The sequence below is a fragment of the Durio zibethinus genome, chromosome 22, assembly GCF_047325235.1.
Source record: "Durio zibethinus cultivar Kanyao isolate XHJ-2024 chromosome 22, ASM4732523v1, whole genome shotgun sequence".
Classification (NCBI taxonomy): domain Eukaryota; kingdom Viridiplantae; phylum Streptophyta; class Magnoliopsida; order Malvales; family Malvaceae; genus Durio; species Durio zibethinus.
In genome coordinates this window covers 14,558,490-14,685,752 of record NC_143183.1, presented here as the reverse complement: position 1 = coordinate 14,685,752, position 127,263 = coordinate 14,558,490, and the positions used below count along the sequence as shown (strand labels likewise).

The 127,263-nt window shown below is 30.8% G+C and overlaps 1 protein-coding gene, 1 non-coding gene and 2 pseudogenes across 7 annotated transcripts; 1 reads left to right on the top strand and 3 right to left on the bottom strand.

Annotated features, from left to right (window-relative positions):
• Positions 1 to 12,836: 12,836 nt before the first annotated feature.
• LOC149512627 (small nucleolar RNA R71) lies at positions 12,837 to 12,943 on the bottom strand. The gene has a single exon (XR_016332231.1). It is a non-coding gene; the product is annotated as a small nucleolar RNA R71 (small nucleolar RNA).
• A 33,125-nt stretch (positions 12,944 to 46,068) lies between these two features.
• Positions 46,069 to 46,805, top strand: LOC149512626 (ferredoxin C 1, chloroplastic pseudogene; annotated as a pseudogene).
• A 78-nt stretch (positions 46,806 to 46,883) lies between these two features.
• LOC149512625 (uncharacterized) lies at positions 46,884 to 80,876 on the bottom strand (annotated as a pseudogene).
• Positions 80,877 to 86,779: 5,903 nt separating this feature from the next.
• LOC111307958 (uncharacterized) lies at positions 86,780 to 96,244 on the bottom strand. Of its 6 annotated transcripts, none has more exons than XM_022906342.2 (4): positions 95,092 to 96,242; positions 91,987 to 92,294; positions 87,520 to 87,871; positions 86,780 to 87,264 (listed from the first exon to the last, which is right to left on the bottom strand). In XM_022906342.2, the coding sequence occupies exons 1-4, from the start codon at positions 95,925 to 95,927 to the stop codon at positions 87,255 to 87,257; spliced, it is 1,506 nt and encodes a 501-aa protein (XP_022762077.1). In that variant the 5' UTR covers positions 95,928 to 96,242; the 3' UTR covers positions 86,780 to 87,254. The 6 variants fall into 6 exon arrangements, with proteins under 6 accessions (XP_022762077.1, XP_022762076.1, XP_089607554.1 ...); XM_022906341.2 differs by having other exon boundaries at positions 86,780 to 87,438; positions 95,110 to 96,241; XM_089751428.1 differs by having other exon boundaries at positions 95,110 to 96,241.
• Between the last annotated feature and the right edge of the window lie 31,019 nt (positions 96,245 to 127,263).

Here is a 127,263-nt window from a genome sequence, read left to right as displayed (position 1 = left end):
AGTACAAAGCAATATTAAAAAGTGGATTAAGAGAAAAGCTGATATAATATGGGGTTTTTTGCACTTTTCTCTCTTTGTACTAGTTTGAATGCTTGAAGAAGATGGTTGATAAGACAATAAGTTCTCTTAGCTTTTCATACTCTTGATTTGCAATGAAAGCCTTTATTTATATGTAAAAAAGAGTAGATAGCCATTGCTTTGTATTTAATGCTTCAAACCTACAAAAAATTAGACAAGAATATAGCCATTAGGGCTTTCTAGGCATCAAGAGATTGATCATCTAATGTAGGAGATCGATTGGGTTAGTGATAGGAAAGCCCATTTTGTACCTTAAAAATGCCTACTCAATCTATCAAGTAACATACCTGATCAATCCAATGCTTAGGTTATCAATCCCCTATGTGGGGGGATTGATCATTTTTATGGATTTTTGACCCATCTTTGCATTCTGGATAAAAAATAATCAATCCTTTAAAGGATGGGATTGATCAATTATGTTTAAAAACCAACCAATTGATCCCTACTAGGAGGGGATCGATTGGTTCTTGATAAATTTGCATAAGTTTAGCTACTGGAAGAAAAATGGATCGATCTCTTTACTCAGGGGATCGATCGGGTAAGGGAGGGGATCGATTTCTCCCCTTAGGGGATCGATCCCTTTTATCCAAAACATGTCATAAACTTGTTTTGTTTCTAAAATTTGTTTGTTTTAGTTCCTAAATGAGTTTTGACAAGATAGAAGGCTGAAAAAATGTTCAATTTGAGATTAAAAGAATTTGATTCAAGTTAAGCAAAATTTTTATTTTGTCAATTCAAAACTTTTAATAAATTCAAGGCTAACAATCTCTCCCTTTTTGATATGACAAAACCAAGTGAAAAATTTACTTAAGAATATTTTTTTTTTCATTTGAAAAGTAAGCTCCCCCTGAATTTAAGCATAAAAAAAATTTAAAAGATTTTAAAAAAACTAAGAATTTTTCATACCATCAAGATCATCGATCAAATAAAAATTTTTCATACTTTTGCCCCTTTTTGTCATAGCAAAAGGATAAAGTCAATTAAAAGAAAATGGCAATCAATTCAAGGCCATACCAATTCAATTTCACAACTCAAGTTCATACCAATCTCAAATCATCAAGCAATTTACCAATTTCACAAGCCAAATTTCAAAGTGATATAGCAAATATCATAATAAAGATGAAACATATATTTCATTAATATAAACATCAAATACCAAAGTTTGATAAGAAAACATAATACAAAGTTTTTTTAAGGAAAAATTTACAACATAAAAAAAATAAAGATGTGCGAAAACATCTGAGGAATGGCATTAGGATGGATCATTAAAGAGGAGGTGGAGAATGAGAAAAATGATAAAAGTGCTACCCCATTTGCTGTTGTGAGTTCTAGATGTGTTCAATATTAGCTCTAACTTGACGAACTTGGGAAACCAACTCTTCTAGGTCATTTCCATAGTTTTCAATCTAAAATTCATAGTCTCAACCACTGAATGTAGACTGTTCATTTGAAGTATAAGAATTTCTAAAGCTCTTTAGGTATCAAATAGTGGGGTAGAAGGTTCTCCTTATGGTGTATAAGGAATATCTAGGGTGTCATGCTTTTTTTCCTTTTCTTACACAACCCTAATTTTAGTTTTTCTAACACATAACCCAGCTGCATTTTGTGTGTAACCTATACTATATAGAGTAAGAGCCCCAAGAATGCTGAATGGATCATTGAACACAATTTCTTTATCACTTTAGTATTAATATTCAATTTCTTCAAAAGATTACTAATTACAAACCCAAAAACTAACGTGTAGTCTCTATTTTGCACTATCTTCATCATATCACTAAAAAAGAAGTGCACTAGATTAGATTTTTTTACATGTTTGATTTTGTACATCCACCAGTAATCTTATTTCCTAATGATTGAGTATTGAGTGCCAAAATATGCCAATACATGAGTGACTATAAGATGTAATAACCTATCATGCATTGAAAGTCTAGTGGCTTGAGTAAGAGTAACTCTTAAATTATCATTTCTAAATATATCTTGAGCTAGTTCTAGCATGTCACACCTAGTGTTGGTGTCTCCCTCATCATCTAGCATAAAGGCTTCAACTAATAATTGCTTACTAACTACAATTTTTTTACCTATCACATAGGTTTTAAATCTATCAGGATAATATCTATTTGTAGCTTTTTCAATTTAATACAAGTAGTATTGCTATAGAACACCTTAACTAGATTCTCATATACAATTCCATTCTTGCACAAATAGTTCATCCAACCAAATTTCTCAAATGCATACAAATAAGGGAACTTAATAGATTGTAAAAATTCAAGAGAGATTACCCTTCCAAGCTTGACTTATCTATGAGGAAAGCGTGTTTTATATCTCTCCTTAGCATCAAGAATTATAAAATTTTGATTGAATGAAGGCCTAATTGATGAACTATAAGCTTCCCTCAGAGGATTCTCCTTGTTCCAACATTTTTTTTAGTATTTGGAGCCATGAAAACAATAGGCTAGCTGAAATAGGTAGGCTTATATGAAATTAATGAAAAAATTAGTGATTGTAGGTGATAAATAGTAAAATATGTTTGAGAGAGGCAAAAAAATTGAGTAAATGTAGTAGTTTCAAAAAGAGGATCAATTTTCTAGAGTGAAAAGAATGAGAGAAGATTTTTGTGTGATTTGAAGATTTTTAAAGATGATTTTTGCAAGAGACCAAATAAAAATGAAGCAATTTGTAAAAGATTTTGGTTAAGAGAGATCAAATTTAAGAGAAAATGAAGTAAGAATTCCTAGGGTTTGAGGACAAGGTGTTTAGGGAAAAAAAAGAAAAGATGAAAAGTTGGAATGATCAGCCAAGAAAGAAGAAAAAACTTGATTTTGAGAGGCCAAAAAGGTGCACATAGTACAAGTTTTGCATGACCTAATGATCGGACGTCAAGAGGGATCAATTAGGTAAAGGTTTGCCATGGACCGATCAATCAAATTGATAGGGAATCAATTAGTTCCTCATGTTTTTCACTTAATTTGGCTATTGGATGGAAAACCAATCTATTTGGTCTAAGGGCGATCGATCGGTTCCTAATTTTTTTCCTTTAATTTGGCTACTGGATGGAAAACCAATCAATCTTGTCCAAGGGGGATCAATCAGTTTTAACATGAACATTCAAATATGTATCATACAATCATATACCAAAAAAAAAAATCAAGATAAACATACATTTGATCAATCAAGGTAGCAACATTCATCATACCATTAAGAAATTCATTTCAAGGAGCATCCATCATACGAAGTTCACCTCTAATTGCATAAAATCTATCTTTATCAAGAGGCTTTATGAAAATGTCAGCTAATTGATACATGGTGTCAACATATTCAAGCACAATATCACCTTTTTGAAAATGATCTATAATAAAATGATGCATAATTTCAATATGCTTGGTTCTAAAATGTTGAATTGGATTTTTGGTGAGATTGATGGCACTAGTATTATCACATTTAATGAGAATGCGATCCATGGTAATTCCAAATTCCTCCAATTATTGCTTAATCCATAAAACTTGAGCACAACAACTATCGGTCGTTATATATTCAGCTTCGATTATGGATTACGCAACACTATTTTGTTTCTTAGAGAACCATGATATGAGCATATTCCCAAATAATTGACAAGTATCGAAAGTGCTTTTTCTATCAATTTTGTAACCACCAAAATCTACATCAGAATAGGCATACAAAGCAAAAGATGAACCTTTTGGATACAATAATCCTATATTAAGAGTGTCCTTAAGATATTTAAAAATTATTTTGACAGCGATAAATGTGATTCTCTATGTGATGATTAAAATCTAGCACACAAACACACACTAAATATTATATCCGATCTACTTGTAGTACGATATAACAATGAACCAATCATAGACCTATATAATTTAGAATCAATACATTTACCTCTTTCATCCTTGTCAAGTTTTGTTGAAATGCTCATATGTGTTGAGTAAGGCTTTGATTCTTCCAATTCAAACCTTATGAGCAAATCTTTGATGCATTTAGCTTGATTGATGAAGGTACCATCTTTTGTTTGCTTTATTTGTAATCCTAATAAGAATCTAAATTCTCTCATCATGCTTATTTCAAATTTACGTTGTATAGTCTTTGCAAATTCTTGGCAAAGAACTTTATTAGTAGTACCAAATATGATATCATTAATATAAACTTACACTATGAAAATGTCTTTTCCTTTTGTTTTAATAAAAATTGTAGTATCAACCTTCCCTCTATTAAAATCATTTTCAATTAAAAATTTTGACAATCTTTCATACCAAGCTTTAGGAGCTTGTTTTAAACCATATAAAGCTTTTGTCAATTTATAAATATGATTTATAAATTTAGGATTTTCAAAATCGGGAGGTTACTTAGCTTACACCTCTTTATTTATAAAACCATTTAGAAATGTACCCTTGACATTCATTTGAAAAAGCTTGAAATTTTTGAAACATGCAAATGCAAGCAACATTTTAATGGCTTCTAACCTTGCAACCGAGGCATAGGTTTTATCATAATCAATTCTTTTTTTTTTAACTATACCCTTGAGCTACCAACCTAGCTTTGTTTCTATTAACATTGCCATGCTCATCAACTTTATTCCTAAAGACCCATTTGGTGCCTATAGTAGGATGATCACTAGGCCTAGGTACAAGATTCCATAATTGGCTTCTTTCAAATTGGTTGAATTCCTCTTGCATAACCAATATCCAATGATCATCTCCTAAGGCTTCATCTATATTCTTAGGTTCAATATGAGATAGAAAAGTAACATAATTACACACATTGTAAGAAGATCTAGTTCTTACCCTTTGAGTTGGATCACCAATAATTTCACTATCTTTGACATATCTCCTTTCTCTATGGTGATTTGGTTCTTCTCTATATGTTGTGGCTCATCTAGAAACTCATCATCTTCCTTTTGAATGTTCTCCTCAATGTCATGTGATGCATCATTGATATATTTTTGAAGTATACCTACATCATCATCATTAAGAGACACTTTTCTCAGAGGTGGATTAGATTCAACAAAGATAATATGTATAGATTCTTCAACAACTAATGTTATTTTATTAAAAACTCTATAGGCTTTTAAATTCAAAGAATATCCAAGGAAAATGCTTTCATCACTTTTTGCATCAAATTTTCCAAGATCATTTTTTTCATGATTCAAAACAAAACATTTACAACCAAAATGATGAAAATAACTTATGTTAGGCCTTTTTCCTTTAAAAAGTTCATAAGAATTTTTCTTCAAAATAGGCCTAATCATAGCTCTATTTATAATATAACAAAAGGTATATATGGCTTTCGCCCAAAAATATCTAGGTAAATTATTTTCATAAAGCATGCTTCTAGCAATTTCTTCTAAAGTCCTATTTCTCCTTTCTACTACCCCATTTTGTTAAGGAGTTTTAGGAATAGAAAAATTGTGGCTAATACCATTTTCACTACAAAACATATTAAAGCCAAGGTTTTCAAATTCTTTTCCATGATCACTTATAATACTAGAAATTAAATAGCCTTTCTCATTTTGTATTTGCTTGCTAAAAGTGATGAATTTTTCCAAAACTTCATTCTTTGAATGCAAAAAGAGAACCCATGTGAATCTAGTAAAATCATCAACAATAACAAACCCATATTGTTTTTTGCCAAGACTTATTATCTTAATAGGACCAAAAAGATCACTATGAAGTAGTTGAAGAGGTCTAGTAGTTGAAATACAATTCTTAGGTTTTCCTTGAGCACATGCATCACAAACCTTATCTTTTCCATATTTCAATTTTGGTAAACCAACAACCAAATCATTTAGAGAAAGTTTTGAAATTACATGCATACTTGCATGTCCAAGTCATCTATGCCAAATCCAACTTTCATTTTCTTTTTAAGTTATAAAGCAAACATTTTTAGAGGAAAGATCATCTAGATGCACTACATAAATATTTCCTTAATGATGTCCAACAAAAACAAGTTTGTTAGTTTTGATATCAATCACTTGACGGCATATGGATTCAAATACAACTCTAAATCCTTTGTCACATAATTGACTAATACTAAGTAAGTTATGCTTGAGTCCTTTTACAAGTAAAATATTTTTAATAGTAGTAGAATAATTGTTACCAATGGAGCCAATCCCTTCAATTTGGCCTTTAGAGTTATCACCAAATGTAACATCTCATTCACTTTTAGTTTTTAAGTCATTAAAAAGAGTCTTGTCTCTGGTCATGTGTTTTAAGCATCCACTATCAAGGTACCATAGATTGTTTTTGCTTGAATTTGTACCATGGATTGTTTTTGCTTGAATTTACTTTGTACCAATGCTTATCCACCTAAAAAAACACAAATAAATTTTTGTTTTGGGTACCCAAACTTTCTTAGGTCCTTGAGTGTTAGTACTAATAATTTTGTGCCTTTTGGAATCCACTTCATTTTAGTAATCTCATCTTGAGATGTGTTATCTCTTTTTGCAATCCACACTCTCCTAATGAGTTTACCTCTATAAATGACTTTCTTTAAGGAACAATATTGTATAGAATGACCCAATTTATGACAATATGCACATATGTTAGATGAATCATTTGGCTTAACAAGGAAATTCTTTAAATGAGTCTCTTTGTTGCCACAATTATAGCCTAATCCATCTTTATCAAAGAATGTTCTTTGTGTTCTAAGCATGTCATTGAGTTTTTTATGTCCCATATTAAATATAGAAAATGAGTTATGCAAATTTTTATTTTCTTAGTCAAATCATTAACATTCAAGTTTAAAAGCTCAATTTCTTTTTCTAAGTCATCCTTTACTTTAGTCAAGAGTTAATTTTCTAGTTTCAACTCAGAGATCATTTTCTTATATTTCATGTTTATGTTTCAAATTCTATGGCTAATTCATCATAAGCATCTTACAATTCATCGAATGTGTATAAATTTAAATCATATAGATTAGAAGTTACCTTGGGCTCATCAAGAGCCATGAGACATAGATTGGCTATTTTCTTTTTATTTGATTCATCATTGAGAAGTCACTATCACTCCATGTTGCAACCATTGCTTTTTTTTTTTTTTTTGGCTTTGTCATGTTTTACTTCTTTCATAAAAGATAATTAAATTTAATATGACCCAATTTATTGCATTCATAGTAAATAATCTAATCTCTTTTTCTTCTACTTGATTCTCCTTTAATCATTTCCCTTTGTGGTTTTTTTCTACTCGAGGACTAGTTCATCCTCATGAACTTCTTGAATTCTTTTGCAAACATGACCATTTTTTTCATATTCATCATCTTCTTCTTGTCTAGAATTTTCTTCATCTTTTTGAAAGGTTGATTTGAGAGCAATGCCACTTTTCTTGATTAGTTCTTGTCACCTTTTAAGCTTCATCTCATAGGTAAAGAGAGAACCCATTAGTTTATCTAAAGAAAGTGTGTGAGAATTTTTGGACTTTTCAATGGCTATCACTTTAGCTTTGCAGCTCTTTGGTATACTATTAAGAATTTTCTTCACCATCGCCACATTTTAGTAAGTTTTCCCAAGAGCCTTTAAACCATTAATGATGTTAGTGAAGGGATTTGACATTTCACTAATGATTTTATTTGATTTCATCTTCAATAACTCATAATCATGCATGAATATACCAATTTTTTTCTCTTTCACTTAATTGGTACCTTCATAAGTGATTGCCAACTTGTCTTAAATTTTTTTTTGTATTTTCACACAAAGAAAGTCTATTGTACTCATAAGGCCCTAATGCACAAATGAGTGTATGCATTACTTTGGCATTGAGTTAAGCTATCTTCATATCATTGACATACTATTCACTTTTTTGCTTGATCACCTCTTTACCATCCATCATCTTTATGGGAATTTGATAGCCATTTATAGTGACTCTTCAAACTTCATAATATTGGCTTGAATAAACAATCTCATCCTAGTTTTTCAATAAGAATAGTTGTCACCAACAAAGAGATGAGGTTTTACAATTGAATGACCTTCACTTCCAAGAGATGTAGCAACTGTTTCATTTGCCATGAGACGCACTTCTTGTTACTCACTGTATTTGTTGTAGCTTGAGGATGGTTGCTCCATATTGATCACCATATATCTTTGAGCCATTTTCAGGATCACTCTTAGGTTGTTAGACCTATAAAAAGAGTACTAGCTCTGATACTAATTGTTAGCTCAAAAACTTGAAATAAACCAATAGGGGGTGAATTGATTGATAATAAAATTTTTAAAAATCAATACCCAATAAGTATAAGTTTTACAAAATAATTTTTCTAAGCAAATAAACATAATAAATGAAAGTAAACTAACAATCTTAAAAATAAGAGATAGAGATAGAGAATTAAACACCAAGATTTATGGAGGTTTGGTCCTTTCTTTAGGCACCTACGTCTTTTCCCTTTGCCTCACTTGCTAAGGAGTTCAATCGACTGTGTGTTGAAAGTTACAACCTAGCTTCTCAAAGCTCTACACAATCAACATCACAAACTCTTAAGGGTTATCCTTCCCCTTAAGCTTACAATCTCACAATCCAAAGTTTGTAAAGTGTTTTGCAAACTTAAAGAACCTCTCTAACATTAGGTGTTTGCTAACTTGAAGTACAAAGCATTATTGACAAGAGGATTAAGAAAAAAAGTTGATAGAATAAAGGATTTTTTACACTTTTCTCCCTTTAAACTGGTTTGAATGCTTGAAGGAGATGGTTGGTAGAGGCAATAAGTTTTCTTAGCTTTTTATACTTTTGATTTATAGTGGAAGCCTTCATTTATATGTAGAAAGGAGTAGATAGCCGTTGCTTTGCATTTGATGCTTCAAACCTACAAAATATAAGATAAGAAAATAGTCGTTAGGGTTTTTTAGGCATAAGAGGATTGATTCTTTCTTGTAAGGGATCGATTGGGTCAATGATATGAAAGCCCATTTCATGCCTTAAAAATCTTACCCAATCGATCAGGTAACATACCTGATATATCCAATGCTTAGGTGATTTATCCCCTATGTAGAGGGATTGATCCCTTTTGTGGATTTTTGACCCATCTTTGCATTTGGGATAAAAAATAGATCAATCCCTTTAAAAAGGGGATCGATCGATTATGTTCAAAACCCTAACCAATCGATCCCTATAAGGAGGGGATTGATTGGTTCTTGATAAATTTGCACAAGTTTAGCTATGGGAAGAAAAATGGATCTATCTTTTTAGCTAGGAGATTGATCGAGTAAGGGAAGGGATTGATCCCTTCTATCCAAAACATACCATAAACCCATTTTGTTTCCAGAATTTGTTTGTTTTAGTTCCTAAATGAGTTTTGACAAGATAGAAGGCTAGAAAAATGTTCAATTTGAGACTAAAAGAATTTGATTCAAGTTAGGCAATTTTTTTGTTTTATCAATTCAAAACTTTTAATCAATTCAAGGCTAACAAAATTGAACTTCCATTATTTAAAAGTGAAAATCTTAGACGATGGGTAAGAAAATGTCAGAAGTATTTCACCATTTTTGAAGTGTCATATCATCAGAAAATGGAAATAACTGCTATGTATTTAGTTGGTAGAAAAAAAATCTGGTTTGATGGACACTTGATGCATAAACCAAGATTACATGGCAAGATTCTCTAATGATCTATGCCACAGATTTTGTTACAAGAATGATTGCACTAAAATTTTAGTATTTTCATACTCATTTTTAGTGCAATTTTACTTATATTTTGTCTTATTCATTAGGATTTTTGGCAAAATTGCTCCTAAATGCAAATTATTCTCATGTGTAGGTACAAAGTATGAAATTGAAGAATTTTGGACAATTTTGATACATTTTTGGAGGATTTTTGGTGCAATTTATGTAAGTGACCTAAACTAGTGTTAATTGGCAATGTTGACACTTAGGGAGTTTTCTTGATTTTTCTTGAATAATGTTTTAGTATTATTTTCATGTTTATTTTTTTAGTAAAATGTAGGATAAAAATATATTCATAAAGTGTTTGAAATTATTTTTAGAAAAAAAATTTAAAGAAGAAAGAAAAACGTGTTACATGGGAGCTGAGTTTAACACCAAAATTGCTAGGTGTCACCAAGGTTCAAAGGCACCAAGAAGAGTGGCTTATGTGGGACTTTAGAGGGTTATGATTGGCCACTCATTTGACTTCATGAATCAGCAATTACATGTGAAGAATAAAGCTTGTAAAGTGGTTGAAGTAGTCAAGCATTAGTGCACTAGAACCAGGTATGGGCACCAGGGGAAAAAAGAAGCTCTGGAAGCCCAACCTCTTAGAAACCTTTTTAGAATCTTTTTAGGAGGTTAAGCTCCTTTCTTTTACCTTTAAATAGGGGAAGAAGGCTGGCCATTAGGAGAGAGTTAGATTAATATTTAGATTTTTAATTTTTACTTTCTTGCACTTTCTTTTCTACACTTTAAATTTTCTTAGTAGACAAATAGATTTATTTCTAGCATTTTTCCTTTGAATTTCAGTGCAATCTTACTGTTTCTTAAGTTTTTTTAAGTATTTTTTTATAATCTTTTAATAGAATTTACATTTTGAATTCATTTTCTAGCTCAAATCTACTAATTTCTCATTGATACTTAAATCTTTTAAATCTACCAGTTCTGACCTACTTGTAATTTTTAGAGTATAACTCATTCAAATCTTGCTTGTTTTTGCTCAATTTTGTTTTGTAGTTTCCTAATTCATAGAGCTCTAACATAGTAAAATTTAGCTTCAAATTCATACCACAACCTTTTAGATCAAGCTTGGAAGATTCATCTAGATGCAGGTGACAGGTGCAATCAAATGTGATCAATCAACTTTGGTATGGGACTACTCTTTCTTTGGTGAGTTGTTTGCCTTCTTTGCACTGTAAATCCTTAGTTGTACTTTTTTACTTATTGATTCTTGCTTGATCCAGTTTATTTCTTTACATTGCTATGTGGATCACATTTGTAGTGCATATTCAATTTTTTGTGTATTTGCATATTGTTTGGATTCTTAGCTAGTTGAGCTATTTTTCTTTATTTTGCTACAAAATTTTTTTGCTGAAATCTATATAAATTTGTTCTTTGATCTTGCTTTAGTTCAATTTAAGCTCATGTTCATTAGTAAATTATAGATCTACATTTTTCTTATGTAATTCATTCAAAATTCTACTTTGGCAACATTTCTATTTGGATGAATTTGATTACTTCATGCAGTTTTTCTTCAATTTTTGATATTCTTTTTAGTTTCTTATCTTGTTCTTAAACTGTTCTTCTAATTTCTAGCTCATGTTCAACTTATTTTGCACATTTGAGATCCATATCATATGTTGAAGTTTAGTGTTCATGATTTTTAGGTAGTTTCGATCTTGCTATTTTTCATCAAAACTTGCACTTTTTTCTTAGTTTTTAATCTTCAATTTAAGATTTCTTATAGTGTTTTCATGCTTTTCAATGTTTAGATTATATTCATCTAGTTTTACATGAATTAGATTTAGAATTTTCTTTTAAGAATATATTTTTCTAGCTTTGAAAAGATCTATGGTTTTTATTTTTTCTTTATAATTTGTGGTTGGTGTTTTTAATTTTAATTTTCATTTGATGTTAGCTTGTTCATTAATTGTTTTTGTCTTTTAGAGTTTATTTTCTTACGATTGAAGTTTATTAGAGTTAGAATTACATTTTATCTTGTTATGCAATTTTTGTTCATAATTGTCCCCTTACTTTCAGTTTTTTTTTATTTTACTTTGAATTGCATTTTCAACTTTTAATTCTCAGTTCAATTCCATTTTATTCTTAGTTAGGCTACTGTTCTCTTTAAGTTTCAAGGTATTTTGATTAATTTCTTAGATTTAGTTATTTTACTTAGTTTACATAATGTAGGGTTTTGTTTGATTTTTTTGTTTCGAATTAGCTTAATTTTCATGTTGATTCTTTGATCAAACCAACTTTAGAAGGGTATGAGGATAATAAGAACTTAGCTTAGGAATGTCTTTAACTAAACTTTATGGGATCAACACCTAGACTTTTATAGTCTCTATATTACTTTAATGGCTTGTGTGCTTGCAAAAGTTTCCCCAATCAAGTTTTTGGCGCTGTTATCGGGGTTAGGATTTAAGAGTCTTAGATTAATATCGACTTTTACCATACTCTTCTATAGATTGGTTCCTTGTATTGTACATACTTTAGGCTAGATCTTAGGTTTGCCTCTATTTTAGGTGCATATATCATAGGATCTTTTGTTGATTTTTTTTCCTTAGATGTATACACTTAGATTTTTATTGTTAGAGTGGTTCATTAGGTATAGTGTTCTTATGACCCATTTATGCACATAGTTAGGAATAGTGAGTTGATCCTTTTAGACCTTAAGCTTGAGGCTACTCGTAAGAGGATTAAAAAAGAGAGACAAATCGATTTTACCATCATCATGGTTGAGCAAGACACTAGAGCTCTTAAGGATTATGCTTTGCCCGATCTTCATGGTTTTCAACCTAGTATTAAGAGGCCAACAATTCAAGCTGATAATTTTGAGATTAGCCTTACAATCATCCATATGATACAACAGTTGGTGCAATTTAGTGGACATTCAAGTGAGGATCCAAATGCTCATCTTTGGGATTTTTTAGAGATTTGTGATACATTTAAATAGAATGGTGTTACTAAAAATGCCATTAAGCTTAGGTTATTTCCATTTTTCCTTAGAGATAGAGCCAAGAGTTGGTTAGCCTTGATGCCACCAGATTTCATCACCACTTGGGATGATTTAATGCAAAAGTTAATGGCTAAATTTTTTCTTTCAGCCAAGATGGCCAACCTTTGTAATGAGATTACTACTTTTGCCCAGCATGACTCAGAGACCTTATATAAGGCGTAGGAAAGATACAAAGAGCTCCTGATGTAGTATCTACACCATAAACTACCAAAAAAGATAAAGATCTAGATTTTCTATAATAGGTTAGTGTCTAACACTAAGACACTCGTAGATGTTGCATCAGAAGGTGTTTCAATGAGTAAGACTTTTGACGTAGCTTATAAGTTTATTAAAGATATGGTGACTAATAATTGTCAGTGGTTTAATGAGAGATGGCATCCAAAGAGAGCTTTGGGGGTGTACGAGGTTAGTAAGCTTATAGCACTTAGTGCTAGGTAGATTTTCTAGTCAAATTTGTAGAGTTTTTACATTGTTAGGTTACACCCTTAGAGCTGAGTCCTAGTCATTTTAGGTTTAATCATATCTATAGTTTCTTAGTTATATATAAGGTATGCGAGGTAGGTCACCTGGGGGAGTCATGTCTGAGCACCTACCTAAAGAGTATCCATTATTTAAGACAAACCTCTAGGTAACTCAACAACTCTCATGTTCCCACATACAACCCAGGTTGGAGGAATAACATAATTCTGTCTATCCAATCCCTTTGGTACTATAGTAACCTTAATACATTAGACCACCTTATCTACTAGGTTTTTACCAGCTACCTTTTCAGCAACAGCAACACCCATAACACTACACACCTTAACATCTATCTATGCCAACCCTTAAAAAAAAACCCTTAGTCGAGAATCTCTGAGGTATCATGATTAGGACTCATATCTCATTTATATAAACCCAAAACACTATCTTTTAGAATCATTCTACATCAATCAAGAACTTAGAGACCTAGATTGGTCAACTAGAGATCTTTCTTAATACCTGACCATAAAGTACGTTATCTAGTAAAACATAGCTTAACCCTAAAAGGGAGAAGAAGAATCACTATAGAGCAATCACATGTAGGAGTGGTAGGTAGTTAGCTAATGGCTAGGGCTTTTTAAGGTTTTAAGATGTGGCAATTAAAGAGTTTGATGATGATGAGCCTGCTAGAGATCTAGTTCATGATAGGGAAAAGGTAAAAAAAAAGATAAGGGTGTAGTATTTGTTCCTATCTAGTTACCACAGACATCATCACATAATGCTTTACCTAATTTTTCTAGGCCAACTCCTCTTAAATTTAAGCTACCTTGACCTTATATTCTTTTCCCTCAGAGGTTTGAGAAGCAAAAAAAGGAGAAAAAATTCTATAAATTTTTTGAGGTATTTAAGAAGCTGCATATTATATCTTATTTATAGATGCACTTGACCACATGCCTACCTATGCAAAATTCACTAAAGATATTATCTCTTAGAAGAAAAGATTGAAAGATTATGAGACAGTTGCACTTACTAGTGAATGCACTTTTATGATTCAGAGAGGACTACTTATAAAGTTTAAAAATCCTTGTAGCTTTACCATTTCATGTACTATAAATAGTATATCATTTTATAAAGCCTAATATGACTTAGGTGCTAGCATTAACTTGATGTCTTGGTCTTTTTTTAGAGATTAGGTATAAAAAGGCTAAACCTACCTTAGTTACTCTGTAGTTGGCTGTAGGCCATTAAAATACCCTAGAGGGATTGTGGAAGATATCTTAATTAGGATAAAGAAATTTATTTTACCTATTGACTTTATGGTTCTATAGATGAATGTGGATTATGAGATTTGTTTTATTCTAGAAAGACCCCTTTTAGCCATTACTAGGACTTTGATTGATGTGCAAAAATGAGAATTAACTATGTAAGTTCAGGATTAAAAGGTCATTTTTCATGTTTTTAAGGTTTTACCATTCCTTGATGATTTTAATGAGTATTTAAGGGTAGAGGTATTTAGTAATATGATTTATGATGTTTTATATCTAAAGTATCCTATTTTGTATTTTGAGGACTTTCTTATAGTTGATGAAGTAGAAGACATGGATTTAAGTGAGGATGATGGTTAGATAGTGATAGCCTCTACTTTTTGATTCACACCACCTTTTAGTAGCAAGCCTTTAATTGATCTTGACACTCTCCCTAGAGTGATTAAACTTTTGAATTTAGATTCACTAGATTATAAGACATTCCATTTTGATGATATTTATCAGAGTCCTATGAAGTTAGGGGTGAGAGTCTAGTTATTATTGATAGGATCTCATTTTTAGTTAATTTATCGGTCTTTGAGTAGTTTCAATTTAATCATACCTATCATAGTCCTTCTAGAGGGATAGTGTGGATATGTTGCAAGAAGGATATGATATGATTTATGTTGATAATAGACCAGTTGATTAGATGCCAAAACCAAAACGCATTTACCTTAGTTCTTCTAGGTGTAAAGTTGAAAGTTTCCTTGAGAAGTTTACTGTTACTCCTATTTTGTCACATGTTCCACCATTAGACCATATTTCTAATGAAATGGTAAAGAAAAAAGGTCTTGAAATGGTTGGATTTGAGAATTAAGTGTGGAATGATCACTATGAATATATAGTGTGAGCTTATTTTGATAGTTTAGCTTTTAACTTTAAATAAAGCTCTTTTTTAAAAGCAACCCAAGTTTTACTTGTTATGCTATTTCTTTTTATACATGCTTGTGTACATATGTGTTTGCATGATTGTTTTCTTTTACACATTTGGTTTTTCTCATTTGTACATAGTTGTCATTTTTGTTCATTTAGTTAGGTTGTATATACTTGTTGATGTCTTCATTTTTTTTTCTTTTGGTTATACTTTTGATTGTACATATTGATGTAGTTTCTTTGTGTAGTTGTTTCTTTGTTTTGTAGGTTGAATAAGAGCTTGAAATGGATACACTAGTTTCAGCTAAAGCTTATATGGATGATTTGGCCACCATGCCTCCATGATGATAGGAGAGTTTCCTTGTTCTTTTCTTTTGTACTTTATTTCTTTTTGCTTATACATTAAGGACAATGTGTTGTTTAAGTTTGAGGGTATGGGAAAATTGCTTAAATTTTGAAAATTTTTTCAAAATTTTCTTGATTTTTGCCTTGAAATTAAGCTTAACATGTGGTAGCTTGAGTCATTATTATACTTTCTTTTATTAGTTTTTCATGAAACCAATGATAGGTAGTGATGGATAATGAATATAGTTTTAGGAAAAGATTGAATATGTGTGAAATATGAGATGATACTTAGGTTTAATGAATTCTTGAATATGATATTCATTTGTGAGTGATGCTTTTGAACATTGAATTGCATTTTTTTATCTAGTATTAATTATGTGAGCATGAGATTATTTTTGCATTAGTCTTTAGAGTTTTGTTTTATGATTCTAGAATTTGTTTTGATCATCTCTCAATGCAAAATCCTAGAGGAAACATGATAAAGGAAATGATATAAGCCATCTTTGGATCGTTTGAGCTTTTCAAGCCATCCTTGATATAATTCTTTCATAGTCACTCCATTTGAGCCTTATGATATCCTTTTTTTGTTTTGAAACCACATTACAAGCCTATACTTCTAGCCTTATTTTGTATATTTCTTATCTTTTTTAGTCTTGTGCCCTATATGCGTTAGACATTCATGCATCATTTGTGAACTATACATTATTAGGGAAGAAGGATGGAGCTTGGAAAAAAAAGGAAATTGAAAAAAAAAAAGAAGAAAAAGTCAAGTTAGCTTACAAAAGAAAAAGAAAAAAAAGAAAAACACGAAAAAAAAAAAGAAAAAGCAATAAAGTGGTGAAAAAGCAAAGAAAAGAAGAAAAGAAAGAAAAGTGGGTAAAATTAAAGTTTGAGGGGTGATTTTTTATTCAAGCTTACCTTTCTTATCTTGAAGTACAATTATGGATGATCCTAGATGTGATGCTTTATTAGGTGATAATTTTATTTTTTTAAGAATCATCATGTACTTAATTGGTTGAATTTTACTTACTTGATTTAATTTTGCTTGATTATCCACTTAAATTCTCCAAATTTCATATGTAGGAAAAACTAAAACACCATGTCCACACCTAGTGTCATCATGCAAGCAATGGTTGATTTAGTAGGAAATTGGCCAAGGCAATTCAAGAGCCCTTAAAAGACAAGGAGAGCTGATTTCCATGAGAAAATGGAGCCATGAAGAAGAAGAAAAAAATGCCCAACCATGACCATGAAGCCTTAAGTTGTGAGCCACTAACAAAGGCTTGTAGAGCTTTCTTTTCTTGCATAAGATGGCTTGCTTGAGTGGACCTGCTATACAAGCTAATTTGAAGGAGCTTAGAGCTAAAATGAGGATAAAAAACAAGCCAAAAATTAGGCAAATTTGACTAAAAAGAAGTGGCAAAGAAGGAGAGCAAAGGGAACAAATTACAAGTTAAGCAACAAGTGGGAACATGATGAAAAATAAAAGTCAAGCATGGTTGTTGGTTTCCATTATTCAAGAAACCATTTATGGGCTGAGAAAAGACCTAAGATAGTTGGAAAATAGGAAATTTTAGGGGGACAAAAAACGAAAACCAAACCTCTGATTTCTTGTAGGAATTTTCTTCTTTCATTTTTCTGTTTCACGTCATTGGTGAGGCAGTAGACTTGCTGACCTTAACCTTGACTTTTATGGTTCTATTTTAGCTATTTTCTTTGACATTTTGAGAGAGGACCAAGCTACCAACATGTGGCAAAGGTGGAGGCATGAAGAACCCTCATGGACCAACTAAGTAAGCATCATATAGGATAGAGCTGAGCTGGAAATTCCAGCTCATGTACTCATGCCTAACAGCCTTCAAAACAACCCAAAAATTACCCTGGCTGTGATGATTAAATGGAGGGCTAGGATGGCTTATTTTGGATGGTGGATATGTTGTAAAATGTCCTAGCTTTTGGCTATAAAAAAAAAAAGAGAGGGCAAGCCTTATAAGTTTTTCTTTTTCATTTTTTTCCTTTGTTTAGTTTAAGACGTCTTTGAGGACTGGTGGCAGCAACATTGTTGGTCGATCAGCCCCTCCTTTAAGACTTCATTTCCTTTCCTTTGTACCCCATTATCAAACTCTTTGAATTTTTGTTTTTATTTATCTTTTAGCTTGTTTAAGTTTCCTTCAAGTTGCAACACATTCTAAACTTTCTTTTATATGCAAGTTCTTATTTTTATTTTTTGTCAGTTTCCAGATTTAGTTTTTTCCAGTTTCTAGCTTTGGTTTCCTTTATTTTTCCAGCAAGTTTTGCATGATATTTGAGCTTTTTGGAGCTTGGAAATGATGGCTTTGGATGGTAATTTGATGGAAACATCATAGGGCTTCATAAGCTTATCATTGTGTTTATTTACTTGCACTTTATATTTCTTGCTCTTTAATTTTTCTGCCCAGTTTTTATATTTAGCCTTTTAATTTTTGTTGCTATTTACATATTGATTTTATGCTTCTATTATGTTATTAAATCATGTTTAAGTGTTTATTACATGGTTGATTAAATGCCTTAGAAAGAGGTTTGTTGTTTCATGTATTTTTTGTCTCATTCTTCATGCTTTTTTTCAAGTAGTTTTTCTTCACTTTGTCCTGGGTTTTTGGTCTGAGTGTCCTGCATATTCTTTGTTCATTTTTTAGTCTATTTTGAGGTTTTGTTCATGGTTTTCATGTGGCATGTACCTAGGTTAAGTTTTGGTTACATTTAGTACATTAGGACAATACCATAGGTTAGATTTCATGTTACATCTTGTGTATTTTTTTTTTTGAAGCATTTCTGGTCAGTTTTAGGTAGATCTTTCCTATACCTGTTTGGCTTGTTTTTATGTCTATTTTAAGCTAGTAAAGCAGTTTTTACAAATTCCTAAAGTAATGTCACTTTTTCCTACCATCTTAGTTCATAGGTCTTAGTTTTCATGCATTCCAGTATTTTGATTTGCATGAATTTTATTTCCATTTGTGTTCAATTTTTTCTTATAGTTTCCTATAGGTTTTTCATTTTATTTTAGTTCTATATTAACCATGTAAAACAATTTTTATTTTTATTTACATTTCATGCATGTTTAGGTGGTAATTAGTAACATAGGTCATGTAGGAATTTAGGTTACTTTATTTGCAAAATTTATTTTCTGTTTTTATTTTGATTTTTTGCTTTTAAATTATTAGGCTTTTATTTTTAAGTTCCTTTTTGAATGTGTTTAAATTATTAGGCTTTATTTTTTAATTCTTGTTTAAGTGTCTTTAAATTATTAGGCTTTATTCTATTTTTAATTCTTGTTTAAGTGTGTTTAAATTATTTTTCATGCCTTAGTTAATTTTTGCTTAATTGTTTAATTTTTTGTTTTTAGCAACTTTTCATTTTTAGTAATTTCTATATTTAGTAAGCTTTAGTTCTTAAGTAGTTACCTTTTTCGTAATTTGTAGTAATTAGATTTTAAATATTTGGTAATGTTTAATTTTCATGCAGGTGAATTAAAAAAATAAAATCTTTCGGTTTGACTAGATATATCTGAAGTGTAAAAAATTGGTACTTACCCATTGGTCTAAAACTTTCAATCCCGATGAGATGTAAACCATAATACTTTTACTCTTTATTACTTTTGCAACTCGTACACTTGCGGTACTCCTTATGGGTAGCAACATTAGGGTACTTGAACCTAAATGACTTTTATCATACCTTGACCTTAGTCTTACATTACAAGCTTAATAAAGTCCTAAATGATCCTTGGTCATGTGTTTATCTATATTAGTAGAGAGAGACAAACTTATGGAACATGAACATACTTTATTGATCCTTGTTACTAAAGTTTCATGTTTTCCATAATATTACTAGATTTCATGCAAGGATATGTGAGAGGTGTTGTTTGCTTATGGAACCATAATTAGGAATGATCTTAGCCTAGATATATTTTTATATATTAGCACTTGCTTATAGTTTTGTTTTAGTTATATTTATTGATCAATCCATGAGGCATTCATGTTGAATAAAGCATTGAGAGTATAGTATGATTCTTGCTCAATCTTATTTTGCTTGAAAACAAGTAAAAGCTTAAGCATGGAGGTTTGATTGCTCTAAAATTTAGTATTTTTATACTCATTTTAATGCAATTTTACTTATATTTTGGCTTGTTCCTTAGAATTTTCGGTAAAATTTTTCCTAAATGCGCATTATTCTCATGTATAGGTACAAATTATGAAATTGGGGAATTTTAGACAATTTTGATACATTTTTGGAGGATTTTTGGTGCAATTTGTGCAAGTGACCTAAATTAGTATCAATTGGCAAATTTGACACTTAGGGAGTTTTCTTGATTTTTCTTGAAAAATTTTTTAGTATTATTTTCATAATAATTTTTTTGATAAACTGTAGGATAAAAATATATTCATAAAGTGTTTGAAATTGTTTGTAGAAAAAAAATTAAAGGAGTAAAAAGAAGGTGGTGCATGGACGTGTGAATGGGAGTTGAGTTGAACACCAAAATACGCAAGGCATCACCAGGGTTCAAATGCACCAAGAAGAATGGCTTATGTGGAACTTTAGAAGGCTGTGATTGGCCACTCATTTGACTTTATGAATCAACAATTACACGTGAAGAATGAAGCTTGCAAAGTGGTTGAAGTAGCCAAGCATCAATGTATCAGAACCAGACGTAAGCATTGGGGGAAGAAGAAGGCTCTGAAAGCCCAACCTCTTGGAAACATTTTTGGAATCCTTTTAGGACCTTAAACTTCTCTCCTTTAACTATAAATAAGGGGAGATAGCTGTCCATTAGGAGAGTGTTAGATTAGGATTTAGATTTTTAGTTCTTACTTTCCTGCACTTTTTTTCTACACTTTAAATTTTCTTAGTAGACAAACAGATTTATTCCAGCATTTTTCTTTCAAATTTCATTCCAATCTTACTGTTTCATAATTTTTTTAACTGTTCTTTCAAAGTCTTTTAATACATTTGAATTTGTTTTCTAGGTCAAATCCATTGATTTTTTATTGATACTCAAACTTGTTTTTGAATCTATTAGTTCTTACATAAATGCTTTAGAGCATAACTCATTCAAATATTGCTTGTTTTTGCTCAAAATTTTTTCATAGTTTCCTAATTCATAGAGCTCTAACATGGGAAAAATTTAACTTCAAATTCGTACCATAGCATTCCAGATCAAGCTTGATAGATTCATTTGGATGCAGGTGAAAGGTGTAGGTTAGATGTGATCAATCAACTTTAGTGTGGAACTGCTCTCTCATTGGCAAGTTGTTTGCCTTTTTTTTCACTTTAAATCTTTAGTTTTACTTGTTTACTTGTTGATTCTTACTTGATCCAGTTTATTTCTTTAAATTTCATTGCTATTTGGATCATATTTGTAGTGCATATTTAGCTTTTTACATTTTTGCACATTGTTTAGATTCTTAGCTGGTTGAGCTATTTTTTTTATTTTGCTATGAATTTTTTTTTTGTTGAAATCTATAGTAAACTTGTTGTTTGATCTTAGTTTAGTTTAGTTTAAGCTCATGTTCATTAGAAAATTCTAGATCTACATTTTTCTCTTATGATTCATTTAAAACCTTGTTTTGGCGCCATTTTTGTTTGGATGAATTTGATTACTTCATGCAATTTGTCTTTAGTTTTTGATATTCTCTTTAGTTTCTCATCTTGCTTTCAAACTGTTCTTCCAATTTCCAGCTCATGTTCAACTGATATTGCACATTTTAGATCCATATCGTAAGTTGGAGTTTAGTGTTCATGATTTTTCGCTAGTTTCGATCTTGCTATTTTTCATTAAAATTTGCACTTTCTTCTTAGTTTTTAATCTTTAATTCAAGTTTTATTGTAGTCTTTTTCATGTTTTTCAATGTTCAAATCATATTCATCTAGTTTTACATGAATTAGATTTAGAATTTTCTTTTAAGAACTAGTTTTTCTAGCTTTAAGAATGATCTATAATTTCTATTTCTTCTTTATAATTTGTAGTTAGTTCTTTTAGTTCTCATTTGAAATTTGATGTTAGTTGGTTCATTAATTGTTTATGTCTCTTATAGTTTACTTTCATACGATTGAAGTTTACGAGAGTTAGAATTACATTTAGCTTGTCATGCAATTTTTGTTCATAGTTGCCTTTTTACTCTCAGCTTTTTTTTTTTTTATGTTGCTTTGAATTGTATTTTCAACTTGTAATTCTTACTTCAATTCCATTTTTATCTTAGTTAGGCTACTGTTCTCTTTATATTTCAAAGTGTTTTGATTAATTTCTTACATTTAGTTATTTTACTTAGTTTATATAATGCATGGCTTTGTTTGATTTTATTATTTTAAATTAGCTTAATTTTCATGTTGATTCTTTGATCGAACCAACTTTAAAAGTGTATAGGGATTATAGGTACTTAGCTTAGGAATGTCTTTAACTAATTCTCGTGGGATTAGCATATAGATTTTTATAGTCTCTATTATTACTTAAACAGTATATACGCTTGTAGAATTGTTTTAAATCAAAGGCCTGTTCGGATGTGATTGAAGAATTCAACAAGTTAACTCAAAAGACCACAGTGGAAGAATATCAAGAGAAATTTGAAGAGCTCAGCCATTTATGCTTCAGAATAACCCTTATTTAGGTGAGTTATATTTTGTATCTAGTTTTATTAGTGGCCTAAAGGATAATCTCAAACCAAGAGTTAAGGCTAGTGAGCCTCTGACTTTGGCAGTAGCCTATAAGCAAGCTAAGTTACACTAGTTTGCCTTAGAAGTTGAATACAAATGAAACAGACCATGCACTAAACCCAGCTCAACCAATAACACCTATACTTCTTTCAAGAACCCTTATAACCCCTGGTCCTAACCACAAAAAGTCACCCCTAATACAACATCAACTATTCAAAAGTAAACTCTCCTAAAGTAAAAAAGATTGCAGAACTTGTATTTTAAATGTGGTGAAAATTCTTTCCTGGCCATATTTGTAAGAATAAATAGTTGAACTCCATCGTGGTAAAAGAATTTTTAGTAGAAAGGAAGGACGTTAAGGAACTAGTTGACAATGGTCAGGATATCCATAATGAAGTAGACCAACAATATGGTAATTTGGAAATATCTAAGTATGCTTTAATAGCTAGCATTAGGTACAACACGCTAAGGATCAATGAGAATGTCAAGGGGAAACCTTTGAATATACTTATAGATAGCAAGAGTTTATAGTTTTAGGACTCCTAGATTAGCCAATGATGGAGTGGAGTTGACATGTACTAATCATTTGGTTAAAACTGTGGCTAATGGTGAGAGGTTGTATAGTACAGCCAAATGTAAACAGCTTGAATGGATAATGCAAGGGCTTAAATTTACTCATGATCTAAGAGTTTTGGCATTAGGGGGTTGTGAAATCATGCTTAGAGTTGATTGGATGAGGAAATATAATCCTCTTGTATTTAATTTCAATGACTTGTTATTAAGTTTAAAAAAAAAAAAGGTAAGAAGTTACATTAAAAATTGATCCTAGTAAAGCTAGCCTGAAGCTTATTTCTAGAGATAAATTACAAAAGCTAGCCTACAAGGATCTTAAGATGATGGATGAAATGTCCCTGATTAGTGGGGAATATGGTGATGTGAAAACACCAGTTGTGCTTGAGCCAATAATAGCTTGTTATAAGGACATATTCATGATGCCTATAGGATTATTACTAGAAAGAGTGGAAGATTATTGCATACCTTTAGAATTAGGCTTTCAACCTGTTAACCTAAGACCTTACAGATTCAACCATTAATAGAAGAATAAGATTAAAAAGCAAATAGCAAAAATGTTGTCTTTTTCTATCATACAAACTAGCAAAAGGCCCTTTGCTTCTCCATGTTTGTTAGTCAAGGAAAAGGATGACATTTATAGGATATGTATCGACTACAAACAATTGAACATAAAGATAACGAAAAATAAATTCCCTACACCTATAGTGAAAGACCTCTTGGATGAGTTGAAAGGAGCCCATTACTTCTCAAAAATAGACCCCAGACTAGAATACTGACAGATAAGGGTGAAAAAAGATGATATTCAGAAGAAAGCCTTTATAACTCATCATGGCCATTATGAATTTAAGGTAATGCAATTTGGACTTACCAATGCACCTACAACTTTTTAGTCTCTCATGAATGATATATTTGCTCCTTACTTGAGAAAATTTATGCTGGTATTTTTTTATGATATTCTTGTTTATAGTTTTAACTTGAGAGAACATGCAAAATATTTAAACATTGTATTTGAAACACTGAGAAAAAATAGACAATGTGTAAAAAGAAGAAAGTGTTTCTTTGGTCAAAGGTAAGTTGAATATTTGGGGCATATTATATTAGCTGAAGAGGTATCTATAGATTCTACAAAGGTAGAAGCAATACAAAATTAGCCACAGCCTAAAAGTCTTAAGTCTTTGAAGGGATTTCTTGAATTGACTGGATATTACAGGAAGTTCATAAAAAGCTATGAGGAGATTAGTAAACCACTCACAAATATGTTTAATAAGAATGGGTTCAAGTGAAAACCTATGATAGTATCAACTTTCAATCGACTTAAGGAGGCCATGTGTTATGCCCTTATCTTAGCATTGCCTAATGCTAGTAACAATACTAGGAACTAATGCTAGCAACAATGGTATTAGAGCTATTTTATCCTAGGATAGAAAGCCAATAGCTTACTTAAGCAAGGCTCTAGGTCTTATACAAAGAGACCTTTCTATTTATGAAAAGGATTATTTAACCATACTAATAGTAGTAACAAAATGGAGACACTACTTGGAAGAAAAACCAGATAATGAAACCTTAAAACATTTGCTTGAGTAGAAGTTGACGACCACCATTAAATAAAAAGGACTAACCAAATTACTTGGGCTAGATTACACTATACAATACGTAGGGCAAGATGAATATAATAGTAGATGCCCTATCCAGGTAGCATGAGGAGGAAACACAAAACTATAACTTGCAATCAACTACATTTTTATGCCAGAGTGGGTGAAAGAAATCAAGTATAGCTATAATGGTGATATAATGGGATAGGAGCAAACTAAAGCTTCTATTATCCATTCTCTTGATAATTCTCACTATTTATTTAGCAACAAAGTTTTGAAATTTAAAAGAAAAGTGTATATAAGTAAAAATGTGTAATTAAGGGAAAAAATTTTGCAAGCCATGCATGATTCAACCCAAGGGGGCATTCAAGAATTCAAGCCACCCACCACAAACTTAAATTGAATTTTTATTAGCTTGGGATGAAGAAATAAGTCCTAAGTATATCCAATAGTGCAATACTCATTAAATGAACAAAGATGAGCATGTTCCTTATCTTGGTCTTTTGTAGCCAATTCCTATACCATAGCAAGCCTGAGATGTAATCAGTATGGATTTTGTTAAAGGGTTACCCTTATCTAAAAAATTTAGCTATATTATGGTAATAGTGGATAAATTCACTAAGAATAATCACTTTTTTTCCTTTGTCCCAATTTTTTACAGCTGTGGAAGTAGCTAAAATATATCTCAACCAGGTTCATAAACTACATGGGATGTTAAAAATTGCTATTTCTGATAGGGATCCAGTATTCACTAGTCAATTTTGGCAGGAGTTAATGAAATTATTAGAAACTATAGTTTATTTGAGTATAGTTTACCATCCAAAATCTGATTGGTAAATTGAGAAGGTTAATTAGTGTTTAGAGCAATATTTATAGTGTATGTGTTTTCTCAAGCCTAAGAGTTGGGTGTAATGGCTACCGGTAGCTGAATGGTGATATAATACAAGCTATCACACTTATTTAGGAATGTCTCCAATTCAAGCTTTGTATAGTTATAAACCATCAGCCTTAGCATGAAATATAAGTAGTCAAGCAAGAGTGGCGAATGTGGAAAGTTACTGAAAGATAGAGAACAAGTCAGTAGGTTGATGGTTGATCAGTTGAATAAAGCTCAACAAAGGATGAAATTATATGCTATTAGGAAAAGAAGTGAAAGAGAGTTCCATGTGGAAGATGAAGTGTATTTAAAACTACAGCCCTATAAACAAACCTTTTTGGCCTTTCAAAAGAGTTTAAAACTTTCACCCATATATTATGGTCTATATCCTATATTAACTAACTTTGGTTTAGTTGCTTATAAATTGTAGTTACCTCCTACTTTTAAGATTCATCCAGTGTTTCATGTCAGCTTATTAAAAAGAAGCTAGAAAACAACATAGTTCCCAACCTAGCTCCACCAGAAATTAATGAGGATGGGCAATCACTTGTATATCCTACTATTATGATTGATAATTGAATGGTTAAGAGGCATAATAGGGTTGTCACTCAACTTTTGGTGGTATGGTCCAATTTAGGGCTTGATAATGCAACCTGGGAAGACTATACAATATTAAAGTTACAGTTTTCAGATTATGATCCTTGAAGATAAGTATCTGGTGAATGAGAGGGTATTGTGATGAGCTTGATAGAAAAGAGCAAGTGTTGTATGAGCAAGACTATGGTAGAGACTATGGCAAAGAATGAGCAGGAATCATTGAGAGATGAGTTGAAAGCTGACAAGGTGAATACAAGAAAGATGATGGTGATGTCAGTTATTAATCTATTGGCTAGGAATACAAATGGTGATGTCAATTATTAATCTATTGGCTAGGAATACTAATGGTGATGTCAGTTATCAATCTATTGGCTAAAAATACTCTGGAATTTTATATTTTTTGTACTTTTGCATGACAGTTGCATGATAATTGTATTTAAATAATTCCATAGCTATAACTGATTTTCATGAATGAAAAATATATTTTCTCATCTCAATTCTTTTCTGTTCTCTTCTTAGTCTTCCTATTCTCTAAAACCCTACCCAAGTCACAACTGAGTCATGACATTATCCATCCCAAAAGTTACTTATTTTTGTCGATAGTAAAAGTTTTTATTTTGGTAGCAGCCAAATCTTGTTTTATAAAATATTTTTCTATGCTGCTAGTGACAATATATAGCCTCTAACAATCTGATATTATTGTGAATTGAATTTAATGGTTGGTGCATTATTTTTCAATCGACTTTGAAAAAGTAAGAAAAACAAAATGAAAGCACTAATAGAAAAAGAATAATATTATAATTATGTAAAATAGAAAAGGATAAAATTGTTTAAGAAACAGTAATGTTATCACTTAAAGCTTATAATAGCCATTATCATAGGAAGTTTGAGAATGGTTAGTCATGATGTAAGGGGAATGATATTTCATATAATAAACATTTCAATCAACCAAATATTGGAGTTATTGTACATATTGGGATAAGGGGGATTTGAATAGTCATTCATCCAACCAAACCTATTGTAAAGATGGGTAAATGCATATTGGACTGGCGTGACATCATGCCATGTTGATATACCCTAAATGGGTGAAATATAAATCGTATTGGCACTGCTTATGTCTTGAGGCCAATAGGCTCATGTCGAGCAAGCACAACCAATATATTTTATTCCTTTCTTGGAGTTTTATACATATATAATTTTTTCATTGATTGTTATTTTTTATTTTAACATCGTAATTATGAAAAAAAAAATAACTCACAATGCCTTAAGTTAAAATTAGTGTTTTTTTTTTTTATATAAATGAATTTATGTGATTTGACTTAAAATGCTTAAGTTTAAGAGAAAAAGGAATTTTTTATTATTAATAAATAAATTAAACAAATATTAATTAAATCAAATAAATATTAATTACAAATAACAATTAACATATATCACTTGATCCAAATCATATTTTTCTTTCAAATATATCTCTATATCATATCCTTGTGAGCAATCTTCAACTTTTTATAAATCTTTGAAGAGAAATCAAATTTTAAGTGTTATTGATAAGAAATTTTCTATTTGCACTAAAATAAAGATTTTGATGGAACTACATGTAAGCATTAACCCAATATCATTATATGATAATCAAGACACCATAAATAAAATGGAGAGATTTGACAACTCTATTTGGGTGGTCAAGATCAATACACGAAAGCAAAATAGTTCCTAAAGTGGTTAGGTCTTCCTCTTCACTCTTTTTTTACTGGCGACACTCAATGAGTAGTAACTGTAACTCGTAGAAGTGAAAAAGAGACCTTAACCTATTTCATTAAAACCCCAAAAACCATCCATTAAAGGCTTATTGGGCCAAATGCCCATACACCGCCAAACCATACTAACCTAGTATGATGTGCAAAACTCACACTTAAGGGATTATTTTAAATTATTTGGGGTCTCATTAAACTTATCAATTGATTTTATTAAATTATTACTATCGCTAATTAATAGCAACCCATTTATGGAAAATTCTAATGTTCTCTCATTTGGGCAAATATTAATTGGGTTATTTGAATTTTTAAAAACTTTATTCAAAAAGCAAAGCTCCAAGCTAATTTATTTTACTTTGATGTGGCCACAAATTTAAAAAACAATTTAGCCATTTGAGATAACATTTTAATAACCCTGTTTAATAAAATAATCTAATACCAAATTATGATAGCCTTTATGCCCTTTATTAACATAAGACCAATAAACAGTTATAAGTATTAGTGACTTTATTGACAAAGAATCTTAGTGTGGTTGTGTACAAGAAAAAAAATAACATCTAAATGTGATCTAAATGTGTTATTTTCATTGTCAGTCCTCTTACCTATTTCTTTAAACTTGTTAAGAAATCTTACAACATCTAGATGTGCCTGTATGTCTTCTCCTTATCCTAGAGGTTTCGTAATGGTGTCATATATGAGACATACTTAAATGACAAAACAATCATACTTAAGACAAACACTAAATCTTAAGATTTCACAATGCATATAACAAACTTTAATTTTCCAAAGTACATGTACTAACAAAATAAAATAATAACATAATATCAACCAGTGATGATCATCATTCAAGCATGGAATCAAATTTCATATAGATATTCCTAACATAGAAAAGAAAGGGTCCAATGACATAAAGGCAAACCATGATGTGTGAGTATGAAATAAAAATGATATATTCCCACTAATGAACTATTTTAAAAAATCCCAAAATACCTAGGCTCTCAACATGTTTACCAAATACAATGCCTTAATCCCTTAATCAATGGGTCAACAATCATGTTGTCAATCTTAATATGTACAACAACAACAACAACCAAACCTTCTTCACTAAATCCCTAACTTTAAAATATTTTATCTCTAAATGTTTAGACCCACTAATGCTCTTGTTATTTTTAGAGAACGACATAACAAACATATTGTCACAATAAATCTTCAATGGTCTAAAGATGGAATCAATAGTACAAAGGTCTGAAATAAAATTCTTAAGCCAAATTGCTTGCGCATAACTATTCCATAACATGCAATAAACTTAACCTATATGGTGGAAAAAGCTAATAGCGTTTGTTTCAAACTCTTCCAATACATGCTTTCTTTAGCCAACATAAAAATATGCTTTGAAATGGACTTCATGTCATGCTGACAACCAACAAAATCAAAATTTATATACCTTACTATCTCAAGATTGTCCACTTTTTTGTATACTAACATATGATTTTTGGTTTTTTACAAACTCCTCATCACTTTCTTAATAGCAATCCAATGATCCATAATAGGATTAGAAAGATATCTTTCAACTTAAAAAGCAATATCTTACTTATTGCAAACCTAAGAATACATGACATTCTTAACTACACTAGAATATGTTATGTTTTTCATGTATTCTTTCTCTGACTAAGATTAAATCTATCACCTTTCATAATTGGTGCATTATCAACTTTATAGTTTTGTATGTTAATTCTACAAATACACGATCAATGTAAAATCTTAACGATAGTCCCAACATACTTTGAGATCTATCTCTATTAATTTCAATCCCAAGAACAAAAAGGACATCCTTAAGATCTTTCATATCAAAAGTCTTGGAGAACAAAGGCTTAGTTTATGCAACAAACCAATATCATTACAAGCTAGGATGATATCATCCACATATAAAACAAGAAAGATGTACTTATTCCCACTAATTGTAAAGTATATGAACTGGTTAACATTATTTTCCTCAAAACTCAAGGAAAGTTACTATCTCATTAAATTTCAAATATCACTATCTAGATGCTTGCTTAAGGCTATAAATTGACCTTTAAGCCAACATACTAAATACTCCTTTTCATATTCCTGAAAAGCCGTTCAGTTGTACCATATAAACCTTTTCTTTAAGATCATCATTGAGACAAGTCATCTTGATATCCATCTAATGAAGCTCTAAGTCAAAATGTGCTACTAAGGCCATAATGATCTTAGGGGCTGGTTCGTGGAATCTTAGATTTTGAAAAAAAGTATGATAGTTGGGAAAGTGTGATTCCGGGAGAAGTGTAATTTTTCATGTCATCCCATTTTTAGATTCCTATATTTGGTTAGAGAGAATCTGAGATTACTTAATCATTTATTTTTACTATAATTTCCTTCACTACATAACAAACACAACAATATGTCAATTATTGTGTTAATTTCATCCAAGAAACAAAAAAAACACTGTATTTAAGTGGCCAATTATGAAAAAAAAAATAGTTATAAATTATTGCGTTAATTTCATCGAAGAAATGCATGAAATACAGTAATTGAACAAATACAATGAACAATTACTATGTTTAGCTTCAAAGAAACGCAATAATTGACAAACCCATAATAAATACTTAGTAAATTAAAAGCCATCAAGTTAAACATAGAAAAAAATTTAAATGCCAAACACTACATTTCTATCTAAAGAAATATAGTAATTTCCATACCCATAATAAATACTCATTAAATTAAAAGCCATAAAGTCAAACACAAAAGTAAAATGAAATGCCAAATACTATGTTTCTGTTCAAAGAAATGTAGTAATTGCCATACCCATAATAAACGCTCATTAAATAAAAAACCATCAAGTTAAACAGATAAAAAATTAAAAGCCAAATACTATGTTTATGTTAAAAGAAGAGCAGTAATTGCCATACCCATAATAAATGCTCATTAAATCAAAAGCCATCAAGTCAAACAGATAAAAAATAATTAAATGCCAAATACTATGTTTTTGTTTAAAAAAATGCACTAATTGCTATTCCCATAATAAATACTTATAAATCAATTGCCATCAAGTTAAATATTGCATTTTTGTTCAAAGAAACACAGTAAATAATCACATTTACTATATTTCAAGGCCTACAATGCAATATTTAAATGGAAAAATATAAAAAAAGAATACTCAAGCCTAAAAAATTTAAACAAAAGTAATCCACAATTACTTAATTTTCATACTTTGATTTTCATAAGAGTAAAATAGAAAAAAAAAAATTTTTTATTAAGAAAATATAGGATAAAAGTAACTTTCCTCTTGAAATCTTAAAAAATCACAGGGAAAGGTGGGTTTCTATTTCCTAGACTTTGGGTATTGTTGGAAATTTAAGATTACCTCTAGGAATTTGATACCCTAAAACCAACCATGGGAATTTGAATACCCAACAGCAACATTCTGGGGGAAAAAATCTCAAATTCCCCTAACTAAATGCCTTTAAAGTAATCTTTGAAAAATTGATAAAAAGGTTTCATTGTAATCTACTCCTTCTCTCTGAGTAAATCTTTTTGCCACCAATCTAGTTTCTCAAAATTTCTCTTAGAATCTTTCTTGGTTTTATACACTCATTTACAACCATTGGGTTTACACCCTTTGGGTAGTTCAACAAGCTCCCAGACACCAATTTGAGCCATAGAATTCATCTCATTTTTTATCATATCCACCTATACATCAAATTATAGACTACTAATAGCATCACCAAAAGTCACAAGATCAACAATATAATTGAAGTCATAGTCACTCTCTCTAAGATAAATTACATAATCATTAGATATGGTAAATCTTCTTTGTCTGGAAAATCTCCTCAAGGGCATTTCAATCTTAGTTTTTTAAACTTAAGGCACATCAACAAAAGCAATATCAGTACAAAAAGGGTTTGTATCTTGTTGCCTTTAATCTTCTTCTTAATGGCCACTAACACAATACTACACTTTGTTATAGACAAAGGAATAAAGATGTGTCTAATAGATTCATTATTATCCACAGCCTTTGTCACACCCTTATTAGCAACATCTAGCTCAAGAAATTTTGCCACCTATGATTCTACAATCTTAGTTCTACATTTGTAGAATGTATATCCCTTGGAATGGTCTGGATATCCTATTAAAAGCAATGAGTACTCCTAGGTTCAATCTTTCTTTTAGAAAGGTTATAGATTTTAACTTTTGTAGGATAAAAGCAATGAGTACTCCTAGGTTCAATCTTTCTTTTAGAAAGGTTATAGATTTTAACTTTTGTAGGACATCCCCAAACTTGAAAGTGGTTCAACCAAGGTTTCCTATCAGCCCACAATTCAAAAAATGTTTTAGAAACATATTAACTAGGTACGTTATTAAGTATATACAAGGTAGTTTTAATAGCTTCACCTCAAAAAAATTCAAGAAAATTGATCTTACTTATCATGCTCCTCATCATATCCTTAAGGGTGTGATTGTGCCTTTCAACCATACAATTTTGTTAAAGATTACCAAGCATAGTATATTGGGCAACAATCCCACACTCTTATAAGTATTCGACAAATGGTCCAATGTGTTGTCTAGTTTCACCATGTTTGCCATAATACATACCATCTCAGTCAAACCTAATGACTTTGATGACTTTCCCTAATTGTTTCTCTATCTCAGTTTTAAAAATTTTAAATTTTTCAAAAGCATTAGATTTTTTGTTAATCAAGTAAAGATACCCATAGTCAGAATAGTCATTAATAAAAGTAACAAAACCTTTGTTAGCACACAAGGTAGATGTTAGAGATCCACTAATATTAGTGTGCATAATTTCCAAGAGGTCAAAACTGCGAATTGCCCCTTTTTTCTTAGTCTTAGTTAGTTTATCACTTATGCAAACACAAATGCCTAAATTTTCAAAATCAAGAGAAGGAAAAGCACCATTTTTTTAAATTAATCTTTGGCCTCTTTCATTAGAAATGTGACCCAACTTTTTATGCCACAACAAATAAGAGTTTTCTTTAATAAAAAATCCTTTAGACTATTTTTTCAACATTATTGCAACTATATTCATTCTTGTAGGCCAAGCACAGTTTATATAAATTGTCAACTAATTTAAATCGACTAACAATATTTGAATTAAAAAACAAGTCAACACTTCCATTTCTAATGCCAAAATGGTAAACCACATTTGTTTGAAACAAAAACTAAAATAAAATTTCTCATAAATGAAGGTACATGAAAAATATTTTCCAAAATAAGTTGAAAAGTAAATTCTAAATTTAAACATATTGATCTTACATAACTAACATCTACTTCAACATTGTTTCTAACTCTAAGTTTAGCTTCTTTTTCACTTAGCTTTCGTTTGCTTTTAAACCCTAATAAGGTAACAACAACATGAATAATTGCACCACTATTAAGCCCTCATGAATTTGGTGGGACACTAAAAGAATAGGATTCCAAATAAATGAGTGCTAGGGAGTTACCTTCTTGTTTATTCCTTTTCTCTAACCAAGCTTTATATTTGAGGTACTCATGTCTCGTGTGACTTTTTTTCTTACAAGAAAAACACTTGATATATTTCTTAATAATAGCTTTAAGACATCCTACCCTTTTAATCTGACCACTACCTTGTCCTTTGCTGTCCTAAACTTTCTTACAAGCATCAAGGACAAATCTTTCTGCTATCCCAAAATTCCTCTAATAATTAGGTTCAGAGTAAATAATAAGAAGGGCACTCTCACTTTTTTCCTTCTTGGATTTTTCTTCCTTAGAGATACATTTTGAAATAAGATCATTAACATTCCAAATTTCATTCATAGCATTATAGGTAGTTTTGATCTAACTGAACTCAATAGGTAAGGCATTAAGGGCATGATGAACAATGAATTTGACTGATAGGATAATTTTATAGGAAGTCAATTTGGTTTGAATGTGGACCATTCTCATGATAAAATCTCTAAGACCCTTTACATTATCATACTTTATACTCGTAAGCTCACTCATAAGGTTTCTAGCCTTAAACTTACTGGATTTTTTGTATCTATTGCCTATAACATGGTAAATATCCCTAGTAATTTTTGTGGTCTCCAATCCACTCAAAAGGTGTTCAAAAATAGGCCTTTTAATGGCATTCAGACACATACGATTTGCTTTCTCCCATTTGGCCAAAAGATCTTTTTGTTCAATAGTACTTTCATTAGTAAGTTTAACAGGCTTTAGAAGATACAAGACAATGTCTGTCTCATTCATAACCAAAGCAAAATACAAATATTCATTCCCTCTCTTATAATTAAACCCATGAAGAAATTGAATAGTGGCTTGATTGTTATTAATAGTAAAAGTCACTATTTAAGACCAAAATGCAACATTAGTCAATAGGCAATATCATAAAATATATAGCAACAATTTATGATTTGCTAACAATTATCGAAAGGTCCTAGTGCATCACCATAAACTCTCATTTGGACAAAGAATGCAACATGTGAGTAGGAACTTTCCACATAAAGCTAATATGAGAATGCCTTAGTTTTCAAAAAACCCCTTTAGGCAAACAGATTTTTAAATTGGTACACCATCAACCGTGATGCTTTATGTTTCAAAACAAGTTACCTTACACATTAACCTTTTTTAGGCAAACAACTACATAAGATAATTTAATAATCATCCCATAGCCATAGAATGATAAAATATTTCATAAATTTCAATAAATGAGCCACTTTGGTAGTCAAACACTTAGATCAATTAATGAAAATTTTTTCAAACCTAAAAATTTTGTTAATTGCCCAAAATTTTCAATTTGCATACTCGACCACAATGTATGCAATGGACCACTCCAGCTAAGATACTAAATTTTGATGCATCTCATTCCTACAAAATATTCCATTAATTTCAATAAGTGGGCCACTTTGGCAGCTAAACACTTATATTAATTAATGAAAAAAAATTTCAAACTATGAAATTTCATTAATTGCCCAAAATTTTTAATTTTCATACTCAAACATAAAGTATGCAATGGACCACTCTAGCTGAAATATTAAACCTAGATGTATCACACTAGGTCCTATAAGCAATGTGTATTGCATTTAAACTTGGGTTTTGAACTTAATTAAAATTAATTTTAATTGCTAAATCAATTATGCACATAAAATTCAATTCGAAAAGTACATAAATATTGAGGCTTATTTAAGGAGAGTGCCTACAGTTGTTAAACTCCCAACATGCTACAATATTTTATCATAAAATAAAATAGCCAATTACGTGCATAAATTATAGTAATTACTAAACAGTGCATGAATGTCAAATAATAAATATTTCATGCAATTTAAAAATTTTAGAAAATAATGGGAAAAACAAAAATAAATTCCATGCATGTTACAAGAAACTGAAATAGAGACAAGCTTGCACGTATCACTCCCTAGTTGTAAGCTTCATCTAGCATAAAAAGGTCTCTTTCAACCTTTAAACTTGCTTTACCCAATCCAACTAAAGCCGTTCTCAACTTGTTTTCGGTCTATTTGTGTTTTTTCACCATTTTTTATGCATTTTCTTGATATTTTCATCAAATTGAAGTAACCAAAACTCAATTAAACTATTTTTCAATCAAGCCCATGTAAAAAATGCATAAAAAAACAACAAAAACAAGATCAATTGGGAAAATTTTAGGATTAATAAAACCCATATTCAACCCATTTTTGTTTTCTTGATATTCAGCTACCTAAATAAACAGTTTATGAAATTAAACAATTTGCTCTAACTTTATAACACATGAGAAACACGATTCAAGAATCAATTTCAGATTAAACACATGATATGTTAATGTTTTAGTCAAAACAAGAATTTAGATTAAAATTTGAACCAAAACTTTCAACCCCAATTTCTCTCTTTATACAAGGAATTAAATAATGTTTTTGATATGGTTTTAATATTTTTTATAGAAAGGAACAAAAACCCTAAATTAATTTTGAAAAGTAAAGATCAAAAATTAAGATTTTGGTAACAACTAAATTTTGCCTCAAACAAGCAATTTACTTAAAAATCAAATACAAAACATGATTTATAAGGTCTTAATATCACACAAAGATGGCATGATACCATAAGCAAGCATTAACATAAGATCATCATGTGATAATTAGGATACCATAAGTAAATAAAAAGATTTGACATACATGTTTGGGTGGCCATGATTAATATGTAAAAGCAAAATAGTCCCTAAAGTGGCTTGGTTTTCTTTTTCATTCTTCTCTTACTGGCGGCATTCAATGTGTAATAACCGTAACTCATAGAAGTGAAGAAATGACTTTACCCTATTTTATTAAAACCCTAGAAGCCTCTTTATCAAAGAGTTATTGGGCCAAAGGCTTGCACAACTGTCAAACTACACTGGCTCAATAAGATGTGTAAAGCCCATACTTAAGTGATCATTTTAAATTATTTGGGCTCTCATTCTTGTTTTATATTAGAACTCAATTTACTAGGCTAGCCTTAAAGACAACTTCCCTTTGCCCTATATCGGCACTCTGGTTGAAAACATAATAAAGCATTCGATATTTTTCTTTATGAATGGATTTCTTGGTTATAATCAAATCAGGATGGCATAGGAAGATATGGACAAAACCATATTCGTGACAATGTGAGAAACATTTTGTTATAAGGACATGCCATTTGGATTGACAAATGTCAGCACTACTTATCAAAAGGCTATGGTTACCTTTTTCCATGACATGATGCACAAGTAGATTAAAGTTTATATTAATAATATGATTACAAAGTCTCGAAAAGGTGAAGATCATGTGGAGAACCTTAAAAAGCTCTTTGAAAAGTTATACAAGTATTAGTTTAAGTTGAAGCAAGCAAAGTGCACATTTGAGGTAAAATCAAGAAAATTAGTGGGATTTGTGGTTAGCAAGAAAAAGAATTGAAGTAGATCCTAACAAGATCTAGGCAATTATGAAGTTGGCTCCTCTACAAACACAAAAAAAGGTAAAGAGTTTCTTGGGGAAATTGAATTATATTGCCATATTTATTTCTCAACTTATAGTAAAATACGACCTTATATTTAAGCTACTTAAAAAGTATGATCTTGGTGAATGGAATGAAAAATGCCAAGAAGCCTTTAACAAAATAAAAAAAAACTATCTAATAAAACCACCAGTGCTAGTACCCCTTATAACGAAAAACCCTTTAATTTTGTACTTAATTATGGATAAAGCCTATATGGGATGTGTGGTTAGGCAAAGAGATAAGATTGCTCATAGCTTGAAGTCAAGTATTCACAACTTGAAAAGATCTGTTATGCTCTAGTGTAAACTGTTCACTAGATAGGCAATATATGTTTTATCACACAGTTTGGTTGATATCTAAGTTAGAACCCCTCAAGTACATATTTAAAAGCCATCTTTATCGGGGAGAATAGCAAGATGACAAGTCATGCTTTCCGAAGATGATATCATATATGTGGCTTAGAAACTTATTAAGGGATAGCTGATTTTCTTATTGATCGAGCTACTAATACTTATGAGCCAATAAAGTTTGAATTCCTGAATGAAGATCTAATGGCCATTCTATCAGTAGAAAATGAAGAATCTATTGTCACTACATGGAAAACGTTCTTTGATGAGGCATTAAATGCTTTTGGATATGGTATTAGAGTCATATTGATATCTCCATAAATATAATATTATGTAATACTATGAGATTATCTTTTCATTGTATTAATAACATAAAAGAATATAAGGCATGCATCTTGGGTTTACAAATGGCTTTGGACGAAAAAATCAAGACATTAAAAATCTTTGAGGATTCAACATTGGTTCTTTATCAGTTGAAAGGTGAATAGGAGATGAGAAACCTTAAACTAGTTTTACACCAAAGATTTATTACCGGGTTGATAAAGGAATTTGAAGATATTTAGTTTCAGTATGTACCTCAAGAGAAAAATCAAATAGTTCATGCTCAGGCCATATTATTGGCAATGTTTAAAGTGAATGTAAGTGCTAAAATTCAGCCTCTTTAGATACAAACTATTGAATTCTTAATGCATTATGCAAGTGTATAAGAAGATGTTGATAGTTAGCTTTGGTATCATGATATATTACAATACATAAAGCATCATAGATACCCTGAGCATGCATTAAAAAATGATAAAAGAATTTTGAAAAGATTGGCAATGAAATTTGTTCTTGATGGAATAGTTTTGTATAAGAAAAGCAAGGATCGAGTATTGTTAAAATGTATAAATGCTGCAGAAGCAAAGAAAATACTTGAAAAAGTACATAAAGGGATATGTGAGACACATATGAATGGCCATATAATGGCAAGACAAGTAATGAGGGCAAGAAACATTGGTTGACATTAGAGAGTGATTGTATAAATTATGCAAGATGATGTCATAAATGTCAGATTTATATAGATAAGATCCATGCTCCTTTGGTACTATTATATGTCTTGATGCCTCTATGACTTTTTTCTATGTGGGAAATGGATGCAATTAGACCCATTATCCTAAAGCTTCAAATGGACATTGATTCATTTTTATGGTAATTGATTATTTTATGAAGTGGATGAAAGCAATCTCTTTTTCTAGCATAACTCAATCGGTTATATGTAGATTCATAAAAAGGAAATAATTTATCATTATGGACTACCTAAAAGAATCATTACTCATAATGCCAGCAATCTGAACAATAAAATGATGAAAAAAGTGTGCACTAAATTCAAGATAAGTCACCATAACTTAACACTTTATCATTCTAAGATGAATAGGGTAGTGGAGGCTATCAACAAAAAAATCAAAAGGATATTGGAAAAAATGATAATACCTATAAAGATAGACATGAGAAGTTACTATTTACTTTGCTTATGTACAAACCATTAGTCCATATTTCTACTGGGGCAACTCATTTTTCTCTAGTATATGGAATTAAGGTAGTTTTGTCAATTGAAGTAGAAATTCCTTTCTTAAGGGTCTTGATGGAAATACAATTGGAAAAAGCAAAATGGGTTTGCAATCGCTATGAATAGTTAATTTTGATTGAAGAAAAAAAGCTTATAGCATTCAGTCACGGCCAAATGTATAAAGAAATAATGATAAGAGCACATGACAAGAAGATAAAGCCTAGGCACTTTCATAAAGGAGAATTATTTCTAAAAAGAATATTATCCAATCAGCATGATAATGAAAAAAATGGGCTCCTAATTGGAAAGGTCCATGTATGGTTAAGAAAACCTTTTCTTGTAAAACATTAATTTTGACAAAAATAGACAGAGATAAGTTGCCAAATCTTATAAACTTAGATACTGTCTGAAAATACTTTGCTTAAAAAAAGAAAAAAAAAAGAAAAATAGGGGATTCAGGTTAAAAACCCCAAAAAAAGCAATTTGGGTCATAGGAGGAGATCCCTAAGTTGAAAACTCGAAAGAACTGCTTATATATAAGGGGGAAATTGGAGAAATGATTGGGCCACTAACTTGAATCAGAGGGATATGGGGGCAACAACATGTTTAGTTTGAAAGGAAAAAGAGACAGGTCATCATTGTTAGATTAAGGGGCATGATTGCAGTTCAATGGATCAACATGGGTTAAAGATGTTAATGAGACAAGATTTTTTGAAAGACGATATGAGGTAAACAACCAAAATTCATCCTAATGTTCAGTTTTCATAAATTTGAAAATAAATTCTAAATACCATCTCATTTGTCCACTTTTTCTTTACATTGATTGCCCAATCATTTTCCTCCTTCGAAGTAGCTTGTAAACCAAACTTATCCAAAATTACAACAAATACCTTTTATTCTCTTTACTTAAATCCCTATTACTTATCTCTTGATTGAAAATTGTGTTGCATTTGGCATAATATTGTTGGTAAGATTGATAATTCTCATAACCAAACTTGAAGCATGTTCCAAAAAGGTTTTAAGATAATAAAGATAAATAAATAGAGGTCACAAAAACAACAAAACATGAAAAAAAAAATGAATGAATGAAAATGAAAATGAAAAAAAATGATGTATGAAATGAAAAATGATGAATGAAAGAATGAGGAAATGAATGCAATGGGAATGATGGATGAAATGATGAAAAATAATGATGAAAAATAATGATGAAATGATGAGTAAATGGAAAAATGATAGAAGAATGAATGAAGAAAAATGATGGAATGATAATGATGAAGACAAAAAAGAGAAAGTGTTTTAGGCAAAAATCAACAGAAAGTTACTGAAGTGATCAAAGCAAAAAAGATTTGTAAAAAAAGGAAAAAGAAACAAACATTTAATTGAAGAAAATTTTGATTATGGGTATGATTTGACTACTGATGATTTGTCCATAACCAAGAATTTGAAAATAGTTGTGGTCATAAAAACTTTGTTAGCATGAGCACATGATGTGAAAAAAATTGTTTGAAATCAAATACACTATGTATCTTGCATTCATTACATCCATTGCATGAAGAATGAAGTTAATTTTGGAAAAACAAACACATCATCAAAAAGTGAACACATTTCGAGAAAAACTTAAAGAGAAGAATCATTTTTCTTAAAAGAAAAAAGAAACCTTTATTGAATGCCTCAGGTATAACTAAACCTTATTTTCAAAATAAGATTTTTAAAGTTCCCTAACCTATGTTTATAGAAGCCTTTTTCAAAATGAATTTTTAAAGTTCCTAGCCTATGTTTATAGGAGCCTTTTCAAAAATAAATTTTTAAAGTTTCTTAACTTGTCTTTATAGGAGTTCTTTCCAAAATGGGATTTTTAAAGTTCCCTAACCTATCTTTATAAAAGCCCTTTTTAAAAAGAGATTTTAAAGTGTCTTAGTCTATTTTCATAGGAGCTTTCTAATATTAAGATTTTTAAAGTTTCTTAGCCTTTATTTAAAGCAGCTTTTCAAATTTAAGATTTTTAAAGTTTCAAAACTTCTGTTTAGATAAGTTTTATAAAATACAAGATTTTTCAAGTTTTTAAAATTTTTTATAGCAAAAAGAAAACAAAAACAAAAACAGAAACAGAAACAAAACAAACAAACAAACAAACAAATAAACAAACAAACAAAGCAAGTAAAAACCTTTCACCTTGGTCCCAAACAAAATTGATGTCCCAGTCTTTGCATTATTTTTTATGCTCGAAAGTCTGTAAAAAGGGACAACTATAAACACTTAATTTTTTCATAGTAGATTCTAGCTAGTTATGAGGCTCTTGAAATTCAACTTAATTCAAAGCTAACATTTCTCTAATTTTGAAAATTTTTTAAAATCAAATTTGGGATTAATTTGAGCTAAATGCCTCAAGGTCAAACTTGGTCAAATCTGGTAAAATAAAATCAAATTTACTTAAAAGTGGTTGAACTCAGTCAAACTGGATTGAACTTGGCTTAATTTTCAAAATTCATAACCAATCGAGATCAATGTGGAGTAAAAATTATACTTGTGATTTTAATGCACTAAAAACCATAATTACACTTCGAAAAAGGTAAAATTATCAAAATGCCCTCCAAAGGTATTTTTTTAATTTGACTTTTTCAATGTTAGATTTTCGTGAAAACTTTTAGATCATGTATTTATAATATTTCATGATTTTTGATGTACTAAAAACTTTGATTGCATCTTGAAAGGTGTGAAATTACTAAAATACCCTTAGGGATATTTTTTTAAATTGACCTTGTCAAGGTCCGATTTTGTTAAAAGCTCCACATCATAATTTGATATTATTTAATGATTTTTGGTGTATTGAGAACCTTGATTGTACCTCGAAAAGTGTAAAATTACTACAATATCTTTTAGGGTATTTTTGTAATTTGGCATTCTTGAGGTAAGTTTTTTTCAAAATCTTCCATATCATGTTTTCAAATTATTTTATGATTTTTGGTGCATAAAAAACCTCGATTGCAGCTTGAAAGATATGAAATTTCCAAATTGCCCTCTAATGGTATTTTCATCATTTTACCTTCTTGAGGCTGATTTTTCACGAAAACTTTTAGATCATAATTTTATATTATTTTAGGATTTTTGGAGCATTAAAATCACAAAAATGAAGAAGGGATCATGGTTCTCCAAGAAAATTGCATAAAAAGAAAAAACTTTCTAATGGGTTTAAAATTGTCTTTTCACTTGGTTTCAGCAACAATAAAAAAGCAATCTTTGGCCATGAACATTTTGAGCTATTGCATGATTTTGAAAGGTTGAGTCCAATGGTGAAAGGTGGCTCTTTGCATAAATAAATGAGGGAAAAAGGATGGCTATTAGATGAAATTACATCCAAGGGCTTGCATGCATTGTGCATGAATATTTATTCATCTTTTAGGGCTAAAAAGAATGAAGGGGCAGTTGGGAATTGGCATGAAAGAGGAAAAAAATAAGGAAAAAAATAGAAAAAATTTTGAAGTTTGCTTAGAGGTATAATCTTCACTAGTTTTCTTTATTGCAGTTCATCACATTTCTTTGCATTTTCATATTACTTCATATTATTTTTCCATTAATTTTTTTCATTTTCTTGAGAAAATATATAGTTGTTCATCTTTAAATCTAAGCTTGAATCAAGGTTTCATCCAACAAAGACAATAATTGTGCTTGAAACAAAAGGAATTAAGCAACAAAAAAACAAACCACCATTGTTATAGCCATTGAAAGGTTCCGGCCAAGCTCTCATTCTCTAAGGCCAAACCTCCTATTAGTCCTTCTTAGTTGTTTTTCTTTCTTCTAATGATGATTATGAATGGTTTGTGTTATTTCATATCTTTAATGCATGTATGTTACTTAGTTTAGTGGTTTGTGTGTAGTGTTTAGCTAAATAAGTATGTTTTCATGGTTTCCTTACTAGTTGGTTTACTACATACTTGTTTGATAAATTTCTTTCATGATGAAAATACCTTTATTTTATAGTATTATATTGTTTTGATGCATGATTTAATTAAGTAAAATGATTAATGCTTGTGGTTTTGCTATAGAGGCATTCAACCAACCCATTCCCATGCTTGGCTTAAGCCTTCTAGCTTCTTTCATGGCCAAATGTTGGTTGATTCATCTTTGTATGCTTGTGTTCTTGCTTTGTTCTTCAAGTTTTCTATATGTTTCATCAAATTTTCAAAGAATAAAAATGTTAGATCAGTAGATTTTTGGTGATTTTAGTTTGTTTGCATGAATTTAAAAACAAAAAAAAAAATGGTGGAACATGTCTTTCAATTTTTAAAACCCTTGGTCTTTCATCCATTTTTATCATATTGTTGCATACATGTTTAATTTGTAATATATTTTTAAATATGCCTGAATTTGTAATAAATTTTTTTCCCATGGTCATGCACTTTTTATGCGTCAAAGTTTGTAATTTTATTAATGGCATTCTTGTTATTTTTATCATATGCATTCCTATGAAACCCCTAACCACTATGCAAGACCCCAAATCACCATGTAAAAAACTAAACCCTAAACTCCAAACCTTAAATCAAACCTTAAACCCCAAACCCTAAACCTAACTCTACACCTAAACCCTAACCCTAACCCTAGCTTAGACCCTAAACTAACCCAAACTGAATGCTAACCTAAACTTGAACCAATTCCTAAACAACCTAAAACTAACCTTTGCCCCCATTCACGTTTTTGCATTTCATTTTACTTTGAAGTTACATGCATTCTCATATTGTTATGCAATCATACATTATCATTCATGTTTAGTATCATGCATTCATCATATTATCATTATGTTTATGCATATCATGCATATATTTTCTAAATGAGTTTTCAAAAAAGAATGGTTTTAATAATAAGATAATATCTTAAGTAAATATAGTATTTGAGATCCAGCTTAAATATAAGGGGACTCTCAATGGTTATCATTTATGCAAGCTGTTATCTTGGTTTCCATGGGACAATTTGAAAACTCTTAAATTATATGTGGTTTTGAAGCTCTACTTAAATATAGGAGAGAAAAAGTGGTGTCTCAATACTTAAAACATTTTCATATTGATCCAAGAATAAAATGTTTGCTTTCAAGCAATTTTTAAATGACTTGCTCACTAAAAAAAAAAAAAAATCAGCTTTCCAAATAAACAAATGAAAGAAAGGAATTAACCTCTAACCACTGAAGTGGGATCATTTTTACTAAAATTTAAGGATAACATGTAATTAATTCATATCGTTTTCGATGAATGCTATAGGGGTACTAATATTTCTCTACTCAAAACCGACTCTTAGAGCCAACATTATTTTCACAAACCATAAAATGTTTTTTTTATGAAACTTTAAACCTTTTTAAATGCTTTATTAAAATGACAAAATTTTCAGATGGTCAATTACACTTTAAAAAAGATTGGTGGTAATTTCTTGTTTCTTTTGTTTTTATTGAAAATGCATTTTTAGTCCTGTTTTATTTTTCATTCCTCACATCCGACAATCGAATTCTTGAACCCGCATGTTGCAACAAGATGTAAGGTTTCATGATTATAAGTGGTTTTTTTTCACTCATTGGTATAAAAAAAAAATTATACCTTCAATTTTCAGTACAAAATGAATCTACGACTTTAACTTATCATTGCATTTAAATTTTTTTTTTAAATATAACTTTGGCAATTCATTGACAAGCTTACACATGATAATAACGTACATATTAAAAAATAAAAAGGAAATAAGTATGAGTCTAACCCATTTATAATTGCAATTTAAGATAATCTATACAATATAAGAAAGAAATCTTCTTAGAAATTACCTGAATATCCTTGTCACTATTTGATAAGAAATTGACATGTAGACAAATTGACTATAATATCCCTCATCCAATAATTGGTCAAAATTATTGTAATGTCCTTTTAACATAATAATGAAAATATTATCTATTATAATTAACCAAAATTACTATAATACCCCTCTGACCATAATTAAGAAAAATATCCCTATTATCATAATTAATCAAAATTACTATAATGTCCTTCTTATTATAATTACAAAAATATCTTTGTGGTTATTTCATAAGAAGTTGACATAGGATGTCATTCTGTTTGAAAATTACTATAATACTCATATTAAATTATGCATTAAATTTTAATATAATATAAAATTAACCATATATTAAATTATTAAAATACTCTTATGATTGGTTTACAAAAAAATTATCAGATGGTATTTTTTTAAAATTTTACTATAATATCTCTATTAAATTACAAATTAAATTTGAAGATTTCTATTTACACCCTAATATTTTCTTTTACACCCACTTTCTTTCTACACAATATTCGAAACTTAAATAAATTAGGGTGTAAAAAGAGCTTTTTAGGATGTATTTAGAAGTACCCATTAAATTTTAACATATTATAAAATTAACTACATATTAAATTACTAAAATATTCTTGCCATTGCTTTATAGAAATTTGACATGTGTTATTTTATGAAAATTACTATAATTCCCCTATTAAATTACATATTAAATTAATTGCATAATAGTTAACAACATATTAAAGTTTTATAATAAAATAAAAATTAAAAAATATAATGTAATAAGTATAAATACAAATTACATAGAAAAAAATAAATTATTTTTATTTTGTATTAAATATTTTTACAAAAAAGGTTTATAAACTATAATAAATTAAATATCATAAACTTGATCAAATGATTAACAAAAATACAACAAGAAATTACAATATAAAAAATACTATATATTAATTTTATTACTTTTATAATATTTTTTATTTTTTTATTTGTTATTTTTATTCAAATGTTTGTTGGCTTTTTTCCTTTATTTAAAAAGAAAAGAAAAAAGATAAGAATTTAAAAAAAATAAAAAGGGAAATTATGTAAAAGAAAGAAAAGCAAGAGAAGAAAGATTTAAAAAAAATAGTGAAAAAGAATGTAAAAAAAAAATAAAAGAGAAAAGGGTTGATAAAAATTTTAAAAATGAAAATATGTTTAAAATAAAAAAAATTAATATTTTTTAAAAAAAATCCTTAACGAAGCAAGTGATTATAATTTAGTTAAAAAGAAAACAAAAAGTATGAGCTTATAAAAGATAGATATGATTATTTGTATATTTGTGTAGTTAAAAATATGAAAATTTATATATTCATGTCATATTTTACACGAAAATTACGTGTCATAATTTATATCAATACGAAAAAAAATAAATTGTATTTTTTGATTTCATTAAATTTATATATAATTAATACTAAAATTTTAAATTATATTATTTTTATGTTTTTTATCATATTTATGTCATCTCATTATATTATATTTTAGATTATAATGTATAATAAAAAAGGTCAAACTGTTAGGAGTACTTTACATTTGTCAAAGCATCCGACCAGGTCTCTGGGAGGAAGAAAAAAATTTGGAAAAACCTTATCTTTTCTAGCACCTCACCCCTCCCTAACGCTCAAAAAAGGCTTTTCCTCATTGTCCTTGCCAGAAAAAAACAATGGCAACCCTTCATTTCACTCCATCTCCTTCCTTCATTCTCACCAAACCAAGACACCCCGCAAGAGTTTTTACCCCCCACTGCCACCTCTACCCCAGAGCCGGCCATGGTCCTCTGAGATTCTCAAAATTCGTTGTAAGGTCTTACAACGTGGTGATAGAGCATGATGGTCAGTCCACAGAGCTGGATTTGGAGACTGATGAGACCATTCTATCCAAGGCATTGGACTCTGGCTTGTCTGTGCCACATGACTGTAAGCTTGGCGTGTGCATGACTTGCCCTGCTAAGCTCTTAAACGGCACGGTAGATCAGAGTGAGGGTATGCTCAGTGATGATGTTGTGGACCGTTTTATATGCTCTGCTATGTGTATCTTATCGAAGATCAGATTGCCATATTAAGACAATCCCTGAGGAAGAGCTGCTGTCACTGCAGTTAGCAACAGCTAATGACTGAATTGTTGGCTGTGCTTGATTTTCAGTTTCTAAAAGTTTTGTATACGTTGGATACTGTCTTTGTTCATGAATGAGTTGGCTTACCTTATTGGATGTCTTCAGAATTGAAATTCGGTTGCAAATTTATGAGAACGAATAAAATTTTACCTTAATAAAATTTTATATCGACATTTATATCTTAATCAAAAATTACCACTATGATATAATCATGTGGACTTTGATTAAGAGAACCAAGATAGCCAAATAAATGTATTTAACTTGTAGATGCCTGCGCTGCTTTCTTGGGTCTTCTTTGTTTAAGCTTAACCTTCACATTTACGCCATTACCAATTATTGATTGAAGAGCTATCTGAAGCTTCCCCTCTAGTCTGTTCCCTTTCCTTGGTGTGTAAATCACATCATGGATATCGTCATCCAAAGCTTTCCAAGCTAAAATTGTTCCCACAGTAGCACAAATAGATGCATTTCTAGTGGAACCTAAGTCAAATTTCATATCCGTAGAAATGAAATGAACTATAGCAACAACCTTGCTAGTCGCCCGGTGAATGATACAGGCACGAACAGATGCTTTTGATATATAAATGTCCAGGCAAAACGGTTTATGGTAAGGACCCGTAAGTTGATTAAAAGTGGCAGACTTTTTCTCAACAGAACAAACCTCCACTTTGTCAAGAATATTAGTAACACTTCTATTTTCAATAACTTCAAGCAATTTAACATTTGACTTCTTAATCCACTTGCTTTCTTTAGGATCACCTTCTTCTTCTTTAAAGACTCCTTTTCGCTTTCTTTGCCATCATCCTTACTCTTGGAAACTTTCTTCCCGTTAAAGTAATAACTATACTCCTAAAACTCTTTGGAACCACAATAAATTTTATAAGGCTAAATACTCAATTTTAGATTAAACATTTAGATGGTTGCTCAAATCAAGATAAAATATTTTAATTTATACAAATAAAGATTAAGCGTTATTGACTTGTAACAACTTAAGATTTTTTTCAACAAAAACTTGGTTGTGAAAGGTACATGTTATACTAACATGTAAAAAGATTAAAATTCAATTGATTTGATACTTTAATGCTGATTTGGCTATTATTTTTTAATATTCAATCAAAAAATTAAATATATTTATCAAATATATATCAAATGAATGACAAAAGATTTGGTTTTAAGATTCATTGTTAACGTTAAATTGGTTAAATACTCAATTTGGGATTAAATATTTTAGTGGTTGTTCAATTCAAAACTAAACATTTTAATTTATACAAATAAATATTAAAATTTTAAGTTATACAAATAAAAATAAAACGATTTGTAATAATATAAGATTTTTTTCAACGAAATTTGAGATTTACATGATATGCACTGTTAAGTTTAACAGCCATTACAAATAAATATGGCGTGGAATTAAATTGCGCACATGTAATGACAGGTGAAAGGGCTCTATTGATCTCACTGTGTGTTTAAGCTTTCAAATTCTTCATCTATCACTTGACCTCCAAAGACCACTTTCTGATCCCATCCAATAACTACCCTTAATAATAATAAAAAAAAAAATCAATCAAAACACAAATGCACTAGCACAAAAAAAAAAAAAAAAAAAAGAAGTACTTGGTGAGGCCGAGTGGAGCGAGCTGCGGAGGCAACGAAATCAATGTGAAGAGTCTCAGACCAAGTGAGCAAATTTTGCTATGGAAGAGTGTGGTTTCCTAACTGGAAGGCTCCTCCCCATTTTCTTTGGGTTTTCTCTAATTTCATTCTCAAAACTACCCATAAAAAAATCCTTCATGTTCAAATAAAATGAAAAAGGGAAAGCCTTCGATGCCTCTAATCCTACTCCTTGTCTGCAACAACAAAAAAGGCAGTGTTTTCAGAGGTTTGAAATAATGAAAGAAAAATGGGATCCTAGAGAAAGAGAAAGATGCAAATGACGATTCAAAGCGGATTTGCTCTAGGTTTGAGTTTTTTAGTTTGGATTTTTTGGCTTTTTTTAATTATAACGATTTTCTTAGTGATGATCGAAACACATTGCGGTGACCATTTTTTTAGGTCTTGCAATTAGTTTTTTGGGTCTTCAAACTCCACTAATTCATCTCATATTCATTTTGTTTATGAGTTTCTTGATTTTGCAGTACAAAGAGAGGTGGGTCTTTTGATTTTATAGTGCAAAGAAAGATGGGTTTTTGGTTTAAGCAATTAGTTCTTTGGATCTTTAAGCTTTAGCAATTAGTTTTTTTGATTTTGCAGTGCAAAGATGAGCAACCTAAACAACACGTCCAAGGCATTTGCTTTTCCAACACCATCTACTCAAAGATCGCGCAGTGCTGACTGCTTCCTTTGTAGCTCATTTTTTGTGGAGCTTTGAATCTGGAGCTCTAAGCTTTTAAATTGATTGGAAAATTTTTTTTCTTTGGTTATAGCAGAAGTTTCAAGGGAAACCTTAATGCTTATAAAAGTGTCTTCAATGTTTTCTAGGTTTAGATTTTCACCAATTGATGCTTAATTGATTTTTTACTATTTGAAAGACAAGCGGGATTCTATGAAAAGTGTGTTGAATTCTAAGATTGAAAGTTGTAGATGTGAGCTTGAGTTTGAGCTTGAGTATTATCAGATTTTTAAAGGTATCCAAAATTTTTAGTGCAAATAACAAAAAGAGGCCAAAAATTTTAGTTCAAATGAAAAGGCTTGATCAAATGAAGAGGCTTAAAAATGTTAATTGCATTTAAATAAAAAAAAAAGCCACATCATCATCATATTAAAGTTCTCACATTCTTTAACCATGTGTGTCTTTCACATCTTATTTTTTATTGAAAAAAATTCTATATTATTATAAGTCAATAATTATTGATCTTTATTTATACAAATTAAAACGTTTAGTTCTAAATCGAGCAATCACTCAAACGTTTAATCCCAAATTAGACATTTAGCCTCATAAATCTGTTTCTGTTTCAATCATTGATTCTGTTTCAATCATTGATTTTGGAGTTTTGTCAAAGAGTTTTCGTTATTCAAATTTGAAGAGTTATTTGCAATCGTATTAGACTCTAGAAAAAAGAAATTTTAAAGGTTAGTTCTCATTGTTTTGTTCTTAAATTTGTGTGAGATAAATAATATTTAGGCATTTTGTGATTCTGTTGTTCTTCATAGTTAGGCATTTTATGGTTCTATTGTTCTTCATTTCTTGAATTTGTGTTAATTTTTCATTTGAACATTAAATAGTCATTTGAATATGTTTATGATGGATGAGTGTTATATTATATGGTAAATAAATTATATATTGACACAATTAAATTTTCTTGCTTTTGCAATATGAGTTTTGATTATTATATTCTACGATTTCACTATGCTAGGGCATTTATTGGTGATGGTCTTAATCTTATGTATATAAATGAGATAATTGAGGACTTGACAATTGATCCTGATAAGATATCTTGCTTTGAGTTATTAGACATTTGTAATGAGATTAGCTATATGAATATTAGCTAGATATTGTATTTGAAACCTAGAAAAACACTAGCGAATAGGTTGATTGTACTAAATGATGATAAAAGCTTGTCATAACTCTAGATCCGGGGATCTATCGCTAGACATTGACTTGAAGAAGTCGCCACCAATCTTTTTTATCTAAGTGCGATTAGCCACCTAAAAAATCTATCCTTTTAGCGAACACCTAAGTTTAAGGGTCCCTAAAAGAATAAGTTCAGGTCTACTAACCAGAACCAGGTTCGAGAGTTCGTTTACGTGTGAGAAAGGTTATAGCACCCTCACAACGCCCATCGAAAAATGGTACCAGCTTAATTTTGTGTTATCCAATAAGCTTTAAAAATTTACTAAGTAATTAATTATTGGAAATTATTCTCAATTGACTCTAATACTTTTAGCAGAAATTTGAGAAAATTTCATCACCTCAAGAGTATGCAAGAAAACTATTGTTTCACTTGCTGAGGCTCTATCGTCAGATTATTTAACATTAAAGAAAATTCAAGAAAATAAAAAGGAAAAAAATAATTGCTTTTGTATAAGGAAAATTGATACTTTCAACTTTTCCTCAAAAATCCATTTTTGAAAACTTATTTTTAAGAAAAATTGATATTTTCGCCTTTTCCCCAAAAATATTCTTTTGGAAAGCTTATTAACTTTCAACTTTTCCTCAAAATTATTTTTTGAAAAACTTATTTTCAAGGAAAATTGATACTTTCAACTTTTCCTAAAAAATATTTTTTTGAATTTTATTTAAAGAAAATAAAATAAAAATTAAAACAAAAAAAATTAAACAATTCTAATCTAATAATAATAACAATAAATAAATAAATAAAACATGGGAACGGCTTGGCTCAGCGGCTCGGCTCGACTTGAGGAAGAAAAAAATGGTTAGGAGACGCGACTCGAGGCATCGGTTTGGCTCGAAAAATGGCTCGGAGACGCAGGTCGCATGCGAGTCGAAAGTGGGTTGATGCTCGAGTCAGGTCGCTCGACTTCAAAACGTGCGGATCCTTTGGGCACAGTAAAGCCAAAACGACGTCGTTTTCAGAGGGTATAAAAGGCTATCCCTTTTGTTTTTTCAGCAAACCAATCCTCCCCTCTCTCTCTCTTTCTTTCTTTTCCTCTCCCCTCTCTCTAAACCACGAAGAACTACGATTGAATCTCATCGGATTCTGAAAATTTTCATCGAAATCTGGGTTTTTCGTCAGAAGTTTATCGAAAAACTGATTGGTTTCTAGAAATTATCGTCAGAAACTGGGAAATTGGCCAAAAAATTCAAACTTGGCCGAAAAAGTTGTTGAAAAATTCAAACCTCACCAAAAAATTCAACCGAAATCTGGAAATATTCTAGAAATTTCCAAAAAAAAATTTGTCAAAAATTTTAAAAAATTTCCATTGATTTCTAGAGCTGTTCTAACGTACCAAAACCCTTTTTTAGCTTCTGTTTCTTCTTTGTTCACTCTCTCTCAGCCAGTGTCTGCCTTTTTCTGTGTGTTGGTCCTTTGATTCGTGGATCTATTTATAAGGATTGATCAGAAGAGTTTCTGATCAATCCCAAATCCTCTTTGGATTGGGATTCATTCATTGAATCCAATATGAACTCTGATTGAATCTTCATTCACAGTAGGATTCTCCAAAAATATTCCAATCTCAGCCGAAAAAAGAAAAAGAAAATAAAAATCAAATAAAAAATTTTAATAGATAATTAAAAGAAAATAATCAGATAAATAAAAATACTAACAGATAAATAAAAATAATAGATAAATTATAATAGATAAATAGATAAATAATAATAATAATAGATAAATAATAATATATAAATAGATAAATAATAATAAATACATATATAATAATATATAAATAGCTAAGTAATAATAAATATATATATGAACATATAAATAATAATAATAATAAAATAAATATATAAATAATAAATAATAAATAAATAAATATTAATAAATAGTAATAATAAATAAATAAATAATAAATACATAAAATACAAAGAAAAAGAAAAAATATATAAATATAAATATATAAATATAAAATATAAATAAAAATAAAATGGGCCTACCCATTTGGACCAGGCCCAATTGATCCGGGCCTGGACCAAATTGGGTGTCTACAGCTACCCTTCTTTGCACATTTTTTATAAAACAAAAATTACGCAAAGACGTAAACACCCATTCAAGACTCAACTCGACCTCTTTTTTCATTTTTTTTGTATTAAAGATTTGATCAAAACTTCTCTAATCAGAGGCTTGACGACTTTGAAAAACATAAACAAAGCTCCTCTAATCAGAGGCTCAATAACTTTGAAAATAAATAAAGCTCCTCTAATAAGAGGCTCAACGACTTTGAAAATAACTAAAGCTCCTCTAATCAGAGACTCAACAACTTTTGGAAAGTAAATGGCTCCTCTAATCAGAGGCTCAATGACTTTTGAAAAGTAAATAGCTCCTCTAATCAGAGGCTCGACAACTTTGAAAAATAAATTGCTCCTCTAAACAGAGGCATCACAACTTTGAAAAATAAATTGCTCCTCTAAACAAAGGCATCACAACTTTGGAAGAATAGATTGCTCCTCTAATCAGAGGCATCACAACTTTGGAAAATAAATTGCTCCTTGACAATCTTGTCCAAAGGAGTTGAAAATCGTATTTGAAGGAATTTCAAGAGATTATGCCCAAAGGTCTTACAAATCAACCCTGATACCGAGAGACACCCTATTTCAAGGATTAGAAACTTATCTGACAAGCTTTTTCTCAAATTTGAAAATGTTTTCCCATCTATCTTCTCTATGTGAGATTTTGGAATACCCTTGCTTCTTGAATTTATGCACTATATTTTCTTAAATGTAGTATATGCTATGCAATGCATGTGAAATTCAATGCATGCTATGCGAATGTTGGTTACTTGATTCCTGTTCAATTATGGTACTCAAGTTTCTTTGGGCCCCGAACCCTTGATTCTTCAAAGACCCAATTACGCTGCTCTTCTAAGATCGAGCCAATGTAGCTCTCAATCATCTCTTCCACTCACATTCTTCCTGTAAGAAATCTCTTTCCAAATTCAATATCCTTATCAGGAACTGAACATCTCGATTCTACCTTTATCACGCTTGACTTATTCAATGTAATGTAAAAATCTTTCATGCCATTATTCATTCATTAATCATTATTTCAAACTCAAAAAGTAAGAATGCATTTGCACATTTCTTTCATTGTAGGGTATTAAGAAAAGAATAAAAATGGTTGAGAAACCGTCAACAAAATAGGGACACAAAGAGTGAAATAAAATGTCTTTTATTAACAAAATGTTGGCTAATTTTGGCCAAAAGAGAATTATAAGGATAAGTATGGGGCACAAAGCCCAAAAATGAACAATCGGATAATCATGATAACACATCTCAAGGTTTTCTAAAAACCCAACCATCCGATGTATTTAACAACTTGGAGCTCCTTCGAATTTGCTAGTCTCCATGCCAATGGATTTTCAAATTTGATACTGTATTCTCTTTATCTAAGCTACCTTTTCAGGTTTTCAACTTAGACAAACCCACTGTGACTCAAACTGCCCTTTTAGGGTTTCCACCTTGAGTCCTCTTTTTTCATTCACTTTTTCATTTTATTTTATTTTTTTAAGCATAATATTTCTTCATAACATCAGAATTTATAGGATGGGGTAAATCATTTCCATCCATCTCAGTCAGTGTTAGCGCTCCACCCGAGAAAACCTGTTTCATCACATACGACCCTTCCCAAATCGGAGTCCATTTTTCTCTATTATCGTGCTGGATTGGAAGGATTCTCTTCAAGATCAACTCTCCTTTTCGAAAGCAATAGGGTTGAATCTTTTTATCATGAGCCTTCATCATTCTTCTTTGATATAGCTGACCATGGCACAGTGCAGTCAATCTCTTTTTTTCTATGAAATTTAACTATTCATAGAGTTCTCAAATCCATTCAGCTTCTTCCAACTCAATTTCTTTTAGAACCCTCAAGGATGGGATCTCCACTTCCACTGGTAGTACAGCTTCCATCTCATAAACCAAAGAAAATAGGGTTGCCCCAGGAGAGGTACGCACTAATGTTCAATATGCATGCAGCGTAAATGGCAACTTCTCATGCCAATCTTTATAAGTTTTCGTCATCTTCTCAAGAATTCTTTTTATGTTCTTGTTAGCAGCCTCAACTGCCCCATTCATTTTCGGACGGTATGGTACCGAGTTATGATGCTTGATCTTGTATTGAGCATATATTTCTTGCATCATCTTACTATTTAAATTTTTGGCATTGTCTGAAATAATTCTTTCTGAAAGTTTATATCTGCAGATAATCTCTCTCTTTATGAACTTACAAACCACAGATCGTGTTACACTTGCATATGATGCTGCCTCTACCTATTTTGTGAAGTAATCTATAATCACAAAAATAAATCTATGCCCATTAGAAGCCTTTGGGGTGATAGGACCAATGACATCCATGTCTCACATTGAAAATGGCCAAGGTGGTGCAATAACATGTAAAGTAGATGACGGAGCATGGATCTTATCAGCATATGTTTGGCATTTATGGCACTTACGAGCATAGTCAATGCAATCACTCTCTATTGTCAACCAGTAGTATCTTACTCTCATGATCTGTCTCGCCATCATATGTCTACTGGCATGTGCCCTACATATTTCATCATGCACCTCTTCAATGATTTTCTTCGCTTCAACCTTACTTACGCACCTTAGTAATACTTGATCCCGACTTTTTTTGTACAAAACATCCCCGTTCAGAAAAAAGCTTATAACCAATCTTCAGATGGCCCTTTTATCATTTTTTGTTGCTTGAACTGGGTATTGCTGATCCTTAATATACTGTAGGATATCATAATACCAGGGCTTCCTATCTTTCTCCTCTTCTACATTGGAGCAATAAGCTAGCATATCCTTAACATCTAGCCTGATGGGCTGAATGTCAGTATTGTCATTAATTCGATCATTGCAACCAGAGTAGCCAATGCATCAGCAATCAAATTTTTTTCTTGAGGTAAATGCTCAAACTGGATATCTTCAAATTATTTTATTAACTCTAAAATATACTTATGATATAGAACGAGTTTTGAATCTCTCGTCTCCCATTCCCTTTTCAACTGATATATAACTAGAACTGAGTCTCCAAACACTTTTAATGCTTTCACTCTTCTATCTATAACAGCTTGTAAGCCCATGACACATGCCCCATATTCAGCGATATTATTTGTGCAATTAAAATTTAACCTTGCTGTTACAGGGTAGTATTGTTCCTTTTGAGATATCAGAATTACCTCAATTCCATGTCTCAAGACATTGGTAGCTTCATTAAAATACATTTTCCAATATTTTTCTTCATGCTCCTCTTTCTCCAATTGAAAAATAGTCATTAGATCTTCATCAGGGAATTCCAACCTCATTAGTTCATATTCTTTAGTAGCACGATCTGCAAAGAACTCTACTATAGCACCTTCTTTTATTACCTTTTGGCTCACATATATAATATCATATTCCGAGATCATAACTTGCCATCTAGCAATTTTTCTAGACAAGGAAGGTTTCTCGAAGATATATTTAATTGGATCCAACCTTACTATAAGCCATGTGGTATGATAGAGCATATACTGTCTGAGTCTTTTAGCAGTTCACACTAATGCACAACACATTTTCTCCAATGAAGAATACTTTAATTCATATTCTGTGAACTTTTTACTCAGATAGTAAATAGCTTTCTCCTTTCGGCTAGACTCGTCTTGCTGTCCCAGCACACATCTCATTGAATTTTCACATACTGTTAAGTATAGAATTAAAGGTTTTCCTGGAACAGGTGGTACCAACACTTGAGGGTTTGACAAGTATTGCTTAATTTTATCAAAAGCCACTTGACATTCCTCATTCCATTTTCCAAGATTATTCTTATGGAGAAGCTTAAATATAGGATCACATTTATGGGTAAGCAGAGAGATAAACCGAGAAATGTAGTTCAATCTTCTCAAAAAATCTCGAACTTCCTTTGGTGTACTCGGAGGTGACAAATTTTGAATGGCCTGTATCTTATCTGGATTGACTTCAATTCCTCTTTCACTGATCACAAAGCCTAGTAACTTTTTTGACTTTACCCCAAAGGTGCACTTGACCGGGTTTAACTTGAGTTGGAACCTTTTCAATCTCGTAAATAACTTTTTGAGGCTGGTAACATGATCTTCATCCTCACAAGATTTTATAATCATATCGTCTATATACACCTCGATCTCTTTGTGTATCATGTCATGAAAGAGTGTTACCATGGCCTTCTAATATGTTGCCTCAACATTCTTTAACCTAAAAGGCATGACTTTGTAACAAAAGGTTCCCCACATGATCACGAAAATGGTCTTTTCCATATCATCTGCAGCCATTTTTATCTGATTATACCCTGAGAAACCATCCATAAAGGAGAAAATTGAATGCCTAGCTGTGTTATCTACCAGTGTGTCAATATGAGGCAAAGGAAAGTTATCCTTTGGACTAGCTTTATTCAAATCACGATAGTCTACACACATTCGTACCTTTTCATCTTTCTTAGGAAAGTGTACTATATTGGCTACCCATTCTGGATACTTAGCCACTTATAGAAAACTTGCATCAAACTATTTTCTCACCTCTTCTTTGATCTTTAGTAGCATTTCAGGCTTCATTCATCTCAGTTTTGGTTGGATAGGCTTACATTCTAGCTTTAGGGGTAATCTATGCTCTACTATCTCCATGCTCAGTCTTGACATATCCTGGTAAGACCAAACGAACACATCTATAAATTCTTGAAGTAAGTCTATCAAACGTTGTCTATCTTTTGATGAAAGTGAAGTGCCAATTCTGACATCTTTCTTATTCTCTTCATCTCCTAGATTCACTAAGTTAACTATCTCCTGATAAGGCTCAATTGGCTTATTTTCTTGTTCAATCAATCTCATTAGGTCCAGAGGCATAACATATTCTTCAGAATTCTCTTCATTGTCAAGTTCATCAGTGTTAATTGAATTCTCAAAACTAACCTCTTAATTGTTATCATAATTATCTTTATGTTCATTTAAGGACCTAAAATTGAATGAAATGGGATATGTTGGCAAGATGTGTTTGAAAAGATAGAAATAATGAAGACCTAAGAAAAAATGAATGAAAATGCATCCTTTCTAATTTTTATTAAAAATAGTAAAAGCTAAATGGCCCAAACAAGAAAGATCACCCTAATGTCTTGGGCAATAGCTATTGGGATGTTACAATTACATTGTATTAGTTTCAAAAGTCACAGGCACTTTAATGACACTCTAATTGCATAGCTCATAATCTAGCGGACAAAGGCGGACCCACCCCTCTTGATTAAGCCCCACTTCATCTTCAATAGCATTAATGGTTAATTGGGCAAAAGCCTTTTCCATGCTTTTTCTTGTATCTAGGTACATGAATCCTCTAGGTCTGAAAGCCTTGTATAGGTGTGGGATAACCATTAGTCTTGCTATTTTTCCTACTGACCTTTTCTTGATCTCCCATTCTGCTACCTCATATCCTAGGCCTAACCTTTCGCTATTGTCTATCACCGTCGGGGGTTCTTTTCTTCCCTGTAAGTTTTTGCCTAACCCTAGTCCTAGATACCAACCCTTATTGATGACTTGGCTCATCACTATCCTTGAAAAAAATTGATTTTTAAGTCTTTCACCTACAGAATTAACTAGTTCAAAAGATCGATAGGAGTATTCTAATGTTTCTTCGACAACATTTACATATGGAGTATTCAATGGTTGGGTCACTAGCATGTCTTCCTCCTCAACTAATACTACTAGTTGACCTTCTACATTAAACTTGATCTTTTGATGCATGGTAGAAGGCACAGCTCCTGTCATGTGAATCCATGACCTTCTCAATAGACAGTTGTAGGATGGAGAGATATCCATCACTTGAAACTTCACATTAAAAGTGCATGGCCCAATTTGTAAGGGTATCTCGATATCCCCCAAGACTTCTCTTCTGGTCCCATCAAAAGCCCTCACGATCATCTTACTGTCTTTCATATGAGAGTAGTCAATGGGTAGCCTCACTAAAGTTGACATAGGCATGACATTGATAGCAGAGCCATTATCAATAAGAACCTTGGTTATGATATGGCTCTTACACTTGATCGTGATATGCAAAGCCTTAGCATTTCTCTTTTCCTTCAAGGGAATCTCATTATCGCTGAACGAAATATGATTTAGCATGACTAGATTTCCAACCAGGTGGTTCACATATTCAATAGATACATTATGTGCCACGTATGCCTGATTTAACACTTTCAGCAGGATTTTTAGGCGTGGCTCTGAGTTTAGCAGCAGTGATAGTAATGAGATTCGAGCTGGCATTTTGTTTAACTGTTCAATAATTGAATACTCACTATGTTTTACCAGTTTCAAGAATTCACAAACTTCTTTTTTTGATATTGACTTTGGGCGATCTTCTTCAGGTTCTACTTCAGGGTTATTTTGTCCTTCTCTTTCCTTGGCTTTCTCTCTTCTTGCCTTTTCCAACATTTTTAGAGTGTTGCACCTTTCACTTTGGGTAATACCTCCTACACCAGTTATATTGAAAGTGTTAGTTTTAGAGAAATCCTCTTCTTGCCCTTGAACTATTGTATCACAGCCATATCTTCAAGGTATAACTTTATCATCCTTGTACAGGAAAAGAGTCGAAACTTTAAAAGTTGCTGACCTGGGAATGAGTTTGTTTATGATTGACTTTGGCTTGTTCCCATAATAAATTGTCACTGGCTTTGGAAACAGCTTTGCAGGCTTATCAGTCATGGACACCTCCATACTTCTTAAGTCTTTTTTTCTTTCATAAACCTTCATCTGGTATAAATTCAAGAGTTTTTGTACCTCTTAGTGAAACTATTCACAAGTTTCGATAGAGTGGCCTATTACTCCACTATGATATTTACAACTAGTATCGACTATAAATACTCCATGATAATTGTGTGGACTCACTAGTTGTATCATGTCAGCTTTCACAAGATATCAAACAGCTGACTAAAAGGTGTCTTAATCTCTGCCATTTCTTTCCTCAAATGGCGCTCCTGTTCTTCACTTAGAGCATTCACATTATGATTAGCAAAGGATTGCCACTAACATTTGGTGCAGTCACCCCTGCTGTATCAAAGCTAATCATTTCATCCTTGATTAATCGTTGCACTTTGTGTTCAGGACAGTGCAATTTTCGATAGAGTGACCAGCAATCCCATAGTGATAGTCACAATGGGCTGTGGGATCGTACCACTTAGGGTAAGGTGGCTTGAGGGGTTCTAACTTACTAGGAGCAATTAAATGACTGTTGTAAAGCTCTCAATATAATTCTATATAAGTAATTGGGATTAGGTCAAATACAAGTTTTTCACGAGTAATTCGTTGCTCTCGCGAACCACTTGCCAGGCTAACAGGATGAATTTGAGGTTTTACAGGAGTTTGAATGTTAAGACTGTATGTGGGGGCTTGGGGGATAAAAATGGGCTGGTATGTGGATGAATTAGGTGATTGTGGGGCTGGTTGGTATGGATAAGATGAAGCATTGTTCACAGTAGGATAGTAGAGAGAGTAACCTTGGGGTGGATAAGGTTGATATCCCCTAAACTGTCTATCAAAGCCTACAGCTTGAACTTCAGTCTCTTTCTTCTTGGGTGCTTTCTTGGTTTCTCCTCATTTCAGCTTGCTATTTTTAATGACATTCTCAATGATTTCGCCTAAAATCACTATGTCAGTGAAATTCTTTGTGGCATTCCCTATCATCTTTTCATAATAAGGGGATTTCAAAGTGCTGACAAATAATATGGTGGTCTCTTTTTTAGTCAAAAAAGGTTGCACCTGAGTAGCCATGTCCTTCCACCTCTGGGCATATTCTTTGAATGATTTAGTTGCTTTTTTTCCCATATTCATCTAGCAACAAAACCAGTGAGGTTGTCTTAAAAGACATGCATCAAGAGCTTTTCATTATTGGCATGGGCAGCCATTTTTTGATAGTACATAGTAATGTAAGTTTTCGGACACCTTGTACCATCATATTTCTCAAACTCTAATACTTTAAACTTCAGAGGGATAACCATATTCGGGACTAAACAGAGTCTATCAGCATCGGTAAAACCATAAAAACCCACTCCTTCCACTACTCGTAACCTTTCCTCTAACAAGTTTATCTTTTGTTCAGCTTTTAAGGCTTCTACAAGCTCTTTCTCTTTGGGCCTTAATTTTTTTTATTCTTTTAGATCATCTAAATTGGAGACTGATATTGGTTCTACTACATTTTCAGTAAAGAAAGAATTTATATAACTTTGGTACTATCCTTGATTTGAATCTCATGGCATTCTGGGATATCCCTATAAAATAGGTGAACTACTATGATGGTGGACTTTGTGCAGGTTGGACTTGATGTGGCTTGAAACCAGGAAGGTACAGTGGGTCATCCTCCTCTTGTAGGGGATGATCTTGTTGGCTAGCATTCTCCTTTATTGCCTTTCCCTTGTTTAACTTGTTCAAAGCCTCTAAAATCTTATTCAACTCCTCTTTTAACTTCTCCTGATCTTTCTCTATTCTCTCGAGACAATTGAAATTTTCTTGTTTCATAAGTCTGGCTTGAGCTCTTGTATTGTATTGGTGAGTGGGGTTGCTTGGTAGAGCTATCCTTGAACTTTTAGCACCACAATTATGATTAGAAATGCTATGCTATGCTTTATGTATGATACGTTGATGCACGAATGAAATGTACATTTTTATGGATGAAACTAATATGAAATGGATGCAAATAATTATGTTAAAACATGATCATGAAAATAATGCAGATGCATAAAATCAAACAAACAACATAGTTAGTTTCATAAATGAAATGAAAGTGATGCCGATGCATAATGTTACATATGATAATGAAAATGATGCACAAAGTCAGACAATCAAAATGATTAGATAAACATTCTTCTTGTGTCCTAGTTTCAGGGTATACCTATCATTAGGTAGAAAGGGCTCTATCTTAGGGTTAGGCATTTCTAAGGTTCACTTATATGTAGTTCAAGGCTAAAGTCTAAAGGTTCCCAAATTGCTCCTTACATCATTGTCCATCACAGACTAGTAAGGCACCCTAATCCTCACCTATTACAGGCTACAAGTAGAAAAGGTTCAATTTGAGTAGGAATATTTCGCTAGCCATTGCGGAGGCATTAAACCTCACGAAAGCAATAGGTACTTTACTCCCTCTTAGAGGGACGGAGCTCGGGTATGGAGCTCATGTTATGCATATGCATATGAATGACATAATTAATAAAGTAAATAAACATGAATGAATAATAACATATATATACAAAAAGGTTCAATTTTATTAGGCTTTTGGATAACACAAATTTATTTACTAGCTTGACTCTCAGAGGTCCCCAGTGGAGTCACCAAGCTATCATAACGTCTAGATCCGAGAATCTATCGCTAGACATTGACTTGAAGGAGTCACCACCAATCTTTTTTATCTAGGTGCGATTGGCCACCTAAAGAATCTATCCTTTCAAGGAACACTTAAGTTTAAGGGTCCCTAAAAGAATAAGTTCAGGTCTACTAACCAGAATAGGGTTCGAGAGTTCAGTTACATGGGAAGAAGGTTATAGCACCCTCACAACGCCCATCGAAAGATGGTACCAGCTTAATTTTGTGTTATCCAATAAGCCTTAAAAATTTATCAAGTAATTAATTATTGAAAATTATTCTCAATTGACTCTAATACTTTTAGCAGATAATTGAGAAAATTCCCTCACCTCAAGAGTATGCAAGAAAACTATTGTTTCACTTGTAGAGGCTCTATCGTCGAATTATTTAACATTAAAGAAAATTCAAGAAAATACAAAGAAAAAAATAATTGCTTTTGTACAGGGAAAATTGATACTTTCAACTTTTCTCTAAAAATATTTTTTTTGAAACTTTTGATTTCGAGAAAAATTGATACTTTCAACTTTTCCTCAAAAGTTCACTTTCGAAAACTTGTTTTTAAGGAAAATTGATACTTTCGACTTTTTCTCAAAAATATTCTTTTAGAAAGCTTATTGTCAAGGAAAATTGATACTTTCAACTTTTCCTTAAAAATATTTTTTAGAAAGTTTATTTTCAAGGAAAATTGATACTTTCAACTTTTCCTCAAAAATATTTTTTTGAATTTTATTTAAAGAAAATAAAATAATAAAATAAAAATGAAAGTAAAAATAAATAAAAATAAAAAATATATATTAAACAATTCTAATATAGTAATAATAATAATAATAATAAATAAATAAACGAAAAAAAAAAAACCTAGGAACGGCTCGGCTTAGCGGCTCGGCTCGGCTCGACTTAAGGAAGAAAAAAATGGCTCGAAGACACGGCTCGGGGCGTCGGCTCGACTTAGGAAATGGCTCACAGACGCGGGTCGCACGTGGGTCGAAAGCAAGTTGCTGCTCGAGTTAGATCGTCCAACTTCAAAACGCGCAGATCTTCTGGGCACAATAACGCCAAAACGATGTCGTTTTCAGCGGGTATAAAAGGCTATTCCTTTTATTCTTTTAGCAGATCGATCCTCCCCTCTCTCTATTCTTTTCTTTTCCTCTCCCCTCTCTCTAAACCACGAAGAACTCCGGCTGAATCTTGTCGGATTCTGAAAATTTTCGTTGAAATCTGGGTTTTTCATCGAAAGTTCATCGAAAAACTGATTGATTTCTGAAAATTATCGTCGAAAACTGGGAAGTTGGCCTGAAAATTCAAACTTGGCGGAAAAAGTTACCAAAAAATTCAAACCTCGCCAAAAATTTCAACCGAAATCTGAAAATTTTTCAAAAATTTTCAGAAAAAAAATTTGCCAAAAATTTTAAAAAATTCCCACCGATTCCTAGAGCTGTTTTAACGCACCAAAATCCTTTTTTAGCTTCTGTTTCTTCTTTATTCACTCTCTCTCAGCCAGTGTCTGCCTTTTTCTGTGTCTTGGTCCTTTGATTCGTGGATCTATTTATAGGGATTGATCAGAAGAGTTTCTAATCAATCCCAACTCCTCCTTGGATTGGGATTCAATTATTGAATCTAATATGGACTCTGATTGAATCCCCATTCACGGTAGGATTTCCTAAAAATATTCCAATCTCAGCCGAAAAAAGAAAAAAAAATAAAAATCAAATAAAAAAATTTAATAGATAATTAAAAGAAAATATTCAAATAAATAAAAAAACTAACAGATAAATAAAAATAATAGATAAATTAAAATATATAAATAGATAAATAATAATAATAGATAAATAATAATATATAAATAGATAAACAATAATAAATACATATATATAAAATATATAAATAGCTAAGTAATAATAAATATATATATGAACATATAAATAATAATAATAATATAGTAAATAAATAAATGAGTAAATAATAAATAAATAAATAATAAATACATAAAATACAAACAAAAATATAAAATATAAAAATAAAAATAAAAAATAAAATAGGTCTACCCATTTGGATCAGGCCCAATTGATCCGGGCTTGGACCAAATTGGGTGTCTACAAAGTTTTCTTGATATTATTAGGTGTAAGGTAGATCATGGTGTAGTTGATGTGTACATAGTACATAATATAGACATCAAATTTGTCCGAAACTTTTAACCCAATTTTTAACCCAGAGACCCAATTTAGACCCAATCGGGCCTGAGGCCCAATTTCATTGTTTAGGCCCAAATCCTACCTTTTTTTTTACATTAATATTAATTTATCAATTTTACACAAAAAAAATAGAAAAAAATAGAAAACAAGCAGAAAAATACAAAAAAATGAAAAAAAAACAAAAAACAAAAGGGCTAGAGGCAGTGGGTGTTGTGTACGGCACCACTGTCGCCCCTTGTTCACCCATGTTCACCCCTATTTAACCTTGCAAACACTGCCCCCCCGTTCACCCCTGTGCCCATGTTCACCAAAGGCCTATAAAGCTCAGCACCCCACTCATGCCCCAGAGGCCCTGAACCCATGCCCGAGGCCAGATGCCTACACCCAAAGCCCCCTTAGCATCCCACTCATGTTCAGAGACCTAGTTCCACCCCCTAGCCCAGTTCCCTTTGAAATAGACACAACTACAAACAAAAAAATAAAAAAATATTTATAGTCCTCCCCATAGGGAGGAACTATCAATGCTAAGCCCCTGCAACGAAAAAAAAAAAGTAAATTTGAGTTTAAATAAAAAAAAAAGAAGAGAGAAGAAAAACTGAAACTTTAAGCCTCAATTTACATCGATCGAGACTGTTCTCGATGAAAAAGAGATCGGATCCACAAAGATCCCATCGAGGAGAACATATTGGTATATTTTAAGATTTTTGGGTGTTGATAATGGCGACCGACAGTCGACACGATGAAAGGTGACTGGCAGGTTATGTTTAGAGAGTGAGAGTCTGAGAAAAGGAGAGAATAAAGAAAGAAAGAACATGAAGAAATGAGTTGAAAAAAAATTGGGTTTTTATAGAAACTTAGAAAAGCCAAAACAACGTTGTTTCAATAAACGACCAAAACAACGTTGTTTTAAGCCCCAAGATTCGCGCATCAAACCGTCGACCCAACCTAGGGTCCGCGCGAACGACCTGAAGACCCGATTGCACTCTTCTTGGATTGGTCTAGTTGGACCGGTGCTAAAATGACTCAGATCGATCCGAACTGTTAAATGCAATTAGACCGCCCAATCACCCGAACTGGCATTGACCGAACCATTATCCGGTCCAGTTCAGGTAAAAAAAAAATTTATTTTTTTAATTTTTTAAAATATTATTTTTGTTACTTTAAATTTATTATTAATATTTATGCATGTTAAAATGTTCAAATTTACTAGAATAAATCTTTGTTGTTTATAATAATTAATAAAAAAATAAATGATGAAATATTTAATAAAAAGTTTTGATAATTTTGTTAAAATTTGAAATAAACCTTGTAAAACAATTAAAATAATAAAAATATAAAAAAAGGAAATTTTTATCCGACGATAAGATTCAAAAGTATTTTGAGTAGTGATACCTATAAAATCTCTAGGTGAGAAGATTTTTTTTAAATACTACCAGTGTATTGGAGTATTAATAAAAAATTTTCAACACAATAAAAATTTTCCTTTTTAATAATAAAGTAAAATAATAATATAAATAAGGAAAAAGAAAATTTTATCCAATTATGGGATTCTAAAAGTATTTCGAGTAGTAATGCTTTATGAAATTTTTAGGTAAGAAGATTTTTTTTTAAATATTACCAGTGTATTTGAATATTTATAGAAAAACTTCAATATAATAAATTTTTTTCTTCAAAAATTTAAATTAAAAAAGAAATTAAATAAAAAAATCAATAAAATTTCTAAAAAAAAAGAATAAAATACATGCACCAATATATCAGCATTTTACATTGCATGCATAATAAAGTTTTTATGAAAAGTAAATCCGAGCCTCCTAGGATGAGATTTTAAAGTATTTCGAAAAGCAATGCCTAACAAATCTCTAGGTGAGAAAGAGTTCTTCTAATGTTACCAACGTAATGGAACATTTTAAGAATTATTTCAATAAAAGGATTCTAATTTATTTTTCTCAAATAAAATTTGAACAATAAATATGGAACAATAATAAAAGAAAAAAATCAAAATTTCAATAAACAAAGGAAACCAATAAAATTATTTTTTAAACACCGAAAATGAGACTATTTTTATCAAAATCAACAGATAACACATAATTAATTGGTATCGTTTTAAACAGGTGTTGTGGGGGTGCTAATCATTCCCCACACGTAACCAACTCTAGAACCCAGACTGTTGCACAGACCCTAAAATTATCTTTTTAATAACTTTTAATTAATTTTAAGATTTCATTAAAAAGATATGTTTTAATAGGTGGCCAATCGCACCTAGTCAAAAAAGATTAGTGGCAACTCCATTATTTTTTATCTCATTTCCAAATTTGTTGGACAGACACAAAACTGTTACAATAGCTTGGTGACTCCATTGGAGATGCCATTTGTTTTCGAGAGTCAGGCCAAAATTAACTACGTGTTATCCTCAAATTTTGATTTAAACAATCTTAATTTGTATTTTGTTTTTAATTCCTAGATTATTTTCACTTTAAGAAAAAAAAAAAGCCAAACAAATAAAAAAAAACCAAAAAATGAAAAGAAAAATTTTCATGCACGTTTCTTTTATTTTTTTTTTATATGTATTATTCTCAATAAATTAGGAAACATATGCACACACAATGACATGATGCATCTCATACATGAGCTCTATACTCGGGCTCCATCTCTTATAGGATGAAGTAAAGTACCTATGCCCTCGTGAGGTGATAATCTTCACAATGGCAAGCGAAATACTTCCACTCAAATTGAATTCTTTTCATTTCGTAACATGTAATGGATAAGGATTGGGTGCCTTAATAGTCTAGTGTAGATGACAGTAAAGAACAATTTAAGAACCTTTAAACGTATGTTAGCCTAAACCAAGCATGTAATAAGCCATAGGAAGCTAACTTTAGGTAGAACTTTGTCCACCCTCTTGTAGAAAACACCTAAGTCCAAAACATGTAAGAATAAAAGTTGTGTAAGAAAAAAACAAAAAAATCTCAAAATTTTTTTTATCTCAAACCACATACTCACAATAACTCAATTTTGTTTTTTTTTTTTACATTAATCATATCATACAGTTTTGTGATAAAATATATGCTCTAGGACATCTTTCTCCTAAGAAGTCTTCATAGATCCCATAGAACTATAGATTGCTCAAATCTCATGTAACAAAAGTTGTATGAAATTAATGAGAATTTTTACTAGTAAAATTTATCCAAAAGAAAATATCTCCCACTTGCATTCATGCGTCATGTCACCATTTTTTTTAAAAAATTAAAAATCAAAAAATAAAATTTTTAACACATGGCATTCTAATTTTTTTAAAAAATTTTATGGTAATAAAGGTTCAAGAATAGCTCACCCACCAAAAATTTTGACTCAAGCTACCTATCATTCATACAACACCAGAGCTCAAACAAGAATCATGAACAAGAATAGGCTAGTCGATTTAAGAGGATGGAGAAGGCTCAAGAAACTTGATAAAGGAAAAGCAAATGAAGGAAACCTAGCTTTCAAGAGCAACTACTAGACATGGTGGATCATGTTTACCACCCTTTAGGGTTTGAGCCATGACTAACTCAACCTTCTCAAGGAACCAGAGTGCAAATTCCTACTCATTGAGGATATTCCAATCTTTATCCAGGAATGACATCCACACCTATTCTAGGATAATTTCAAAAATCTACCAATCCTGTTATGATAGAAAAACCACCCGAGCCAATCTTAGTTCCTAATTTGAATGATCCCAAGGAGAGAGAAAAGATAGGGATAAAGACACTTAAGAAAGTAAAAGATACCAATGCCCAACAGAAGATAAAAGTATTATAAGAAAGACTTAGAGCCATAGAGGGAATGAATTTTTATGGCTTCATGGATGCAATCAAGCTTTTTTTGGTCTTAGATGTGGTCATTCCATCTAAATTCAAAGTTCTTAAATTTGAAAAATATGATGGCACAAAATGCCCAATGACTAATGCACGTATTTCAGGATAACTTTACAGGATTTGTAACCAGATGGTATTTTCAACTATACAAGACTTGTATTCATTCTTGGCAAGAGCTCACAAGGGCATTCATTACACAATATCAGCATGTCATGGATCTAGCTCCAAATAGTCTATCTCTATAGAACATTAAAAAGAAAGCAATAAAAAACTTCAAAGAGTATGCATAAGGATGGAGAGATATGGTTGCACAAGTACAAGCTACTTTCACTGAGAAAGAAATAATTATCTTATTTGTGAACACCCTGAAAGTACCATACTATGAAAGATTGATATGGAATACAACTAAAAACTTTACAGATATGGTGATATCATGTGAAATAATTGAAAATGCCATAAAGAATGGCAAACTTGATGTATGAGAGACGAGTGAAGCAAATAAAAGTAGAGCTACCAAAGAGAAAAAAAATGAAGCCCAAATAGTAAACTATACGGGGCAACAATTCAGAGATTTCATGCCATACCCTGCACCAATGTACCAAACAAATTACCTTTCCATAAACAATGTTACATCTATCCCTCATCCGTATTAGTCATATCAACCACTACAACAACCAACTTATCCACCCTATTTCCAACCATCCTTTCATACACTTATCTATTCGCTGCACCTATCAGACCATAATGGAGACCTAGTCTAAGTAGTGATCCGAAAGCCTTAAGAAATGCCAAAAAAAGAATAACTTTTGACCTTATTCTCATAGCTTACATCAAATTGTTACCCTAATTTATTCATAGTCAGCTTTTGAAGCTTGTGCATCTTGAACCCCTTCAACCTCCTTACCTAAAATGGTATGATCCTAATGCAAAATGTGATTACCATAATGGAAATCAGGGTAATTTAACAGAGAACTATCCTGCATTGAAATACAAGGTTAGAGATCTCATTAAAATCAAGAAAATAGAATTCAAAACTAATAAGGATCATCATGTCGCTAAAACTCTCCACCCTGATATATTAAAAAAGAGGTGAACCAAGGGTGTTAAAGCATTGATATGAATAATTTGGATGCAATGAACAAATAAGGAGTTGGAGAATAGTTCTATGGCTTTTCTGGAAAATGATAGTCCATTTAGTGTTGCAAATAAATGGATTGATTCAAAATAAAAAATGTGCCCCTTTTGTTTCCTTTTTACTTCTGTATTAGACATGCATGCGAACTTCATGACTTGTATGAAAGTTTGAATCTAAATGCCAATTGAGAGAATTTTTTTCTTTTTTGTTTAAAGTTTTTTTCTCTTCATAATAAAAAGTCTCAAAAAATTTGGTGATCGTTATTATGAACTTATTCGAATAAAATATTCTCATGTCCTTTTCATGTCCCAAATCACTTGAAAAACCTTAATACTCATCTCATCAAGGTAACAAACACCGAAATGATCAATTTGGAAAAACCTTCTGAGTTCCTTGAAAATCAGACAAATATGATACTTTTTTATCTAAATGTTAGTGAGTTAATAGGTGTCAAGACTATGCTTCAAATAAAAAAGGTCATCTAGATAGCCACGAATATACAAATGTACCTTTTTATCTAGGGGCATGTTGACAGAAAAAAATGATTTTCAATTGCCCCAAAATTACCAAGTTCATGCCACTATCCAATTTGGTGATGATGTGCATAATCGGACCTAAATAAACTCTTTCAACATGATTTCCATAGTTGCATAAACCCTATTGACTTACCAAAATAAGGCAAAGATTGGTTGTCATATAAGTTGTGAAAAAATATGTCAATGGTTACATCGTGTGCTCTAAATACTCAAATGATCCCAAAAACAGAGAAAAAAATTTTAAAAAAATAGAGGTGATAAAAACAAATTTTTAGGTTTCTCAAGGAATTATTCTCTAGCACAAGTGATCAAGCTTAAAATGATAAATGGCCATTTTTTTTCATCTCTTCATAAATAAGAAATTATCCATTTGCTACCCTTTTGAGCCTAGTGAATTCTTTCTAAATGAACCTTAATCAAGGATCATCCTCTACATTAGGGGAAAAATACAAATGAACATTTTTTTGATGAAGTTATGCTTTGACAACAATGGAAGAATGCCTTAAGTTGTTGAAGCAAATGTTAGACAAATTGATTTTTAAAAGTTTTGAACATATTCCAGCAAATGTTGAAATATGCAAGAAAAAGCAAAAGTGAAAAAAAAAAAGAAGAAGAATGAGATGTTTGGATGTTACAACTAAAGAAATAAAAAGAATAAATGTCCAAAAGAAAGTCCTTCACATGATATGAAATGATCCTTAGTCTGATCACCTTTAAACACATATTTTGGGCCTATTTATCCATTCCTTCAGAACCTCAAACCCTAGCCTATGTTACATACCTTGAAAAGTCCATTTTGATCAAACATGGACACTTGAACTAAAAAATTGTTCCTTGTAGAATCCTCATGACCAATTTCTCTTTTGTCTATTTTCTTTGCAAGATTTTCTCTTTCACAAGAGTACTTAAGTGCATGATGAAATCATCAAAAAAATAAAAATAAAAGAAGGGAAAAATAAAAGAAAAATAAAAAAATAAAGCTCTAGGTGAAAACCCAAAAAAACAAAAGCACAATCTAGAAAAAAAATGAGATTACAACATGAAAACTCATTGCAACCAATGATTAAAATAGAAAACTTGGTTTTTCCCAATATGATCTTGAATTTACCACAATTGGTATTGACATCTATTAAAATACCACATTGTGATACTAAAAAAGATGTCAAATCTGATTTAACCACAAAAGAACCTTTAAAAAGAATTTGTTGTTGAGCCTGGATAAAAATTCAATTTTCCATATCAAGTTACGACATCAATTTGATAATAAATCATCTAAGCCATTTGAAAAGATGAAATTACCATTCTGTTCAGACATGTGCATAATAATGATCATTATTTTTTAGAGACTTAAGAGTCACATTGTTTCATAAAGGTTGACTAAGGCATTTGTTTTTTGTGAGAATTTTATCATTAAAATAAAATGTTTTTAAGGAACAAAAATAAAATTTTGAAAAAAATTTTTGAGGCAAATAAGGGGTAGTATGGAAAACACTTTTTACAAAATATGTTTAATCAGTTGAGTTTTACCACAGTTCGATGGCTCATTTTCTTCAATTCCCTTTCACCAAGTTCGAATTGGTCATATGCATGTTTGATTTGAAGAGAAAAAATGAAAAGAAAAGTTGAAAAAACCAAATTGTGAAGAAAAAAAGTAAAATGAACAGCAAAGAAAAATCTAGAATTGAGATGAAAGATTAGGATTGAAAGAAAATGAAAAAAAAAGAAAGAAGATTTTGGGCAATTGCATATCTTGATTTGTTTTTTAGCATTAAAATCTTTCGACTTTGCATTTGTATCATTAGCTTGTCCTTCATTGATAAAGCATGTGTGTATTGGTATTTTTAGAAAAGACATTTGCATTTCATGTGCATCATTTTAAAAAATGACATTTGTATTTCAAGTACATCATTTGGAAAAGATATTTACATCTCATATGCATCATTTTAAGAAAAGACAGTTGCATTTCATCATCATTTTAAGAAAAGACATTTGTATCATAGTGTTGTTCACTAATTTTGGAAACATTAAAGAGGAAAAAAGAAAAAATAGCAAAAATATATTCAAAAGATTAAGAATTTTTAAGAATTTCAATGAAATGGCACAAGATGAGACCTTTAAGCCCAATCTAGCTGGCAAGAAAGTTGTTAACCCAGTGAAATCAACATTAGTCAAGAAAATATTTTGATAAATTATTTTCACATTTTTTCGATAGTGATATTTGAGTGATAAAGTTTGAATTGCATTTTCTCGATAATGATATTCGAGTTTTCTTTGGTGGTGATATCCGAGTGCTAAAAAATCATTCGAGGTTTCTTTGGTGGCGATATCTGAAGTCATTTACATCTTCTTGGTGGTGATATCCAAGTATTAAAGCTTGAATTGCATTTTTTTTATGGTGATATTCGAGTTTTCTTCAGTAGTGATATCCAAAGTCATTTACATCTTCTCAGTGGTAATATCCGATTATTAAAGCTTGAATTGCATTTTTTTTTTGTGATATTCAAGTTTCTTTTGGTGGCGATATCCGAAGTCATTTGCATATTCTCGATAGTGATATCCGAGTGTTAAAGCTTCAATTACATTTTTTCTATGGTGATATTCGAGTTTCCTTCGGTGGTGACATCCGAAGTCATTTACATATTCTTGGTGGTGATATCTAAGTGTTAAAGGTTGATTTATATTTTCTCTATGGTGATATTGGAGTTTCCTTTGGTGGCGATATCCAAAGTCATTTGTATATTCTCGGTGGTGATATCCGAGTGTTAAAGGTTGATTTATATTTCCTCGATGGCGATATTTGAGTTTCCTTTAATGGTGATATTCGAAGTTATTTGCATATTCTCGGTGGTGATATTCAAGTGTTAAAGCTTCAATTGCATTTTCTCGATGATGATATTCGAGTTTTCTTCGATGGCGATATTCGAAGTCATTTACATATTCTCAGTGGTGATATCCGAGTGTTAAAGCTTCAATTACATTTTCTCGATGGTGATATTCGAGTTTCCTTTGGTGGCGATATCTGAAGTCATTTACATATTCTTGATGGTGATATCCGAGTGTTAAGGTTTGATTTACATTTTCTCAATGGTGATATTCGAGTTTCTTTCGGTGGCAATATCTGAAGTCATTTGCATCTTCTCGGTAGTAATATTCGAGCGTTAAAAAATTATTTACATTTTCTCGGTGATGATATCCGAATGTTAAAAATCATTTGCATTTTTTTCAATGGTGACATTCGAAGTCATTAACATCTTCTTAGTGGTGATATCTAAGATCATTAGTCCTTCGATATTGATATTCAAAGTTATTTTTGGATGATTTAATTTATCTTCGTTAAACCTCTACCTAGATAAGCTTTTTTAAGATGAGATTTTTAAAGTTATTGAACCTCTACTTAAAGAAGCTTTTTCAATATAAGACTTTTAAAGTTGTTGAATCTCTACTTAGAGAAGCTTTTTTAAGATAGAATTTTAAAGTTGTTGAGCCTTTACTGAGAGAAGTCTTTTTTCAATATAAGACTTTTAAAGTTGTTGAGCTTCTGTTGAGATAAGCCTTTTCAAATAAAACTTTTAAAGTTGTTGAGCCTCTACCAAAAGGAACCTTTCTTCATATTTTTAAGTTTCAAAAGTTGTCGAGCCTCAAGAAAGAAGAGCATTTCGATTTTATGAAAAAAGCTTTTTGATTAGTTTAAATTAAAAAAAAAATCTTTTGACTTCAGACAAAATTGATGTCTTTGTCTTTGCACTATTCTTGATTCCCAACAACACGCAAAGAGGGATAGCTGTAGACGCCAAATTTGTGCAAAACTTTTAACCCAATTTTTGACCCAAAGACCCAATTTAGACCCAATCGGGCCTGAAGCCCAATTTCATTATTTAGGCCTAAATCTTGCCCTTTTTTTTTTTTACATTAATATTAATTTATCAATTTTACACAAAAAATACAAAACAAATAGAAAACAAGCCAAAAATACAAAAAAAATGAAAAAAAAAGGGGCCGGTGGTAGTGGGTGTCATGCACCACACCATTGTATCCCCTTGTTCACCCATGTTCACCTTTATTTAACCCTACAAACACTGCCACCCCTGTGCTCTTGTTCACCAAAGACCTATAAAGCTTAGCACCACACTCACGCCCCAAAGGCTTTGAACCAGTGCCCGAGGCCAGACGCCTACACCCAAAGCCCCCTTAGCATCCCACTCACGTTCAAAGACCCAGTTTCACCCCTAGCCCAGTTCCCTTTCAAATAGACACAGCTGCAAACAAAAAAAATCAAAAAACCAAAACAAAAAAAAATAGTCATCCCCGTAGGTGAAACCATCAGAGCCAAGCGCCTGCAACACAAAAACAAAAAAAGGTCAATTTTAGTTTATATAAAAAAAAGGAAAGATAAGGGAGACCCAAACTTTAAGCCCCAATCTACGTCGATCGAGACTGTTCTAAGTGAAAAGGAGACCAGATCCACACAAAGCGCATCGAGAAGAACATTTTGGTATATTTTGGGATTTTTCAACGCCGATGACAGTGGCCAACGACCGACGCGACAGACGACAATCGATTGGTTATGTTTAGAGAGAAAACGTTTGAAAGAAAGAGAGGGTAGAAAGAGAAAAAACCTGAAGAAATGAGCTGAAAAAAATTAGGTTTTTATAGAAACTAAGAAAAGCCAAAATGATGCCGTTTCAATAAGCGACCAAAACGACATCATTTTAAGCCCCAAGATCCGTACGTCAACCCGTCGACCCGACCTAGGGTTCGCGCGACAGACCCGAAGACTTGGCTCCCCTCTCTCTGGACCAGTCTAGTTGGGTCAGTGTTGAACCGACCTAGGCCGATCTGAATTGACCCTAAACCGCTGAACGCGATCAAACCGTCCAACCGCCTGGACCGATGTTGACTAGATCGTTGAGTGATCCGGTTTACGTAAAAAAAATTTTATTTTTTTGATTTTTTTAAATATTTTTTTGTTACTTTAAATTTTATTATTAATATTTATGCATGTTAAAATGTTCAAATTTACTAGAATAAATCTTTGTTGTTTATAATAATAATTAATAAAAAATAAATGATGAAATATATAATAAATTCTTTTGATAATTTTGTTAAATTTTGAAATAAACCTTGTAAAATAATAAAAATAATAAAAAATATAAAAAAAAATTTTCATCCGACAATGATATTCAAAGGTACTCCAAGTAGTGATACTTATGAAGGAGAAAATTTTTTTTAAATACTATCAACATATTGGAATATTTATAAAAATTTTCAACATGATAAAAATTTTCCTTTTTACTAATAAATTAAAATAATAATAATATAAATAAGAAAAAAAGAAATTTAATCAAATGATGGGATTCTAAAAATATTTCAAGTAGTGATGCTTTACGAAATTCCTAGGTAAAAATATTTTTTTAAAATATTACTAGTGTATTAAAAATTTATAAAAAAATCTCAATATAATAAAAATTTATTTTTTCTTCAAAATTTTAAATTAAAAAAATCAAATAATAAAATAATAAAATACATGCATCAATGTATCAGCATTTTGCATTACATGCATAATAAAGTTTTTGCAAAAAGTAAATCCTAACCTTTGAGGATGAGATTCTAAGGTATTCCGATAAGCGATGCTAAATAAATCTCTAGGTGAAAAGAAGTTCTTCTAATGTTACCAACGTACTGAAACATTTTAAGAATTATTTCAATAAAAAGGTTTTAATTTATTTTTCTCAAATAAAATTTGAACAATAAATATGGAATAATAATAAAAGAAAAAGAATTAAAATTTCAATAAACAAAGGAAACCAAGGAATTTATTTTTCAAACATTGAAAATAAGACTGTTTTTATCAAAATCAACGAATAACACATAATTAATTGGTACCGTTTTAAACAGGTGTTATGGGGGTGCTAATCCTTCCCAACACGTAACTGACTTCTGAACTCAAACTATTGCGCAGACCTTAAAATTATCCTTTTAATAACTTTTAATTAATTTTAAGATTTCATTAAAAAGATATGTTTTAATAGGTGGTCAATCGCACCTAGCCAAAAAAGATTAGTGGCGACTCCATTATTTTTTATTTCGTTTCCAAATTTGTTGGGCAAACACAAAACTGTTACGACACATAGCATAGATGAAACTGTTTAACTCATGCACTCTTAATAGGACTTGAAATGGAAAATGTAACTGAGGTAGTAAGGAATGAAGGGATAGAAAATCAAGATGTAGTTAAGGCAATAAGGAATGAAGGGACAAAAAATAAAGATATAGTTGAAGTAGCAAGGGTAGGAAATGAAGATGCAATTGTGGTAAAAGTTGAAGATGAAAATGTTAGAAATATTAGTGAAGGGGAAAATCATACTTACTTTATACAAATTCAATATTTGAATGGTAATAATGATGAAAAAATAGTTGTTGCTACATCTAAACTTAATGCTATGTTAGAAAAGGGTTAAAGGTAGGAAAAATGGAATGAAAGAGAAAGTACAAATTGGTGTGAATATTGCTGGGTATGGAGTTGATAATAACAAAAGAATGGGACTAGATTCAATTTAACCAATTGAAGGAAATATTAGTGATATTGATGAGAGATATTAGAGTAAGTGCTATGACTCTGATGAGTATGGTAAGCCTATTAGTGATGAGAAGGAAATGGTTGATGATACTACTAAGATGAAAGTAAGTTTCTAGTGTATAATCCTAATGCAAAGACCCCTTATATTAAGGTAAGCATTAAGAATGCAAAACAATTTAAACATGTTGTGTCATTACTTTCTATTAGAACAAATATGAGTATCATTTGGGCTAAGAACCATAAGAGTTTTGTTAGAAATAAGTGCGCTGTAAAACAATATCCTTGGGTAATCTATGTAGCTTAAGATAAAAGTTACAGTCATTTTAAGTGAATATTTACAATAACATTCATAAGCATAACAAAGTTTTTAAAAACCTAAAAATGAGTCAAGCTATTTTAGCTTAGTTATACATAAATTGATTTATGAAGGATCCTTCTATTAAGAGTTATTAAGAAAAAAATTGATACAAGGGTGAATATTAGCATGATAAGATGGACTAAAAAAGAAATGGTTAATAAGGTGATTAGCAACTATAAGGATAAGTTTGAACTTTTTTTGGGATTATGTTAATGTAATCAAGGAAACTAATAAAGGTAGCACAATGAAGATACAAGTTCATAGGCCATTGGTAACCTCCCCACCTGTATTTCAAAGGTATTATATATGTTTCTAAGCACTTAAAAAAGATTTAGAGAATGGTTATGGGCCTTTTTTGGGACTAAATGGTTGTTGATTGAAAAGCTTAACAAAGGGTGAGTTGCTATATGTTGTTGGTAGAAATGAAACAATCAAATATTTCAATGGCTTAGGCATTGATGGAAGTGGAATACATAGCTTCATGAAAATGGTTTTTTGAATTATTGGAATCAGACATCATGTCTTTAAGAAATGGAATAAGCTAAAAAATCATGATAGATCAACAAAAAATAAATATTTAAATATTGATTTAAATTAAATTATGTACTCAATAGCTAAATTAATTACTAATTAGTTTCATATTACCTGTAGGGCCTTCATAATACAATTGCAGAGTTGCTTCCAAACACTGAGCACAAATTTTATGCTAGGCATGTATGTGTGAGTTAGGCTAAAAGGAGACGTAGAACCTAAGAAAAACAAGTCCAATCCTTTTCTTTTGTCCTTAGTTTGGCCCAATCATGATAAGCCTAAGAAAAACAAGTCCAACAATATAAATCTATCAAGCAAGGGCTTGATAATGACATATAAACTATGTCATCAATTAAGTCACAACAAAAGAGGCTTTCCTATGAAAGGCAAAAAGGTAATTTCATACTATTTTGTTTTTGTTTATTATTATAAACATTGTACTATTATTAGATTTAACTATTAAATGTACAAACCCTAAACCATCAACTCAACTTTTATTTTTCTTTCTATGACAGCTAGTTTCTTATGTGCTCAGATTTGGAGACTTAAACATGGACCAAAGTGCATCAAGTATAGCAAATACAACTATAGATACTATTGAAGCTAGAAACAGTCTAAGCAACCATGTTACTATTTTAGCTATTACTTTTGCTACTACTTATGGTGCTTTTGCTTCAGCTTCTACATCTAGATCTAGTTTGGCATTTACATATGTTTCGGCTAATATCTTTGGTTTTGCATCTACATCTACAATTGCAACTGCAACTGCATCTATACATGTTTCAAATTCAATCAATGCTATTACTATTATTGCCATTGAAAAAACAAAACTCAAGTCCAAAAAGCCAACAACATCTAATGGAAAATGTTTTGTAGATGAGGATGGGAGACTTTATGGGATGACTAGTAGAAAAACAAGTCCCTTATCAACGTCCAAATCTTTTATAACAACCATTGGGAAAAAAGCAATTTTAGCAAATAGTACGGAAGTCAAAATGACAAAAACATTGTAGGAGCTTCAACTAGAAGCAAGATAAAATGCATGCAAGGTTATGGATTATATACAAAGTTAAAAATAGGGAGAAATATTAAATGTGAGTGATGTTAGATCAAACATATATATTTATGATTTTTTTTATAAAATATTATCCATTCTAACTTGATAAATGTAATTCAACAACCTGGATTGCTAAGTTAGAAAGTGATAACAATTGGGACAAGTAAAGGCAATAGGAAGGTTGTTGAGGATATAACTATTACTCAAGAAAGTCAAGTTGTAGTTTCTAAAGAAAGCAGGGGAAACAAAAAATTTGACCACATTTTTGTTGATTGTTCCTAATGGAATAATTTGGTTTTTATGTTGTTTTAAATGTTTTTATGTTATTGTTTTAAGAACAATTTTTATTTAGACTTCTGTTAATTGAATGTTATATGTAAAAACATGTTATGTATAGTTTAATAATGATGTAGCAATATTGAACATGCATTGCTATTTCTATTTCCAATACAACCATTTTCATTATCAGATTACATTACTCAGAACATATTACAAATTTACTCATTTTCATTATCAAATTGCTTCTATATATGCAGCCATTTTCTATTACTTCTATAAATGTAGTCATTTTCTATTGCTTCTATCATATAATGAAATAGAAAATACCAAAAAAGTTTGAATTTGTAGCTAATAATATTGTTTCAATTGGCATTAATATAATAGGAGTTTTAATCAATATTTACATTTCAAATATCATTCACATTCCTAACCCATTATCAAGCATACAAGATAAGTTCCCTTCCTTTTTTTGGGCATTGAAAATAATTACACAAAACAAAAGTATGAAAAAGAATGATATAAGCCAAATTATTTTTCAGTTTCTGTCTCTGCTATGTCCACCAACAATTTTACTGCTTTCTTTCAATTTCAACCTCAAAATACTAAGTTCTTTCTTTACCTATAGATTCTCTACAATAACTTTAGCTTCAACAATATTTTTCTTCAATTTTGAAACTTCATATTTCAAACTTTGAACATGATTATATAAAAAATTTTTTCTTTTTCAACTCTAGAATAATCTCTTTTACTCTATCAAAAATTTTAAAATTATGCCATAAATGAAATCCAAAAACAATACCCTATAATCACACTAAAGTAATATCAGCAAATTTAGCCAAAAAATATATATTTTATTACAAATTATTTTGTTCATAAATTTACTAAAAAATGTGAGCATCTATAAAATCTTTTACTAGAATTACAATTCGTCCATAAAATCCACTTAACTGCTTTTATATTAGTAATAAAAAATGGATTCTCCTTTAAAATCCCATTTTACAAGGTTACTATTTACATTATATAAGACCTTCTTTTAGAAACCTTACAGTTTTAATATTTTGAAAAATAAATTCAAAAAAATCTTAACCCAAATTAAAGCATTAAAAATCAAAATTTATACTAATCTTGAATTTATGTTGCTAGATGACTCATATTTTAAGTAGACACTGTGTTTCGATTCTACTTTGAAAATAAATTTTGACTTTGTACACTAAAAAATAAAAAGTAGAGTGGCTATAGACTTGCAGTTCATGAACCTTGAGTTTAGAATAAAAAGGATAAAAAAGAAGAGAAATGCAATAGGCTTAGGGGAAAAAAAAAAGAAAAGGCAAAAAGCTTTTCATCTGTCATTCCATGTGAAAAACTTAATTTCACATCATTTTTATCCATAATGATTTTTAAATTTAATAACGCATATCTTTCATGGCTAAGTTTCTATTGAAAAAATTTTTACATTATTACAAACCAATAATTTTTAATCGTTATTAGTATAAATTAAAACATTTAATCCTTAATTTTGCAATCACCCAAAAGTTTAAATCCAAATTGAGTATTTAACCATTTTTTAAAAAAGATTACCCCGAATTCTCATATTATCAAAGTCATCAAAGTCTTGATCATATTCAATTGTAGGATAAACAATCATGTACCATTTGATCAACTGCTTCCATAAAGGTCTTGTTTCCATTTCCCTATCAAATCCTTTATTAGCATGAGCTAAACCCGACGAGACTTGCCAGGTTTCATCGTCCACAAGCTCGATATCAAAATGATCCAAGCGAGAAGAGAGATCATTGAACAAAGCAGAAAGATGAATCCTACTACAGCAGTTTGTTAATGGGGTTGGCTTGATATCTTCGTTATTGATAATTGGAGGAACCCTTGAGCAAAAACTACAAAATCTTGTAAGGAAACCAGAATTCCCATTAGGTGGGAAGGTAATGGCTTTTCCAAGTAATTGTAACGTCATCTTGGATTTGGGGCTTGTTAGTTGGAAGAAAAGGAGCGAAATTGGCAGGACTGAAGAAGCTTTCAGTGGCAAATCATCAAATAGTTGGTGTACCAAGAATGATTTGCCTCTTCCAAATGCATATGAAGTTGATTTTCAAAGTTGGAGGTCTTTTTTAATGAGAAAATCCTACTTTTACTTCAAGAAACGATCCCTTAAGCTCCTAAAATAGATGGGGTCTATGGGTGCACACAGTTTGGAAAAAGGAGAAAAGCTGAAAGTGAAGAAAAGACTGCTTTTATAATTGTGGGATGTGAGAAAATAAGTCGGATGTATCAGCCTTCATTTTTTTTTTTTTAATACAGCAGAGATTGAATTATATCAAGCACACAGCTGTCAACCATCTTATTCACAGCTGTCAACCATCTTATTCACAATCACCCAGTCTTGGTTCACGATAACCCAAACACTTGATTAAAAGTATGGCGTGAAGAGGTCCTTAGGGACAGGTGGTTTACTTCGGTGAGTAGGTTGATACTGTTTTAAGTTTTAACAGCTCAATTCTGGGCCGCTTTCATGGCATGCGATTGAGGTTCGGTTCTTCAAATGCTGCTCCACCGTATTTCGAATTCTCGATTTTCTTTTTTTTTTCAATTTGTTCAGTATCGTTCAAGATTTGTTAACTGGTAATTGATAATTGAAGATTAACTTCAGCTTAGATGATTGTGGATGAGATCATGGATGGAACGAAATATACCGAGATTTATGTCTAAAATTATCTGTGTTTTATTTAACTCTTTAATTAAATGCAAGACTATATATTCATACCTAAGTATTCGGTATAAGGTATGAATTATATCAACCAAAGTATTCAAAGAGATTGATTAAGAATAAATAGGAAAATTACATCAATAGTAAATGGTCTTAAATTTAATAGTCCGTTTTAATATTATTCAATGAAAAAGATAATTCCAATGGTAAAATCTAAATGTAAGATTTGGAGTTCTAAATTTAGTTTTACGAAAAGGTGCAAATGAACCTCGTATATGAATTGCATTTGAGTGTATGAATCAATTGATTGATACATAACTCCTTGTTCAAAAAGCAAAGTTCTAAGTATTCTTTTTCCAACTAAAAAAAATTTATTGTATATATGAATTAAAATTGAATATTGAACGGTGTTTGGGCATTATTGCATGGCGGCATATGTGCAAAACTATGAATTTGATAAGGTTTATAAATGGACTTAAAAATGCATGGCCTATAGATGCCGATTAATCTTTGAATTAGTAGAAATGATATCAAAATTGACACATGAAAATTATTGATTCGAAAGAGTTTATACATATAATATCATTTTTACTAATCTTTGGATCAATAGAGAAAACATTAAAGTTTGCAATTACGAATTTGAAAGAATTTATACATATAATATCTTTCTTAATTAGAAAAGTTATTATTATTCGTGATATAAAGCTTTTATGTTATAATGTATGAATTATTATATTTTACGCACAATTGGCCATGAAAACAATTCCAATTGGACAAGAAAGATTCCAAGGGAATTTAAAAAAAAAAAAAAAAAAAAAGACATAGGCTCCATTTGATAATCCAAAATGAATTTTTGAAAAGAAAATATTTTTAATGAAAATTTTCTAGAAAAAAAATAATTTCAACTATTTAGTAAACTCATTGGAAGATTTTTTGGCGTTTGGTATTTAATGAAAAATACCCACATTTTGTAGCACTAAAATCCAAAATTTTACAATTCAATATCTAAAAAAATCACAATCCAAAAACCTTCGTACAACCAAAGCAATTGAACAAAAGCTCCCGCCTTTCACAACTTTACCAAAAAAAAACCCACTCATTGTTTTCCTTACAAAAGCCAATAAACATGAGAAAATGAAACCAATCAAGTAAGACCTCAAAACCCATTCATCCTTATCCAAGAAAATGAAAGGTTTCACAAAAAGAAATGGAAAGTCAAGGCCAAACTTCTATAACATCTATGAAAATTGGGCACTAGAGCTTAGTGAAGTAACAAATAGCGGAAGCGAACAAAAATATTATGGGTCTTAGGCAATCTTGGCCATGGTTATTGGAGAAAGGGATAAAGAGCAAAGAAATGTAATAACATATATGGGATGATATTTCATTTGACCCTTGAATTATTACATTTTTTTTTAATATGATACCTAAACAAAAAATAATTCTAATAAGGTACTTAAGTTACGTTTTCGTGTATTAATTTACTCCAATCGTTAATACCATTAACTCTAAACGTTGACGTAATATAAATATTTAATAAAATACTGACACGTATTAAAAAAATTCAATCAATGTCACATTATTAATGTCATATCCGCATTAAAAGAAATTTTCTAAAAAATTTCTAAAAAATTTTGAAATTTTTTGTAAAAAAGTTTTTATAAAAATTCTAAAAACATTTTTATAAAAATTCTAAAAAAATTCAAAACTTATAAAAGCTAAACACTTTTTTATTTCATTTATTCCTTCCACTCCACAAAAAAAAAAAAAAAAATCCTTTCTAAATTGTAAACACCCCATTTCGTTTAGAGTTTTGAAACTTTTTGGATTTTTGAGTCCCGAAGTTTCTTTATCCATTAATCAAAATTTTAAAGTTGTCTAATTAAACTCGATTTTAGGTTTGGGTCTTAAACCCAAATAAGTGTTGATTTTTTTTCCCTTATCTATTTGATTACTTTGTAGTGTGTTCCTGAAAAAAAAAAATTAAAAAGCAAAATTTTGTAGAGAAAACCTGAATGCAATAGGATTGAAATTCTTACATAAAAGAAATAGAAGTTGTTTTGCATTAAAGTTCTTATGGAGAACAAATTTCTCGATTTGAATTGATGATCAAAATTTTAGTAAAACAAGAAATATTTTTAAACCAAAACTATTTTGGAGATTTATAGTTCTCTTTGGATTAGGATTAATCCCTATAAAAGAACCTAACCAAGCACATAGAGTGGACAATCAAAATTTATATAAATAGGCAGCAAGAAAAACAAAGTAAAAAAAAAAAAAAAAATTGGTGAAAAGAGTTTTGCGGTGAAAGTTCAATATGAAGAGAATTTTGAAGGAAGATCACAATAAAAAAAAGAAAAGCAAGGAAAAAGGGTTATGGCATTATAGATTTCAAAATCTTGGGTAAATTTTGGCAGTTTTCTTTTGAGGTTTCTTAAGCCAAAAAAGAGAAGAATCTATACAATTTAAAAAGAACTAAAAACATTCAATCAAAAACCCATAGCCTTGATCAATCCCAATCAATCCACAATTTCCAAACCCAAAACTTCAAACAAAACTGAAAGTCTTAGTAACCATAAAATAAGTTACAATTCATTAAAACCCAGAAACACAGCTTAATATAGAAAAAACTCAACAAAAATAGAGGAGTCAAGAGCTATCACAATACACATCACAAGAAACCCAAAATCAAGGGTAATAAAACAAGAAACATTCACTAACCAAAATCAAGAAAATTCTTAGTTTGTGTTTCCAGTGTTTTTTGCCTTTAGGATTGTTTCTAGGTTTTAGCTTTCTAAGAAGAAGAAGAAGAATTTTATGTGGTTTTGGGTTAGTGGGTAATGGTTGAAAGTGTTTTAAGTAATGAGTATTGCAAGATTGTTTTTTTAGATTTGTGTTTTTGGTTAAGTTTTCTCATAAATCTAATTTGGTGAAGAAAAGAGTGGAAAGGAAAAAGGCCAAAGCTAGCATTAAATAGCGGAACAGGTGATAACTTTTCTTGTTTGTTTGCAAAAAGAAAGCAGAGAGGATTGAAGCTAGAGAGAAAAAAAAGGAAAAATAACTTTTTAGAATTTTTAAAAATTTTTAAAAATTTTTTATAACTTTTAACAAAAATTTATAATTTTTTAAAAATTTCAAAATTTTTAAATTTTTTTTAGAATTTTTAAAAATTTTCTTTTAATATTAATGTGGTAATGATGATGCCCTAAATGATTAATTTAGGATTAAAAGTTTGAGTGATTACTCAATTAAGAATCTCAGCTTTAATTTGATTCAATGTAAGATATAACGTTTTCAAATTTGTTCAAATAAGTACTAAATTACGGCTATGGCTTACATGTGTCATCAAGTCTATTATCTGTTAACATTTTCTATTAAACTTATTAACTTTAATGAACAAAATACAAAAATTGATCATAGTAAGAATTGATGATCAATAGGGAGGTAGAGAATAAAATTAAGCACAACAATTAGCCTCAAACAATTAAGTAAGGCTAGACAATAGCAATTCATAATCAAAAGTCATTGAAAAACATGAAATTGGGCATAGTTTTTGAATCTTTGAAAAAAAGAAAAAACACATAATAAATCAATTTTCTGAGAAGCTTTTTGGGCTAAGAAAAATTTTTTTGTTAGGCAATCAACAAAGCAAATTCATTAGCAAGATTAACAATAACAACTAACCTCAAATAAGCAATTGATCCAATAAGAGGGTTCCAATGCACAAAGCATCCACAACAGCAATATTCTAGAATTCATCAACAATGGTTTTTTCTGGGTTTGATTTTTTTTTGAAAATTTATCAAGCTTTTTTTTAGTTTGATTTTTTTTGAAAATTTTTTAGTTTTAAAACAAAGTTAGAAAAAGGAGAAAATGCTGATCGATCGACAACATAATAAATGACAAACGATATTGGATTCTGGCAATGAGATTTCGTGATTTTTGAGCTCTTCATTTTCTGGGTTGTAGTTGAATTTTGATTTAGAGATTTAGAGAGAGAAGAACATAGAATAGGGGTTCAACCAAAACTTTTAGTTTCAGCCATGAAGAAGCTATGCTGTTGGTGAAGGACAAAGACCAATAATGGTCATTGGCAATAAGATCAATAGAGAAAAAGGTTGATTTATGAATGTTTGCCCTTCGATTAGAAAGAACAAGAAAACAAAATTCACTTGAAAAGAGAAGTAGGAAAAGACACAGTTTTTGGCTATTTATATTGTTCATTATATTGTAAAACAGTGATTCACGTTTTTTTTTGTGCGTGTAAATCATAATCGTAACAAAAAGCCTTATTTGAACAAATTTGAAACGTTACATCCTACATTGAACCAAATTAAAGTTAAAATCCTCAATTGAAAATCATGCAAAAGTTATATCCTTAATTAAGCATTTAGCCTTGATGATGTGATGTTGACTAAATTTTTTTAACACATGTTAGCATCTTATTGGATGTTTATACCATATCAACGTTTAGGATTAACGATGATAACTATTAAGGCAAATTAACACATGAAAACGTAGTTTAAGTACATGATTAAATTTTTTTTTGTTTATATACCATATTAAAAAAAAAATACAATAGTTAAAAGGCCAAATGAGACATTATCACAACGTAGATAAATAAAAAACAAATGAGACATTATCACAACATAGATAAATAAAAAAAACGAAAAAAATGAAAAATGAAACAGATATTGTTACTCTCAGTAATCTTATAAAAGAAAAAAAAATGAAAAATGAAAGTAAAATGAAGATCAGAGGAGATTAGAGGAGACCTTTGCCAACAAAAGGGAAAAAGGGCATTGGCCGATTAGGTACTTGCTAGGTTGGAATCTTGGTAGTACATAGCTATTTCATGAATTAGAGTGTTGATATGTTTTGAAAATTATTTTTTTTAAAGAAAAAAAAGGCCAAAAGATAATTTTTGTTAGTAAGCATTAATTTTTTGCTATTGAGCAAAAATTCGTTTCTGTTAATCACAATTTTTTGACATCCAAACAACAAAAAATTAAAAATTAAGGTTCAACTTGAGAAAATATTTTTTTTTTATTTTTTATTTTTAAAAAATGTATTTGCTAAATGAAAATAAAATTTATTTTTTAAAATGCATAAATAATGAAATAAATAAATATTCAATATTATTATTAATGATATCTAATTATAATTATAACGTATATTTATTTAGTTAATGATATTAAAAAATGTTCAAATATGTTAACTTACCCAAAAAGTACTATACATCTCTTGTTTTTCAATCAAAAACAATTTTCTTTTTATTTTCATATTTCAACTCCTTTTTATTTTTATTTTTTAAAAATTTATTTTCATTTTTAATTATCAAACACGTTTGGACTAATGTTTTTTTATTTTCCAAAAAAAATAAAAATAAAATTAAACTTTATTTTTTAAAACCAAACATTACCTAAATTTTTAAAAATTATTTTCATGACTACGAAAGGATGCCATAGTGATTATTATTTTTCAAATACTAATGATGGGTACATTTGCGGATACCCCAGCATTTTTTTGTTCACTACCCATACAGCCGATGAAGGTTAGGTTAACACTAGAGCCCCTCAGCCTGCAGCTGCTACAAAACCAAAGGGGCATTCCCGCTTTCAAGTTCTCGTATTCGCACCGCATATTCTCAATCCAAATCAATCCCATCCATTGTTTCAAGGGAAATGAGATTTATAAAATGATTCAAAAAAAAGGCTTTCTTTTATTATGCAACCTAATATCATGTGTTAAAGAAATTGAATTCCATTTTTTTTCTTTTGGGGAAAAAACTGTAGCATCGTTGACTATCTTTTCTTTAACTATGTAACCTAAAGAAAAAAGAGGTTAGCATTTTACAAAGGGTTTAATAACTAGATACATGAATCCCCAACGATGTGACTTGAGGTAAACTAATAATCATGCGATTCAAAGGCCAATGTCACAATAAACATAACAAGAAACAAAATTGCATACATTAATCTTGTCATATCAACTTCTTTACGTTAAGGATCCTATACTATAATCAACGTACAGATCATTATCTACAAGCTATCAGCCTAAAGCGACTTGGCAATGAATCCTTTCCAAGTCATTGATCAAATGATCACACCAATTACCCTATTTCAAACCTGCCCTTCATTCTTTAACTTCGAAGAGAAAACAATAAAGAGAAACCTAAACTTCTCACTTTACATTATTGCGCCCCTACTTGCATCAGACAGAACTGGAGGCTGAAACGGAAGAAAAAGGACACAAATACAACAGAGAAAACTTTTCCAAGGATAGGCTCCTTGAATAAGCAAAATCCGAACATGGACTAACGGAAGCAATCTGATCACTAATCCACCCACATACATGCAGAGAAGATATTTTTCTCTGGAGGCTAGCTAATTCACACTCCAAGATCAAAAACCTTGTGAAACAACCTAAATTTCCCTGGAGATGAAGAATAAACTAACTTAATATGGCAAGATTTGAAAATTCTAAGCATCAGAAATGTTATTACATTTTCGACAAGCAAAGGGGCAGCCAACTCAACACCAATTAATGTAGTCAATTAAACAACCAGGCGCTGAAGTTCATTTTGCGACACCATGAAATGACCGGTATCTATGGACCAGTTATTCAAAGGATTAAATTACTATAATTAAATACATTACAGTACTTTGCAATGTTAGCCAGACTTATTACCTGGGTCCTTTATGCTCTCTCCGACTCTCAATCACAGCCCTCTTCCTCATGTCAAAATCAACCTTGTCCAGTTCAGCAACCGTTCCAAGATAGCCATAAAAGATCCTCTTTTTTTCTCCAGTCCTCTCATCCACCTTTACAAGACTAGGATTTTTTTCATCATCCTTGCCCAAAGTCAAGGACTGTACATGGGACCAACCCTTGCGGCCATGGTTTTCCTTCTCAAAGTATTCAGCAAGCCTGACAGCATCCTTCAGGCCCGACTGATCACCAGCAAACTTAACCACTATAATACCAAGATGACCTTCTCTACCATACATAGCCTTTGACTTGCCACTTCCAAATCCAAGATCTGAAAGCACAAGCATCAGAGTAAAATGAAATGTTTCCAAATAAACTAACTCATTGAAACTTTTTTACTGCATGGTGAAGCTCATTAGGAATATCATTTGTCCAGGGTTGATAAATTAATACATTTTTGCAAGATATTTGGAATCATTGATGTTGATTCCCCAAATAGTCAGGAGAAAGCATTTAAAATCACCAGTAGACAACTCAGATAAACAAACATGCTCGAGCAAAACACTGCATTTTTTTCTGCCAACATAAGACCCCTCAAAAAGTTTTGATCTCACAGTGGCTGCTGACAAGATGTGAAAACACTCAGATGGTGCAAGTCAAAACATGCAGCAGACTGGCTCACTTATTGGAATCAGTCAATGAAAACAAATAAACAAGAGGTCAAGAAACCACTGGCATTGGCTGGCACCAAACAGTAACATAATGACATGCACCCATCCAGCCAACCACCTATATATTTTAGTCTAGAACTTGAATTCCAATAGGTAAAAAACATAGTTCTGAAAAATAAGAAAATCAGAAACAAAATTTATTCATAATGCCTGGTACAACAGAGTATAAGTAAATGATGCAGCAATCCAGATTCCAAACTTCAAGGTGGTCAGATGGAAAACTATATAACACAAAAAGTACTTAACCGAGTAATGGACAGGTTTGTGAATCACAACAAACAAGTTTACAGTAATATATCGAAAGAAAGAGATTACCATCCATAAAGGCCACAATAGAATATGACTGCATGCACCTGATGTGCTGGGAAAGGATCATCTCCATTACTAAAAATGAAGTAGAAATATCCAGTAATTTGTCTAGGGTTAAAATTTGTTCAAATCATTTTTTATCTTTATACTCAATTTAAGGCCATTAAAATTTCAGCCATGGATTAACTTCAATGTAAATTAGTCACCCCAATATAAAGTAGTGGACATCTCCACTACTTCACGTAGTGGAGAGTATCTTTACCTTTGTGTGCCAGTCATGTTAAGGAGAGGAAGGAGGGTTGTTTAAAGAGAATAAAGGTCACTCCCATATGCCGCCAGTGGTTTTACAATGCTACAATGAATGATCTAAGCATAAAAACTATCAACATTCTAGTGAACATTTATCAGTGAGATATAGATGCCCACCAAATGTCTAGTAAACCATATGAAATGAAATGTAACAGGGTAAAAAAAATTAATTTATTTATATGATTAATGACTAGTTATCTCAATTATGATACCTTACTACTGATGGTAACTCATTCAACCAAACAAGGAGGTAATAATTGGCCATTAATGAGGTCAGAGATGCTTATATGAAACACCTCCTTGCCCAATGCCCACTTTTCCTCCACCCACCAAAGAAAAAGAAACCTTTCTTTTGTTGTCATTACACAATTATTAGCAATAAAAAGAAAATACAATATCTTCCTTGCTACTCCCAAAGACAATACCAACATCTGAATACCATCATTTCAGCAGGCTACCGAAAAACACTCCAGAATTCAATTAAACATACCTGACTTGAGAATGAATTATTATCCGCAAAAATACATGAACATCATGAAGAAACCATGGGCATTGAGTATTTGAAAAAATATGTAAGGCATTTTCTCCTACATTTTGCTTAAGTAGTCAACTAAATGGATGTCTGCAGCTGTTTAAAAAAAAAGAAAAGCTAAACACCGTCTATAATGTAGAGTGGAACCTGGCATTCTCTAGTAGTCATCTTCTCCAAGCATTTTCTCCAGAAAAGATGGGAGGCATGTTGCCGAGATCAAAATTTTTTATACTCTCAGGCATATCCTAGAATTGTTTCCGGTAAATACAAAAACAAATATCCACAAATCTAAAACCATCAATTTAACTGTTACTAAGCGAACATGCCAAAAACTGGTATAGCCTGACTAGAAACATAAACCTCCAGCTTAACTTCTCATGCACAGGTTGAAAGTGAACTATGATTAGCAACAGTGCTTGCAACAAGAAACTACAACCAATATTAGGAATATGCACATATCAAGGCACCACACACAAGCTTACAACGTCATCTAGAAGCTCTCAAGAGAATTAAGTAAATTTGGAAATATGGAATCCTCTAACCTAGCCACGACAGAACTATGGCTCTTCCTGAGACCACCATAGGTTCCTCTAAACACAATTAAACCAGCATTCATGAATTTCAACAAAGTAATCTTCTTAACCCTCATCACCTCTGTATCCCAGCCGAACAGGAACACCAACAACAAAGCAATCTATCACTTTCTTAACCAAAAATAAATAAATAAATACTAATCCAAATGAAATTCGACCCAAAAGCAAATGTGAGTGGATAGTATAGGTCTGACTGCACTATACTTTAGGAGAAAAGTAACTTATCGCATATACATGAATGCTTTCCCCTTGGTATTGATACTTATCATAGCATCAATCAGAAGAATTAAACAAGCAATTATATGAAGGTGAAAAATTACAAAGATTGAATGCTGCATTGAATATTGCAACTTTATTGAGTACCAAAAAAGTGACATTTAGAATCAATGCCCTAAAAACTACAGTTATTAAATTCTAACCCATAAATAGCAAAAGGGCAGAAAAGTCGACATGGGATGAAGAGGAAATTAAACCATAATATTAATGCAGTGTAACATATAAATAGAAGTAAATAAGATGTAATAGTTTGGGAACAGGCTTCTGGGACATAAAACTTTTAGAGCTCCAGCAAAAGGGTGTTATATGACAGAAAATTGTTGATGATTTCATAGAAAAATATTGATACTGACATGAGATAAACTGTTTCTTGACTCTACAAATAATTTCACCATCAAAGATGCCTATAGAATAAAAACATCCAAACTCAAAGAAATGCTAAAAACAAATAACTATACTCCTCTACAAATAAAAGAGGTGTGCATAAACAAACTTTGCATCATGTTATAATAAGCATGAAAGCCAAATTGAAGTGGCTGCAAACACAACAGAGGTGGAGTCAATCACGTCAGGATTTTAAACCCCCTGCTTACCATTTCTTAATAAATTTCATCTTTACACCAAAAGAGAGGAAGCCAAGCTAGTTTATTGCAAAAGCAGATGGTTTCACCAGGTTATAGGTTCAATAGGCAGGTTCAAAAGGTTCAAGGAATTTTTATCAAGATGGTGTTTTTATCTGGATTGCTATTAAGACCAGTTAGAGAAGTATCTGCTCAAACTGCCGAGTCCAGTCCAATTACAATAACATCAGGTGAGCTTAAACCCATGGAATCATTAGCTAAATTTTTGACAGAAAATTGGCTCAACGCCTCAGACCTATAGGACCAGGTTGGAAGGAGGTTTTAGCCAAACTTGATATTAATGCAGTGATAAAATTTGGACCCACTTATAGATCAGATCAAGCAAACATTGGCCCATTGGCAAGTCCATGTCACACAAACATGGCAGAGATCCCATCAGGCCAGATCCACAAAAAACAACACTTCGCAATAGTGGTTAGAGACAATTTAGAACATCAACCAAGAAGGAGAAAACAAATGTAAAGGAATTGAATGAAAGAGTATGCACCAGATAAAAGTAAGACCTTAATAAGTGCAATTAAAGGTTCAGGATTGGCCACACAGACCATTCAAGCAAGAAACAATGAAGAATAAGAACAAGCAGTATCAGAAATATTATCCACAACTGAGGATAACATATATTCATGTCAATAAAAGGACCGAATGAAGGAACCGCATGCACAAATTGCTGTCTCAGTTTTCAGCAAATTTCATAGTATTAACCTCTCCCTTAGTTTATTTTGTATGTTAGTTGCTTTTATGGGTTGCTAGACATATAGCTTCATGAGTTGGAAGAATTCTCAAAAAGACCCCTTACTCGTAAGTTTCTCAAGGTCAATATAAATAGCACAGTTGTGTAGTATCCTCAAAAACTTGTTTTATAACAAAATGTAGTTTAACTAATCTAACAAGAAATTTAAGCAATGGCAAATTATAACCAATCTATGCACTATGAAAACATAACTCAAATCTTATACCGAAAGACAAGTAATTAGATAAGATGGATTTCCTAAACAAATCACTAACCACCAAGCAAAACATCAATAATAATGAAGAATAAAGGGGCGCATTTATACCTCTTAGTTTGCCATCCATTGCTTTGTTTCCCAAACCTTCCATGCGCCCATCTTTACCCTTTCCTGTAATTGTATTATGTACTATCACCACAGGAGGCCACATAATCAAATCCTCTTGGTTAGCAGCTGCTTCATCTGCAGGTAAGAACCGATAGGCCTTTGAATTATTAGGAGGCTTTGAGTAGTTCCATCCCATTAATACACAGAGAGCCTTGTGAAAGCCTAAGTGATCCACACGCAAGTCAGCATTATCTGAGTAGTATGTGTGCATTATCAGACCATGCATATCGGGGAAGTCTTTAGAGGACCTGTAATTTTGCATATCAAGGGCATTGAAGAATAAAAGCTCTAGTCTTCCCCTTGCACATCACTATGAATTAGCCTATAAGATTTAACTAGCGCAATGAACAAAAGATATTCAGCAGTTTGAAAACAAGTTGAACGCATAAAAAGAGCAGAAGTAATGTACATGGCATAGAGCCAATAAACTGCAGACTGTCATCAAAGTAGACTGCAAGCATCAAAGAACTTGCGTGAAGAGCAAATTTGAACACTGGATTATGGTGAACCTATTCTGTGTAATAGCATTTCCACAGGACTGTTTCCTTTTTTCTAAATTACTGAAGAAAAAGGTATTGTCATCACCCAAAAAATAATCACTGTAACAGGGTTTGAGGAAGAGTGGGGGTGAAGGATGGGATTGCAATTTGATGAATTGGGCCTCCCAAGTAAGCACCAATTAGAAAATACATGAAGGTTTCAAAAGCTAGAGCTTTAACAACAAGTGTATTAAAAGATAGACAGTCAATTGATCATAAATAGTTTTTGAAGAAACATACAGCTACAACAGGATGCCAGATCTTAACGTCAGCACAGAAATTACACTACAGACTTGCAACAGTTGAATCAAGATCATGAAAAGTTTCTCTCGCATGTAGGAGAACAGTATCAAAGAAAAACAAGCATACAAGGTGAATATTTGGTTCCTCTGATATGAACCATATATACACTCTTTATGCACCAAGACTTTCATCTCTACTTCATGATAAGAGAACAATAACGAGGATTCCATGTCCAGTGCTATAAGCAATACAAACAGAAAGATGACCCAATAACTTTAAAGCATGGCAGCAAACAGAAAGGAAAATCCTACATGCTCTAAATACATGCCTGCATGTGGACATGCATACTTAGCAAATCAAACAAATAATACCGAAACTCAGATGAGCCTACAGTCAAACTCAAACAAATAATAATCACCCAAAGGGCCACTCTAAGGCAGAGTAGTAAAGTCACAGAAAAGAAGAAATTTTCAAAAAGCTAACATCCAAACTGCTGCATGCAAGTTAAAGGCAAGAAAAACAGGGGAATGGACTACCTTTATTATCTATTAGCCATTCAAGAGGGAACCTTTAAGCCTTCAACTTCAGTTTACTTTTAATTTATATCAACTAACAAAAAATAGCTGTCATAAATTACCACTTATCAGGCCAAACCAGCCATGTCATGCCGGTGAGAAAGAAGTTACAATCCAGAACATATTAGTACCAAGCAGCAGAAAATATCGGCCATAAACTATAACTACCAAGCCAAAGGAACTGACCTCTATGAGAAATATCCAGATTAAAGCCTATGATAATCTATGATAATTATAACATGCTCCAATAAAAAAAAAGGTAATTAGAATATGCAAAAAAGTGTAATTTCGTTGCAAACTACAAAAGCATGATGAAAAAACCTTGAAAAGGAATATGTAACCTCGTTTTCCAAAATCAACTATGAACATGCTCATTACTCAACAACTGTGACAGGTGCAAATAGTCACAGACTCATAAAAACTGATCCCATCCAAAAATTAAATTATAATATATTATTGAATATGAAGGGAAATCTAATACTAAAAACCATCATTAAAACAGCATAACCAAATATGAACAAGCAACCATACAGGAAACATGGAGAACATTCATCAACAGAAAAAAGAAATGCTGTAATAAAACATATATACACGCAAAATTATCTCCCATACAGCCATACGTATTTTCTGTTGCATGGATAAATAAACTGACGTACTTATGTACTACTCCAAACACCATCTATCGAAGCACTAGAGAGAAACAAATATCTGTTACAACATACCTTCATTTTGTAAATAAATTATGCCACTAAGTCATTTAAATTCTCAACTATGAAGAATTATCAACACAACAATCCAGCACCCAAGCTTGCAAGCAAAAATAACCATTTTTCACTTTTATGAAGGACAAGTAAGCTGACTTGGGTGTTTGATATGCAATATTAACAGGAAACAAGACAAAGCAATGCCAAATGGGACGCAGCTCTCTAAACCAGTTAGTAAAAGCAAGCAGCGAAGCTTAACTATATCACATACAAAGCAAACAAGCAGAGATATTATAGCAAATCCCAGATTGAAGTTCTAGCTAAATAGATCAGAAAGCACAACTTAACTTAAAACCCTAGTAATGTCAGATTGTTAAGAACCTGACTGTCCCACCATTTATGAAACGAATACAATTCTGCATCAGCATTGCCTCACCACACCAAATTTAACAATTACTTTAAGTACTATCAATAAGTCATCTGTTTATTCAGAACTTATTATTAGAACTCATCGGTTAATCATTATTGATAAAAGTTTATACTATAAAATATCTATAACAAAGAAAACAACATCATATTCTACCAAGAAATAATCCAAAGAATAACAATTGACAAATAGTCAGAATTCTAGAAAGAAATTGGCAACAAAATCAAAACACCCATGGCACCAGCCACAATTTCTAGTCCTTTGTGCCCAAGCAAACGTCATACAAGTCAACTGAACACAAATTCAAGACAGAAGGCATCCACATCCTTAAGTCGATAACAACTACTCCCTCTAAACTATTAGTAGAGCATCCAATACAATATGACACCCTAGCCTCAAACATTAAAATGTTAATAGGCAACATAACAAGTAATCTAACTAGTTGCATCACCAAACACCTAAGCAGTAAAGAATTCTATTTTGGCTTCAAAACATAGTATGGAATTCAAACGATGAAAAATAACATTCAAAAAGATAATTCCAAATCGGAATCAAACCTAAATTTATCGTCAAACCTGCCACAAGCTAAGCATTGAAGCCGACCTTGTTTCCCATCATCCAAGTAATTCTTTTTCTGCTCAAAAACCGCCTTCACAAAGTGTAAAAACGCCTTCTTTAGCGCGTTTTGATCAACTTCCAAATGCTTATTACTAAACCCCAAATTATGATATTCAAATCCCCCACCAACTCTCATATACTTGGCTGCCCTCGTCTCCTCATTTCGAAACGGGCTACTCGTTCCAGCCAGCCGATCCGGGCCGCCTGTACCCAAAGTGTAGACTTTGGCGTTCCCGTGCCCGGACCTTTGCCTCGCTAATTCTTCCTTCTTCTCCTCTCTTAGATCTTTTTCTTCATCGCCGTACTTTCTCTTTAACGGGCCCGGCCCGTTCCAATAATCACGATTATCGCGCAAGCCCAATGTTGGGCTACCGTAGTCGGGAGGTCCAAGTAACGGTCGGGTCGGAAAGTCCAGGTAATCGAGTGGAAGAGCGAAGTAGGAGCGGACGCTGCCATCGTAGAGGACGATTGTCCGACGCTCCAGCATGTGGAAGCCGTACGCCGGTGGTGGCGGAGGGCCTAAGGCGGCAAGGTCGGGGAAGGGAAAGGGTGGAAGGGGAGGACAGGTTTGATTTAGGTCAGATTTGGTTTGGGTGGCGATGCTTGGAGATGGGCCGGTCTTGGGGGATGGGTTGGGCTTGGTGGAGGATTTGGGGTCGGTGGTGGCGGTAGAGGAGAAATTTTTATTGGGGGTGGAAGAGGAAGATTCCCAGCGGGATTTGCGGTAGTTGTTGGAGGAGGATGACGGTTGTTTTGGCGGGTTCGGACCGGCCATCCTCAGAAATTTAGTTGGCTTTTATGGTTTTTTTGAAGGTTGTGTTTTTTTTGTGCATTTAGGAGAACAGAGGAAGAAGAAGCTGTTTGAAGATGTACTCCAAGGGAACATACAAAGGTTTCTTTTTTTTTTTTTCACTATTGGGTGGCATCTGTCGTGAGCCACCGTTGTAGTAAGCTAGCCATGCGCTATTTGATCCGAAAGTATTAATTTTTGGCCGCTGTAACTTCAGCCGTTAGATGTCCTGACAACTTCTAGTGTTCTAACCGAAAAATGAGAGTTGAACGTTGCTAAAGGGTCAAATCATTCTAATGAAATTATAAATTAGGTTATGGATTAAAAGCTCTTATTCCTTACCATCATCGAGAATGATAATTAGTCTATTAAAGCCCATGTGACGTACGGTAATGATTTTTATATATAGTAATTTTCTTAAAATAGAATAAAATTAACAATATAGATTTAAGAATATATGCAGGACAATGTCTAAAAAATATTAATAGTTAAAAAATAAATAATTTTAATGAAAATAGTCTGATATCACTACCATAAAACATTGATTAAAGAAAATTAAAAAATTTGTAATAAATTAAACTATCAAATTATAACAATAAATCAATAATTCAAGCAAAATAAAAAGTAATATATTTGTAATTCAACTACCAAAATTCCATGTTCAATACTTTTTATTAAAAAAATTATGATTAAAGGAAAATATGTAATTCCTATCATCCAAAAAAAAAAAAAAAAAAGAGAACAAAGCAAAATCAAATAACTTTCATATGCATGGCAAGATACCTCAATTTATATCAATGAGATTGTCAATAATAGTATGAAAGGTTTTTTTGTCGGGGGCATAAAATGTTGATTGCGATTTATTTTGTGAATAATTTAAGGAAACAACAATGGTATTTAACTTTTGAGGGTTAAAAAAATATTATTTGAGAAAATGGAATTTAATATTTTTTTTAAATCTAGTCTAACTAATGGTAATAAATTATATAAAATTAATTCCGTCTTACATAGCTAATTTTAAAGTTTTCTAGAGAAATATGAGGAAAATATTCTTTTAATATTTAAATTTTGATATTAAATTATCATTTATGTATTAAGTGAAATTATCGCCAAGTTTAAAACCACATTTAATGCAAAGAACATTATATGAAAAGCAATTTAAGAAACTACTTAAAGATATTATTAATTAATAAGGATGTTAATAGGTAGAGTATGGGTAAGGTGAGTATTTTTCATCCTCATACTCGAATCTTTATATTATATCCATCCACATATTTATACCTAACTAGTATGTCAAATCTATTCCTATTTTCATACTTATGAAAATTTAATGGGTATGGGTAATCTCTGTATTCATAATTTTTTTTACAAAAATAAAATAAAATATATATTTTTAATTTTTTTAAAAAAATTTATCTTGCATATTTATGTAATATTTTATAAATATATTAATATATATTTTAAATAGAAATATATTAATTTTAATTAATCTAAAATAATAATTTATATTATTTAATAAAAAATCTATTTACTAAATATGTAGAGTATTGGTACGGGTACAAGATGGGTGTTTCATTAACCCTCCCATACTCGGTAAAAAAATTTAAAATGATATTTCCATCTCCATCCACATAATGTAATACCCATTCCATCCCTATTCAAATAAAAAAAATCAAGTTTTTCATTGGATACGGATAAAATTGACATCGTTATTAAATGGTCATAATGTCATTCAAAATTGTTTTCACTATAAGAAATAATGCCAATAGCGACGGAAATTAGAATTTAAGGTTTAGGATTATAAATTTTCCTCACTAATGCTAATTCTGTTTATAAAAGTATTAGTTTTAGCGACGAAAGTTTTCATCGCTGAAAAGATTATTCAAAAAATATTTTTGTTTATTTTTTGAAAAATGAAAAATAGTCATAAATCTTATTGGCGACAAAAAAAAATCTATCGACAATAGTTGGATGTATTCCATCGATAAAATAAATTAGTGATGAATTTTTCGTCACTAATAATTGTTTTAAAATTATTTAAAAATTTGTTGGTAAAAAGTTTTAGCAATGAAAACTTTGTCACTAATTCATTTTTATTTATTATATATATATAATTCTCAGTAAAGGTTTTTGAGATGGTTTTTCCGTCGCTAATTGTAATATTTAATTTTTTTTGGCAAAAAATTACTTAATTATCATCACTAATGCCTTTTTGCAATGGAAATTCCATTGTTAAAAGCCAAAAATAGTAATTATTTTCATGTTGAGGCCTATTTGGAGGCCAAAACTTGTCATAGAGGATCAATCGTTCCCTCTAAAGAATCAATCCTTCAAGGTTGTAGGCCTAATTTTACATTTCCAAACCCATTGAAATCATCGTTATATATCAAAATACTCCTATATTATTCCATAATTCAAATTTTAGTTCATTTTCATAAAAATTTACCAAAGTGCCTATATCTAGACTCACTACCAACATTTTCATTCTCGTTAAATTTTGAATTTAGAGCATCTATAACCATTATGGCATATGAATTTTCTTTCTCTACGTGACACATTTGATCAAATTTTTGATCTTCACTTCTTAATGATTGACCTTGTTCAATTTCACTATTGACGTACCAATTCATGTAACCGATGATAAACCTTTATAATAAATGTGCTTATCCACATCATCTACTCAATAGAATCATTTATTTTGACATTTGTTGCAAGGATACTCAATTCTATCCCTACTAAGAAAATTCATTTAAGAAAATGCAAAATTGATAAACTCTTTAACTCTTCTAAGAACTCATTGATAATAAGCTTATTTGCATCTAAACATTATACATCCAACTTCTATCCTTGTCCATTTTCAAACCTAATTGAGTTTAATTCAAAAAGTTCATTAGCTCATAATTATATATAACTTAATTAAATTAAATAAATTCTAAAATTCCTCAAATTCAACAATTTCAATAATTCTCACAATAATTCTCCACGAATTTCCTAAATTCAACAACAATTTCACCTTCACATATTTCAAATTAACAAAGTCCAAATTATTCACAAATTAAAATCCACAAATTCCACCAAATTCAGTATCAATTTCACAATTTCCACAATAAGACCACAAACCAAATTAAAAAAATGAGTACAATTGTCATAATTTTATAGTATTTCGTACCAGTTTCACAAATCCAACATCATTTTCACAATTTCCACAATAAGATTGCATATTAATTTCAAATTCAGTATCAATTTCACAAAATTAGTAACAATTTCAAAAATTCTACAACAATTTTGCACCAATTTCCCAAATTTAGCACTAATTTCATAATTATCATAATATTTCACAATATTCAAAATTGATCCCAAAAACCTACCCTGTACAAAAAACCCAAACAAAAAAAAATTTTGATAAGGAATTATACCATTGTTTAGGTGATATGCATAACTAGAAGAGGTTGAGAGGAAAGATTTTGGCGAAGAAAATTAACGATGGGCCTACGATGTAGCTAGAAAAAGGAAAAGAGAAGAGAACATTTTGGAGGGGGCGAAACTAGCAACAAAATGGGGCTAGATTGACAATAATCGGCAGGAAGAACTCTAGGGAGGTGTTGACTATTGCAGGGAGGTTACATGGCTAGAGATAGGTAGGAGAGCTTGGGTTGACGTAAGGTGAGGGGAGGGGTCAGGTTAGGAAGAGAGAGAAGAGCGAAAAGGAATGAGGAGAGGAAAGAAGAATGGGGTGATTTTAAATTTAAACATTTTAGAAATGAAAATTTAGCAACAGAATTCCGTTGCTAATTATCCTAAATTCCATTGCAAAAAGTTATTGTTGACACTTAGTGAAGGAATTTGTGATGAAATTCCTTCGTTAATGTTGCGAATTCCCAAAAAAATTTTCAAAATGCATTTAAAGGGAATTAAAGACTGAATTTTCATCACTAGTTTCTAAAAATAAATTTATTTTTTGAAAAAATAAAAATTCTTAAGGGAATTAGCTACGGATTTCCTTTTGTAATAAGAAAATATAATTTTTAAAATAAATTTATTTTCTTGCAAAAATTAAAATTTTAAAGAGAATTAGCAATGGAATTTCCATCGTTAAATTTGGCGCCTTTCAAGTTTTTTTGGTGCATAACTTTTAGTGATGTAATTAATTCCATTGGTAATTTTGGGTTTTTAGTAAAGAAATTTCCTTGCTAAAAGTTAGATACAAATTCACATGAAATCGTTGCTAATCTTTTTAGCGAGGGAAAATTTTCATTGGTAGTTTTTCATCACTAATTCTAGTTTTCTTGTAGTGTCCAATGAAAAAGTGTTAGAAAATTGGTTAATAGATTTAAAAGGCAAAGAACATATAAGGCAATTTATATTAACTAGTTAATAATTGGTCAAAAATCAAAATTGTTTTATAAAAATAAATAGTCAAAGTTGTGTATATTTTGAACCTAAATTTAAAACTTTTGTGAACAAAAAATTCAATAAAAAGAAATAGCATATATTAAAAAGAAATTTTTATGAATAAAAAATTCAATAAATGATTGTATACATTAAATTTAAACTTTTAAAAAATATTTTGGTAAACATAAAAAATTCAATAAAAAGAAATAGCATATATTAAAAAGAAATTTTTATGAATAAAAAATTCAATAAATGATTGTATACATTAAATTTAAACTTTTAAAAAATATTTTGGTAAACATAAACTCTCTTCTTGAAAAAGTATAAATGTTTCACATTTTCATACAATGACTAACAAAACTTTATGTCACACCATACGAGTCTAGGAATCCGATCGTAAGATAAAAAATTTAAAAATCAAATAAAGAGTCATCACTAAATTTTTTTAAAAGGTATGATTGGTCATCTTAAAAGTTTATGCTTTTAATAAAACAAAAAATGAGTTTAAGGATTATCAAAAGACAGTTTTGGTCATTAAAAACAAAATTAGGTTTAAGAGTATGATTATGTATGGAGAAGAATTAGCACCCTCATAGTATCTGTTTTAAAAATAGTATCAATTAATTGCATGTTATTCTTGAGTTTTGATTAAAATGACCTTAGCTTTAATGTTTAAAGATAATTCCTTGAATTTCATTTATTTTCACAAAATCTCATTTTTATTGTTCTTTTGTTTTGAAAATGCAAATCATTTTTATTTTTGGATTAAAATGGAAACCTTTGGTATGAAAATATTTTCTAAACTCTCCTATATTTAGATGGACTGTTTTAATAACATCCCTTTACATTAGGGTTTCCATAAATAATGCATAAAAACAAAGATAATATTCTTTATAAAGACAATTATTGAAAACCTCCCTTATATTTGAAATGGGTCTTAAAGATTACCTTTATTAGGAATATTACCTTATTTATTTCTTAAATATTTTTTTTTTATTTTAAAACCATGAATGCAACAAAATAAATTATATGAATCATAAAGCAAAATGCATGAAACATAAAACATATATCATATGCATGCTAATATACAATACCAAATATGAATAAAATGACATGCAATGACAATATAAAAATGATAATGCATGTGTAATTATTAAAAAAGTAACATGCAAATGCATGGGAATGAGATTTGGTTTAAAGTTTTGGTTGGAATTTAGGATTTGGAAAAGGGTTTAAACAATTTTTGGGTTTAGGTTTGAGGTTTAGAACTAAATTAGGGTTTAAGGTTTGGGTAGGTTTAGGGTTTCGTTTTAAAATTATGTTTTAAGGTAGGTTTAAGGTTTCAAGCTAGGATTTGGAGTTAGGTTTAGGGTTCAGGGTTGTAGACACCAAATTTGATCCAAGCCCAGATCAATTGGGCTTGGTCCAAAGAGAATCAGGATCAAGCCCAAGAATTATGGGCTTATTCGTTTATTATTTTGAATTTATTTTATTTTGTTTTGTTTTATTTATTAATTAATATTTGTTAGATAATAATTTAGAAAAAAAAATGGGTTGCCATGAATTGTGGCTGGTTGGGTTGAAGTTGGATTCAATTTGTTTAAAGATATTTTTCATGTTTTCTGGGAAAATTTAAAGAGGGAATTAGGGTCAATCAGGAACTCTTCTGATTGAACCCTATAAATACCCATGGATCATATACAAAAAACACACACGAAATAGGGAGAAATAGAAGCAAGTCATAGAAAACAAAAACAAAAACAAAAGGGGTATTTGGAAAAGCAAAAGTAATTTTAGAGTTTTTTTTAGAAATTTTTTGGAATTTTTGGTAATTCTTTTTAGAAAATTTTTGAAAAATTCCAAAATTTGGTGAATTTTTCGACGAAATTCATATTTTTTGATAGCTTTTCCCAGTTTCTGGTAGAATATTCAATCAGATTATGGGTTTTTTAAAGAGAATGGGAGAGAAAAGAAGGGGAAAATAAAGAAGAAGAAGGAGAAATTTGTTGAAAAGACTGAGATTTTAACCTCATATACCTTGCTAAAATGACGTCATTTTGAAGTTTAATAAACCCAGGATCCGCATGTTTTACCGCTGGGTGACCTGACCTGAGCACTTGACCTGCTTCAACCCGTGTCCCTACCTTTGGCTCTAGTCGAGCCGAGCCGCAAACCCAGCCGCCAAGCTGTACCTTCGAGCCGCCTTTTATTTCTAAAGTCAAACCATTCTGCAGCCGCAAGTTAAGCCGTTTTTGGTATTTTTTGGGTATTATTTATTTATTTTTATGTGTTTATTTTTTTAGTATTTTTGCATGATTAAATTCAAAAATAAAATAAAAATTTTGAGAATAAATAATAATTATCCAATGATAGAATTTTTTAAAATTTCAAATGGTAAATTTCTATAAAATTCTTAGTTGAGAAATTTTGTCTAAATTTGTCCCAAATTTTGAAATAATTTAGATAAAGTTTCAATATCAATAATTAATATTTATTTTCAAACACAAAAAATATAAAATATAAAACTTTTGAAATTAAATACAAATTATCCAAGGATGAGATTCTTAGAAATTTCAAATGGTAAATTCTTAAGAAATCTCTAGGTGAGAAATTTCCTCTAAATTTGGCTCAAATGATGGAATAATTTAGATGAAATTTTAATACAAGTAATTGTATTCTTTTTCAAATAAAATTTTGGTTGAAAATATGTGATAATTACCCAATGATGAGATTTGTAGAAACTTTAAATGGTAAATTCCTATGAAATCTCTAGGCGAGAAATTTTCTCTAAATTTATCCCAAATGGTGGAATAATTTAGATTAAATTTCAATAAAAATAATTGTCTTATTATTTTCTTTCTAAGAAAAAAAAAGAATTTATAAATAGGCCCAAATGGTGAAAATTTTAGAAATAAAAAAAATAAAAAAAATTTCTAAATAGACCCAAATGGTGGAGCATTTAGAGATTAAAAAAAAGAAAATATTTCTAAATTGACCCAACAGGTGAAAAATTTAGAAACAAAAAAAATAAAAAAAATTTCTAAATAGGCACAAATGGTGGAGAATTCAGAGATTCAAAAAGAGAAAATATTTCTAATTTGGCCCAAATAGTAGATTAATTAGATATATTTTTGACAAAAAACCCAAAAAATTAAAACCAACAAAAATTTTTTTGACGACGGAGCCTCTCAAGAAATCAAATGGGATTTTTGAATACTCTTAACGTGAGGAAATATTTTTAAATATTTTTAAGAATTTTACCAGATTGATGGAGAATTTTAAGAATTATTTCCAATATTTAACATAAAAATTTAAAACCATTAGACTCAAGACCTTAGGATAAATTTAAAATAATATGGTACCATCCTTTGGTTGCACTTGTGGGGGTGCTATAACCTTTCTCACATGTAACTAAACTCCTGAATCTTATTCTAGTTAGTAGACCTAAACCTATTCTTTTAAGAACCCTTAGTCAAGCTTAGAAGCTCCTTAAAATGATAGATTCTTTAGGTAACCAATCACACCTAGTTAAAAAAGATTGGTGGTGACTCCATTTATTAAATCTAACTATAGATTTACGGATCTATATGTTATGATAGTTTGGCGATTCCACTGAGGATAGCCATAGAGAGTCAAGCCATAATTTTTGAATTTATCATATCCTTTGGTCTAATGGTTTTAAATTGTGATGATTTATGTTATTTGTTTACTAACATTTTTTTTGTCTTTTATTTTTGGGGCATGAAATCTATATGTTCCTTCACACACACTATCACATGCATTTGCATTAAATGAGCTCTATACCCAGGCTCCATCCCTCTTAGGAGAGAGTAAAGTACCTAAGCTCTTGTGAGATGATAATCTCTGTAATGACTAGCAAAATACTCCTACTTAAATTGAATCCTTTCTGTTGGTAGCCTGTGATGGGTAAGGATTGGACTACCTTATTAGTCTGTGATGGATGATGATGTAAGAAATAATTTGGGAACTTTTAGTAGTCAAAATCACCTAACATTGCATATAGTCTACCCTTAAGAGGCCAGCCTTAAGATAGAGCCCTTTCTATTCGGTGATAAATATAACCCGAAGATAGGACATAATAGGAAACAATTGGTATGAAATATTGACTTGCTAACCATTTTGATTGTTTGACTTTGTGTATCATTTTCATTGTCATATGTAACAATGTGCATTTGTATCACTTTCATTTCATCCATGAAACGAACCATTTTGTTTGTTTAACTTTATGCATTTGCATTACCATATCATGCATCATTTTTATTGTCATATGTAACATTGTGCATATGCATCATTTTCATATTAGATTTCATCCATGAAAATCCACATTTCATTCATGCATCAACATACTAAACATAAAGCATAGCATTTTATTTTTTTTATCATAATTATGGTATCAAGGTTCAAGGATAGCTCCATCAATCAAGAATTCCACACAATCAATCCACTAGTACAACATAAAAGCTCAAGCCAGACAAATGGAACAAAAAAATTCTAATAGTCTCGAGAGGATAGAGAAAGCTCAAAAAAAGTTAGAAGGATAGTTAAATAGGATTTTGGAGGCTTTGAACAAATTAAACAAGGGGAAAGGTATAGAAAAAAGTACTAGCCAATAAGACCATCCATCATAAGAGGTAGATGACCCACTATACCTTCCTAGTTTTGGGCCACATCAAGCCCAATTAGCACAAGGTCCATTACCATAGCAGTTCACTTATCTTGTAAGGTACATATACCCCAGAATGCCATCAGTTTCAAACCTTGAACAATATCAAAGTTATATAAATCCTATCTTTACAGAAAATGTAGTAAAACCAGTTTAGGTCCCTGATTTAGATGATCCAAAGGAGAATAAAAAGTTAAAATCGAAAAGGGGTGAGTCACTGAGGGGCTCGAAAGCTGACCAAAAAATTAGTATGCTAGAAAAAAGGCTACGAGCAGTGAAAAGAGTTGGTTTTTATGGTTTTGTGAATGTTGCTAAGCTTTGTTTAGTCTCAGATGTGGTTATTTCTCCAAAGTTCAAAGTACCAGAGTTTGAAAAATACAATGGTATGAAGTGCTTGAAAACCTACATTACCATATACTATTGAAAAATGGCTACGTATGCTCATAATGAGAAGTTATTAATGCATGTATTTTAAGGCAGCCTTACTAGCTCTGCTACTAGGTGGTATGTTCAACTAGACAATAATCGTATTTGTTCTTGGAGTGATATGGCTCATGACTTCATTAGTTAGTATTGGCATATCATAGACTTAGCCCTTGATTGTCTTTTTTTATAGAATATGAAAAAAAAAGGTGATTGAATCATTTAAAGAGTCAGCCCAGAGGTTGAGAGATGTAGCTTCTCAAGTGCAACCCATTTTAACTGAAAAAAAGACCACAGTTTTGTTTGTCAGCATTTTAAAATCTTTCTATTATGAAAAGATGATAGGAAATGCAACAAAAAATTTTATCAATATGGTGATCTCAAGCAAAATCATTGAGAATGCCATTAAAAATGGTAAGTTGAAAGGAGGAAAAACCAAAAAAGCGTTAGAGAATAAAGAGACTGAAGCTCAAGCTGTAAGCTTTAACAGATAGTTTAAGGGTTATCAATCTTATCCACTACAAGGTTAGTCCCCATACTATCCTGCTATGAACATTACCTTATCCTACCCATACCAGTCAGCCCCATTGCCATCATATCCATCAATATATCAGCCTATTTTTAGCCCTCAAGCTCTCATATACAACCTCAACATTCAACTGCCCACAAGACTCTAAATTTATCCTGTTAGTCGACAAGTGGTTCATAAGAGCAATAAATTACTCGAGAAAAACTCATATTTGATCCAATCCTCATGACTTATATGAAATTATACCAAAAACTCTACAGTAACTACTTAATTACCCCCAACCGTGTGGAGCCACTTAAGCCACCTTATCTCAAGTGGTATGATCTTACAACCTACTGTGACTACCACTATGGAATTGCTGGCCATTCCACTAAAAATTGCACTGCTCTAAAGCATAAGATGCAATGATTGATCAAGGATAGAATGATAAGTTTTGATCAAAGAGAAACAATAACACCTAATGTCAGTAGCAATCTATTGCCTAATCATAATGTCAATGCTCTAAGTGAGAATCAAGAACACATTGATCTAAAAAGGCTTAGAGAGTTGCAGTGAGTCAAAAGGTAAGATGTCAATAAATATTTTTCACCTGATTACATAGGGCCATAATTTTGAAGAATAAAGATAAGGCTGATGGGAAGATTCTTGTCATTTTAGGATTTCTTTTAGAGTAATGTTAGGATTTCTTTTATACAATAGGATTTCATTTGTTATCATTTTAATAAAAGGCAAGGATAATGCATTTTATTACATTTTCTCTTTCATTACATTTTCTCTTTAATTCAACCATTGTTCCACGCTTTGTCACCTTTCATAACTTTTCATTCCCATTCTTAAATTTTAAATTACGAATATTTAGACAATGATAACAATAATTCTAGGATTTAATTTTGAGAACTCATTCATATTGATCTAAGAAGATTATTTGAGCAAAAGAAGCTAGCTATTAGCAGATGTGGAATAGATATATCTTGAAAATGTGCAAGGATCCATGAGTTTGCTTTTGTTCAATTGAGCTTGCTTATGTTTAAGGAAAGCATTCACATTTGAGATAAAAATGGCCATATTTCTTTTACCATTTGAAAAACCATTCATTACTATCCCTTTGAGCCTATTATGATTTTTTTTTCTAAAAAACCCTAACCAAAGATCACCCTTCACACTAGGGTGTAATTTTTGAAAAAAAAAAGAGGCAAAAGATCATAAAGGTCTCAAAGATAAAAAGCAAAAAAAAAAAAAAAAGCAAGAGAGAAGAAAAATGAATGCCACGAATGATTTAGGGTAAAGTAATGCAAATCTTTTTGTGAGGAATGAGATGAATAAAAAAGAAAAAATAAGTGAAATGATGTGAAATAGGGCAAAATGCCAAGTTGCATCAAATGATGAATGATTCTTTAGTTTTAAACCCTCTAAACACAGGTTTTGAGCCTATTTTATCCATTTTTTTCATTACCCCTCACCATGGCCTACATTATAACATTTAAAAGTCTATTTGGATCAAATGTGAATGTTCGAATTGAATGATCATATGTTAGACTAAGACATGCTTATGATGGAACAATGGAATCATACTACATTGCTTTAGAGATTGAAGTGTGAAAGATACCACTAATGGATGGAAAAAGATGAAAAAGAAGAAAAAATGAAAAAAAAGAAAACAAAAGATGAAAATAAAAAAAATAAAAGAAAGAATTGAAAAAAAGAGAAAAGAAAGACTCAAATTGAAAACTCAAAAGGGCGATTTGAGTAAATCTCTAAGTTAAGAGTTGGATAGACAGTTCACATGTATAAAAGGTCTAAAAGACATTTGAAGATCCTTTAAAGCTGGGGCAAAGTTTAATGAGCACAATGTGATTTTGAAAAGTCAATGGAATGAGTTTTTAAAAAAAAAATTCTTGATTAATGTTAAAAGTTGTTTGAGTATTCATTATTGTTACTCCATTTATTCAATACCATTCCCAAAGAGATGCTTTAAATTTGATCCTTTGCCTAAACTCGTTTCTCATTGATTACCTTTCACCTAATTTCCCTTGTGCTCCCTTACTGTTGTATCCCTAAAATAAATCGAGAAAGTGTATGGTTACATTATATTTTTCATGATTTAAAATGATGATGAATGAATGACAATGTGCATAAAAGAGTGTTGCATTCCTTTGAAAAGAAATCCAAGATGATAAAGGAAAAAAAATAGAGATGATAGAAACCTAAAAAAGATGATTTGAGAAGACACATGATGTGACCAAATGATGAATATGATGATGGATTGGCCAACAAAATAAAAAGATGGCAAAATTTGAAAAGATGATATGACCAAGTGATGAATATGGGGATGAATTGGTCGACATAGCTTGTTAATGGTGATCAAGTGATGAACATAATGTGGATCAGAAGATAAAATTTATTCTACAATGGCTAGTATTGAAAAACCTATGAATTGTGATGAAAATAGTGTGGGTCAATAGATGAAATTTATGCTAAAATTACTAGTACTTATGAGCCTATGAGTTGTGATTAAATTATATGGGGCAATGGACGAAACTTATTCTGGAATTGTTAGTGCTAAAAATCCTTCGAATGGTGATCAAGTGATGGAAATAATGATGATCAATTTATGAAACTTGTTCCAAAGTGTTGAAAGCCTGAACAAGGAAAAAACATGAGATGGTGGAGTCTTGAGGACCATATTACCACATTTTGATTAGAATTTCATGACTTTGATATCTGCATTACATTCATTACGTTAGCATTATTTTTTGGAAAATGTTTAAGACTTTGGTTTGGATAAGCATTTGCATTATGCAGTAAACATTTGAATCATGATCAAGAATATGGCATTATGAGAATCTTGATTGTTGCATTTGCATCATTAAGAAAATATTTGCATCATTGATCATGACATTCATTACATGCACAATTTTAATTATGAATCTTTTGATGAGAATTTTTGAGTTCTCAAATAGGAGTCTTTGTATTTCAAATGAGAATCTTTGAGGTGTGAAACTCAAAATTTATCGAATGTGAATCTTCGAACTCAAATGAGAATCTTTAAGATGTGCAACCCTAAAGTTCATCGAATGTGAATCTTCAAACTAGAATGAAAGGATTTTAACTTTTGGATGTGAATCTCCAAAATTCAAACGAAAAGCTTTAAACTTTTTGGATGTGAATCCCAAATTTAGGTGAACCTTTAAACTTGAATGAGAAGCTTTGAACTTTTGGATGAGAATCTCCAAAATGTGAATGCAAATCTTTAAATGTTGGATGTGAATCTTGCAATTTGCAAATGTGAATCTTGAAATCTTGCATATCTGTAATTTTGTGAATCAAATTCTTATGAAACTAAAATTTTCATAATCAAGTTTTAGTGAACTCTTGCAAAGTTGAAAAGTTTTTGCAAATCTGAACCTTTTAATTTGAACTCAAATTGTGAATCTTTAAGTTCCCATTATAAATTTTATCAGATCTGATCTACGACTCCTTTAGACATGATCATTAAGGAGCATTTTATTTTTCAAAGTTGTGGTGTCTTTGTTTAAAGGAGCAATTTATTTTTCAAAGTTGTGATGCCTCTATTTTAAGAAGTAATTTATTTTTCAAAGTTGTGGTGCTTCTGTTTAGAGGAGCATTTTATTTTTCAAAAGTTGTGGTGCCTCTGTTTAGAGGAGCAATTTATTTTTTAAAAGTCATTGAGTCTTTATTTAGAGGAGCTTTGTTTACTTTTTTCAAAAAAAAAGATGATCATATGTGGGGTGGCTACTTCTTTGTGCAATTCCTGTTGCACAAGAAATGGGCAAATAAGGGTAGTTGTAAATATCCAATTTGATCTCGGCTCGGATCAATTGGGCTTGACCTAAAGGGAATCAGGATCAAGCCTAAAAGTTATGGGCTTATTCATTTTATTATTCTGAATTTTATTTTATTTTATTTTGTTTTTTTTATTTATTAATTAATATTTGTTAGATAATAATTTAGAAAAAAAAAAAGAGTTGCCGTGAATTATGGTTGGTTGGATTGAAGTTGGATTCAATTTGTCTAAAGATATTTTTCATGTTTTCTGGGAATCCTATTTAAAAAGGGAATTAGGGTCAATCAATAACTTTTTTGATTGAACCTTATAAATACCCGTGGATCATATACAGAAAACATACACGAAATAAGGAGAAATAAAGCAAGTCACAGAAAACAAAAACAAAAGAAAAGGGGTTTTCGGAAGAGCAGAAGCAATTTTAGAGTTTTCTTCAAAATTTTTTAGAGTTTTTGGCATTTTTTTGGAAAATTCTAGATTTCGATGAATTTTTTGGCAAAATTCATATTTTTCGGCTTGTTTTTCTAGTTTTTGGCAACTTTTCCCATTTTTGGTAAAACATTCAATCAGATTCTGGGTTTTCTAGATAGACAAAAGAGAAAAAATAAAGGGAAGAGAGAGAGGGAAAATGAGAAATCTACTGAAAAAGCTGAGATTTTAGCCTTATATACCTTGCTAAAATGACGTCATTTTAAAGTTTAATAAACCCAAGATTCGCACATTTTACCACTGGGCGACCCAACTCGAGCACTTGACCTGCTTTAACCCTATCCCTGGCTTCGGCTCCAGTCAAGCCGAGCCGCAAACCCAGTCGCCAAGCCACCTTTTATTTATGAAGTCGAGCCATTCTACAGCCTCAAACTGAGTCGTTTTTGGTTTTTTTGTATATTTTTTATTTATTTTTGTGTTGAATTTTTTAGTATTTTTGCATGATTAAATTCAGAAAAAAGAGAATAAATAAAAAATAAAAATTTTGAGAATAAATAATAATTAACCAATGATAGAATTTTTAGAAATTTTAAATGATAAATTTTTATAAAATTCTTAGGTGAAAAATTTTATCTAAATGTGTTCCAAATGGTGGAATAATTTAGATAAAGTTTTAATATCAATAATTAATATTTATTTTCAAACACAAAAAATATATAATATAAAAATATAAAAACATAAAAATATAAAAATTTTGGAATTAAATACAAATTACGCAAGGATGAGATTCTTAGAGATTCCAAATGGTAAATTTCAAAGAAATCTCTAGGTGAGAAATTTCCTCTAAATTTGGCCAAAATGGTGGGATAATTTAGATGAAATTTCAATACAAGTAATTGTATTCTTTTTCAAATAAAATTTTGACTGAAAATATGTGATAATTACCTAAGGATGAGATTTTTAGAAATTTCAAATGGTAAATTCCTATGAAATCTCTAGGTGAGAAAATTTCTCTAATTTTGTTCAAATGGTGGAATAATTTAGATTAAATTTCAATAAAAATAATTGTCATATTATTTTCTTTCCAAGAAAATAAAAGAAATTTCTAAATAGGCCCAAATGACGAAAAATTTAGAAATTTCAAAAAAAAAAATTTTAAATTGACCCAAAAAGTGAAAAATTTAGAAATAAAAAGATTTTCTAAATAGGCCCAAAAGGTGGAGAATTTAGAGATTCAAGAAAAGAAAATATTTCTAAATTAACCCAAAAGGTGAAAAATTTAGAAATAAAAAAAAATAAAAAGAATTTCTAAATAGGCCAAAATGGTGGAGAATTTAGAGATTCAAAAAGAGAAAATATTTCTAATTTGGCTCAAATGGTGGAATAATTAGATATATTTTCGACAAAAAACCCCAAAAAATAAAAACCAACAAAAAATTTTCTAACGACGAAACTTCTTCAAAAAATCAAATGGGATTTTTGAATACTTTTGAGGTGAGAATATTTTTAAGAATTCTACCAAATTGATGGAGAATTTTAAGAATTATTTTCAATATTTAACATAAAAATTTAAAACCATTAGACTCAAGATCTTAGGATAAATTTAAAATAATATGGTACCATCCTTTTGATGGGCATGTGGGGGTGCTATAACCTTCCCCACATGTAACCGAACTCCCGAATCATGTTCTGGTTAGTAAACTTGAACCTATTCTTTTAGGGACCTTTAGTCAAGCTTAAGAGCTCCTTAAAAGGATAGATTCCTTAGTTGGCCAATCACACCTAGTTAAAAAGGATTAGTGGTGACTCCATTTATTAAGCCTGAACCTATTCTTTTAGGGACCCTTAGTCAAGCTTAAGAGCTCCTTAAAAGGATAGATTCCTTAGTTGGCCAATCACACCTAGTTAAAAAGGATTGGTGGTGACTCCATTTATTAAGTTTAACTATAGATTTACAAATCTATATGTTATGACAAGGGTTGGTTTAGTTTTAGAGTTTAGGGTTTAGGGTTTACGGTTTCGAGTTACATTTAAGGTTTTGGTTTGATTTAGATTTAAGATTTAAGATTTAAAGTTAAGGGTTTACTTTAGCGTCAGGTTTGGTTTAAGGTTTAAGGTTTTGTTTAGGGTTAAGTTTAGGGTTTGGGGTTTGGCTTAGGGTTAAGTTTAGGGTTCGAGGTTTGGCTTATCGTTTAGGGTTAAGGTTTGGTTTAAGTTTATAGTTTGGTTTAGGTTTATGGTTTAGTTTAGGGTTTAAGGTTTAAGGTTTGATTAAAGGTTTGGTTTAGGGTTGGACTTAGGGTTTAGGGTTTGACTTAGAGTTTGGGGTTTGACCTAAGGTTTGGGATTTGACTTTGATTTTAAGGTTTGTCTTAAGGTTTAAGGTTTGAATTAGGGATTCAGTTTGTTTTAAGGTTTAAGATTTGACTTAGTGTTAGGGGTTTGACCTTGAGTTTAAGGTTAAACTTTAAATTTTAAATTCTAAACCCTGAACGTTAAACCCTAAATAAACACTACTAAAAACATTTTTAATTTGAGACTTCAAAGAACAAAAAAGCAAGCAATGTAAGGCCATACATAAAAAGAGGTCTAGGCCAAGCATGGGGAAGGCTTAAGCTGAAACCTCTATGGCCTTTAAGTGTCATTTTAGGTCATTTTTACTAAAAAAATCTAAACATTCAAGCATCATTTCAAGCATTTAGATAACTAATATGAAAATGAAGAAAAGCTATTCGAATCATTTATAATAAACTCACATCCAAGAACATGGTAGAACAAAAAATGCAATCATAAAGTTCTAATCATAAAAAACATAAAAAGATACATAAATCAAGGAAAACATAAAAAAAAAGGTAAGGGAAAATGTTAAATAATGATTTTTTTGTTATTTCACTTAGAAAATTATTCTACCATCAATGCCTTACATCAAATAAAAGAAGTCATAATATATTTATCTTTCTCAAGAAATAAGAAAAGGACTAAAGGAAGAGAGATCATGAAACCAAGCCATTCAAGTCCCTTCACCCTTTATTATCTTACTAGAAGAACAACCCATAAAGGTGTTTCCATTCTTGCAAAACAAAAATAAATAAATAAAAAAGAAAAACACAAACTTAATGCATGGATAAAAGCTACATGAATGAAAATGGATGTAGGATAAGATGAAGATGAAAAGGATTATAGAGCCTGCCTTTAGGTTTTTTTGCAACTTTTTCTTGGTTTTTTAGGGTTAGTCATAAGTATGAAAAAAAGACGGGAGGAAAAAAATTTTTAGTCTTGAGAGTAGGATGGTTGAATGGTGTAGAAGAAGTTAGAGAAAAGTCCTTCTTTGGTCAACTTTTCATACTCTATTTATAGGGAAATTTAGGGATTTTTGCAACCATCATTGCCTCCAAAAAACCAAGTAAGCCCTCAAAATGGTTGAAAAACTTGTACACTACAAAGACAAAATAGTGGCTGGCAATAATAAGTGTTCTTGCTTACTTGTCATTCATACAAGCATTTGACATCATTTTATACTATGTGTGACTTTCTTAATAAGCCAATTAGCATTCTCATTCATGCCACTTCATCATCCAACTCAACCATTTTTGTTGTAGCTTAAAATTCCCTCCCAAACTCATGTAATCAATTACCAACAAAGAAAAGGTTAAACAATTTTTTTCAGCCTTTGTTCCTTCTTTTTGCATGGTATAAGTGGTCACTAAATGAGGTAATCCTTGTGTCTTCATTTTGGCCAATGAGAGAGCAAAAACACTCCACATAAGCTCAACAATTAGGGCTTAACGTTCTTCTTTCAAATTGAGAAGGAAACAAACAATAGCAAAAATTTGTATAAGTGGTCCCTCTTTTCTTGTGTTTTGCTTTTCCATTTGTATGTGCTTTGTGTTTAGCTTACTTGGATTATTTTTGTACATAGTTATGCCTTTAATTTCATCTATATAGTTGTATGTTCAGTCTTTATGCCATGTAAAATAGCCTATATATGCAAAAGAGGTTATCCATGCATAATAAGAGGGGTTTCATTTTTTGCTTATGTTATCCACCTTTTTAAGCACCCACTTGAAGTTCTAAAATCACCAAAAAATCTTGAACATAGGTTATCTAGTGTAGCACACGTGTGAAAAAAATTCATCCCTAAATTCTCATCCCAAGTGGTTCAAAATTAGTTTGAAATGCTGCTTACATAGCTTTATGAAATTCTAAACAAGGCTTTTGTTTTTTTGAGCATCAATTTGTGCTTTTAAAATCTCCCAAAAATTCTTGAACATATATTATCTAGTGTAGCACCTATGTGAAAAAACTCAAGTCCAAATTCTCATCCCATATGGATCAAAACTAGCTTGAAATGCTACCTATGTAGCTTTAAGAAATTCTAAACATGGCTTCTATTTTTAATTCTTTCGAGCACCAATTTGTGCTTCTAAAATAACCAAAATATTCTTAAACATAGGTCATCTAGTGTCACACATGTGTGAAAAAATTAAGCCTAAAATTCTCATCCCAATTCAAAATCTGGCTTGAAAATCTTCATGAAACATGCTTTAAAATAACATTAAAATGTAACAAGTTTTAAGCTCCAATTCTTCACCTTCTACTCGTGCATTGATATTCAATAAATTTTTACTCATTCATCATGTAATCCCATGCAGTTTCATGCATAAACATTTACATAAAATCTCATAAAATTTGCACGAGAATTTTTGCAATGCAAGTAGGAAGATTTGAGAAACTAAAAATTCTATAACTTAGAATTTTCCAAAATAGTACTTTAAAAATTTTGCAATTGTCTTCTAAACTCAAATCATCACATTCCACGTAATTTATCATCAAAATGAATCAATTTCCCTTGGGATGCATATTTTTCCTACTTGCTTAAAATTTTCATGCTTTGTAGTTTTCTTTTCACAAGCCTGCGTAATTCAATCAACTCGATATTTCAAAATTTGACCAAGGCCTTGACTCCGAGTGACGAATTTTACCTAAAACCTACCCAAACAAAATTAAGTGTTTATAATTGCCACTCTTTGCATATTCTCGAGAATCAAGAATAATGCAAGAGAAAGATAATAGTTTTCTTTTTTCTTTTTTATTTTTTAGAGTTTTGAACTTTTTAATTTTTAGGGATGTTTTTTATTTTTAGAAAACTCTTCTCATTAGAGGTTCCACAGCTTTTGAAAATAAATTTAAAAGCTCATTTCATTAGAAGTTCCATAACTTTAAAAACAAATTTGAAAATACTCCTCTTATTAGAGGCTCCACAACTTTTGAAAATGAATTTAAAAACTCCTATTCTTTTTAGTTTTCTTTAGCTTTTAATTTTTTTGGTTTTTTTTTAAAAACTCATTTCATTATATGCTCTACAATTTTTGAAAATAAAATCTCATCGTTTTAAAAAAACTCCTTTAAACAATGACTCGACAACTTTCAAAATCTCATCTTAGGAAAAGTTTATTTAAACAAAGACTCGATATTTTAAAATTTTCATCTCGAATAAAAAAAGTTCTTTTAAATAAAGGCTTGACAACTTTAAAAATCTCATCTTAAGAAAAAGTTCCTTTAAATAAAGGCTCAACAACTTTAAAAACTCATTTCGAGAAAAAGCTCTTTTAAACAAAAGCTGGACAATTTAAAAATCTCATATTAGGAAGAAGCTCTTTTAAATAAATGCTCGACAACTTTAAAAGATCTCATCCATAAAAATCTCCTTTTATACAAAGGTTTTGAAACTTTAAATGATCTTATCTATGAAAAGTTTGTAGGTTATGTTTGAAATTTTTCACTAAAGGTTTTTCTAACCCAAACATTATTTTCTCACCTCAGTTTTTCTTTGAAAAATTCTCTTTTCTCTTTTGACTTGTCTAAATTTCCAAAACCAAATTTAACTTGCATGCAATGAATGCAATCATTTAATTTATACCCTAAATTTATAATTAAGGCAACAAGGTTTTTATGACCAAATCTGTGTTTCAAATCTTAGGCTCATATAATTCATTTACAACTTCTTGGCACTCATATAACATTCTTGTTCCATTGAAGTCATTTTCCTAGATTCAACTTCCATTTCCTTTTTCTCTCATTTCTTTTCTTTATTTCTTTTTCTCTTTATTTTCCAAATAACGATGAAATTAGTCTCTATGAAAATATGTATTTATCAATAAGCACTAACCATTTTTTAGTCACCTTTAACTCCCCTTTTTAAATTCTTTTCTTTTCCAACATACATTTTTTTTTAATTTCATTTTCAATCCCTGATTTTCATTCCTTATTTCCCAACTTTTTTTTCCTTCTATTTTTTTTCCCTTTGTTCTCATTATTTTTAGCCCATAATAGTATTATAAAGGTTTATTATGAATGCTATCAATCACTATCCCAAATTTATGACAAATGCAATGATTTCATGACAAAGAATGGACATAGAGAAGTTTAATTAAAGAAAAAAAAAAAGGTATTCATCACTACTTGGGAAAGACTAAATTTTTCAAGGTTCAAAAGGAAAATATAAAACTCTTGAAAACAAAGAAAGCAACTAAGACAATATTAAGGATTAATCTTCAATTTTTTGAATAATGAGCATTAGGATAATTTGAATCCATTTATTCCAGATCCTTCTTAAAAAATCCATTCCAATGACAACCTTGATCCTTGGAGTTTATCAAACTAAATGTTACCCTATAATCTAAAACTCACGATGGCATATTTTCAAACTAGTACTACCCATATGCAATTTTGATGATACCTTTCCTCATATCTAAGTTGTTTTTTTAGGTTTTCAACTTAGAAATCTTCTCAGGCTTTCTTTTGGCGAATGAGTTGGCTTTTTAGATTTTTAGTTTATATGTTTTCCCTCTTTGATTTAAATAGCCCTTTTTAGATTTTCAACCTAAATTTTTTTTTCTTTTCTTTTTTTTTTTTCTCTTTTGTTTGTTTTTTATTTTTAAGTGAATTACTTCTTGATAGCATTTTAATTCATAGGATTTAGCAACTTATCTCTATTTATTTCAACCAAAATCAAGCTCTGCCTGAGAAAGCTTTCTTTACCACATATGGGCCTTCCCTATTTAGTGTCAATTTTCTCTTATTTATCATGTTGGCTTGGCAGCATCCATTTTAAAGCTAATTCACCTTCATAAAAGCACCTAGGCCGTATCTTTTATCATGTGCTTGAATCATTCTCTTTTGATATATCTAACCATGACATAATGCTATGAGCCTTTTCTCTTCAATAAGATTTAATTGCTCATAGCAACTGCTAATTATTTTGTTTCATCTAGTTTCACTACCATCAAAATTCTCAAAGAAAAGATTTCCACCTCAACTAGTAGAATGGCCTCTATCCTATATACAAATAAAAAAGGAATAGCTCTGATGGAAGTGCAAGTTGATGTTCTATAAGCAAGCAAAGCAAAAGGTAACTTCTCAAATCATCTTTGTAAGTGTCAATCATCTTTTCTAATATCTTATTAATATTTTTGTTAGCAACCTCTATTGCACCATTCATTTTTGGACTATATGACACTAAACTATGATGTTTTATCTTGAACTGTGTTCATATTTTTTTTAATTATTTTATTGTTTAAGTTGCTAGCATTATAAAAAATGATCCTTTTCAAAAATCTATACCTATATATTATGTTTTTCTTTATGAATCTGCATACAATTGATCATGTAACACTAGCATATGAGGCTATTTCTATCCATTTTGTGAAGTAATCAATCATCACGAAAATAAATCAATGTCCATTTAAAGCTTTCGAGATAATGGGACTATTCATATCCATTCTTTTCATAGAAAACGGCTATAAAGATGCTAAAACATGTAAAATAATTGGAAAGGCATGGATCTTATTAGTATAAATCATACATTTATGGTATTTTCTTGCATAATTGATATAATTGCTTTCCAACATCAACCAATAATATCCTAACCTCATCATTTGTTTGGCCAGTATATATCTATTTGCATGCATTCCATATATCCTCCCATACACCTCTTCAAGTTTCTTTCTTGCTTTTACAACATTTACACATCTCAATAGTATTGATCCTAACCTTTTTTTATACAAAATTACCCTATAAAAACAAAGTCTATCACCAATCTTTTCAAGATTTTTTTGTCATTCTTTGATGTATGCTCAAGGTATCTTTGGTATTTGATTTATTATATGATATCATAATACCATGGGGCCATCCACTTCTTCTTTATTATTTGTACAATGTGTTGGAGATTTCATGTTAGCATTCTAATAGGCTAAACATCTGCAATTGCAATTAATTTAAACATTACTGCCAGTGTAGTCAAGGCTTCTGCCATCTGATTCTTTTTACGAAAAATCTGTTGAAATTGAATTTCGTCAAAACTTTCTATCAGCAACTATATACTTATGATATAAAACCGACTTTGAGTATCATATTTTTCATTCATCTTTCAATTGATAAATTACCAAAGATGAATCCTTATAGACTTTTAGCACTTTGATTTTCTTGTCAATGGTCATTTGTAGGCTTGTGATGCATGTTTCATAATCTGTGACTAATTGTACTAAAATTTAATGATTTATCATACATTTTTAGATCATTTTATGGTGTATATTTGCTTGATCCTTGATAAATTATGGTAAAGATACTCCTAATAGCTTAAATATTTAATGTGTAGGTAAAAATTTAGAAAAAGAGGAAAAATGTTGTTTTGGACTCAATTTGCATGCATTTTGGTGCAAAAATCAGCAATTGGCTGAACCTAGTGTGAAACTTACTTAATTGCCACTTTTGGGAAAATTTTCCTAACTTTTCTTCATTACTTCCTATGCATGATTGAGCTTATGAAACTTTATTTCAAGCTTAAATTCTTATATTTTTCATGATTTTTAACCCCTTTTATCTTATGAAAGTAATGATCACATTTATAGTAAGCTTACATAAGCTAAAAGAGGAAAAAAGCTTATTTGGCATTTACTTGTCTTGAATTTTCTAAAATTTTTCATGCTTTATTTGGCATTTAGGTGGCTGTTTATTGGTTGGAATTTGAAAAAAAAATGGAGCTACAATTGGTGCCTAAATGGAAAGGAAGAATTCAAGCTCAATCATTGATGTAAGTTTGATGATTATATAAAGTAAGCACAACTTCTTGGATTCAAAGGGAAGGCCAATAGGCAACTACTTAGCTGGAAATTTAAGAGCTCCTAATTGGTCATAATTTTGACTTTTTGAAGCTTACAAGATCAAAGGAAGAGAGCTTGAAGTAAAGTGAAGTGAAGTAAAGAAAAGCAAACTATGAAGCTTATAAAGTAATATTGAAAGATATGGAAATATCTAGCTTATGTGGCATTCTAGCTGGCTATTTTTTGCAATTTCATTAGTTGAAACACATCAACCTTAGCCTATAAATAGGAGTAGTGGATGGCCAAAGAAGGAGAAAGAGAGTTTGATTAGAGTATATTCTAGATTTCCATTTCTTCTTCATTTTCTCTCAAGTAGTTTACTCTTTATTCTTTTAAGGGCTATTTGGGAGAAAATTTCTTTAAATTTTTAGCAAAATTTACACTTTTTGCATTTACTTGTCATGTACTTTAAGATTTAAGCAATGCAATTTACTTTTCTTTAAGTTTTCTTGCAAAATTTCAAGTTTTTCCATTACTTTCTAAATGTTGTTTAGCTATTTTTAATAATGCACTACTTTCAATTTTCATATCAGATCTTTATGATTTCTTACAAGTTTTGATCCAATATTTTTTTTTACAAAGTTTCAATTCATAGTATTTTAAATATAGAAGGTTTCATTTGCAAATTAATTCTACAAATTTTTCTAAAAATCTTGGAAATTTAAGCTAGAGATCTCATTGTAGCAAAGGTGGCAACAAGTGGTGACAGCACTTGTGGAGTCTTCTTTCATTCCTTAACATTTGATCCAGTCTCTCCTTGATTTAAGCTTGTTAATTCACTTATTTGCTTGCTTTATTTCAATTCCTTGCTTTGAATTTTTTGTTTTTTGTGGCTGTTTAGCTAGTTTTCTTTTTAATTGCTATGTTTTTACATTTTTTGCACTTGATTTTTGTTGAAGTTGATTAAGCTTGTTACTGTATTGTTTCGATTGATTTCTTTGCTTGATCATGTAGTTAACTTGTAGATCTATGTTGTCTTAGCTCATCTTAAGTTCATATGCACAATAGGATTGTAGATCTAGGTTTTAATTTCAAAATTGTTGTATTTTCAATTTTGAAATTAGTTTCATTTTTGCAAGATTTCAATCTTCCTTTGCATTTTCTCTTTAATAATTTTAGTTCCATTGCTTTTTAATTCTTACTTCATTGAAGTTTTTTCATCTAAGATTTTGTTTAAGGAAAAATTTGATTAGAATTAAAATGCATTTACTTTTGAAGTTCAAGAGTTTGTTAGTGTTGGTTTAGGTAGTTAAGTTCAGTTTACATTCAATTTTCACATTTAAGACTTTTACTTGTTGTTTTTTAATTCTAGCTTTCTAATTCATGTTCATTAGTTTAGAATCACTTTTAATTGATGTTTAATTTCTATTAATGCAATTTAGCTACGTTGGAATTAGGATTACTGTTATGTTCTCTTTACATTTGCTTAGTACATTTTTGGTTATGTGCATGTCACTTTTTTGTTTTTACTTTCTTGTTGAGACTAGCTTATTAATGGTTCCTCTAATCAAATGAATTAATTTTAGATAGAGTGTGACAATAATAGATGCTTAGCCTAGATTTTTTAGCTAATCATCATGGGAACAATATCTTGATTTAAGTCATTATTTTTACTTGAACGATTTGTGCGTTTGCAAAAATCACCAATTAGCGACATAATTGGTGTAGTTAAAATTCAACCTTACAGTGCTAGGATAATAATCTCTGTCCAAGGATATCAATAATACCCCAATGCCATGTCTCAAAGCATTGGATGCCTTATTAAAAAACATTCACAATTTCACCATAAGTTTTTCATTTTTGATTGACAAAATGGCCATAAAGTTTTCATTCAAAAAGTCAAACGTCATCAACTTATAGTCATCTGTAGCACAACCAATAAGAAAGTTGTTTATTGCACTTGCTTTTATAGCTTTTGATACCATGTATAAGCATCATACTAAACAATCATTGCCTAAAACCATGTTATTCTCCCTGACAAATATGGTTTCTCAAAGATTTACTTAAGAGGATTCAACTTTAACACAAGTCATGTTGTATATATAGCATATAATGCTTGTAAGCAATCAAAACCAATGCATAATACATTTTTTTCCAAATGAGAGTACTTGACTTCATAATCAATGAATTTTTTACTCAAGTAGTAAATGACTTGCTTTTTCTTACCTATTTCATCTTTTGGCCCAACACACATCCCATGGAAGTCTCATGGACAATCAAATACAAGATAAAGGGCTTTCCTACAATGGGTGTTACTAGCAATAGTGGATTTGTCAAATAATTGAGAAGATATTTTATCAAAACATCTTGGCATTCTTTATTCCACTTTTTGGAATCATGCTTTCTAAGCAAATTAAAATTGTGATCACATCTCAAGATGAGCTAGGAGATAAAATGGGCTATATAATTTAGTCTCCCTAAGAAACATCTTTCCTTTTATGTACATGTAAGGGCCAAGTTTATAATTACTTGAATCTTGTTTGAGTCCATCTGATTCCTCTTTCACTAACCACAAACCCCTATAGTTTGCTTGGCTTCACTCCAAACGCGCATTTGACTGAATTTAACTTAAGCTAGTATTTTTGCAACCTTTAGAAAAGCTTTCTAAGGTTGACAACATGATTTATCTCTTTACAAAAATTTTCGATCATATCATTAACATATACTTCAATTTCTTTTTTACACATCATGTCATAAAAAAAGGTTACTATCGCCCTTCAGTAAGTAGCACAAATGTTTTTTTAACCCAAATGGCATAACTTTATAGCACAATATCCCCTACATTATCACAAAAATGGCCTTCTCCATATCCTTCTAGGCCATTTGATCTAGTTATAGCCAGAGTTCTCATCCATAGATGAGAACACAAAATTCTTTGCTATATTATCAATAAAAGTATCAATATGGGGTAATGAAAAATTATCGTTTGATCTCACATTATTCAAATAGCTATAGTCCACACAAATCCTTACTTTTTATTTTTCTTATAGATTAGGACTATATTTACTATGCATTTAGGATATTTGGCCACTACTAAAAAGTTGGCATCATATATATATTTTTACATTTTCTTTGATTTCCAATACCATATCTGGCTTCATGCATCTTAACTTCTATTACACTGACTTACATTTTAGTATTAATAGCAACCTAAGTTCCACAATATCTATACTGAGTTTTGGTATGTCCTAATAGGACTATGCGAACACATCTATATATTCTCGAAGTAGATCCTCTAACTTTTGCTTTTTAGTAGGCGAAAGAAAGTACCAATCTTGACTTCCTTTTTATTCTCATCATCTCCCAAATTAATCATATCAATGAATTCTTGAAGGGATTTTATCAATTTCTCCTCTTATTCCATAAACCTTATCAAATCAAGAAGTAAAGCATATTATTTTGAGTCCTCATTATTATCAAGTTGATCAATGTGAAAGAAATTTTCAAAATTGAATCCAAGATTATTGTCATAATTGTCCATAATGTTCATTATTCAAAGACATGAAAATAGGCAAGACCACAAAGAATATAGACAAGTATTGGTATTGATAAAATATAAGAAAAATAAGAGAAATGAAAATGGACATAATAAGAGATGAAAAATTGCATTTGTCATATTATTAAGAGATAATAAAAGTGAACCCATACATTTGACTTCTACATGCTCTTTGGTAGAAGCAATTGAAATTTTTAATTTGCTTCAAAAAAGTTCAAGTGTAACCAAAAACTATATTATTTTTTACTCATTTGACATGTTAAAAGGGATACATAGACACTTATTCTTTGTATCATTGCTTCTCTTCTACCCTCATCATTAATTTGAACTTGAGAGAAGGCTTTCTCCAATCTCACAGTTGGTTTCCCTATTTCAAACTCTAATGACCTTAGGTGAACTATTATACTAAAACAAAATGTGTTATGAAGGTATAGGAAAACTAATTTTCAACCATCCCATTTTTGCCCCTTAAGACAAGCCATTCTCCTTTTTGTTTTTTCCATCATCATTCTCTTTTTTCCAACTATTGTTACCTTGTAACCTAGACCAAATCTTTCCTTGTTCTTCATTACCTTTAGGGCCATCAAGATTCCTTACAAAACTCTTCCCAAACCAAATTCTGCTTGCTACCCTTTACCAATGGTTTATTCAATCACCATAAAGTAGTATTAGACAAATGCAAAACCAGTATCTTTGATCCTTCTCAAGCTTAAGTGACATTGACAAATTCAAAAGACATGAATGAGCATTTAGTTGCCTCAACTATATCTTTGACATAAGGAGAAGTCAGGGTTTTGGTTACTAATGTCGTTTTCTCTTGACAAACAAACTTGCTTCCCTTATATAATGAACTTCACTTTCTGATGTAGGGATGATGAAACTACACCTGCTATATAAATCTAAGACTTTCCCAATAGGCAACTATATGATAAAGACATATCTATTACTTGAAAATTCCTATTAAAAGTATAAGGGCCAATTTGCACTTCCAGTTAGGATCCATCAAAAGCTCTCATAACCATATGGCTATTTCTTTTATAAAATGTGGTAACTTTACCAATGTAGTTATGGGTATGACATTGATTAATAAGTCGTTATCGATTAGGACCTTAGTCATAATATGGCTTTTGCATATGATAGTAATATGGAGAGATTTGATACTACCTCACCCTTTAAGAGGAATCTCGTCATTAATAAAAGTTGTAAAATTTATAGTTGCAATATTTCCAACAATATGATTCACGCTTTTAACGAAAAATTATGCTTAACATAAGCATAATTTAATACTTCTTACAAAGCATTTTGATATCAATCTAAATTTAATAGCTGAGTTAATAACAAGATGTGAATAGGCATCTTGTTTAATAGGTCTACAACACTATACTCGTTGTGTTTAATTATATTTAAAAATTCACAGGCTTTCTTTTCTATCACTGGTTTTTTATACTATATTTATAGGTTCACTACAGACTGGGTTCTTTTCTCTTTATTTCTATTCTCTTCTACTTCTTTTACCTCTTATTTTTTAGCTTGTTTCAATGCTTTTAAAGCATGGCATTGATTACCTTGAGTCATTACCCCAATTTTTGTTATGTTTGTACCATTCTAGTGTTTGAATTGTTCATGGTAGTATTGACATTAGGTCCATGGATCACCACATCATAATCTTATTTCCAAGGAACCACTTTATTACTTTAGTGTGGGGATGAGCTAGGCACATATATTGTCACTGTAGTTTTAGGGAAAGAAATAGATTCTTCTACTACTGGCTTTGGCTTTTCTTTATAAAATATTGTCATTGGCTTAAGGATAAAAGATCCATTCAAAAGTTGTCCTGATTCTATGTTTACAATATTCTCTTAGCATTAATCATAAAATTTTATTAATCTTGAATCCACCAATCTTTGCAACACTTACATGAAAACTTTACATCCTTGAATGGAATGTCCAACTATTCTGTCACAACGTGCAGGTTTGAGAACCCAACCTCTAGACATGGAGAAAAAACAATTAAAAATATTTTTAATAAAATCAAAATTGATGAGTTACCACTAATCTTTTTTAGGGCGTGATTGACTACCCAAAAAAATTATCATTTTAATAAAACAATTAAAATAAGTTTAAAGTTTGCTAAAAGAAATTTGTGGCCTGTGAAATCAAAGCTAAGTCGAAGTCGATTACGCATGGAGAATGACTAACACCCCCGCAACACTTGTGAAAATGGTACTAATTGATTGCATGTTATCATTGAATTGTGGTTAAAATGGTCCTATTATAACATTTAAGAATTAATTCCTTTCTTTTACTTGTTTATTCCAAAAATTGAATCTCTTTTTTTTTTTAATTTCTTTTGAAGGGAAATCTTTTTTTTTTTTAAACAAAAACAATTTATGTTTGGATTAAGATGAAAAATCCTAAGTATCAAAATGCTTCATTCACTCTCCTATATTTAGGCAGAGTTTCAAAAGTGCATCTAACTTTAGTGGTTTTCAAATTGTCCCACAAAAACTAAGGTAATACTTCACATAAATGATAACCATTGGAGTCTCCATATATTTAGGCCAAATTTCAAAGACTATTTTTATTTAAAATATTACCTTATATTAAAACACTTTTTTCATAAAAAGACATTTTTTACACAACAATATATAATATATGCATGATAGTTTAACATGAATGATGAAATGTAAATGCATGATCGTTATAACATCTAGATCCATAGGTATATCGCTAGACATTGATTTTAGAAGTCGCCACCAATCTTTTTTATTTAGGTGCGATCGGCCACCTGACTAAATCTGTTCCTTTTTAAAGAGAAATCCTGAGTTTGACTTAAATATCCTTAAAAGGTAAATTCAATATCCATGAAACCAGAACTAGGTTCGAGAGTACGATTACGTGTGAGGAGGGTTATATCACCCTCACAACGCCCATCAAATGATGGTACCAGCTCGAGTTCATGTTATCCATTAAGCCTTGAAAATTTTGCCAAATAATCAATTATCAAAAATTATTCTTAATTGACTCCAATACTTTTGGTAGAAAATTAAGAAAATTCCCTCACCTTAAGAGTATGCAAGGAAACTACTGTTTCTTTAGCAAGGGCTTCGTCATCAGATTATTTTACACTAAAAATTTTCAAAAAAATATTGGGACTTTCAACTTTTCCTTAAAAATGCTTTTTGAAAATTTTATTTTTATGGAAAATTGATATTCTCAACTTTTCCTCAAAAATATTTCTTTTTTTTTGAAAATTTTATTTTAAGAAAAATTGATACTTTTAACTTTTCCTTAAAAAAAATTTAGAATTTTATTAAAAAAATCATTGAAAATTTAAGGATGTTTAAATAAATAAATAAATTAGCTCAATTTAGTCAATAAATAAATAAGGAAAAAAATAATAAATAAATAAATAATAGAAAGAAGGAAAAATAAACCTTTGGCAGCTTGGTTGAGCGGCTGAACAGGGACGTGGCTCCAGAAACAAACTCGATCGGAACAACTTGGAAGCACCTTGGCTTGATGGCTCAATAGCAGCTAGATGACACAGGTTGATGGGTCAGTGAGCTACGGGTCAGGTCGGATCTTGACAAAACATGCGGATCTTGCCTAATTGCTGACTTAAAATGACATCGTTTAGTTTGCGTATAAAAGGCAAAAAAATTTTCTTTCCCTCAGATGCTTCCCCATGCTCTCTCTCTCTTCTCTTTTTTTTCTCTACATCTCTCTCTAGGACACAGAGAACTCCGGTGAAACTCATCTATTTTTGGATCTTTACCACCAAAAAACTGGGTTTTTGGTCGGAGTATCGTCGAAAAACTTCAATTATCATCGAAAAATTCAATCTGATTCTGGAATTTCCAAAAAATGATAGAAAAATCTCCAAAAAAACTAATCTTTCAACCACAACAATAAAATCACCAGAGACTACTTCAGAAAACTAATCCTCCTTGAAAATTTTAGCCTATGATTCCTTTCATTTTTTTTTGTTTTCTTTCCTATCTCTGCTCTTGTGATTGATGGGGTTTATATGGGGCTAGGTACACGGTTGAATGGGATTCAAAAATCAAACTTCCCCCTCATCCAATCTGTTTATCCCTTAAAAAACCAAATCCTTGATCCTGTTTTCTTTTTAAAAAATAAACTTTTAATCCTAGAGTTTCACTAGGATTGAAATTTTATTTTTATTTACTTATTATTTTTTTAATTAATAAGCTCGTCCAAAAAATAGGTGTTTACAGTTGCCCCTCTTTGCATATTCTCTGTGAATCAAAGATTAGGCAAAGACATAGATACCCGTCATGACCTTGTTCGAGAAAGAAAATACTTTGGTGTAACTGAATTGAGTCTAAAACTAGAATAACCTAAAGAAGGATCTGGCATAAGCTAAGACCCAAAACAC

Coding starts and splice junctions, on each gene's coding strand:
- LOC111307958 (XM_022906340.2), bottom strand. CDS start 95,927: ATGGCCGGTCCGAACCCGCCAAAACAACCGTCATCCTCCTCCAACAAC. Junction 87,872..91,986: donor AATGGATGGCAAACTAAGAG/GTATAAATGCGC, acceptor TTGTGCTTTCAG/ATCTTGGATTTGGAAGTGGC. Junction 87,439..87,519: donor AGAGAGCATAAAGGACCCAG/GTAATAAGTCTG, acceptor ACTGGTCCATAG/ATACCGGTCATTTCATGGTG.